The 121896-nt window shown below is 43.6% G+C and overlaps 2 protein-coding genes and 1 long non-coding RNA gene across 3 annotated transcripts; all 3 read left to right on the plus strand.

Annotated features, from left to right (window-relative positions):
• The first annotated feature begins 3217 nt into the window (after positions 1-3217).
• On the plus strand, positions 3218-100505 carry LOC124274031 (multidrug resistance-associated protein 1-like). The gene is made up of 31 exons (XM_046709361.1): positions 3218-3448; positions 48083-48530; positions 61492-61671; positions 63522-63647; positions 64301-64429; positions 66848-66976; positions 67423-67484; positions 68938-69075; positions 71052-71342; positions 71571-71751; positions 72926-73246; positions 75660-75797; positions 76416-76562; positions 77316-77400; positions 78425-78491; positions 80069-80195; positions 80443-80619; positions 81321-81488; positions 82927-83113; positions 86174-86267; positions 86710-86833; positions 88478-88709; positions 90184-90494; positions 91802-92001; positions 92992-93115; positions 93496-93597; positions 94214-94360; positions 95386-95544; positions 96084-96250; positions 97883-98077; positions 98852-100505. Exons 2-31 carry the CDS (start codon positions 48489-48491, stop codon positions 98961-98963), a joined length of 4662 nt encoding a protein of 1553 aa, XP_046565317.1. The 5' UTR covers positions 3218-3448; positions 48083-48488; the 3' UTR covers positions 98964-100505.
• A 2624-nt stretch (positions 100506-103129) lies between these two features.
• LOC124273999 (ATP-binding cassette sub-family C member 3-like) lies at positions 103130-111381 on the plus strand. The gene is made up of 5 exons (XM_046709332.1): positions 103130-103220; positions 108555-108734; positions 110284-110409; positions 111026-111216; positions 111354-111381. The coding sequence occupies exons 1-5, from the start codon at positions 103179-103181 to the stop codon at positions 111379-111381; spliced, it is 567 nt and encodes a 188-aa protein (XP_046565288.1). The 5' UTR covers positions 103130-103178.
• A 1758-nt stretch (positions 111382-113139) lies between these two features.
• On the plus strand, positions 113140-114091 carry LOC124274036. The gene is made up of 3 exons (XR_006897827.1): positions 113140-113264; positions 113685-113746; positions 114060-114091. It is a non-coding gene; the product is annotated as an uncharacterized LOC124274036 (long non-coding RNA).
• The last annotated feature ends 7805 nt before the right edge of the window (positions 114092-121896 follow it).

The following is a 121896-nucleotide window of genomic DNA, read 5'->3' on the forward strand; positions in this document are numbered from 1 at the left end:
TCTATGTTTAAGTAAAGTTGGGAATTTTGGTGATCCTTAGCAAAGTGTGAGTGGCATATGTTTCATAGATTGCACTTGGCTAACGCCGGATCACTAGTGCAAACCCCATGAGATACCATGCACAATGTAGCCCAGTGGTTAGACCGTTCCCTCATCACCCCGATGACCCGGGTTCGATTCCCACTATGGATGCAAATGTGAGCCGCCCATTTGTGCTGTCACCTGCCCTGATATTGCTGGAATGTTGTTAAAAGCAGCGTATAAATATACTCGCTCGTTCTGCCAGTCCCTTTCTAACACAACGCCCCAACACAATCGATGTTTGGTCAGATCTACATAACAGTATTACACAGGAACGGTTTGTTTTATATAACGTGTTGTGAGGTGGGTATAGATATACCAACGTGCACGTACGCGTGTGTGCTCGTAGACACTAGTCAATGCAACCCGTGAAGATCCGGGTTAGAAATGATCTTCAGTATCCCATGCTTGTCGTAAGAGGCAACTTACGGGATCGGGTGGTCAGGCTCGCTGACTTGGTTGATACATGTCATCGTATCCCAACTGCGTAGATCGATGCTCATCCTGTTGAGCCCATTTCTGGTGTCCCCCGCCGTGATGTTGCTGGAATATTGCTAAAAGCTGCGTAAAACCAAACTCAGTCAGTCAGTCATCCTGTTGATCACTGGATTGTCTGGTCAAGAGTCGATTATTTACAGACCGACGCCATATAGCATGAATATTGCTGAGTGCGGTGTAAAACTAAACTCACTCACTAGTCAATACTAATGTGTTTGTTATAGTGCTAACCCACTACTATACCACCTTGCAGTCCCACTCAGACACATGATGACGAATCGGAGCCGTCCATAACTTGTTGTATGCTGCGAAGGACGATAGCCAGGCGTTGTTGTAACAAGTGTCTTTTTATATAACGATTTGGGGGCGATTGGGTAGCCTAATGGTTAAAACGTTGGCTCGTCACGCCGAAAACCCGGGTTCGAATCCCCACATGGGTACAATGTGTGAAGCCCATTTCTGGTGTCCTCCGCCGTGATGTTGCTTGAATATTGCTAAAAGCGGCGTAAAACCAAACTCAGTCTGACGATTTGACGAACATCCACGTTCTCATGCTGTGTATCGTTTGCTGTTATCTTCTTTACATAAGGGGGGCGGTGGGGTAGCCTAGTGGTTAAAGCGTTGGTTCGTCACGCCAAAGACCCGGGTTCGATTCCCAACATGGGTACAATGTTTGAAGCCCATTTCTGATGTCCCCCACCGTGATGTTGCTGGAATATTTCTACAATGAGGTTTCTATTCTGTTCAGATTTTCAGAAGCCTTGCCTAATGATGTGTCATAAGCAAATAGTCGAGTTATACAATCGAAATCATCAGCAATATTTTTTTACCTAAACAATGAATAGAAACGGACCCAACACTGATCCCTGTGGGACGCCAGCTTGAGTAATCTTGGTTTAGACAGGGCTCCATTATCAAAGACTTTTTTTAATAGCGATTACATGTGTGATTACATAACCACTCTAATGTATCTTTGATAGCATACATTTACAATTTGTGCATACGCCCTATCTCCTATGAGTGTGACAGACGGACTCTTTACAATCATCAGTGTACAGTTCAAGGATCTCTAGTATTTGTCTGGGCTCTCATGAGAGAACATAATTATATATATATATATATATCACATAGATACATAAAACAGAATGCCTATTTCTCCAACATGTATCGTTCTTTACTCTTCAGGGGCGAGATTGTAGCGTTTACAGTATGACGTCATTACATATATATAGGCATTCTGTTTTTATTTATCTATGTGATATTTATATATATATATATATATATATATACACAGACAGGCAGGTGTGATACTTGTACACATGACATGTTATGATGTACTGTTGCCAGAACAAAGGGCTCTGTCTTTTCCTGACAAAATCTAAAATTCACATGAACGTATTTTATTAACACCAGCGCAGAAAATGCAATTCAGCACAATTAATGGACAAACTACTTTCTATGAAAGCTATCCAAGAATAGCATACGATGTGTGCATGCTCCAACCACTCATGCGCTTAACATCCAAGAATGAATCTACCCATGCTGTCACAAAGCCCTGTTTGTAATTTATTATTTGTTAATATCGTTCGTCATACATCACAACGTCCATTAGGCATACGTCAATGCCAGCCGGCGGCAGTACTCGAGCTGCTTAGCAAACTGTTTCTCGTGCACATGTTTCACAAAGTGTTTTCGTGATATGCCTGTATTTTCGTAGTGAAAACAATAAGTCCAAATAATGAACTACTTGTTAAAAAAATTAAGTTTCCGTCACCACGATGACCAACAAATACACGTAGCCATACTATGTTGTTTAGCTGATACCAGCTGTCGTAGTTGAGGTGTCGTCCAGGCAGCAATCTGCTCATACACACCGTTCAGTGTCATCCTCTTCTTATTGGCGGGGCTGTGGGGTAGCCTTGTGGTTAAAGCGATCGCTCGTCACGCCGAAGACCTAGGTTCGATACACAGCATGGATACAATGTGTGAAGCCCATTTTTGGTGTCCCCCGCCGTGATATTGCTGGAATATTGCTAAAAGCGGCGTAAAACTAAACTCAGTCAGTCAGTCAGTCTTATTGTCGGGGCTGTGGGGTAGCCTTGTGGTTAAAGCGATCGCTCGTCACGCCGAAGAACTAGGTTCGATACACAGCATGGATACAATGTGTGAAGCCCATTTTTGGTGTCCACCGCCGTGTTATTGCTGCAATATTGCTAAAAGCTACGTAAAACTAAACTCACTCACTACTGTGGGGGTGTGTGGCGTGGCCTTGTGGTTAAATCGTCACGCCGAAGACCCGGGATCGATTCACAACATGGATACAATGTGTGAAGCCCATATCTGGTGTCCACCGCCGTGATATTGCTGGAATATTGCTAAAAGCGGCCTAAAACTAAACTCACTCACTCTTACTGTGGGAGCGGTGGGGTAGCCAAGTGGTTAAAGCGTTCGCTTGTCACGCCAAAGACCCGGGTTCGATTCCCAACATGGGTGCAATGTGAAGCCCATTTCTGGTGTCCCCCGCTGTGATGTTGCTGGAATATTGCTAAATGCACCGTAAAACTTAACTCGGATAAGAAATTAAGGATTATTCGGATTAAGTTCGGATAACATGCCATTTCACATGATGCGAAGAATTAGAAACACGTTTTCGATTTTCCGAGATATTTAAATGCCCGAGAAACATTTCATTACTTCCCGGCCTGGAGGATACATAACCGTGTCCCAGATATTGACCGCCTTACTGATTCATTTATATAATCCTGTATATGCTACAGAAGCTTCATGCATGGCACACTGTCAATACGCGCAATAACGAAGGGGAAGCAGATTGCAGTTGAGCTCCACACAGGCAAAAAGGACTGTTTCTGTAAGTACCTTTAAGCATTTACACGTACCGAAGCGTACAACTTTGTTGATAACTTCTTGATTAAGCACTTTCAGCTTAATAACGATGTGTGAATCTACATGGAAACGTCACTCTAAGCAATAAACAAATTGTAACCATCAAGTTGTATGCTTCGCTATTTCATCACCAAATCCGAGAGGTGAGGTGAGGTGAAATTGGGTTTAACGTCGTGCTTGAGAATATTTCGCTCATATGACGACGTGCATGCGTGTGTTTGTGTATGTGCGGCTGCTTGTACTAGCCCAGACTGAAGCTGGTTTTATAGTGCTAGCCCACTGAGATACCATGCCGCAGTGAAGCATGAATACCCCACTCAGACACATTATACTGACTCCGAGCCGACCAGTCCTTGTTGTACCCATTAATGCCGAGCGCCAGACAGGGACCAACAAGTACATATTTTAACGTCTTTTGGTATGACGCGGTCGGGGATCGAACCCGCGACCTTCCGCTCTCCGGGCGGACGCTCTAACCACTACACCACGGAGGCAGTCCCCACCAAATCCGAGAATGCCCGTCAAACAACTACTACAGTATTACACATTTGTTCACGCTCTCAAATCTCGTGAATATGCCACCAAAGTTCACATTTCAAAGTTGTTTGGTGAGTATTAGAGTTGTAGTGTTTACATGTATATATGCATGAAGGTAAACAAGCTGTATTTCGCGCGCCGCTGAGCGTCCATGGGTGGGTGAGCGATGGGTATTGGGATGGGACTTTCTTGTTTTTATTCTTTATTCTTTGCCGTGTTCGATCTATTAAAAGTGTTTGGGGAATCAACTCGCTTGGCAAGATGCTCCACTACACCAACCCACACAGAAGACCTAAGTAAATAAACGATGAGTTAATTACACAGTGAGTGGGTGAGTTGGATTTTACGCCTCTTTTAGCAATATTCCATCAACATCATGGCGGGGGACACCTGAAATGGGCTTCATACGTTGTACTCATGTGGGGAATCGAGCCGGGTCTTCGGCGTGACGAGTGAATGCTTTAACCAGAAGGCTAGCCCACCCCCCGTGTTCTCAATGAGATGTTAGCGTTCAGTTTTAGTTATTTTTAACACTGAAGTACATGACTTTTTGTTGTACTTTGACCGCAGTCATGCGAGGAGCGTACGTGACAGTTCGTTACAAGAATTAGTATGACAACAATATGGCAGGGATAGACTACTACGCTAATCTACCGCGGACATACCTTGAATGTCATATTGAGTATGTAATGGTGGTGATGAAAACAGAACTAATTATATCACTTGACGGCGTTAAATAAGAGTCTAAACGTAACGCTCACCGTTTTTATCTTTTCATTTCGAATTCTTTTCAGAAAACAAATGTCCATGTGTGCCGTGTGTGTGTGTGCATGCATGCATGTATGTCTGTCTGTCTGTATGTACGTGTCTGTCTGTCTGTATGTACGTGTCTGTCTGTATGTATGTATGTCTCTGTCTGTATGTATGTATGTATGTATGTATGTATGTATGTATGTATGTATGTATGTATGTATGTATGTATGTCTGTATGTATGTCTGTATGTATGTATGTCTGTCTAGGTATGTATGTCTGTCTGTCTGTTTGCATGCATGCATGTATGCATGTTTGTATGTATGCATGCATGCATGTATGTATGTATGTATGTATGTATGTATGTATGTATGTATGTGTGTGTGTGTGTATGTGTGCGTGCGTGCGTGCGTGCGTGCGTCTGTATGTATGTATGTATGTATGTATGCATGCATGTATGTATGAAACAAAGCTAATGACTAAAACTAATGCGATAGATCTATTAACGGACAAAGTTTCACAAATATTTTATGACATTATGTTACTGGAAATTGGAAATATAATAGATTCACAGACCACATTCCATTATCTTAACCTGTCAGGATCACATTGATAAGGAGCATCGGACATAATCCGGGATCAGAATCTCCTAAGCTTGCAGAACCAGGGGGCAACACATTCATCTGTCTTCACGGCTGTTTGTATCCCACGTTGGTCAAATCACGTGCGTGCCACATACACCTTCGTGGCATACTCGCAACTGGTCGTGCATTGTCCACATTTATCATAGTTACCCCGGTCAATCTATATCATATAATCTCAAGCTGACAAAAACAACGTTATCCTAAGTTTAATCAGTGAGGTGTGGTGAAATTGGGTTTAACGTCGTGCTTGAGAATATTTCGCTCATATGACGACGTGCATGCGTGTGTATGTGTATGTGAGGCTGCTTGTACTAGCCCAGACTGAAGCTAGCCCACTGAGATACCACGCCGCAGTGAAGCATGAATACCCCCACTCAGACACATTATACTGACTCCAAGCCGACCAGTCCTTGTTGTACCCATTAATGCCGAGCACCAGGCAGGGACCAACAAGTACCATATTTTAACATCTTTTGGTATGACGCTGTCGGGGATCGAACCCGCGACCTTCCGCTCTCCGGGCGGACGCTCTAACCACTACACCAGAGAGGCCGTCAGTTCAATCAGTAAATGCGTTTATCTATGAGAACTGGGATATGTTCCTAATACGGACGACAGGCACAAATCATTCTGCGTCTGTTTAGTAATTTCACCCAAGTAACAAACTTTACTTTCTTCTACTTTGTTGAAATCGTTTTGCTATTATGCTTTAAGTTTAATCTATCGTACCTCAACTATACGTTACGACCCTTTGCACTGTCATCAGGTTCATGTGGAACGTGGTATCCTTTCATGTATTTGTCTGGTATTCAGTTGTACTCTTCAGGGCCTCCTTTCACAAAGCACTAAGGGGATGGTAGGTTACTAAGGTAACCTTAGTGCAATGTTAAAGAATGGGAGTTAAGGTTAACCTTAGTTAAGGTTGCTTCGTGAAAGGACCCCCTGGTTACTTTACTGCAATACTAATAAACAATATGCCGTTTTGAATATTTAATTGCAGTCTGTATAGTTTGTGTGACTACCCGATCGGGTTATTTATTAGAGTGTGTCGCGTGTGTTCGGTTCAATGATACGTTAAACTGCTGTATGAGATCATGGACCTTGATGTCGGTGGCTACTAACCATGGGTGTATTTTCTAATTCTTTTATAGCATCGCTGTTCTGTACTCCTTAAAATGACTGTAACGTGCTATGAACCATGATTATATGTTGTAGTCTAGAGAACGCTAATTATGTATATAATATTTATATATTTATACTTATATCCATTTATATTGTGCATTTATCCATGCACATTGCATGCTCAAAGCGCTGACATATCACCCCCGGTTAACGAGTACAGAACACTCCCTGTGGAGAATACAACCGGTACCCTGTCAGGCGCTCAAGGTTCAGATTCAGACTACCATCGTATCATACCCACAGGCCCTCGTGTCTTTGCGAAGATTAACAATTGAAAATATATTTTTTTGAGATGACCCCCGACTAGAAATGTAACACAGTACAATACATCATAATGTACTGTACTGTGAAGCATTTCGAGTCGGGGGTCATCTCAAATGTTTTTTATATTTTTTTAACCTCTTTAATCCTCGCAAGGACACGAGGGCCTGTGATCATACCAGGTAACCACTTTTACTGCCGGGTGGACAGAGGCAAGTTTGAACAAACTCACTTGCCTAAGGTGAGACCACATGCGTTACATGTGCTTCGTTGTGGGGCAGGACTGGAGGCAAGCTGCCAAACACGGCCACCATTACGAGGACTGTCCGCGAACATCGCGTCACTGTGTAATGTAATGCACATGAGTACAATGTATAAATCCACTTTAAGGCGTCCCCCGCAGTGATATTGCTGGACTATTGCTAAAAGCGGTGTAAGACTAAACTCACTCACTCACTCCAAACACACTTAATGATCAATGGTACTTCTGTTCTTACGGAAACCAAACTGTATATCAGTTAGAAGATTGTTGGTTTCCATGTACCAAACGAGTGGATTATTTATCATGATATTGCTTGAGTATTGCAAAAAGCGGCGGAAAACCATGCTCACTCACTCACTCATCGAGAGCAAATACAGTAGTTCAAATACGACGTTATAAGAAATTGATGTTTCACTAAACAGAGGTGCATGTGCTGTGTATTGTGTTAAGCATAAGTTATAAGTCCCATGTTCTTATCGGAACACAGTCACAAACACACCAGAATTTTTTTATTATTAATTTAGATTCATTATTTTTAAATTTACAGTGACGAAGGCTATTCAGAATGTTATGCCAAGACGGAGACATTCAGGAGAATATGTAATTTAGCTGACACCAGGTGTCTGTCGTAGTTGAGACGCCGTCCAGCAGCAACGTCAGTGACACGCTTGTCTAACTGTGGGAGCGGTGGGGTAGCCTAGTGGTAAAAGCGTTCGCTCGGCACGCTGAAGACCCAGGTTCGATTCCCAACATGGTACAATGTGTGAAGCCCATTTCTGGTGTCCCCCGCTGTGATATTGCTGGAATATTGCTAAATCCGGCGTGAAACTACTCACTCATCTATAACTCGCACTGGCCAAATAACGTCGACTAAAAATGCATTTTATTTCGCAACAGCGAAAAACATATTATCACATATTATTGATTATTTTCTAAATGTATCTCCTGGTATTTATCAAAACATCCTGGTCTTCATTATCTTTCCGCGCGAAAGAATTTATTTAGCTCTGTCATTTTCCTTTGTATCAACCCAGCAACAGTTTGTTGAAGTATCCAGTGAGCGAATATGATACCATCAACACTGTATAGATATTAGAGATACAGCCACGTGTGGTTACTCGATAAATATTGTTTCTTGACAATCTGTACTCCCCAACACAAAACCCCAGCTGTTCCCTCTGAACAGAAACATCGCCCCAGTCCCCACACTATCTGGTTGCATAGTAAGCGATCTCCCACCGAGGACAGCTCGAGTTACTGGCTGCATCAATAGATTCATATTTATCTGAATCATGTTCATAAATAATTCAATATTTCCTTTCATAGTATGTTAAAAAATAACATGTCGAATTTACCTTTGGAAAATTCTCATAAACTCCTGAGTGATTTTTGTGTCCGTTTGTTATTGTATATTAAAACTGTCATCGTTTCTTTTTTAATATGAAAGATTTGTTTTTACATAAGTTCATATTTGCTTGTGCTTCGGAGCTGGGAAGTTCTGAAAACTCTCAGGTGAATGAGGTAAGTTTTACACCGCTTTTAGCAATATTCCAGCAGTATCACGGCAGTGGACACCAGGAATAAATTTCACACGTTGTACCCACGTGGGGAACACTAAAACACTAGGCTGCCCCTGTCCCATTAAACACTAGGCTGCCCCTGTCCCATTAAACACTAGGCTGCCCCTGTCCCTTTAAACACTAGGCTGCCCCTGCCCCGAAAACTAGCAGCTCGAGCTGCCGAATGTGGTCACTCATTAAGAACTCCCCGACCTATCTTGTATAGGTGGAGTCTACTAATGCCTACAGTGAATAATGCCTACAGTGTTAAATAAACAACTTTACGCACCAGTGCTGCTGATTGCACCTGCCTTCAACCTTTCAATAAAGTGGCATGGTCCTATTTCAAAGTGCACTAATGCCTACAGTATATAGAAAACAGTAACTTTCTATGTTGAGAGACATTTTATTTGGTCATTCATATACATATGTACATTCATATACATATCTTTCACATTGTTGTCATATTTTTCTTAATTTTCTTAAACTTTATTCATATCTTTCACATAGTAGTTTGTTTTGAGATAAATAAATTTACATAAATAAACATAATCATTTATTTGGATTAAAATGTAATTAAAACTTAATTTGATTCATGATTATATATACATATATACATCTTTCACACAGTCAACTACCACATTCATTAATAAAGTCATTGTGGTAACCAAAAGTAATTTACATGTATACACACAGTTTCACACATTCATCAACATAGTCATTTGGTTTTCAAGCTCGCTTGATCAAATATCCTGCAGCAGTCAGGAATTCCAGGGGTGTCTTGATACCAGATGTCAGCTGGGCCTTCAGACGAGTGAGTCTCTGGTCAATTTCTGTGTACGTCCTCTTGCGGGGTGGGGGACGGGCGCCATGAGCCATCTGCACCAGCTTATTTCTCTCCGCTTTCTCCAGCTTCTGCAGAACCTCTTTACTCATCTGTTTTCCTTACTTGGAAAGACGTCAAACACTACTCTACCTAATGTGGAGGATGATTTGACTCTTGCAAACGACTTTGGCAAGTTCTTTTCTTCTAAGATTGAGAAGATTAGGCAAGAATTTTCTCCTGAGTCAATTGCTGGAACTGCTGCACGCTTTCAAGGTGAGAGTTTTGATTCCTTCGACCCGCTCACAGAGGAACAGATTATCTGCATCATCAAACAATCAAAGGGCACAACGTGTACACTTGATCCAGCCCCTACTAAATTTGTCTTGGAATATTTTGACATTTTACTTCCTGTGTTCACTCAGATTATCAACTTAAGCTTGAAATGTGGCACTGTTCCAGGTTGCTTCAAGCAGGCAATTGTGAAACCTTTGCTGAAAAAACCTGGTTTAGACTCCACCTGTTTCAGCAACTATAGGCCAGTGTCTAATCTTCCATTCCTCTCCAAGGTACTTGAAAGAGCTGTGAAGATGCAAGTTAGTCAGCACTTGAGTAAACATGACCTCTATCACAAATTCCAGTCCGCCTATAGGTCATTCCACAGCACGGAAACAGCCCTGCTCCGTGTTGTAAATGATTTGCAGTGGAGCGTTGACAGGGGGAACTCAGCCGTTCTTGTTCTCTTGGACTTATCGGCCGCGTTTGATACGGTGGATCACCAGATACTTCTATCAAGACTTCAGTTCCAGTATGGATTAAATGATATGGCTCTTCTGTGGTTTAGGTCCTACTTATCAAACAGGACTCAATCTGTTGCTGTTCGTAATGCTCAGTCGGTGGAAGCTATTATTCTTTGTGGTGTACCACAGGGATCGGTTCTCGGTCCTGTATTGTTCTCTATGTATACCAAAGAACTTGGTGATCTGCTTTGTGAGAAAGCCACTAATCATCATCTTTATGCTGACGATACTCAGTTGTTTGATGGTATTACCATGGGCTATGACAACAGTTCTGGCTTGACCAGAATTGAAGATGCCATTGACCATATTGGTTCATGGATGTTCAATAACAAACTAAAATTAAATGAACACAAGACAGAGGGTATGATTGTTGGCACAAGAAACATGTTAGTAAAATCACAACATGTTGAGTTGAAAGTTGGAAACATGGTCATTCAGCCTTCTCTACATGTCAGAAATCTTGGCGTCCTACTCCAACCTGACCTCTCCATGAAGAAACAGATTCTGGATCTGTGCAGAAAATGTTACTTCCATCTCCGTAACATTGGACAGATCAGACATCTCCTGTCACAGGATGCTGCGGCTGCCCTGGTGAGAACACTGATTCTCTCACGACTTGACTATTGCAACAGCTTGTTGGTTGCAGCTTCACAAGAGTCCATCCAAAAGCTCCAACAAATCCAGAACACAGCTGCCCGCATAGTTACTCTCCAACCAAAACGCTGCCACATCACTCCCATCCTGTTGTCTCTTCACTGGTTGCCTATTGAGGCTCGCATTGACTATAAGATCCTTACACTTGCTTATCAATCCATTCATGGTATTGCACCAGTGTATCTTCAAGAACTCCTCTCTCCTTACATGCCAACAAGAACTCTGCGTTCATCCTCGGCTAATCTGCTCTATGTACCAAAGTGGAACCTAAAATCATTTGGCTGCAAGTCTTATCAGAACATGGCATCAGTCAAATGGAATTCCCTCCCTGATGAACTTAAGCTGTCTCCAACCCTTGAAAACTTTAAGTGCCATCTCAAAACCTTTCTTTACAAAAGTTCTATGGACTTTAATAATGCCTTATTGATTGTTAGCGCTATGAGCATACCTGGTGTGGAGTTTGGCGCTATATAAATGGACACATTATTATTATTATTATTATTATGGCCACTGGGAGGAGGGGAGTGCTGCTGCTCGTCGGACCCATCTGTGGACCTCAGGATCCTGCTGGTAGGCTTCGCTGAAGCCGAGGTTCTGTACTTTCCTCCAGAGAGCCTGGCTGTAGTGGAAATAGCATCCACGGACGTCGCAGTTGGGGAAGACGGTCTCAACAGCGTTGATGGCAGCGATTTCGAAATCCGTCTGGATGACATCAGGCTGAAGGGGCGATCCCGTTGTCTGCTGGATCTTGTCGTTCAGGAGACGTAGCAGGCGTTCATAGGTGCGGCGTTGACGATTCGGCAGTAGACAGAAGACCAACTGGGTCATCTTCCCTCCGACTAGGCCATGGATGACGTACAGCTGATCCCAGAGAGGAGGACAGGAGTAGAAGGTGCCGTCCATGTAGAGGGTGTCCACTTCTTGCAGGAGGGTCAGGCGGTCACTTGTGGCGAAGCAGAGAATCTTGTCATCATCACCGTCTTCAATTTTAAAGCAATACATTTCCTTCTCCCTTTAATAATCTCTCTATTAATTACTTTACTCTTCAATTTCCTTCTCGTGTGAGAACTAAATGCGTATGGAATTATCAAAACATAAGCTAGCTAACGATTTAATACTCTTGATCTTACTCTTTACTCTCCTTGCTGGCCTCCCCTAATCCCTTTGTAGGCAATAGTGCACACTAAGTGGAACAATCTACTTGTGTGCAGGTAAGCGTATCGCTGTCACTGCAAACGTTGTAGCTATTATTCCCTGTAGGCATTTTTCACTGTAGGCATTAGTAGACCTAACCCTTGTATAATATGTACTCTTCAAGTTGCTGGCTGACCACTGGGTGATAAACATCCACACACGTTTATTTTTCTCAGTTACAAAACAGTTTTTAAATCTTGCTCTAAACAACGGATGATCATATCCCAATTGAACCCGTGAGGATCCCGGTTAGAATTGGCCTTCAGATACCCATGATTGTCGTAAGAGGCGCCTAACGGGATCGGGTGGTCGGGCTCGCTGATTTGGTTGACACATGTCATCGTATCCGGCGTTAAACAACAAACAGACTACTAGTTGCCAAGGTAATGAATAAAAAAAACCGAAAACATCGGCACACTTTCTTTGCTCCCCAGTTTAGTGTCTGTGATGTTTTGAAATAAACACTTGATCATATTTACAGTTTGAAAATAAACCGTAAGAATATGACATGTCAGTCATGGCAATGTAGCTGGGAATGTCATGAAAACTATTTTAACTCGAGACTCCCACATCCGCATGGGCAAACCCGTGACAGTCAATATGTAACTGAAGTGGTCATATTTGTCATTAAACAGTGAGTGAGTGAGTGAGTATGGTTTTACACCGCTTTTAACAATATTCCAGCAATATTACGGCGGGGGACATCAGAAATGGGCGTCACAAATTGTACCCATGTGGGGAATCGAACCGGGTCTTCGGCGTGACGAGCGAACGCTTTAACCACTTGGCTACCTGACCTCCCCTGTCATCAGACAAGTAACGATACTTACACTGTATGCATTACAACCAATACAGTTGCCCTGACCTTAGCGTGACTTGCCTTTAAGATCTGTGTGACAACTCACCTGGATCATGAGTAATGGATGTGTTAGTTTCGCTGGATAATACAATCTCCTTGTATGTACAGCAACATTACTGGACGTCTGTAATTTGTTAATCCAGAAACAAACAAGACCTGTCTAAGACGTGTATCAGTTCGTCGAACCAGTTTAGTCTGTCAGTCCAAGGTTCCTAATAGAGACCATTCTGATCTGACAAAGCCGTTGATGTGACTGTCGAGTAAATTGGACTCGGAGAATGAAATGTGATCATTGTTGTAAACGTGCTTTATACATTTGCTTTACATCCAAGAAATATCGCCATCTGATTTTTATATAAAATATTTTAAAATAATTATCTACAAGTGGGCATTGTTGTATGCCGCTTTTGCCATTATTGGCAATTTCTAATAACGTCGTATTTGGACTACTATATTTGTTCTCGATGAGTGAGTTACTATGGTTTGACGCCGCTTTTAGTAATATTCTAATAATATCACGGCGGGGGACACCAGAAACGGTCTTTGCACATTGTGCACACATGAAGAATCCACCCGGGGTGTTCGGGTTGACGAGCGAACGTTTAACCACTAAGCTACCCCATAGCCCGTAGCATAGTGATTACCACATTAACGATATTCAGATTAGCGGTGTCCGTATTAAAGGTGACCGCATTAACGCTGTACGTTTTAATGACTACCACATTAACGATATCCAGATTAGCGGTGTCCGTATTAACGGTGACTGTATTAACGCTGCCGGGTTAGTGACTACCACATTAACGATATCCAGATTAGCAGTGTCCGTATTAAAGGTGACCGCATTGACGCTGTCCGTTTTAATGACTACCACATTAACGATATCCAGATTAGCGGTGTCCGTATTAACGCTGCCCGCATTAACGATGTCCGGGTTAGTGACTACCGCATTAATGCTGTCCAGATTAGAGGTGTCCGTATTAACGCTGACCTGAATATTTGTGTCTGTATTAATGTATCACTGCGCTTGACAATCTACACAATTTGTCTCATTTAATTTACATAATAAACAAACCACAACGATTTTTTTTATTCTTTTCATAAAACGAATGTTTAATTTGAGAAATAATATGTAAAATACGCACAGTAAAAATGTCTCAATTGAGTAAAGAAATTCACCATACAAACCGCTCGTGTTTTGAAATAATGTTGATGATTTATTAGGAAGCTTGAAACGAGTATCTTTAATAAAGAATGTAAACGATATCAGTTCATTGTGTACAATTATTAATGATACGTAGGCCTGTTAACAATATGCAAGCCCAGTATACAAACATCAAAAAACTTTCTCCATCGATTACCCACTCACTCACTCACTCCTAGGCTGTGTATAATCATATGCAATCTACTGTCGGGGCACCTATTGTTAAAACATACAAGTTCGGCAAAGTGTGGTGATTAGTCGAACAATGGATTCCAAATGAGAGCAACAATCATATAAAATACAGTATCTGACATAAAAGACATATACAGTCAAACATAGTCGAACTCGAAGTTGACAGGACCAGAATGCATACTTCGAGATATCCGAGGTTCAACTCACCCGCAATTTTTTTTATTAAATAATGAATACGTATACTAAATTTCGGAACAACCTCAACTTCGACAATTTCGGGTACGGCCTCTTGCTGAATATTTTGCGTAAGACGAACTACGGTTAAGTCGAACTGAAATATGTTCGTAATAACCGTAGTTTACTGTGTATTCAACACATGGTAGGCGATATTAAACATAACCCTGTGTAGAAGTAAATGTCATGAATTATATTGAAATTATTTTAAAGACTCTTGGTTCTTGTGATACGGCCCCTTTACTTACATAACCATGAAGATTCGGGTTAAAAATGGTCTTCAGCAAACCTGCTTGTCGTAAGAGGTGACTAACGGGATCGGGTGGGTACAATGTGTGAAGCCCATTTCTGGTGTCCCCCGCCGTTGAGCGGCGTAAAACAATACTCACTCACTCGGTGTTTATCGCCTACAGCACTATTCATCCAATGACACGTTCATTGGGGCACGTCAATTTTATTTATATTTTTATTTATTTATATAACTAGAAAATCAGTGAAGTGTAACTTTCAATCCTTTCTCAACATCAGTGTTGCTGCACAGTTAAGATAAACACCCCATCTGTCTGCATGTTCAGCGTCATAACCTTCACCCGGGCTTGTCGGCGGCGGGGATGGAAAAGGTCTGTTCATCTGGGGCAGAGGTATTTCTTGTTTACGCGAGATGGGACCAAGCATTCTGTTGTGCAGACTATTATCTGCCCCCTTTCATGCTGCAGCTGGAAGTGGGCTGGTATTTCACATAACGACAGAAAGTCTTACGTAATATTTTTTCAGAAGATAAATACTATCCAGGTTTAGATTTCCCCCAGTCTGTGGGAAAGGGTTAAGTGCACAACGAAGCATACACCGTGGATAACAAGATCTTGTGTTTTTGCACTTTTAGCTTGAGAAAACAATGTGAGAATCTACGAAACGTCTACGCAATACACTAAAAGTTGTTATCAATGTAGTCGAATTGCCAACCAACGTCCAGTCTGTCCCTCAGTCCCTGAACCACATTATTTTCCCTACTGCCAAGCCCTATCTGCAGTGCTAAAGCCCTAAATAAAGCAAGTCTAGATTTCCTCAGGTTTCAGGCTCTGGTCTCCCTGGGGCTCCTTTTCAATTTAAATGGGTTTGTTTGTTACTATCAAAATTATATATATTCAGAGACTAAGCGTTAGTCTAACCAACGTCAAGAATGAAGATCACACTGACTGACTTACTCACTCACTCACTCATACACTATGTCATGTCATGTCATGTCATGTCAGGGGCGATGGGGTAGCCTAGTGGTTAAAGCGTTGGCTCGTCACGCCGAGGATCCGGGTTCGATTCCCCACATGGGCACAATGTGTTAAGCCCATTTCTGGTGTCCCCCGCCTTGATATTGCTGGAATATTGCTAAAAGCGGCGTAAAACTAAACTCAGTCAGTCAGTCATGTCATGTCTTCACTTGCCATACCGCCAAACTGAAATTGTTGTTAACCCTCAAACAAGTATATAAATTCCCGTTTGTTCTGACGTCACATTGCTGAACCAATGCTTATATATGACCGAGTGTCGCCAACAAGGCCCAAACAACACTCCTACACGTTATCTAAGCTCAAGCTTATTGATGTAGCAATGTCAACATGGAGCCTCCAAATACTTTATATACAGCCATGAATAAAACTGTTCAAACGCCTTCTTCAAGAGGCCGCATATCTCACATTAACGTTTCAGCAGTCAGACGCACAGCCGGCGTGACCCTATAAACAAAACCAGAAACAATGTCAACTGAACATTGTCATATACAATGGTAAATCATAGAGATCAAGGAGTTCTACAACGCGTACTTCATTTGTAAATCCCCCGTTTATAGCTCATACTCTCGCCTCGAGGGTTTCTGTGTGAACTCCTCAGGCTCAAAATCAGTTTTGTTGACTGTACCAGTCCTAACGACATTCGAGTTTTGTATCAGTTGCAAATCCAATTCTCAATAATTTTAAGACTAATTACCTTGTCTGACTGTACTGCAGTGGTACACACGAGTACAGTACTGCATTGTACACACTTTGCAAACCGCTTTCTACGATATATACATCCACAGGTCGTATTCTGTCAGGTGATAGCGTATAAGTCAGCTTATGCACATGCAATATGGACACGGGTACAGTACCGTAATTTACACACGGGTACAGCACTGTAATTTACACATGGATACGACATTGTGATTTACACACGGGTACAGGACTGTGATTTACACATGGATACGACATTGTGATTTACACACGGGTACAACACTGTGATTTACACACGGGTACAGCACTGTAATTTACACACGGGTACAACACTGTAATTTACACACGGGTACAGTGCTGTAATTTACACTCGGGTACAGCACTGGTGCAGTTCTGTAATTTTCACACGTGTACAGTATTGTATTTTACACATGGGTAAAGTAGTGTAATTTACAAACGGGTTCCATACTGCTATTTACACACGGGCACAGTACTGCAGTGAACACACATTTACAGTAATGCGATTTACAGACGGATACAGTACTCGCACACGATGAAAAACACGTACTACCATATATACATCTATACAGGTCACATTCTGTCAGGTGATACAAAGGTCAAATTTTGGGTCAAGTTGTATTGCAAAGTATCGCATTCCGGGTCGACAAGTCAATGGGATGTCACATTCTAGTATCAATCTAGAGTACCAAATAGCGTAGTCACTTAGCAACTTGCGTTAAGTAGGGTGTACCGAGACACGGTATAACATGGTTGCGCTGTTATGGCACGTCGTTTTAACTTTTATAACTAAAATAGCCCATAGCATGAATTCTTTTTGTGTCGTTTTCATGATACTAATATTCATGTGATGAGTGAGTTTAGTTTAACCCCGCTTTTAATTTTTTTTCAGCAATATGTATTGAGTGAGCGTGAGTGTGTTGGGTTTTACGCCGCTTTTAGCACTATTCCAGCAAAAAGACGGCGGGGGACATCAGAAATGCGCTTCACACATTGTATCCATGTGGAGAATCGAACCCGGGCCTTCGGCGTGACGAGCGAACGCTTTAACCACTAGGCTACCCGACCGCCCACCAATATGTGTTGACATTACTGATTTGTTACTAACTGTATATACTGAAGCAATGATATTTCCTATTCCCCGAGGGGCGGTGGGGTAGTCTAGTGGTTAAAGCGTTGGCTCGTCACGCCCAAGTTCCGAGTTCGAATCCCCACAAGGGTACAATGAGTGAAGCCCATTTCTTGTGACCCCGCCGTGATATTGCTGGAATATTGCTAAAAGCGGCGTAAAACCAACTCAGTCAGTCAGTCAGTCCTATTTCCTGACATCGTGAAAAGAATCACACTAGTTGTCTCAACCACACTTTAATAAATGTGATATTGGAATCGGACATACTGACATCACTGAAGCAGGTAACCGATCAAATGTATTATTGATTTCACGAATTTACAAGATAATCTCAACAATCAAATTGGGATGCCATCCATCAACCTGTAGATATGAGTTATCAAATTAATGTTAATGAATTCATGTTAATAATAAAACATGTTCCTGATATTTATGTTTATTTCGCGGACTCCTGGTGTCAATATTTCTGATAGTTAATAAGCACATGCTTATGACATATTCTGAATCGTGCTTTTGCACGTACATTTTTGTATTAAGTTGATTAAGGGATTTGTCGGTTTTTTGCTTTTATTAAAACTTCATGTTATTTGCTGAGGAAACGTGCACAGAATATATCAGTATGCGTTTCTTTCATAAATGTTTACTGATATAAAATAATGAGTCGGAGGTTTATCACCTGCAGTAGCATAGGAGATTACACTGTGTGTGTGCGTGCATGCGTGCATGTTTATTGTTTCATGCCACGCTAAGCAATGCTACAGGTGTAAGTTGCTTCCTGCACTAGAGTTGTTAGAACTGACAGACAATGTACATTTGTCATGAAGCAGTGGGCGACGAATACCAATTCCGTTTAACATGCCTATGTCTAGCAAAATACGAACTAAATATCAGTATGTTTGTAGTAATCCCTAAATAGTTAAATTCACCTCAATAATGAAATCCAGTTGTAAACCACTCACTTTGAAATTAGCCAATTACATCAAGGAAGGCTTATGTTTCGACTAAATAGATAGCGACGAAGAGCACTTCGAAATATCCGCCAGTTCGTTAGAAGCGCGTTCGTTATAAACGAAGTTTGCAGTATTAACGTAATTTTTTCACGATCTCTTAATATTCTCTTGCCAATAATGGTTGTCACCCCCTTCAATTGTTTTTATTGGAGAGGGTGTGTGGGGTGGGGTTTGGGTGGGGAGGGGGGTGACAACCATTATTGGCATGAGTATATTAATTCACATAACACTCAAACACATACACTTACGCACACATACACACGCACGCACATGTACACATACAATAAAAACAAAATTGGTTATACTTTCTCGTTACCGTCAAGCAATCGATTCAACAGGTATCTTCTCCAACCCAGTCTCCTCAGACCCCATCTTCTACAACCTCATCTTCTCCAACCCCATCTTTTCCGACCCCTTCTCCTCCGGCCCGATCTCCTCCGACCCCATCTTCTCCTACCAAATCTCCTCCATTCCATATCCTCCTTCCCCATCTTCTCCGACCCCATTTCCACACACCCATCTTCTCCAAGTCCATCTTTTCCGATCTTATCTCCTCCTTCCTTATATCCGACCCCATTTTCACACACTCATCTTCTCCTTCCCCATCTCCTCCGATTCCATTTTCTCCCACCCCATCTCCTCCAACCCATCTTCTCCCTTCCCGTCTCCTCCGGGGGTTGTCATTCACCGGGGAGCCTGAAGGCTTGCCAGCAATATTTAACAATACCACATGTCAGTACAGCAGGAATGAGCATTTAACACAAGGTCATCGCAACCCGCAAGGCTGACATACTGTCATACAGAAGGAACAATACTTTATGAGTGTGTCTTGATAACATGTGTTGCGTAACGACGCATGGCACGTAACTAAAAGGACATTATCCGCGATAGAGAAAAAAACCCAAAACATTATAGGATGAATGCAGATACATTCATACATGCATACAGGCACGCACGCACGCACGCACACTCGCACGCACACTCGCACTCGCACGTATGCAAGTACATACTTGTGCGTGCTGCATGTACTCCATATAATCAAAATACGGGAATGCTTATAACTTCAAAACTTTCTAATCTGGGTTCGCCCAGGTAATGTTTCTAGATGTGTCTATGACATCTCCATGCTAATGGGCTCATATATAGTGGCCTACACCTGCATTAGGTTGGGCTTTCCTCCGACGTTACACCGTAATATATATACGTAATATATATAACTGTAATATATATGTGTTGGTAAATGCGGCGTCGTATAATAATAATAATAATTTGCACCCCAAGTACAATGCCGTCAGGCTCCCTATTGATCTCGGTTCGCTTGGTTTGGTACCTCCTGATCTCTTAGCGTAGACCAGGAGAGTGCCCGGGTTCTCCAACGGGAGCACAGCCCTTCTGACACTGTGGGTAATGCAGAAGGCTGCAGTATTGTACACGATACGCTTGAAATCTTATATTATGTCGTACTTAATTGATTTTGAGGCGTACATTACGCCTGTACACCCCTTATCTGTAGCCCTGCCGCTGTATGCATCCTTTGTTAAATCAGAGACCCTAAAACTGTGATTGTATGGTCTCTGGGCAATTGCAGCGTCAGCAGTCTCTCTTTGTCATAACATATATATTCCCACGTGTACTGTCATGCGGAAAAGATAATACTTCCCGACTGCTATCTCCAACCATCATCACTGATGTGGTGATATGGATGTATCAAGTGGCTTATAAATATGTAATTAGGAAACTTGAAATATGAAAATAGAATTTAATGTGTCTGGAGGTATTGATGCAAGCAATGCCGAACAAAATAAAGTGTACCCCCGCATTGAGGGGACGGTGGGGTAGCCTAGTGGTTAAAGCGTTGGCTCGTCACGCCGAAGACCCGGGTTCGAATCCCCACATGGGTAGAATGTGTGAAGCCCATTTCTGGTGTCCCACGCCATGATGTTGCTGGAATACTGCTAAAAGCGGCGTAAAACCAAACTCAGTCAGTCAGCCACATTGAGTATGGCTGAAAATGTAGTCTGTCTCACAGTCCCTGAACCACATTATTTTCCCTACAGCCTAGCCCTTCCTGCAATGTAGTCTGTCTCACTGTCCCTGAACCACATTATTTTCCCTACAGCCAAGCCCTTCCTGCACTGCTGAAGCTCTAAATGAAGCAAGTCTAGATTTCTTCAGGTTCAGGAATCTCCCATCTCACTGGGGCTCCTTTTCAGTTTAAATGGGTTATTTGCTACTATCAAAATTATATATATTCACAGGGGGTGGTGGGATAGCCTACTGGTTAAAGCGTTTGTTCGTCACGCCAAAGAACTGGGATCGATTCCCCACACGGGTACAATGTGTGGAGTCCATTTCTGGTGTCATCCGCCGTGATATTGCCGGAATATGATAAATGCGGCGTAAAACCATACTCATTCCCTCAATATATATTCAGAGACTAAGCGTTAGTCTAATGCAGACCCTGAAACAAATATACCCAATACAACCCATGCGAGTATGTAGAAAGTCTCGATTAACACAGTGTCAGGTCATTGTGTATTCATAGTTTCATGTCCCGTCTGAAAATGGAGAAAATCTTCGGGCTCCGCTTTACTGTATTATATTGACATGATTAAGGAGCAGTGGTTTTTTATATTGAATATGTAAGAGTTCATTTCAGATACGAGATGAAAATATCTTGAAAATGAAACTAAGAAGATATTGTTTTTGTGGGAGATGTATTTGATACCGGTCTGATAGTTGTGTTTTTGGACCTATATTTTGCAGCGTTTCGGTGACTGATTTTCCCTTAGTAACGTTTTCATAAAGTTTGTAATTAGAGTCAAATGTTATTTTCAAATATGAACTTTTTTTCCACAGACAAGCAGGTTATTCAATCATAAAATTAATGTCGAACGGCAAGACAGTAAATTTTAGTCGAGTGAAGGGGAATAAGACGTGTTTCAACGCTACATGATGTACATGGTGTTCGAAGCAGCTACTGGTCCGCTAGCCCGTGACTAGTAAAAATCCAGTCGTCCAGTAAATCTCCACAATCACTGACCCGACTGACTAGTGAATATTCATGGGGTCATTTGTTGTTGTTTTTAATGGTAATTTACCTTTTCGTAACCTTCTGTATAGTTTCTAGATTCACATTTCGGGCTTGTGAATTATTTTGTAGGCTGGTAACTTTCAGGCATAGCTAACCAGATTGGCTAGCAAGATTTGGAAACTATTTCGCACATTGGATGTACAAATGTATATGGCTTTCATTCCTCCAGTTTATCATAGTCTATTGACATTTGTATATGTGAACAAGACCCGTAAAGATCCGGTTTTAAATTCTTCAGAAAGTGATGCTTTTCGTAAGAATTGGTCTTCAGCAACCCATGTTTTTCGTAAGAATCGACTAACGGGATCGGGTGGTCAGGCTCGCTGACTTGGTTGCCTGATGTCATTGTAGCCCAGTTGCGTAGATCGGCTCATGATGTTGATCACTGGATTGCTTGGTGCAGACTCGATTGTTTACAGACCGCTGCTACGTAGCTGCAGTGGTACTGATTGCGGCGTCCGACAACACCTAAAGATGGTGTAAATATTACAATCTTAAACTGTGTGAAAATAAATATCGCCTGAACCTCATCTTCAATGACACCAGAATAACACTTTATTTAAATGTATGAACATACAGGTCAATAACGTAACGTATAATATGTAATTTACGGTAATAAAACATGTCAACCCAAGTAATCAGATGATATCAGAAAAACAAAAACTTGTAACGAAGAATGACGGATTATTTGTACGGAGTGAAATTTACAGAGGAAGTGCGGAGGCTTGGTGACAGTGACCTATTTCATCAGACAATTCGTCATTCCTCATCAGGAGCAGATTAATATTTTAGCACCTGTCTTCAACCTTTTTAAATCTGAGAAGAAACAATTTCTTATTTAAACAGATGTAAAGTATAGTCCGTTTGGCTCAAACTTGTGCACGTGCTTTGCATACACCTGAGTGTTCCTCTCTTTGCACTCCTCCCTCATAACAAGTAATGAACTGTGTCAAAATTTTAATGATAGTTTGTTACACAACTTTTTTTATTTTTAAAACATAAATTATGTAAAATACTCACAGAGTTGGTCTGATGTTTTGATTATGATCAGCGTTTCATTGAGTATTTTATTTTTATCAGTTTTCGAGTTAGATTGCAATTCATCGGTCCACTTTTGAGCCAAACGGACTGTAGCATTTCAAAATATTCATACGTGTCTGAAATAGCAGTGATTTCGTTGACTTTTACCTGATCATACACCGTCATCACTCAACTCTAAGAGTCCCAACATGCGAAATAGTTTGTTTGCGTGGAAAGTACTTATTCGAAACTTGAGCTATACCCCGTCATATGTTTTGAGACAAAGATCCATGCCCTACGTTTTCAGACAAAGATCCATGTCCTACGTTATAAGACAAAGATCCATGTCCTACGTTATAAGACAAAGATCCATGTCCTACGTTATGAGACAAAGGTCCACGTCCTACGTTATGATACAAAGATCCATGTCCTACGTTATGATACAAAGATCCACGTCCTACGTTATGAGACAAAGATCCATGTCCTACGTTATGAGACAAAGATCCACGTCCTACGTTATGAGACAAAGATCCATGTCCTACGTTATGAGACAAAGGTCCATCGTCCTACGTTATAAGACAAAGATCCATGTCCTACGTTATAAGACAAAGATCCATGTCCTACGTTATGAGACAAAGATCCATGTCCTACGTTATGATACAAAGATCCATGTCCTACGTTATAAGACAAAGATCCATGTCCTACGTTATGAGACAAAGGTCCATGTCCTGCGTTTTAAGACAAAGATCCATGTCCTACGTTATGAGACAAAGGTCCACGTTCTGCGTTTTGAGACAAAGATCCATGTCCTACGTTATGAGACAAAGATCCATGTCCTACGTTATGAGACAAAGATCCATGTCCTACGTTATGAGACAAAGATCCATGTCCTACGTTATGAGACAAAGGTCCACGTTCTGCGTTTTGAGACAAAGGTCCACGTTCTACGTTATGAGACAAAGATCCATGTCCTACGTTATGAGACAAAGGTCCACGTCCTACGTTATGAGACAAAGATCCATGTCCTACGTTATGAGACAAAGATCCATGTCCTACGTTATGAGACAAAGGTCCATGTCCTACCTTTCGAGACAAAGGTCCATATGGTAAGTATTGAGACAAATGTCCGTGTCCCTAAGTTTTGAGACAAAGATCCGTGTCCTACGTTTGAGAGAATGGTCCATGTCCTATCTTTTGAGTCAAAGGTCCATGACCAACGTTTCAGAGAATGGTCAATGTCTTACGTTTTGAGACAAAGGCCCATGTCCTACGTTTTGAGACAAGGGTGCGTGTTCTACGTTTTGAGACAAAGGTCCGTGTCCCCTAAGTTTTGAGACAAAGGTCAATGTCCTACGTTTTGAGACAAAGGTTCATGTCCTACTTTTTGAGACAAAGGTCCGTGTTCTACGTTTTGAGACAAAGGTCAATGTGCTACGTTTTGAAACATTGTTCCATGTCGCGGTCTTTCGATCTCTGTCACGCTGTCGTCGAATTTGCTTCATACCACGACCGCGTGATTGTTTCACACAATGGCATCCCGATGTTGTGGTGTTTCCTTGTATTTGTTGCATGTAGTAAAACGAGGGCATTCGTGTTTATCCAGACGTTAAAACTGTTCAGCGACCCGTTGCTAGAACCAGGGTAGTAACAGAGCAGAACCTGCGTCAGATCATCCCCCATGATAAAAGGTCCGGGACAAAATCCCATAGAGTTTGGTGGAAATACGGCTCCGTCACCCGAAGCAGGCATATAACTAACAGAATCTGCTCAAGCAGATTGTGCTCATACAAATCGCTTTTAAATTCCTCAAAGTATGTTGGATATTCTTTGTAGATAATTATTTAGCGAGGAATATATTCAAGAAAGCCCATTCAAGTCTAGATTTGGGGACAAGTCTAGATTTCCACAGTTTTCTTAAAATAAAGAAAGTCCCAGGTCTCCTTTTCATTCTATTGTATTTATTTCTATTATGAACTGTTTTTTCTGTAAATATGTTCATTTCAGAGACTAGTTGTTTGTTATGAAAGGTTATGAGTCTGTCAACTTATCAAAGTTTTGTGCTGGAAATTAGATGTCACACTCCCGTATACGATTTGAACCCAATTAGAAATTACTCGAAATGTGAACCAAATTATAATGTGTGTTACTACATGTGACCTGTGAAGATCCGGGTTAGAATTGATCTTCAGTAACCCATGCTTGTTGTAAGAGGCGACTAACGGGATCGGGTGGTCAGGCTCGCTGGCTTGGTTGACACATGTCATCGTATCCCAATTGCGTAGATCGATGTTTAAAGTTGATCACTGGATTGTCTGGTCCAGACTCGATTATTTACAGAACGCCGACATATAGCTGGAATATTGCTGAGTGCGGCGTAAAACTGAACTCACTCACTCACTCACTCACTCACTACTGCATGTTCATGATAGGCGTTAGCGTCTACATCGAAACGACGCACCTGCTGCAGTAAAGAGGTTGTAAATCCATAAAACCTGTTCTCCTCCATCATGCCAGCTTCTCAGTCCCACTTAATGAAGTCTCTATGGCGTAAATTGAATTGTTCACTATTGGATGACAGCACCAACAAAGTTTAATTTGTAAGTTTTTATGACATTCTTTTTCAACGGAGCGGTACAGATTCGCCTCACTGAACTGTAATTAACACCTGGTAGGCATCACTAAATTTCTCAAAGGTGACGCTCCCGACGGGATACCTCCATCAATAGTCCGTGTCTAGTTTAAATCCCTTGACCCTCTTTATGACACGCGCAGTGGACAGTCAGTGTAATTTTAGAATAGCTCTTTTCACAAATGTGAGGGCACAAAGGCCCAACATTTTAACAGTGTCAAACTACGAACAGTTATGCGTCCTTTCAACAATGAGTCCTATTTTACTGGTAAAACCTGATTTTTAATGTTATTATATTGCACACTATGTCAGTTTGTTTAAAACTTCATTTATTCAAATGACCTAATTGCTTCAATATATTTCCAAAGTGCACCGATAGTCTATCTATTTTGTCTGGTTAATACATTCAGCAAACATTCGTTGTATCCTCCCTTATCATAAAACCCCCTCGGGTTGGACCCTTAATTCTAAATGCCATTTGTAAATTGCAGTTGACACCTACTTACGTTGGCGGGTCTTACATATGTACATTGTACATCTTCATAGGTCAGTGACCTTGCACAACATGGCGTAATCTATAAAACCTGAATGGCATGATCAGTCAGAAAGACGGGCTCAGATCATCGACAAAAGCGGACAGATTGTGCGGCTGGTCGTGGCGTCGGCTAAGGCCGTCTCCTCACCAACGACGACGTCAGCGGCGAAGGCGTGCTGTCGGGCTACTATCTGTGCGATCTATCACATGTTTGCCATCAACTTACACCATTTAGTTCACTATTCCTCTAACTAATATCAACATGGCTGCCGTCGGAGTGTATCTATAACATTTATTTAGTAGTAGAGAAAGACAGTCCGGGACCAGTTCAACAAAAGCCTCTGCAAAGCCTTATTTACCAAATAAGGCTTTTGTCGGACCCATAGCTCTTGCTACCATTTCCCCTACTATGAAAAGTTTGAGGCGCTAGCGAGGTACGAACGCCCAATGTTATACCTTCTAGCCGCTACTGAGCTACCGGGGACTTGGCTGAAGTTCATCTATGCGTGTTGACAGGAGGTAACACTGTACCGTACGGTGCGATCAATAATTCCGCTCTTACAAACCCCTACCTGGCCCATCCCTCAAGTAGTATAAGTTAGGCTCGTCTGCTTTGATGTCCACTTTATCTATGTTGTAAGTTTTGACTGACCATATAGGATCGGTGGCTTAAACTTACGGCTATCACCCTCGTGTTCCCCGGCTGGTATAGATACCTCACTAGGGCCCTATCTGGTATCTGTTTCTCCTTCCCGTAATGGAGCAGCCGGCTCTGCAACTATTGATTTTAGTTTGATAAGCGTCTGCGGTTTCTTATCCGTGAGCGGGTGACTTCATGGTTGATTGCCGACACCACCTTGGGTAACCTCGCGACCCATTCAGTCGATCGTTTTCCGGGGTTACCATCTCCCTAGCATACTGATGCCGAATAAAGCGCTCAGCCAAAGTCCTATTAAATCTCTCAACTATGGCTTGGCTGCGATGGGCTCGGCCGTTACCGCATCTGACCTTTATATCGTGTTTGGCTAGCAGTTGTGACACGGCACCCATGAATTCCGTCGAGGTCAACTTGCAGCTCTGTTGGCCAAGTCAGCGGACTGCGTTTGTATATCGTTCGAATCCTCTGGCTACCTGGGCGAATCTTTTCGTGGTCAAGGGCTCGGCTTCCTTGTAGCGACTGGCTACGTCCACTACGGTTAAAGGCATACTTGTACCTCTTGTCGTGGGGTAGGAACAGTAGGTCTGCCTGGTGAGCGCTATTAGGTATGTTAATACCGAACCTCCTTCTAGGCACGTGGCGTGGTGCGGCAAATAGATCTGCCACAGGGCTTGTTTTCAAGCCAGCTTTGGCTTCCTCGGGGGTACTCGCGCGCCATTTTAGCCAGCTTATCTACAGCGCTAGCTCCTTTCCAGTACCCGCAGCGGGCTATAGTAAATAGCCTCAAACTTTCTCTGGTTCCGTGACATGTTCAATTTTCTCATGTCCATGCGCGTACGTGTTTATCCCATCAATAGCTATCCAACGTTTAGTGTCCATAGGTGACAGGGACGTCTTGTTTATAGTCAGTCCGTATATCTTATGACCATCACTTCTAAGTGTGTTCATTTTATGCCTAAAGGTACGGGTCTTGAACAGGGCTTCCTTGAATCTGGCGTGTTTGATGTGTTGTTTCACCACATACTTCTTAACACCCTTAGCCTTCCGGATTTCACCATTGTCGGCCTTCAGTATGGGTACATCTTAGGCCTCAACCCTATGTACTCGGCTATGGGCGTGCCAGCACACTCGTCCTTCATCTTACCTAGGACCTTTTTATTTACCGTACTGTGTATGGCATGGTCCTTAGGGTAGTCGCTGGTGTCATACAAATCGAGGTGTTTTCCATGTCAGCGTACACGTCCTCGGTTCGAATCTCCATCAGCAGGGAATCCGTGTCAGTGTACAGAACTTCACACCTGTCGCCGTACTGTTTCTTAAGTTCGTTGTAGTAAAGTCGTACATCAGGTGTTTGGATAAATCGAGGATGCTCATCCCCGTAAACAGGCGGTTGAATTTTATGTGGCTTTTCTTCATGTGTAGGGCAACTAGGTCATCGGTGAATATCTTGCTACGGTTGAATGCGGACTGGCTATCAGTCTCCTGAGCTTGTCTTCCTCATTCGACCGAACCAGCTTCACGGTCCACGCGTTTCCTCAGGTTCTCCATAGTCTTACCAAACACCGAGTTGTTCATGAGCTTGTAGAGGTTTTCTCAAAGTCACTGGTGGCCAGCTTTCGGAGGTCCGTGTTCATTCTGATGTAAGGCTCCATCCAGGGGCTCTGGGTGAACCACGAGCACCCTGTGTATTTTGGTCAGCCTCATACCCAACGACAGGTACAGCTGTAGGTTGCGATAGTGAGCGATGTACTTGGTCTTATTCATTAAGTTAGGCACGAGTTTTTCAACGTCTGTCACACGCCCACCTAATAAGTTATGTTGGTACTCAGACATCCAGTCTGGGTTAACCCTCATACGTTCGGGGGCCAGGGGGTAGCTATTGTGTGATGCGTGTAATTCCTTGGGGTATTCAAAGTCAACCTCGAGGATATAACCTTTGTTTGAATCCGGTGCGATGCTCATAACATCGACCTCATGTGACGCCCATTCGAATCCCCTGTGGGTAGATACTGGCTCATGGCCCAACCGTACAGATTGTTGGCGTCGAGGTAGAGAATGTGATTGGTTGGCTTGCTAGGGTCGTAGCCCTTAGCGTATTGATTATTTGCTTTTCGCGTATCGTTTGGTTGCCATGGAGATCCCACCTCGCAAGCCTTTCTCAATGAATAGGTGCATGTCGTAATCAGTAAGCAATTCCAACTTAACTCCGGTCTTTTTAAGCAAGGCATCCCACGACAGACCTGGGCTGGTGTAATACCATCTTGAGGGTCGAGTTTATACTGCTTGAAACACGTCCGCCTAAACGTCTCAAACACGTCGGCTAACAGCAGTACATCCGTCCTCAAGTACAGGTCGTGATAATCCCCAGGTTCTTACAACCCAGTTTATTCCATACGTTAATCGCGTGCGAGTAATCGTCTTGGGATATTTCGAGTCTGTCAGATTGCTGTAAAATTCTCTGATAGGGGTAGTCTGGTCTCGGTGAACTTGGGCCAACTATCCATGTACTCATAGGGGTACACACCCTTCCTCATAAGCAGGGTCTAGTCTCGGCGTCTGTGTATCGGTCGGTGATAGGGAAGGTATCATTGGCCTTGACCAGACTGTCTAATGAAGACAAGAGAAATTGTACTGAATCTATGAACCTAAGACCGTTTAAGCTGAAGGAGATGTATCTCTCCATGTTGTTGGGAATGCACGTTATATTACCATCGATTTTCGCGATGGCCTGCATGATTAAGTGAGAGTCGTACCCTCTCAAGTTGTGAAAGACAACGGGGATGTTTATTGTCTTAGGGTTGATTCTAAGCGAGGTTACACGTGCTGTGAGCCGCGCCTCTATACTTACCGGTTACGTGGCAGTGATCTCTCACCGAATCACCATTCAGTGGTGAGTCACACACGTGACAGTTAGTGCTACAGGCGTGAGCTAGCCTGTCGGCTCGGGTCATACGCATTGGAGCGACTCTATACAGTGCATTCCTAATAATTTTTTCTTCCTCCTGCAAACACTTTAGAAACCTTTCAGCCGCGTCAGGGCCCCTATACACTACCGGAGCTTTCGTTTCCCCGTCACAACGGACGACAATGTATCCAAACCCGCAGGCTTCATGCTCTTGTGTTTTGTGGGTGGTGGGAGCCCCGCCTGTGGGGGTATCCCCAGCGCCGGCGGCAGCCTCAACTGTTGGGGTATCCCCAACAACTGGTTTGACCAAGGCTTCAAAGTCAGCGTATATGATATAAGGCACGGACATTTGGTGCTTGTGGTTGCCGAATTTTAGGATATTGTCACCTTCCTCAGGCATGTCGACCCGTATGGCCGTCTGCCCCACACCTTGGCAATCCTCCCGGTGGGATTCTAATAAATCAGCTCGGCTGAAACCGTGTAGGCATCGCACACAAAAGTGTTTTTCCCATCGTGTTTCGACTGGTGGAGTGCAACAACCGGCTGAGATGTTTTATCCACGTGTAGTGATACTTTTCACCTCGTTGGATCATGAATATATTGATAACGTGAGGGGGGTTTCCCCCCTGTCCCTCCACCAGTTGGGGTTTCCCCAACACTGAGCTAACCCTGTGCACTATTGTTGTGTCGCCTTCGTGCCCAAAGACATTTATAGCTAGATTATTCTGTTTTCTACTTTAGTGATCTGGGATATGGGGGTTGGTTCATCTATACCATCCCAGTTGAGCCCATCATCTTGGGGATAGCTAGAAAGCCTGTCTGAATGAGTGTCAGCTGGAAACAAGGCTGACCTGATAGCTACCCTCAGGCAATCGTCTCCTCTATTCTTAACGTTTACCATAGCCTGTTTTTCCTATAGTAGGGGGCAAGTCTAGGTATGACCCGCCTCTGAAAGGCACGTAGTTAGCTATGTCTAGATAGACATTATCGATTTTATCTACAGCCCACCCAGACCCCAAGTGTGTGTAGCGTTCTAGGTATTCCCGTATCTGCTGAAAACTAGTATCGATTGATCGTCAATGGTCTCTATATGTGTGGCAACCTCTTGTTTACCTCGGAGTAAGGCTGAACGTACTCAGTGACCCGCCCCCTACGTTCTTATCGGCGACATTTTCACTGTGATCTGGAACTTGATACTTCCCAGACTGGCTAGTTCCTGGTTGATCTTATCAGCTATCAGTGGCTTAATATCTGTAATGTCTATGTTCCTATCAACGTGCATGCGCCAGCCTCTCAAATAGTTGCCTACAGCAGCGCTCAGTCGCGCCTGAACTGTAGGTCGACAGCTCTATTCTGTCGTAATAGTTCTACAAGCTGTGGTTTCCTCATGCGGGAATATCCCCTAACCCCAAATCCGTGCCTCGGTTTTCAATTGTTTTACAGTGGGAGGTTTTGCTCACGGGGGCATGTGATAACAATCGCGATTAACCGGCTCTCCCCAGGTTTGAATAACCCGTGAATCCAAGCTGTTTTGCTTGAGCTTTTAATTCTTTTACCGTAGGAGGGGCTTCTAAACCTAGTAATCTCAACAATGCTGGTTTTAAGCATGCGAGAATACCGATCAACCTCTCTGTCTTGCGATTTGTTTGAGCTTTCGTATAGTCGTCATAGTTGCGTACACACCTAAGAGAACCAATGTCTAATTGGGTCACAGTAAAGGTAAAAATCAAGATACACCTTATCGATTATTCCCTCAACCCACCGGAATATCGCAGCATAGTAGGGTGTTTTTGTATTACTTGCAGCGAGTCCCCAACAAGTATATCTATATCCCCATGCACATCTACTCGCCCACCATCAAAGTAATTCCAAGTGTGCCCAGCCCATGGCACATCAAACCCTACTTTTACCATGATTGTAAACGAGCACCCCTTATATACTTCACTAATAATCATGGGTTTGAGGACACTGATATCTATACTTTTCCCCACATCCATCTGCCAGCTGCTCAGGCAACCTTCCCTGGGCTCAATTTCCACAAACATAGCTATACGTAGGTGTGTATAATCTCTAATTGGGACACTGCCTTACACTGCTATCTTGAGAAGTCGTCTACGTTCTTTTATGTAGGGCTTTTTATTCTCGTAGATAAGGTGATGTCTGACTACGTTCGCCCCGTGAGCTTTACATAGACAGTAGTGCCCTTTAACCCCTATACCACACACAGAACACACGTAGTTAGGGCTTCCCATGTGGAAACAACAGTACCCCTGAGTCCTGCATTTCCTACCACAGGCCTCGGTCTTCCCCATAAGTATGTATTCGCATCGGTATGGAGCAGGTCTCATGTTTAGCATACTTATATGGGTATTTAGTCTAATTGTTTACGCAACCAATGCAGTGGCTGCTATACCCAGCTATGAAGCCCAGTTCACGGTCCATTTGCCCTTGGATGGTGTGTAGTACTGAGCGAGTGTGGGTTTATTGAGTGGTTGCAACCGTTTACCAGTTAATAAGTAGTATTCTTTAAGCTGCGTCGTCAACATCGTGGAATGTTTGAGCGGCATGGTTTTCACGCCTGAGTTGTTCGTTAATGTAATCGATCCTCTGGAGGCGTTTTTAAGCGTGCTTTCGGATTGGGCAGCCTGTAATTTCTCAATAAGCGAGATCATGGCGCTTCTTTCTTCCTGTATTTCAGCCGCGTGTGACTCTCGTAGTTTCGAGAAGGAAATTACTCCCGGAAAATGCCAGGGCATTCACTAACGCCCACCGACCATCATAGCTATCGTTGGCCATCCTATATTTACTTCATAATATTTTCAGGTAGTATCCCTTGTTTTACTAGGATGTCTTTTGTAGCCATCGCCATACCAAGGTTCATTATGAGCATACCCATATCCTGCAGGTTGAAATCTAGCTTGATAGTTGGTTGTTTAAGCACCATTTTGGTCAACCGAGCGTATCCTACGGCTAGACTGGCGACCACTGTGGCGTGGTATGCGTCGTTGACGAACGTTTTCCCCTCAGACATTATGTATATGATATAAAATATTAAATTATAACATGATATGCGGGTCGACCTCTAATTGGGGGAGAGGGTCTCCCTCCCCGGAATCCTGACTAGGATTCCTGTGTGGGTTTCCCTTCCTGTGTCGTGTATATAACCACGAGATAGCCACGGCAGCAGTTGCGCATACAACTAACAAGAATCGCTCCGGGTGAGTCACCCTGATAATTTTATGTTGGTTACACCACCGTTTTTTACCGGCAGCTACTCTCTTAGGATTCTTCTGCCTGGTTACTGTTTCCCCCAACTTTGGGGTTTCCGCCAGTTGTGGGGTCTCCTCCCTGGAGGTTTCCTCCAGGTGTGGTGTCTCCTGTGCATCCATCTATACTATTATTATTATTTTTCCTCTCAAATTGGCAATGCTTTGCCGTAATAATCGCCGCCGTCACCGGGGCTAACAACATACCATATTTGTGGTACAGCTCGCAGCTAATAGAGCTCAAGGCGTGCTCGATAAAAGGGTCTTTCTCGAGGTCTTCCCACAGGTAAAGTCGGCTCTCCGGGGGAATGGGAAGGAAGTATGCCGCAATACCAGTGTATATCTGGGTCATAGCCGATCCTATTGTCTTTGTCATCTCTGCTCCGAGCCGGGACTCGTATCTAGCGTACAGCTTATCGATTTCTTCGGCTGACATTTTGTGAATTTTATCTGGAGTGTACTCCCCAAAGTAATGTTTGGCTTTGCCACCAACAGCCAACGCCACCAGTTTCTCTCGCTTGTCATCATCATGTGGTGACTGGGGTACCAACAATTGTTCAAGCAATTCCTCACACTCCATCTTATAATATAACAAGTAAGATTTAGTTTTAACTATATAATACCCGATGCAGGCAAAACACAGCGAAATAAAGGTTAAGTTGCACCACGACGAACACTTCAAATACCATAGCTATAACTAAATGCTAAGCATTATACTAAGCTTTTGCTTAGCTTTGCTAAGCTTTGCTAAGCATTGCTAAGCTTTGCTAAGCTTTGCTAAGCTAAAACACCCTATATGCTACTGGTTGGTCGGTCTTGAGCACGAGCTTAGCATGTTTAGTTTCAGCGAGCTGTTTCTTCACCGTTCCGTTCTAATTTGCTCATCACATCGTTCTCTCTCAAACACTCCTCGAGCGAATCCCTGTCCTTGCAGTGAAATAAGGCCACCCATCGCGTCTGCTCCTGAGGTCTTTCAACACCGAGTTGAACTTCTGCGTTAGTACCCAGGCGGCTGTGATTTGCGTGCCGGCGGAGAAGGCCAGGTGCGATAGCATGTCTCTCTTTTTGTTATCTCACGATTAAGCTGCAGTCGTCCAGTATGAACAGTGTAGACTCCCCTTTAAATTTCTATGAAGAGCTTTCAACCAGTCCTGCAGGCGTGTTCCCGGGTCGACTTTGTGTACGTCCGGGTCCGTCATCACCAAAGGTCTTTCCGTGTACGTTTTATTCATGCTCAGAGTAGGGCACATGATAACGATGTTATCAAACACATCCTTGTAGTAACCCTCCAACATATCCAACACGAAAACGGTCTTCCCACAGCCAGTCTGCCCGCGCACTATGGCGCAGTGTGGGTCGTGGGGTAGCAATAACTTGCTGGCAGGCAGTGATGCCTTGCCGGCAGGCAAATCAGTAGATGGCCTGCACGAATCTCCCATTGTCTATATTAAGTTGCGCGTCCATAATAACGTACAGATATAATTTCAACTTACCAGCAGGTTGAGCCTTCTTGGTAATCTGGATAGTAATCCCCTCGCTGCCATTGTCTATCGCGACGGCGGCGCTACCGTGTAGTTTATCGTCATCCGTGGATCGCATGTCCAACCATAGGGCGTACTTGGTGGTCAGGTATTCACCGATCTTCACGGAGGATAGGTCCAGGTCTTTGGTTACGTATGGGAGTTTGCTCGGTAGCTTTTTTATCTCATCCCACTGCTGGTATGGCCTCATACCATGACTGAACAGCTGGTTGGGCACGCCCTCGATGGTCACTTCCACCTTTTCAATCTCGGGGTTGAAAAACTTCTCGCTGTCCCTCGGGCGGCTCGTAATCCTCCACGGGGCGACCAGGATGCCTTTCATCGATCGGCGCCCGGCGCGTTCAGGTTGATATTCCACACAGTGTCGGCTCTTATCTCGCGACTGATCTATGCCTCAGTATCGCGATCGTTACAGGATGGCCATCTTCCCAGAGTACTGGCTTCGAACCTGCCTGGCCAGCTCTGGGCTAGTGACCATGTCGAACTCCAGAGAGATGTTGTCTATGGCGTAACTGGCCTCATCACCGTTCGGCGTACGCACTACTTTGCTGTAGTCGTTAAGCGTTAGCTTCGTATTCAAGCCTATCACCCAGCGGCGGCCTGGTAAAGCGGCGTGTCCGTGAAACAACTTCGAAGTCGGCGACGCCAGAACCGGTTCCCGTGCGGCGGCGATGGCCTTTTCACCGTCCGTGATCTTGTCTAGCTGTTCTTGCGTGAAGGCATACCCTATCGCGCGACGGGGTCGATTTGCTGATACCCTGGTACCGTCATTGACCGTTCTCCTCGCTTTTCCAGAGATCCCGTAGCAGTGAAACACGTAAGCTGTCGTCGATGCTCAGCACCTCGTTACGCTGATCTTGATGGTGGTTTTCTTGATGATGGCTCGACCTACGTTCCGCACTAGCTCACGTTTGTCGTTGGTGGAGGTCAACGTGAGGTTGAGCATAGTCGAACCGTGCCTGGTACAATGAGGTCATTCTCACCAAGGTTTGGAAATCTAACCAGCAGAGTTTGATTCTGGTCTATCTTGCTGGGATTGTTGGTGATGGTCACCGACTGGCGCACGGCTCTGGCACCTAGTGGCTCTCTTGATCTTCGAAAAGGATCTAGTTTTCTACCGTACATTGTTATATAAATGAAATATATTTTAATACTAAATAATGGCCGAGGACATACCTATGGATGATATGTGGGATGATAGTGCCCAGGCATTCGACGAGCAGGAGACTTCATTCACTACCCCCTTAAGTACTGAACTTATACAGCCAGCTGTCAACGATTATTACAAGCGCGGTTGAAAATAGAACAACATCAAGCCGTTGGGAAGGGACTATTCCAAGTTTACAGTCGATAATAAAGGGCACGCTGCGATTGAAGGCTTACCGGAGATCGATCTCATGAATAAAGCGCGCGAGAAGCCAGCTTGCTTTGTCAACACTCACCAGTCGCCATGGGGTCAGCTGATCCGTGATGAACTAGGCTTCATAGATTACGGTAGCGGCGGCAAAGCTTCCCCAAAGGCCGTCCAAGATCTGCAAGCAGCCAGGGCCAATACTGGGGATGCTAAAGAAACGTCGGACAGTATCGAAAAACTATTGACCACGTACCATGACAAACCCTTGCGGGTCTCGAATTTCCCCTGAGGGAACTGCGAGGCCTAGGCAAAACAACAAAACATAATGCAGCGGAGAACTTCGTGAACAACATGGGAAACTTAATGAAATCGATGAGCACATCGCTCGCGAGAAAATAAAACTCACCGAAGCGGATGGTGATATGAAACGTCGTATCGAGGAGAGAATAAAAAACTTGGAAGACGAGAGACGGACTCGGTTGGAATCCGCTTCCTCTAACCGGGAAGCGCTCCGATCACAGATCAGTAGAGTACGGGAAACCATCGATCGAGTCCTAAATGAAGACACCACGCTAGCTGACAGGATTCGGATCCTGTTCGGGAGCAAGGCATCACCATCGCCAGCATTCTGACTGCATTGGGCTTCATCATATCAACCCTGGTGGTGTCACTGAGTGGGGGGCCCACACCCCCAAGTGGCGGCACACCACCAAGTGGTGGGGATGTCAAAGACTGGATTAAAAAACTCGGGGAGGCCCTGGCTAAACTGGCTGGTAAGGCTGCCGAAGCCCTACCCGGCATCCTGGGTAGCATCGTCTCGTGGTTGTTGGGCGCTCTGGCTAAAACTGCCACGTGGCTTAGTCAAAACCTGTGGGCAGCCATTGTCGCCATGGTGGGTTTGGTGTACGTAGCGGCTAAGAAATTTTTAACCAAATAAGCCCCAAAGCTACCCCACCAACCACCAGGGCTGTTTTACGATCGATGTGCTGCTGATTGGATGCTGTGGGGGGGGGACCCCACAGGGGGCGTTGGTTGAACCCTAGGCTCCGGGGGTGGCGCCACTATACCCGTTTCACCGGTTGTGGGTGGTGGGACGTGGGGGACGTTGACATCGAGGTTGATGCCCAACTTTTGGTCCGCCGTGGCTACAACTATTTCGTTGTTGTAGCCCACCACTTTACTCTCAGTTGCATATCACTCGGAGCCATGTACAACCCACGTCGAACACGTAGTCGACTTTCGACCTGGCATATTCCAACACGTCTTGGTAGCGTTTGATGGCACTCGGGAGATCAACTGGAGCATTGATAGCATCCTCAACGTTGACAACGAACTGTTTCTGGCGTCGTAAGCAGTCCCTTACCGATAATACTGGAACGCGTTTGCGTCTGCGCACCCAACACCGCCCACGTACGTTCGAATCGAGTCGTTTAAGCGTTCAGTGCCGGCGCGAGTAAACCCTTTCGGCGTGTCCAACATAAACTTTTCCAGTCATCCGCTGCCCCTCCTGATCAAACCTCCAGACTCTGTACTCCTTGTTGGCATTGAAAGCCATGTAACGGTCATCCCACTCGTTGGTTGTGAAGAGATGATACGACTTGTATCCCCAATCTTTCACCAGCAGTTTGCTGGCTTCCACAAGGGGCATTTGGTGAACGATGGGGATACCCAACCCGTGGTTCGGCCCGACAAGCGCCAATCCGTCTTCGGGTTTAGTTCGAATTCGTTGCAAATACGTTCGTAGGCTCGCCTATCGTACTTGTTGTTTAATGGGTTCCATGCATTGTCCTGTGGGGCCGGGACGCTGATTTCTTTAAGGATCGCCTGACCTGGTAGTACCGTGGAACTTGAACACAGACTGACTCAGCGGTCCCGCCGTGTGTGTCGGTCAATGTCACACCACACCCGTTGTAAGCACCACCGCGGCGAAGTTGAGTTGATTCTGCCAGAACTGCATCGGGTTGTTGAACCAAGCATGAACTACCTTAGCGTTAGTCACCGAAAATTTATACAGGCTGAACACATCTAAAAGCTGGGCGTTGAAATACATCCCATCAGCAACCGCGATCTTCATGGGTGAAAAATCTATGTCCAGTTTAGGGTAAAAACACTCCAGGGGAGTAAGACACTCCTTGCGAGGATGCTCCTCCTTGGGAATACATTTTAAAACTATTATATAATGAGCATATATACTCTAACATGTACATAACACTTCCAGGAATAACGGCGGTGAGGCCATTCAGCTGACGCGCGCGATCGATAATACGTCCGGTCAACTCGAAGTCGCACTCGCGATATCACCTACCTACCGCAATGGACTAACATCAACGCCAGCAACAATAAGCTGTTCGTTAGTGGAACTCGCAGCCAGATAACTGGCGGCTACTACAGCGTGTGCTCGCTAGCGATGAGGTCTTCAAACCCCTGGGGCCGAACTCAAGATGAGCGACTCAAACGGCACAGTGGTGTTAATCAACAACGGAAGAAACTCCTTGAGGCTCGGCCGGCCATTGGCGAGGACACTCGGTATGTCACCTGACGAGATAAAACCAACAACAACCGTCACAGGCACGAAGTTACCCGACCTAGTACCGTACCGAGAGCTGTACATTCATCTAGGTCAGGTGAGCACAACGTACAACATTCAAGGGGTCACCCTTCCACTATACTGAGAGCCGTGCGGTGAAAGCGGAGAAATACAACGACGGTAGAACCGAGTCGTTTTCACCGCGGCAGTATAAGAGGTTGACTCAGGGCAACATACCTGAGCTGATAATATCGGTGTTAGATATAAATCATAATCCCGTGAATATAGGATACCTCAGCTTAGCGCTTCACATAAAATGACCAGCGCACAAGGGCCGGGGTGAAAAATGCGTCAATGTGGGGATCTCCGACCTCGGGGACACACAGCGGTTTCGGCGCTCGGAGTAGATGGTAAATTATGCGCCTTGCAACTGAAAACAACATTTACAAACGCGTTGAAGTCCCCTCGGTGGAGCCCTAGGTGATATAGTAGATACCTCAAGAGCGGTAGTCAACACTAAGTACACCCTAGTCACCACCGGTAATGATAATTGGATAATATACCCATCGTTCGGGGGCAAACTGTTCGACTTAGACGATGTTGAGAGCACTACCGTCGCCCGAAACAAGCCATATATGCTCGTCTTCACCGAAGATGACAAGTGGAGTGTTGATACCAGATAAAGACGACTGGTTTCTCAATATTAGGCTCGGCTCCCCTCGTGTTCACGGATAACAAAGACAACCACCTAAACAAAGTCGTTAACAAGCGGAACCCTGCTCGTGGCTTACGTCCCGACTCAGAGACGTAGCGTAGTCATCAGCCCAGTCGCCAGTATGGCAGCCCACATGCTATCGAGTAAAGCGGGCATGCAAAACGTGACATTGCAGTTGGTGTCTGAATTTGAAGGCGTGGTCAGGATACTAGAGAGTCTACCGGCGAACTCAACACTGATCATCAAAGTCTACCTAGGGGAACCATCGGGGAATGATGTCGAGATCGTGAAGGGGATCAAACTTGGGTGGGTGAAACGACACCAGTATCACGTTTGCACAGTTTACGTGCGGGTGGGTGTCGGCTCCAACACCAGTCTGCAGGGTGTCACCGTGATCGTGGAAAACACTATATCACTAACCAAGATCTTCCTACCTGACAACATACACTTCATGGGGGTGAAGTTAACCCCCTGAACTATTATCAGAAAACCAGTTGGAAATTATATCGTAATAGTATTATAGCAATGACCAGTCATCGTCCCAACACTACGCTTAACGACCTAGGGGACACGGAGGGATTCGATCAGCCTGGTGAGGAAGACACCTCGTACGTCCTACACTTGAAAGACAATGTGTATAGGCGGGCAGCAATAGCCGATCATCTACCCAAACTCACACTCAAGGACCTAGAGGGATTCGATCAGCCTGAGGAAGACACCTTATACATCCTACACTTCAAAGACAAAGTGTATAGGCAGATACCGTTATCAGATTTTAAAGAACCCGAATGGCTAATCAACTTAACCCTCACCTCACCTTATATCACATACAATGAACATAATTATATCTCTGAAGTTAAGAATAGCGGTACCCAGCCCGGGTGTTTCATTCCGGCCCCTAATACAAAGATTTCACTAAGCGTGAACCCCAATAAGTTATATTCATCCCTCAGGGGTGAGTTAAGGTATGACTGCTACGGGTACGCAAGGATTACATCTATAGCACCAGGCTCCACACTCATCATGGACGTCTCAATAGAGAATATTGCTCCTGCAGAACAACAACTTTTACCCGGGGTGACTGTACGCTGGAGTTCCCAGGCCAGGTGGAAACGTTTCCGTATCGTCATACAATCGGACCTCTCAACGGGTCATATAATCTCCTTAATAATCCCCTACTATGGGTGGATAATAAGCCGCCACTTTGAGGAGTTTCATGTGAAAACAACGTCACCTATTGCACTCTCACCTATTTTCCTACATGAGTATTTGCGCCTTATAAGTCTCAAGTACGTTAATCGAAGATTAAATGAAACCCAATTAAAATATCTTTTGAAATATATATTATAGGATGGGGCTATACCCAGTCGTAGAGGAAGTAGCGAAGACCCTGGAAACCGTGAAGCGGGTTCCGCTTGAAACAGTTATGTGATGTAAAACGTCAACTAGAACAAGACCGCGACACCGTAAAGCACTATGTAAAAAGTACCATAGAGCTTTCAATATAGTGGACCGGGGCTGGCGCTGCCCTTATGGCAACCAGCATGGGGCTGGGAGCGGCAGGTGTTGGGTTGTTAGCTACCATCGTGGCTGCACCTATAGTACTAGGTATTGAAATAACAGCTGGGGTGGCAGGGGTGTTAGGGTTGGTGCTTAAGTTGGCATCACGTAGACTGCATCGTAAGGCATTGAAACACGACGAGATCAGGGTTCTGGCTGAAGCAAAGCTGAACACAGTAAGTGAGCGTATTTCCACGGCACTTACTGACAGTAAGATCTCAGAGGATGAGTTTAGTTCAATCCTCTCTGAACTCACAAAATATAACAAAATGAAACAAGAGATTCGGTCCAAGTCTCGTAAGTCTACTATCAGCGAGGATGATAAAAAAAAGTACATAGAACAAGGTGTGAAAAAAGCCCGGCAAGCCTTTATTACAAACACCAAAGAGATCATAGGCGATTCACATTAAACTGTTTCATCGAGGTAAACATGACATAGTATTGGATGATACAATCCCAGGATAGACCCGTTAAACCAACATACTTCAGCCAAGTCCCCGGTAGCTCAGTAGCGCGGTTAGAAGGTATAACATTGGGCGTTCATACCCCGCTAGCGTCTCAAACTTTTTCATAGTAGGGGAAATGGTAGCAAGAGCTAAGGGTCCGACAAAAGCCTTATTTGGTAAATAAGGCTTTGCAGAACTTTGTTGGAACTGGTCCCGGACTGTCTTTCTCTCTACTACTGTCCCTGAACCACGTTATTTTCCCCACTGCCAATCTCTCTCTGCAGTGCTAAAGCCCTAAATAAAGCAAGTCTAGATTTCCTGAATCTCCGGTCTCCCTGGGGCTCCTTTTAATTTAAATGGGCTTTAGACTTAGCATTAGTCTAGCGTCGATGGTTTAAACAGTAACACGTAAGGACGAGTTTTTATGGATGTCGACGTCTTTATTATGAGGAACACAACGTTTCGGAGTATGTCCTTACTCCTTCATCAGGTGAATGAAAAACTAGGAATCAGACGAAGGAGTAAGGATATATCACGAAACGTGTTCCTCATAATAAAGACGTTGACATCCAGAAAAAAAGTCTTCCTTGTGAAATAATAGTGACTTCCCGTGATGGGCCAAGGGACTAGTCAGATGGGATGACCATAATGCAGGAATGGTGTGTTCCCAGGAACAGTAAAGCTATTTGGACGAAAACTCTATAGTCCGTTTGGCTCAAAATCGGACCGATAAATTGTAACAAATATTGAACTTTGTCAAAATGTTAATGATAGTTTGTTAAACAACTTTTTTAATTTTTAGGACATAAATTCTGAAAGAAAATCACAGAATTGGTCTGATGTTTTGATTATGGTCAGCGTTTCATTGAGTATTATATGTTTAGTAGTTTTCGAGTTACATTGCAATTCATAGTCCGAGCCAAACAGACTATAGGTTGTGATTGTCCAGGGCATGATCATCACATACAACGCTGGGCTTCTTGTGGTTTGAAATGCAATGTGAGCTGAGAGGCAAGAGTTAACTCCCCTTATATATCTAAGGCAGATAATTCTGGAATAACTTGCTTCTAGCCTCTTCCATATCATTCTACACTGCTCGCTACATAACTGTAAATGCTAGTAAGGGTGTAGCACAAGTCTAAATATAGCTCAACATTGCCCCTCGCTGACTCTAGCAGTACAAATAAGGAACATATAGTCGTACAAGATGTAATGCTGCCTCATAAGCACGTGGTATGTGTGATTTGATCAACGTGGAATATAAACACAGCCGTAAATACAGATAAATGTGTTGCACCTTGGATCTGTTTGCCGAACTCTGTCTGACCAGCACAACAAGAGATACTGGTCCCAGGTTATGTCAGGTACAGGTTATCAATGTGGCCTAAGGGACATAGTCCGTTAGTTTGAAATATTCACAATTTCCAATTGCATATAACGTGGTACAATGTTTGTGAACATTTCTCAGTGCTAAAAGGTTTATTCAAGCAAGTGTCAGGGACATCATTCAAACACATCAATGCCCATGTAATAATAATGATGGTGATCATGACGATGATGATGATGATGATGATGATGACACAGTTTAAAGTATATGGAAAGTATCTTTTGTTGAAGTATGTACGGTAATTCGCCCTTGAACATGATGCGAAAAACGAAATATATTTTCAAGTATGATAAAATCCTAAGTTAGCACATAAATTGAGTAGTTCAAAGAGCATGAAGGTACAATATAATGACAATTACGTGCGTGTATGGTATGTCGTGCCTATTTGGTTAGATGGGTTGAGGTTTTGTGACTATTGTTAAAGTTAATTTAAATAATGAAAATAGACACGTACGACATATACCGTAAAATGCGCAAGTGATTCGATGAGGGCCATGCCGTTTACTTCGGTGAAGGAATTCCTACCGTATTTTCAGTTCACAATACAACAATTTCGGTAAATACGGTAACTGGATCTCTCGAAACAAACTTAAGTTTTTACTCAAATTTTAAACTGAGTTGGACAATTTGAAACAGCTCAATTTTTAACTCAACTGCATTTTTAAAATAAAAACACCCAAACAACTTAAGTAATCTATCCCCCAAACTCAAATTGTGTACTGTGTTTGAGTTTAACATTAATTGCAGTCCATTCTGGGAAATGCATTTTCCTTCTTTTTCTCAAATTTGAGTAAAAACTCTAACTTAAGTCAAAACTCAGACTTAAGTTTGTTTCGAGAAATCGGGGCCTGGTTCAGTGATATGAACTAAGACATAAATTGCTAAATGTAAACGATATGGTTCAGGTTTCGGTAGGGAATGTGTTTCTGTGATTAGGGAGTGTAATACGATGACGATAATCTTTTTAACTCTTTCCTGGACTGGACAATAACAGATACCAGGAAATAATATGGTAACTGTATGCTTCAACAATGCGCATTTGAGTTTTTTATTTATCGGAAACTTGAAAGAAGACAATACTCCACCCAGTCCCATTCAGTCGAGATCTAAAGATGTGTCTACTGGGAAGGTGGGCGGTGGGATAGCGTTAGTGGTTAAAGCGTTGGCTCGTCACGCCGAAGACCCGGGTTCGAATCCCCACATGGGTACAATGTGTGAAGCCCATTTCTGGTGTCCCCCGCCATGATGTTGTTGGAAGATTGCTAAAAGCGGCGTAAAACCAAACTCAGTCAGTCAGTCAGTCTACTGGGAAGGGAACACTCATCAAGATTTGACCATTGCACTTAGAGGATCAGATAGGATTGACCCGTGAAGATCCGGGTTACAATTGCGTAGATAGATGCTCATGGTGTTGAATGAGTGAGTTGGGTTTTACACCGCTTTCAGCAATATTCCAGCAATATCACGGTGGGGGACACCAGAAATGGACTTCACATATTGTACCCATATGGGGAATCGAACCCGGGTCTTCAGCGTGACGAGCGAACGGTTTAACCACTAGCTAACCAACCGGCCATCATGATGTTGATCACTGGATTGTCTGGTCCAGACTCGATTATTTACAGACGCCGCCATATAGCTGTAACATTGCTCAGTGCGGCGTTAAACAACAAACAAAAATACATCCCTTCTGACAATGATGTGCGGTGCTCTTTTCCAAAATTACCTAATGTTATCGTTACTTCTGTTTGTCCTTTAAGAACACTTGACAGGTGGCATTGTGAGCGGGGTGCACTTGCTAAAGGACTTGCAATTAGGCTGATCCTCTGTTAGGTATATTTTGTGAAAAATATTGTCATATGGCGTTGTTAACCACAAACAATCAATCGTGCCACTGAGTTTTGATTGAATAAGTTAGATTCCACAGATGTTGCATCCGATTGTATCCATGTAAATACAATGCATAAAAAAACATTTGAAAAAAAACAACATGGCGTGAGTCAAGTATATGGACGGGTCGCGATCTGAATTCAATTGTAATGAAAACAAAATGTTACAACAAAGATCTGCATCATCGACAAAGGTCCCCGGGGTGGTGGGGTAGCCTAATGGCTATAAAGCGTCCGCTCGTCACGCCGGAAAGCCGGATTCCCCACATGGGTACAATGTTTGAAGCCCATTCTGATCACCCCCCGCTGTGATATTGCTAGAAAATTGCTAAAAGCGGCGTAAGACCATCCTAGCTCACTCCAAAATTACTCTCGGGGCATATGGGGAGTAATATTAAAGTTTAAATTAAATTAGATCAGATTAATATTACTTTGAAATGTTATTGAAGTGTCACATGCCAATTTACAAAGTTATGTATCCATAAAACACAGTTATATGCTGACAAAGCATCCAGTCATCAGGCTTACGAGACAATAGATCTCTTTCAAGATATCTTTATGTTAAACTAACGTACTGTCAAACAATATCACACAGAGACATACATACCACACACACACATGTATACATACAATAGATATAACACACAGTCAAATATGCTAAGATACACCCGAGTACACAAACAGCAATGTAGTCTGTCTCACAGTCCCTGAACCACATTATTGTCCCTACTGCCTAGCCCTCCCTGTAATGTAGTCTGTCTCACAGCCCCTGAACCACATTATTTCCCCTACAGCCTAGCCCTCCCTGCAATGTAGTCTGTCTCACAGTCCCTGAACCACAGTATTTTCCCTACTGCCTAACCCCCCTGCAATGTAGTCTGTCTCACATCCCCTGGACCACATTATTGTCCCTACTGCTTAGCCCTCCCTGCAATGTAGTCTGTCTCACAGTCCCTGAACCACATTATTGTCCCTACTGCCTAGCCCTCCCTGCAATGTAGCCTGTCTCACAGTCCCTTAACCACATTATTTTCCCTACTGCCTAGCCCTCCCCCTGCAATGTAGTCTGTCTCACAGTCCCTTAACCACATTATTTTCCCTACTACCTAGCCCTGCAATGTAGTCTGTCTCACAGTCCTGAACCATTATTGTCACCTACTGCCTAGCCTGTCTCCCCTGCAATGTAGTCTGTCTCACAGTCCCTGAACCACATTATTTTCCCTACTGCCTAGCCCTCCCTGCAATGTAGCCTGTCTCACAGTCCCTGAACCACATTATTTTCCCTACTGCCTAGCCCTCCCTGCAATGTAGCCTGTCTCACAGTCCCTGAACCACATTATTTTCCCTACTGCCTAGCCCTCCCTGCAATGTAGCCTGTCTCACAGTCCCTGAACCACATTATTTTCCCTACTGCCTAGCCCTCCCTGCAATGTAGCCTGTCTCACAGTCCCTGAACCACATTATTTTCCCTACTGCCTAGCCCTCCCTGCAATGTAGCCTGTCTCACAGTCCCTGAACCACATTATTTCCCTCCCTGTAGCTGCCTCACAGTCCCTCACATTATTTTCACTGCCTAGCCCTCCTGCAATGTAGCCTGTCTCACAGTCCCTGAACCACATTATTTTCCCTACTGCCTAGCCCTCCCTGCAATGTAGTCTGTCTCAGTCCTGTCTCATTATTTTCCTGAACCACATTGCAATGTAGTCTGTCTCACAGTCCTGAGCCACATTATTTTCCCCTACTGCCTAGCTCCCTGCAATGTAGCCTGTCTCACAGTCCCTGAACCACATTATTTTCCCTACTGCCTAGCCCTCCCTGCAATGTAGCCTGTCTCACAGTCCCTGAACCACATTATTTTCCCTACTGCCTAGCCCTCCCCTGCAATGTAGCCTGTCTCACAGTCCCTGAACCACATTATTTTCCCTACTGCCTAGCCCTCCCCTGCAATGTAGCCTGTCTCACAGTCCCTGAACCACATTATTTTAGCCCCTGACTGCCTAGCCCTCCCTCCTGCAATGTAGTCTGTCTCACAGTCCCTGAACCACATTATTTCCCTACTGCCTAGCCCTCCCTGCAATGTAGCCTGTCTCACAGTCCCTGAACCACATTATTTCCCTACTGCCTAGCCCTCCCTGCAATGTAGTCTGTCTCACAGTCCCTGAACCACATTATTTCCCTACTGCCTAGCCCTCCCTCCAATGTAGCCTGTCTCACAGTCCCTGAACCACATTATTTCCCTACTGCCTAGCCCTCCCTGCAATGTAGCCTGTCTCACAGTCCCTGAACCACATTATTTTCCCTACTGCCTAGCCCTCCCTGCAATGTAGCCTGTCTCACAGTCCCTGAACCACATTATTTCCCTACTGCCTAGCCCTCCCTGCAATGTAGCCTGTCTCACAGTCCCTGAACCACATTATTTTCCCTACTGCCTAGCCCTCCCTGCAATGTAGCCTGTCTCACAGTCCCTGAACCACATTATTTTCCCTACTGCCTAGCCCTCCCTGCAATGTAGCCTGTCTCACAGTCCCTGAACCACATTATTTTCCCTACAGCCTATCCCTTCCTGCAATATATCCTGTCTCACAGTCCCTGAACCACATTATTTTCCCTACAGCCTAGCCCTTCCTGCAATATATCCTGTCTCACAGTCCCTGAACCACATTATTTTCCCTACAGCCTATCCCTTCCTGCAATATATCCTGTCTCACAGTCCCTGAACCACATTATTTTCCCTACAGCCTAGCCCTTCCTGCAATATATCCTGTCTCACAGTCCCTGAACCACATTATTTCCCTACTGCCTAGCCCTCCCTGCAATATATCCTGTCTCACAGTCCCTGAACCACATTATTTTCCCTACAGCCTAGCCCTCCCTGCAATGTAGTCTGTCTCACAGTCCCTGAACCACATTATTTTCCCTACTGCCTAGCCCTCCCTGCGATGTAGTCTGTCTCACAGTCCCTGAACCACATTATTTTCCCTACTGCCTAGCCCTCCCTGCAATGTAGTCTGTCTCACAGTCCCTGAACCACATTTTTTTTATTTCCCTACTGCCTAGCCCTCCCTGCAATGCTAAATCCCTAAATGAAACAAGTCTAGATTTCACATTCTGAATCTCCCATCTCACTGGGACTCCTTTTCAATTTAAATGGGTTTATTTGTAACTATCAAACCTATAGATAATCGGAGACTAGTGAGTGAGTATGGTTTTACGCCGCTTTCGACAATATTCCAAAAATATCACGGCGGGGAACACCAGAAATGGGCTTCACATTTCCTCAGCTTCCTCAGGCAACTCAGGTCTTGAATTACCCATCTCACTGGGGCTCCTTTTCAGATTAAATTGGTTCATTTGTCACTATCAAAATTATATATGTTCAGAGACTGTGCATTAGTCTAACGTCAATGTTCAAAGTAAAATACTATATAACATTAAAGAAGAGCTGTAAAGTTGACGATGACGGGATGACGGACGAATGTGGTCTCATCTTGGTGGCGCGAGATAGTTAAAGGGGGTGGGGTCGGCAGGGAGCAGTGATATTTTATTTCGCTTCATTCAGCACGGAAAAACAATTCTTTATTGTTCAGCCACGCAGCGCGTACTGAAGAGCGCACGGTGATTTTATGCACCTTAGAAACGTTATCGCTTATCGCTTGATGTGTTAATGCAGAGACCATATAATAGAATTATAACAGAATAATAATTCTATTATATGGTCTCTGGTTAATGTGAATATTTTATGGAAACCTGTCTTATCTCTCTGTGTTTCTCTTCTGACAAGGTAACAGCAGGCAGGTCTCAAACAACCTGCACCGACCTGTTTAACAGGTCCATGGAACTACCCTCAACGAAAGGAACCTTTCAAAACTAGGAAAGCATTGTTATGTAAACTCCACACAGGACAGTGCGTGTAGCGGCATGTGAGGAGCTCAGGGTGTAGTACAGCGCTGGCCCTGCGTATAGTACAACGTATTTCACGTGCAGCCTCTGCATAACCTTCAGGTCACGTGGCCCATAAGCCCTGAGTTCAAGTGCCGTTCAAAGTAAGGGGACATGATATAGCTGCCTCGTCTCCAGATGGATGTGGACTTACCCAAGAGTTGATTTTACAGCTGTTGATGACAGAACTTGTGCATTGTATGTTTTTCTTGGATACGCTGATTAACACGGATTAAGGAAACGTCATAATGGCTAACGGTTTCGAAGACTTTTGTGGAGGAACATTTTGGGTGAGTAAAATGAAAGATTAGTATTCCTCATGCTTTGTTGACATATACGCCAATACAATACATACATTGAATATGTACAATCGTATACATGATGAGAAATGTACTTAATTCGGGGACAACATTTTATTTCGTATTTGGTATTTACGTAACTGACATAGTTTAGTTGTTTGGCGGGTCAGCTGTTCGTAATTTGATATTTGTGTCTTCACCAACGAGTTTATACATTGTTTATACATAAATACATTGTCTCATAATTAGTGAGTGAGTGATAATCCGGCAACATCACGGTGTGGGACACCAGAAATGGGCTTCACACATTGTACCCATGTGGGGAATCGAACCCGGGCCTTCGGCGTGAAGAGCGAACGATTTAACCACTACCCCACCGCCCCTTATAATTAGTGATAGCATCACAGCAGATTGAAGTAATCTTGGGATCTGTATGATTATTATTATTTTTCGTATTTTGTTCATATAATAGGAGATGAGAGGTTGGGTGAAGCGTGGCAGGATTAATCCCCGGTTTTATCATCCTTGCCCACTGAGGTATCACGTCTCAGTAGAACGGTACACCCCCGCTCACACAGTGTAGTAGGAGTCGGGGCAGATCGGTCCTTGTTTTATCCCCGAGATGCCGAACGCAAGGCAGGGAAACAAAAAGTATCGTCGTTAACCTGTTTTCGGTTTGGTTCGGCCAGGGATCGAATCAGAACCGGGGAGACGCTCTGTCTACTCGACTCTAGAGGAGCCCGAGAGATAAGTAAATATTTGTATCCATAAACCTAATATGGATGAGTATAAAGTTTACGTCTCTTTTAGCAATGTTCCAGCAATATCACGACGAGGACACAAGAAGTGGGCTTCACACATTGTACCCATGAGGGGAATCTTCAGCGTGACGAGCGAACGCTTTGACAACTTGCCAAGCACTTTACATAACTTAAACCTGATGTATTATATATATGGTTATATAATAATACCGCTCAATCGTTTATAGGGTTAATCAGAAAAAAACTCGTTCAGTTATGTAACATTTGGAGTGAATGGGGTTTTTATGGCTGAGCAGTTTGGCTAGCCAGCACTAAGCGATAACTGGATTCATACATTGTCGCATTGCAGGGAGTCGAATCTGGGCCTTTAATGTGAAGAAAGAACTATAAGACCACCAGACTTTCCCATCGAACCTTTATCGGTCAACTTTGGAAATGTGTAGGAATTGCTATGCTCACTTTGAATGACCCCTTCCAATCTGAACGTTATCTTAACTCACAGAATGGTAGTGAAGCCGATTTTCTGTTGTCCCCTGCCGTAATATTGCTGGAATATTGCTAAAAGCGGCGTAAAACTATACTCACTCACAGAATGGCGATATCTAACGAAATAATCGTTTTAGGAAGCACGGAATTGAAAATACAAACTGTTAACACAAAACAATGTAAGTTTGATATTCTGAAACCTGCTGGATCGGTGGGGTTACCCTCGTGGTTGACCGCCTCCGTGGTGTAGTGGTTAGAACGTCCGCCCGGAGAGCGGAAGGTCGCGGGTTCGATCCCCGACCGCGTCATACCAAAAGACGTTAAAATATGGATCTTGTTGGTTCCTGCCTGGCGCTCGGCATTAATGGGTACAACAAGGACTGGTCGGCTCGGAGTCAGTATAATGTGTCTGAGTGGGATATTCATGTTTCACTGCAGCATGGTATCTCAGTGGGCTAGCACTATAAAACCAGCTTAAGTCAGGGCTAGTACAAGCAGCCGCACATACATACACACCCATGCCCGACGTTAAACTCAATTCCACCACCGCCATCACCCTCGTGGTTAATTATATAAAGCTTTCACTCGTCACGCTGAAGACCCGGGCTCGATTCCCCACATGGATGTAATGTGTGAAGCCTATTTCTGGTGTCCACCACCGTGGTATTGCTTGAATATTGCAAAAAAGCGGCGTAAAACTAAATTTACTCTCACTCAATGAAACATGCTGAATCTGGGTAGGTAAAGTGGTGACGCCACCCAGTTATCCAGAGGATGCAAGTTCATTGTGGTTCATCTTGCCCAAGTGATTCCTTCTGTGAAAGTCTGAGACATTCATTCCGTGCCACTGAAACCCAGGATTCGAATCCCAACATAGGAACACAATTTCTACAGTGCCATTACGATTGGAACTGTGGGTTGGCAATGGACACTGTGAAGCACGGCATGTCGAAACTCTGATGTTACTGATAGTGGCCAAGTGGTTAACGCTTTCGCTCGTCACGCCGAAGACCCGCGTTCGATCCCAACATGGGTACAATGTGTGAAGCCTATTTCTGGTGTCCCCTCCGTGATATTGCTGGAATATTGCTGGAATATTGCTAAAAGCGGCGTAAAAACACACTCACACTCACTCTCCCGCTGTGACGAAAAGGGACCTCTGTTCAAAGGCTTAAAACGCGACCCTGTGGAAACCAGTTTGGCATGTGCCCCGGGGTGCTGGGATCAAATACCCGGGTACCTTGCACTCATGATGCTGGGTATGGATACAGTGTGTGTTGTTGTTGACACATGAACACACCGGCACTTATCTCAGCCCATGAGAACAAACGAGGGCCATAGATATCCCGTGGCGCTAAAGGATGAAATCATTGGGGTGGATCAGCCCTCACTATGTTCAGCCAGAGACGGATATGCGTGTTTGGTCGAGGGAAACCCTTTCTCAATTGATGTTTTACTGTTACGAAATTGTGGAACAATCCTTAGTCTGTCTCACAATCACTGAAGCGCGTTAACCCTTTGACCATCCCTTTCTTCAATGATGAAGCAGTAAATGATGCGGGGCTAGATCTCCTCAGGTGCAGGATCTCCAATCTCACTGGGTCTCCTTTTCAATTTATCATGAATTGTGTTTTTCTATCAAAATCCTGTGTAGACCGCTGTGGCTCAGTGATTTTTCAATGAACACAGACACGACGCTACCATGGTCTAGTGGATAAAGCGTTTACCTGCATCGCGAAAGATCGGTTGTTCGATCCCATGGTCATACCAGTCGTTCGAGAATGGTGTATGTTGTGACGCGGTCAGTCGCTCGATGGATTATGGGAGGTAATACACGGACAGGCATAGACCAACTCTTAGTCTCTGAATATGTTCAATTTTGATCGTAACAAATAAACCACTTACATTGAAAAGGAGCCCCAGTGAGATGGGAGGTTCAGAGCGTGAAATCTAGACTTGTTTCGTTTACGGCTTTAGCATTGTAGGGAGGGCTAGGCAGTAGGGAAAATAATGTGGTTCAGGGGCTGTGAGACAGACTAGGGCAGCCTGCTCGGAGTCAGCATTCTGTGTCTGTATTGTGTACGTTAAACCGGTGCCTCAATGACCTACAACCATAAAACCAGCTTTAGTCCTTCAGTACTAATAGCCACACGCACACAGGTGTACGGTGACATATTATGCAATAATCCTGAACCCTGCGTTAAACCCCAGTTCACCTCGCCTTTCAAGACATGCACAAGTCTCTTTGGCAAAAGGCGATTAACGGGATTAGGTGGACGGGCTCGCTGACTTGGTTGACACATGTCCTATCCCAAGTGTGTTTGTCAATGCTCATTATGTTGATTACGGGATTGTCTGGTCCAGATTGGATTAGTTACAGGCCGCCGCAACATTGCTGGAATATTGCTGAGTGCGGCGTTAAAAAAACAAACATTAATTAATTGTTGTTGTAAGTAATACATTTCTAGATAATGTAAATAATAATAATAATAAGTGTTCTTGTATAGCGCACAAATCAAACTGCAAGGCAATTTCTCTAGGCGCTAAAGTTTTTTCCCTCGTTCACTGGATGTCAATCTCAACGGCACATCGTATTGTCAATCTCAACTCCCTGGGGAGCATACAACTCTTGCAGCCACTAGGCGCACCGAGTTATTGTGGCATTCCCATCCTTACGAGGTACCCATTTTACAGCTGGGTGGACTGGGACACATAGTCACAGTACTTTGTCCATGTTTACTGCACGTTGCTGTACCCGCAACTGGGTGTTTGCACGTATTCATGTGGCCACCATCTGGTCATATACCAACGGATTCGTGGGTTCTTTTAAGTGCACAGGGTTGTGTACTGTACACTAGGGGTTGTGACAACACTGAAAGAGTCTGCACACAAAGTTGACTCCAAGGTTTTTTACACCCGGTCACAGGTGGGCTCGATCCCGTCACCTCAAGCTCGCTGGATCACTAGCCTGGCGCTTTAGCCAGTTCGCCCACCGCGCCCCGTAATGACTAGTTGACCCGTGAATATGCGGGTTAGAATGTACCTTCAGTAACCCATGCTTGTCGTAAGAGGCGACTAACGGGATCGGGTGGTCAGGCTCGCTGGCTTGGTTGACACATGTCATCGGTTCCAAATTGCGCAGATCGATGCTCATGCTGTTGATCACTAGATTATCTGGTCCAGACTCAGTTATTTACAGACCGCCTCCATATAGCTGGCATATTGCTGAGTGCGGCGTAAAACTAAACTCACCCACTCACTAATGACTTGTTGACCAGATTCTTGATGGGCATTTAGAAGTTGGGAGGTAACACAACAACGTATGTTATGTATTTACAACTTCTTTAATATTTAAAACACGACGTTTCTGGGCTACTTCTTGCCCCTTCATCAGGTGGATGACTTATTGACCCTTTGAATCTCCACTTATCAAGAGGTGAGGTGAAATTGGGTTTAACGTCGTGCTTGAGAATATTTCGCTCATATGACGACCACTTATCAAGAATTGTGAATGACTATACGTCCATGTCTGAGGCCACACGACTCGCATCAGGTGAACACTGGATTCTAAGACGATTCCCGGACGAAATGGGAGCAGCTTATCAAGTGTGGGGTACAAAAGCAACATGAATGGTGATTCAAATGTGTGACCCCGCATAGTTCGTGTACACGCACCACGATGGCGGTTTTCCCAGCTGTTGCTGGCCAGGCTTTAAGAGGTCATACGCTTATTTGTGCTACCTTCAGACCATTTTCTTCTCAAATAATCACTCAACTTACCTACCTAGCAGACTCAAATATTTTGAGTTTTTAACTCAAGTTGAGTCGAAAAACAAACTCAGTTTTGTTTGAGAAATGCATTTTGCTGAGTTTTCTCAAATTTGAGTAAAAACTCAAACTTAAGTCTGAAAACAGACTTAAGTTTGTTTCGAGAAATCGGGGCCTGGTCACTCCGAAGCAGCGCATCACGGCACAGAGCATAAAAACAGAGACGTGAATAACTTAAATCTTTCAATTATTTTTTTAAGGAAAATATCAGCAATTTAAGTCGGGGAAAGAAAATACTTTTTTTCATACACATAAATACCAGACAAAATTGCATTCGCTAACTATCTATATACTCTATCAAACAGCGAGTCAACTTGCCACTATGACGTCAGCTCTCGTGACGTCAACTCTGCTTATTAATTCTCGGTAGTTTCCGTAACACAAGTATTTTTTTGCGGTTTTTGGCTACAGATGTTGACTTTAGATTAAACGGTTCTTCTTCAAGATGCTTCCTTTCACATGCTTTAGAAATGATTAGCTTTCGGATTGTTGACTTCATTTTAGGACTTCCCACTTGTCCATTATTCGGTGTCATGGCTGACTATATGGTGTCTTAACAGTCTACCTGTTTGTTCACGGTGGAATGTGTCATGGTTGTCATGTGATGTCATGATTTACGCCATCTGGTGTCATGATTTACTCCATCTGTTGTCATGCTTGACGACATGCGGTGTCGTGATTTGCTTAGGCCTCCGTTACATGTTTGACGGTATCCGCCTGTTACAATTCTCAAGATGGGACTGTTGTATTTTCGTGGTTACCTGTTCCTAGAGACCATCAAACAAGTCTTGTGGAAAACTGAGGGAAATTTCAATGTTCTCAGTATCTTCCTTAAGAGCACATTTACAAACGATGCTGAAAAATTCCCTTGTTTTATCTTCAAGAAAAGACTGAGACATTATAAATTAATTTCTGCATAAGAAAAGTGAGCTACAGAGCCTCTTGGCTCTGTACGTTCAGCCTGTTTCCCTTTTAGGCGACATGCATATCTGGTTTAAGTCGTGTCGGGGCGGTGGGGTAGCCTAGTGGTTAAAGCGTTCGCCCGTCATTCCCAAGACCCGGGTTCGATTCCTTACATGGGTTCAATGTGTGAAGCCCAATTCTGGTGTCCCCCGCCGTGATATTGCTGGAATATTGCCAAAAGCTGCGTAAAACTAAATTCACTCTCACGTCACGGAAAGCCGGGCTTATCGCTTGCTTTTGTGTCATCGAACTATGTGGTGTTCATAATGTCAGCCACTGGTTTGTCCAGCCTTGATTCAATTATACACAGGCCATCATTCAAATAACTTCAAACTTGGTAAGTGCGGCAGTTACATTCAATCAGTACAAAATACCAGTTTTATTTGTGATTTTTAAATAGATGGTGATATATAATAAGAAGATAAATAGTTTGGTTTGTTCAATTTCCGGGATTCATTGGAATTCAACATAGGTAAATTTAGTTGAAAACCGACGGCGTTTTTTTCTACAGACACATTGGTTAAGAAGAAATTACACTTGAATGTCAGATTTATTCATCAACTTTTAAAAACAAAAGAAATCTTTAGCATAATATATACGACTCCAATTATGCGGGAGACTTTAACGTGATTTATTAGAAGACATTAATGAGTGCTAGTGAGGGTAATGAGTTGATTACCTCCCTTACCTTATGGCCACTCAGGGACAGCCGGATTAATAACATGTTAACAGGCGTGAAAACTCGGTGGCCACTGCATAAATCCCGTGAACCCTGTTTGACCCTGCGGTTTGTTGACCTTGTTGCACTGAAAGTCGGGAACCGTGTTTGCGAGTTGGAGAGAAGTTGCCTGTAGATGTAAACACAAGCTGACCTCTCAGCTTGTACCCGGAATCCCCGTAAGCCGCGGTCATGTTACATTTCTCATTTATCGACGTGTCTGGTGTGTGTATGTGGGGGTGGGGGCGGGTTGGGGGGAGGGGAAACGAGGAATAGGAGATTAACTGATTGGAAACGTCATTGGGGAAGTATACCTAATAGAGAGGGGGTAGTCTCTCGTACAGACCCTGAAGCAAATATATCCAAGAAAGCCCACGCAAGTCTAGAAAATGTGGCAAGTCTAGATTTCCTCAGCTTCTGAAAATGAAGAAAGTCTCAGGGCTCCTTTTCATTATATTATATTTTTTTTTTACTATGAACATTTTTCAGTAAAATATGTTCATTTCAGAGACTAGTTGTTAGTCTAGAGAGGGGGTTGCAATACTTCATCAGGGCAGGATGTGAATGGAGAAGTGGGAGAAGGGTTGTTGGTTGTGTATTGCATTACGCCGCACTCAGTATACAACCTGTATGACGGCAGTCTCTAAATAATCGAGTCAGGACCAGACAATCCAGTGACTACATGGTCCTCGATCGACATACGCTAACATGCCAGCGTGTCTGACTACCCGATCTCGTTGGTAGCGCCCGCGATAATTGTAGTCGAATTATAGGACATGCAGTGATTGCTGAAGAAGTTCACGGGACAAGAACATGCCAGTGTAACCTATCACGGCATACGGTGCTAAAAGATGGAACTGATGAATATGTATGAACGTAATCATTCTACAATTCGACCTTTTCAAGCTATGAATATTTTTTTCATTTGAACTACTCTAGTGTGAGAGCAGTGAACAACATACATACATTTGTGTAGCGCCGATATATCCAGCTCAGCTGCTTAAAGGTGCTTTGTTTTTCCCTCGATCACTGGATGTCAGTCTCAACGACACATCGTATTGTCAATCTCAACTCCCTGGGGAGCATACAACTCTTGCAGCCACTAGGCGCACAGAGTTATTGTGGCATTCCCATCCTTACGAGGTACCCATTCACAGCTGGGTGGACTGGGACACATAGTCACAGTACTTTGTTCAAGTTTACTGCACGTTGCTGTACCCGCAACTGGGTGTTTGCACGTATTCATGTGGCCACCATATGGTCATATACCAACGGATTCGTAGTGGTTCTTTTAAGTGCACAGGTTTGTGTACTGTACACAACGCCGAGCCTTCTTCATTATAACAAGTGAACATGAATTAAAACATATCATATGACGTTTGCTGAGTGTAAACATATGGACGAAGATATTATCACAGGATTTCGGCTATGTTCATTCAGAAAGAGTGAGAGAAAGAGTGAGTGAGTTTGGTTTTATGCCGCTTTGAACGGCATTCGAACCCGCGAAGTATGCACCGAGATGCGAGCTTCAGAACCTGTGAAAAATCCAGACTGACTTCATTCATGGTTTTATGCCGCTTTCGTCGCAATTCCAGCAATATCGAAGAGGGGACACCAGAAATGGGCTTCACATATTGCACCAATGTTGATCATCGAACTCGGGTCTTCGGCGTGACGAGCCAACGCTTTAACCACTAGGCTACCCCACAGCCCAAATAGTTATAGTGTATGACTGTACATGCAATATACCAGCAATATCACAGCTGGGTTGTTAAGTACATACACCTCAAATGGATTTCGCACATTGTTCCCATGTGAGAATCGAACCGGGGCCGATTTCACTGAAAATATTTATGCTATCATATGTCCACAACTAGTACAAATAAATGATTAAGATATGGGATTAGCCTACCGACAACACGAGGGTTCACGTTCATCGAAACCCAACACAGACAATCCCAGATGAGTTATATATAACAGTCATGTGCTTTGTACAAAGCCATTTTATATAGCGTGAAAAAAATACACATGAATCTGTCAAATAAATCATGACTACACAATGATTTTATTAATTTTGTTCCTGTTCATGAATGATAAAACCAGTCAGTAAAAAGGAATTGAAGTTGCCATATCAACGGGGCTTTACGTGCATACAAATCAACATTTGCTTAGGGCGGAGGATTTGTAGCAAGCTTGTACATCACGCCAAGAACCCGGGTTCGATTCCCGCATGGGTACCGGTACAATGTCCGAAGCCATTTCTGGTGTCCCCGCCGTAATATTGCTGGAATATTGCTAAAAACGACGTCAAACTAAACTCACTTACTCATCCAAGTCATTCACTGGCTTATGTCACCTTGGTATTGTCAGCTGACCATTTTCACGATTTGACCCCGGTCCGAGTGGACTGGCCTGTTTCTATTTAGCCAAGGGAAACAATCAAAGAAATCTGGCAGCTAAAACGTTTAGCAACTTTGTCCCGATAACCGAATTTCTAAACCTTTTCAAGAACCTTTTTTGTGACTGTGTGAGCACTGTGTGACTTACTCTTGATAAGGGGCGGTGCGGTAGTCTAGTGGTTAAAGAGTTGGCTCGTCACGTCGGAGACCCGGGTTCGATTCCCCACATGTTTCTCTTTGTCCTTCTACGCAATCTTTTAAAGCAATGTCCACTGAAATATTCTGAAATCTTAGCGAGAACCTCATTAAAGATACCTGGGGTATCTGTGCGCCTAAGCATACGTTAGCACCCTCCTCAAGGGTGATATGGATTTCAACGCTCGAGCCGTGAGGCGAGAGCGTTGAAACCATATCACCCGCAGAGGGGGGGGGTGGGGGGGGGTGGTGCTAACCTACTTATACCACGTGGGCGCCGAATGGACTCGTACATTGCTTGTTGCACGTGCGTTTCCTGCACCGCCAAGGTTGTTATCCACATATCAATCTCTGCACGTGCAGATAGAAGGTTGATACACAGAAAATCAACCTGCCAGAACAATGGGCATAACATACCCTAGTGGTATAAATGTGTTTTCAACCTTATCCGAAATGTGTCTTGATGTCGTTAATATCTCAGTTTGTATGTTTTTACAAAAGCTAAAATATTGACACAGCGGCTATATAACCTCATTTAGCCCAAAAATGCACAATAAGTGAAATTAATTCAATTGATTATGTTGTAAAGACTTCGAAAGTGATGGATTTCTCGGCTTTTCCTATTCGCGCCGAAAGACTTGTCAAGAAATGCTTCAAATGTAAACAAAATATTATGTGTCATGACCAAATGATATAGGGGTCATAATCCATGGCCATTCAGCTTATAAAACAGGTCGATTTCATAGACATTACTCCTTGGAAATATCAAAATATCACGAAGTTTGGGACTGTCTATCGAGGAAATGGTAGTTGATGACGACCAACTTCCGGTTGAGCATAGACAGGGCTAACCCCCTGTGAAAGTGACGGTATCGCTTGCTCTCCGTGGGAAACTGCACCTGGAACAGTACAGCCATAGGATAACTACACTACTGGAAATAGTGAGTGAGTGAACTTACTTATACGCCGCACTCAGCCATATTCCAGCTATATGGCGGCGGTCTGTAAATAATCGGGGCCGTAGGGTTGCCTTGTGGTACAAGCGTTGGCTCGTCACGCCGAACACCCGGGTTCGATTCCCCACATGTATACAATGTGTGAAGCCCATTTCTGGTGTCCTCCACCGTGATTTTGCTGGAATATCGCTAAAAGCGGCGCAAAAACATACCCACCAACCCACTCACTCACTCACTCCTGTAAATACAGGAGTCTGGACCAGACAATCCAGTGATCAACAGCATGAGCATCGATCTACGCATTTGGGAATCGATGACATGTGTCAACCAAGTCAGCGAGCCTGACCACCCGATCCCGTTAGTCGCCTCTTACGACAAGCATGGGTAACTGAAGATCAATATTCTAACCCGGACCTTCACGGGTCAGATTACTTGGTGATAGTCTTGAAATTAATATATGATGTCGTCAAGTCGCTTTACTTCGAAAACATATAGATGAAGAAAGATCAAGGTGACAGTATTTTTTTATCTCACCAGGTGGTGAGACTCACTGACTTGGTTGACACATGTCATCGGTTCATCGGTTCCCAATTATGCAGATCGATGCTCATGTCGTTGATCACTGGATTGCTTGGTCCAGACTCGATTGTTTACAGACCGCCGCCATATAGCTGGAATATTGTTGAGTGCGGCGTACAACTAAACTCACTCACTCACTAGAACATTTTCTCAGTGAAATAGACCACATGTATATATTTAGATATGTCGACTCGTCGGAAATGAAACAATTGAAATATATACACAACATATTGAATGGAGCATGGTGGACGAGCTGTCTAAGGCGCCAGGCTAGTGATCCAGCGAGCTTGAGATAACGGGATCGAGTACACCTGTGACCGGGTGTAAAAACCTTGGAGTCAGCTTTATGTGTAGACTCTTTCAGTGTTGTCACAACCCTTAGTGTACAAATGTTTATGAAAGTGATGTAATCTATATTTGTATCAAACGATACTTAATACACACGTCCGCCGTGATGTTGCTGGAATATTGCTAAAAGCGGCGTAAAACCAAACTCAGTCAGTCAGTAATACACACGTTCTGGTGAGTTATAAATAGTAACACAATTTCATTTCAGGATTCTTTTCCCATTCACTGAGTAATGGGCAACAATGTCAACACACCCTCGGGCCGATAAGAGCTCTGACCCGGTCACCCAGAAAAAAACTACGTCTCAGATAAAATTGGCTTCTATCAGTTAGTGGGGTGATGCGGTAGCCTAGTGGTTATAGCGTCCGCTCGTTATGCCAAAGGCCAGGGTTCGATTCCCGACATGGGTTCAATGTGTGAAGCCCATTTCTGGTGTCCCCTGCCGTGATATTGCTGGAATAGTGCTAACGGTGGCGTAAAACCATACTCACTCAAAAAACGATATCCATTCACTCACTTGTATCAGCTAGCACAAACATCACCTTAGAGACTATAATTAATTTTGATAATTTAGTCGACATAATTCTTATTCCAGTAATGGCTTCTACATTTAACTATACGAGAAACCGAACGTTTCACATAATTCAAATACTTGGCCCTGCTGATAAAACTTAACACTACATAAAGCGTGGCTGTTGTGACCTATTTTGTGAGGTTCCATGTGTAAAAGAAAAACCACTCATTTAATATTTGACTATGGGAAGTCGTAGAATAACTGACCTACATAAAAAATTGCTTGAAGCAGTTGCGTGAACGAGAATCTACCCCGTTCTATCAGCAAGAGTATGGAGACAGAGATTACAACGATATAATGTTGGTTTCTTTTTGTTTCGCCTTGATCCTTATTGAATTCGTGAAGATCCCGCTTAGAATTGATCTTCTGTTACCCATTGCAGAGCTACAGATAACATTTTGGGTCATTGAGTTATGTACTCGCTTGTGCTCATCTCAATTGGGTATCCTAATTTTCCTTTGAGTAATCAAATAAATTGTACCCACCTCATTCAAACTCAATTGGGTATTTCGTCATTTTCCATTAACTGTAAAAATATAATGATGCTTAAATGTTATTTATATTGGATCTGTAATATGAGAAACTATAAGAAAGACTGCAAGTTGCCTAGTTCATGTGTTGAAATAGAACCTCTCAATGTACCTCAGTTATTTTATCTATGCACCTGTACGCAAACAAAGATTTGACATTTTTGTGTGTACACATGTAAGATAAAATATATTGAGTATTTACAAAAAATCAAGCGTACTTGTACGCAACAGGCTTGGTAAGAATTGAGTTTTCACATAAATGTTTGCGTAATTTACGCAGATACGCAGCTTATCTGTACCTCTGGCACCCATGCTTGTCGCAAAAAGCGACTAACGGGATCGGGTGGTCAGTCTCGCTGACTTGCTCGATACATGTCAACGTATCCCCAATTGCGTGCATCGATGTTCATGCTGTTGATCACTGGATTGTCTGGTCCCGACTCGATTATTTACAGACCACCGCCACATAGATGGAATATTTGAGTATGGCGTTAAACAACAAACAGACCGAATACTGCTGCGTCGGCGTTTAATAACAGCAAACACTATCAATGTTACACATTACTAATAAAAGCAAACACTATCAATGTTGAACCAATGTCTGCCATGTTTCAGAACAACACGGAACTCTTGCACAACTCCTGGCCAGAGCTGACGCCATGCTTCCGGTCTACAGTGCTGATTTGGGTGTCTGTGGTTTTCTTATGGGTGTCCGCTGCCTTCTATTTGCCCTACATTATCTCCCAGAAGACAAAGGCCAGGCTCCCCATCTCGACTCTCAACATTGTCAAAACTGTAAGTATAGTGACGGTCATAGTCTGTCTCACAGTCCCTGAACCACATTATTTTCCCTACTGACTAGCCCTTCCTCCAATGTAGTCTGTCTCACAGTCCCTGAACCACATTATTTCCCCTACTGACTAGCCCTCCCTGCAATGTAGTCTGTCTCACAGTCCCCGAACCACATTATTTTCCCTACTGCCTAGCCCTTCCTCCAATGCTAAAGGCCCAAAGGAAACAAGTATATTATCAATCCAGGGACTAAGCGTTAGTCTATAACGTTCAGGGTGGGGTAGCCTAGTGGTTAAAGTGTTCGCTCATCACGCCGAAAAACCAGGTTCGATTGCCCACTTGGGTTCAATGTGTGAAGCCCATTTCTGGTGTCCCCTGCCGTGATATGGCTGGAATATTGCTAAAAGCACTCACTATATATAACGTTCAAATACTGCTGAATATGGTATAGCCTAGTATATGAGTTTGAAATATACTACGCACAATTTGCTAAGGATCACAAAAAAACACAACTTTACTTAAACGTAGATTTATAATTTGAAATAGTATCCATTTGAAATTGGATTGATAATGATATGGTAACCCCTCTTTAAGCAAACAGTCACTGTAATCTAACCTGATGCACTTGATACATGAGTAACCATAGAAATTGTTTTCATGGTTCCAATCAACCATTTTGCAAATCATGGAACGAGTCATTGACAAGTACACAACACCTGTCAATAGCAGGTATGGGCTTCACAAGACGAAATGACAATCTGAAACCTGGGATCCATGCTTACAATAAGCTGAGATATTTAAACCAAAGTTGACCGAACATCATAGTGTTCTGTTGAATCCATGATTTGACCCTTAGCAAAGTGTGAACAGTATAGTAGAATGAGCATAGTATCATCATGCATCCGAACGAAAGGGACACAAAACTGGTATTTCGTTTACAATGCGCAAGCAGTGCCACAGAAGACGAATTGGTTTTACGGTTCGAAGAAGTTATACTCCTATGTGGTGGGTGGTTAATTTCGTTTGTGTCTTTCCCTTTGGGGCGATGGCGAAGTCTGGTGGTTAAAGTGTTCAGTCATCACGCCGAAGACTCGGGTTTGATTCCCCATATGGATACAGTGTGTAAATTCCATTTCTGGTTTCCCCCAGCGTAATATTTCTGGAATATTGCTAAACAATCACTGGATTGTCTGATCCACAGTTCATTACTATTCCGCCATATAGCTGGAAAGTTTATCTGATTTAAGGTTAAGATATATTCAGAAATATTTTACTGATTTTGATCCAAATGCCAATTTTATTAACATTATGAAAACACAAAATGATTGTATCATAAGAGATGTCAGTATTTTTCTGTATCATGTACTTCAGCGCATTAGAAATGTTCCTCTTACACAGCATGTGCACTAAACTATCTATATCATATGCAAATGGCTGTATGATGGGCCTGTAGCCTTTTACTGAATAAACTTGTCTGTCTGTCTGTCATATAGCTGGAATATTGCTGAGTGCGGAGTAAAACAACAAACGAATAAACGATCAAATCATTCCTGGATTCGGATTTTTGTAAAGAATATATATGATTACTCAGTGCGCCTTGGGACCATACTTAACATTTGCCATTCTAACTGGAATGATGGGTGTGGCCCTGTGATGCCGGACACTCTGATTCTACTTAATGCTTCCCGTTACAGTTCAGTGGCCAAGTGGTTTAAGTGTTCACTCGTCACGCCGGAGCCGATGGTTCGATTCCCCATATGGTTAAAAGCCTATTTATGGTGTACCCCGCCCTGATATTGCTGGGATACATAACTAGGCCGCGTAAAACCATACTCACTCACTCACTGTTACAGTTTAGCAGCGGCATCCTCTGTCTCCTGTCACTCGTCAACATTCTCCACCTGGTGGCCACCCAGAACAACGGGAACACAGTTTCACAGGCTGAATACCTAGCCTTCTCTCTGCAGTGTATCACATACGTAAGTTGTGAATATACTTTTGAAAACAAAATACTTCTACTTCCTATTCAGCTATATTTAATTGCTCAAGTAAGGAGTCCAGTAGGAATATTTCCATCAACCTGTGCTTGTACCAGTCGACGACCGCTTGGAACGATGCTCACTATATCCATCACTGGTTTGTATGATGCAGACCATCGTCTTGTGGCTAGGCTATTGCAGAGTGAGGCGTCAAACGTCAGACAAGCTGACACATTTTTAAAATAAATATTGATATGAGTTGATAAATAACTCTGACATACAGTTAATACAAAACGTAAAATATATGTCATAAGTTTATTCTAAATGTCAGCATCTAAAAATTCTCAGTTATCTATAACGAGGCGTATATGGCCTTGTGGTCAAAGCGTTCACTCGTCATGTCGAAGGTCCGTGTTCAATTCCGGACAAAGCCCATCTCTGGTGTCTCCCCTCCTGGAATCGTTTTCACGAGAGTTTCAATGATCATTTAAACTTTCAGGACCAAAGGCGGTGGGGGTGCAGGGTCCCGTTCTGCATACGCCTATACGTTGGGAACCTATTCTTGCAACCCTTGCAAAGCTGTTGCTTAAAAAAATCACTTATGACAAACCTCTTCAAACCTCCCGATGTTAATCCGTTCACTCTCTTTTCAGCTGCTGACGATCGTTATCATGCAGATAGATCGACTGAGAGGGGTATATACGTCTGGTATATTGTTCGTGTTCTGGACACTGGAAGTGATGGCTGCTGTTATACCATTTTATACTTACATAATACAAAAGGTTAGTTCCTTTCCATGATGGTTGGCACTATGGTTAAAGTGTTTGTCCGAGACACCGAATCGTCTGGTTCGAACCCCCTAATCATCATGTGTGAAGCCCATATTTGGTTTCCCTTAAAAGTGATATTGCTGTATTGTTCAAAAATTCGTGTAATATAATACTCAATTTATTTTTCGGTTTTTAAATCCTTTTCCTTTATTCAGGTTCCCGCGACATCACAAGTTTAATCGAAGTGGGTTTGCTCAGACCGTGAAAGGTCTGGGGTTCGATCCCCGATCACGTCATACAACATACGTTAAATTATGGGGCGGTGAGGTAGCCTAGTGGTTAAAGCGTTCGCTCGACACGCCGAACACCTGAATTCGATTCCCCACATGGGTACAATGTATGAAGCCCATTTATGGTGTCGCCGGCCGTGATCTTGCTGGAATATTGCTAAAAGCGGCCATAAACTCAACTCCCCCACTCACTCACTCACGTTAAATTTTCGTTCGCCTTTCTTTACTGAGAGGAGTGAAAAGTCATGTCAGGCCGGAGTCTGTATAATGCCCGTACCGTCAGTATACGTCCAATATAGTCCAACATGCCCGAAATAGTGACTACATATCCGACAATGTCAATTTACGTCCGACACAATACTACATGACATTTCACTTAAACGATAGGATCGAAGTGTTTAATGTATGTTATCTAAAACAGTTGAATCAGTCGACCGTTAAAACTACTGTATTGTATCGTGCATACGCAGGGGAGTCAATCTCGCTAGTGTACCTAATTTCTGTCACCGGCTGGTAAATAAAGAAAGCCACAATAACTCGGTGCGCCTAGTGGCTGCATGAGTTGTATACTCCCCAGGGAGTTGAGATTGATAATGCGATGTGCCGTTGAGATTGACATCCAATGATCGAGGGAAAAAAACCCAGTGCCTTGAGCATGCACTAGTGCGTGGATATGTGCGCTATATAAATATCCAATAATAATAATAATAATAAATACATATTGTCCTCTATCTGACAAGGGCAACATTGCACCAGAACTTGCATGACCTCTAATAAGTTGGTAATGTCTTTAAAAATTTCGATGCAAATGTAAGCCAACCTTCAATACATACAAAGAGTTGCTTGTGTGAGCAGGACAACAAAAAATTATATGGGTCACGGCTATATATGGTATAGTATTTTAGTTCAGATTGATGCTACAATTTTTTATCATCCAAAACTGTGTTCCACAGGAGATATCGCTTGTGTGAGATCATATGATATCTCCTTGGAGATATTGTTTTGACAGTAGATTTTGTACAATGCCCTGACAATGCTATGACGTCATCAACTTGATGACGTCACAATGCTATGACATCACTGCACAGCAAGTCTAATGGTAGTAAGTGTTGAGAGATGTACATTTTTCATTGAAAACTAATGAAGAATGATTTTTGATGATAAATAGAATCTCACCCTCGTGTCTACTGATATCAATTATATCAACACTCGTTGATACAAGTGAAAATATCCTCGGCAAGCCTCGGATATTTGTAACTTTATCAACTCGTGTTGATATAATTGATATCAGAAGACACTTGGGTGAGATTCTCTATGTACTGAAAATATCCAAATGTTGTCGAGAATCACTATTGCAATTTTTTTGTCATTTACACACGAATTGTTTAATATACTTGATAAGTATAGCGCTTATATCCTAACATCTCCTGTGTACTGTTAGTTTCATGGGGCTATCAGTACTTTATCTCCCTATCGAGGTCAAGGTCACCCAACACGCGTGTAAATATGAACCAGGTGTTTATCGGTATAGGTATTCGCATTCATATGCATAAGCAGATCATATTTGTGACACAGAATGTTTGGTATCGGGTGACAATGCCATACAGACCCAAAAACAAATATATCTAAGAAAGCCCAAGCAAGTCTAGAAAATGTGGCTAGTCTCAAATACCAAAATGACGAAAATCTCTTTTTAAGTATATTTTATGACTATAGTTTAGAAACAGTTGTTTTCCGTAGTTTATGTTCATTTTCGAGACTAGTGCCAGACCTCCATTTGGAACAGACACGTGCAGATCCGGGCTAGAATTGGTCTTCAGTAACCCATGCTTGTCAAAAGAGGCGACTAACGGGATCTGGTGGTCAGGCTCGCTGACTTGGTTGACACATGTCATCATATCCCAGTTATGTAGATCGATGCTCATGCTGTTGATCACTAGAATGTTTGGTCCAGACTCGATTATTTACAGATCGCAGCCATATAGCTGGAATAAGTAACAACCCAACCAACCAACCATTTCAAATACTTGAAAAGGTTTTGTCCCGATTTTAGGACCGTTTCAAACGATTTATTGTCAAAAGTGATTTCGTGATAATTTTGCCCCAAATTAGTTGCAATTGTTTTTTATTTTTCTTTCAGGAATACGACACCGACTTGTTAACGTTTGTAGTTTTTTATGTTAAATTTGGATTGCAACTCTTCGAATTTATCCTGCAATGGATTTCGGATGTCCCGAAAGTACGAGATGGATACGACGTTATTGGAAACGTGAGTTGTTGAAGATGTCGTATATAGTGAAGCAGTCTGTATTTTGGGTACAGCGTCTTGGCGAGGAAATATCCTCATTTCAATTCTAAAGTAAATTTGAACAATGACTGGGAGCTTGAAATTAAAGTTTGAACTCAATTCGGTATATTATTCTGTAACTCAAGAAAATATAATGTTGGTTTCTTACATTAAAACACAAACTTTCTTTAACTATGTAGTACTTTTGTTTTAGTTTTCACTTGATGTTTGGTTTTGGGACGGCGGGGTAGCCTAGTAGTTAAAGCGTTGGCTCGTCACGCCGAAGACCCGGGTACAATGTGTGAAGCCCATATCTGGTGTCCCCCGCCGTGATATTGCTGGAATATTGCTATAAGCGGCGTAAAACCATACTCACTCACTCACTCACTCACTCACTCACTAAAGTTTCGTTTTCTGTCTGATTTCAGCGACCATGTCCTGAAGTTACAGCCTCGTTTCCCTCCAGATTTGTGTATTGGTGGATCACAAAGTAATGAACAGGAGCATTAGCTTAACGGTTTTACTAGTCCAGTTTTATGGACGAGATATTATATTTTTTACTAATGAGATTTACAAAACAGCAGCGTTTAAAATTCCCGCCTGCCCGACCGTCCGGAACGGTCTATTTTCATCTCGGACGGTCAAATTTCAAAACTAGCCTGTCCGGTGGTCTGGTAGATATTTTTACCCCTAAGAGTAAACATTTCATAATATCGGACAGGTTCTCTTGTCGTCAGGTTGAGGTGTTTAAGGTATTTTGATAATTATTTTAAACTACTTATGATTGGACAGTTCATGTTACGATATCCAATCACAGTCATGTACTTTCAGTTTACCTAAACTCGTTGCATTACCTTTTGGTGCTATGTAGTTCATTGCGATGCCTACAAACAGTGAATTGAGCTTGTGCGAGTTGGAAATGGCAGTCACAGTTTTCAATTGTTGAAAACCGGACAGGCAAGTTTGTATCCGGACTGCTAATTTATTTAAGTTACCAGTACGGCTGTCTGGCTTGGAATTTTGGGAGTTTTAAACACTGAAAACAGGCAGCTGTAATGTGATATCCCGTAGTCTCAGGGGGATGCGGGCGGAGGGGTAGCCCAGTTGTTAAAGTGTTCGCTCGTCACGCCGACGTGAAGAACGTTTACGAATTGCGAGGCAGTGGTATTCCTAGAATACATGTGGCGTCAAAATAAATTTAATCGTTCTACGATTTGAGTAACCTCGGGTTTTCCTTACACATGGAAGATGCGATAGCCTAGCGGTTAAAGCGCTCGCTCGTCAAGCCATTGGCCCGGGTTCGATTCCCCACATGCGAACAATGTGTGAAGCCGATTTTCGGTGTACCCGTGATATTGCTGGAATATTTGCTAAAAGCGGCGTAAAATTAAACTTACTCACTCACTCCTGAGGAATGTATTTCATTCAGTAGCGAAACTGTTCCTTCCCTTCTGCTTTATGTTTCTGTGATCATGGGATCGAAGCTAAGATTTAAAATAACGGTTGTTGGTTGTGATATTCGCTCAGTATCCTTTCCCCAACATGGCCAGAAAATGTTGAATCAGTTGCCTGTGTTCTACTGTCAAATGATGCATGAATAAAGTGGTAAATGTTTACAAAGTGCGGGGCAGTGGTATTCCTAGAATACATGTGGCGTCAAAATACAATCGTTCAATCGTAGTACGACTTGCATCAGCTCGGGCTTTCTTTCCACATGCTGAATGGGCGATGCGGTAGCCTAGCGGTTAAAGCGCTCGCTCGTCACGCCGTAGGCCCGGGTTCGATTCTCCACATGGGTACAAGGCGTGAGGTCCATATCTGGTTTTCTCCACCCTGATATTGCAGGAATATCGCTAAAAGCGGCGTAAAACCAAACTTACTCCACATGCTGGAACTGTGATATAACTAATATTCAAACTCACTCACTCATTCACTCAATCCAGGCTGGTCGTCATTGGCTACAAACGAGGCATAGTAGAGGAAGATCTCTGGGACCTCAACCCACGTGATCAGAGCCAAACCTTGGTGCCACACTTTGAGAAAGAATGGGCCGAAGAAGTGAAGAAAGTAAAGACAAAAAAGTAAGTTTCTGCTGAATTAAAAAAGCAACAATACAAACCACTTAGATAATGTCACTCATATATTTTTCAAACGAAAACCGTAAGTGCGCGTCATGGTTTTGAGACCAAAACAACAAAATGCAATATATTCATCGATTTTACCTTTCATGGTAATATTTTAAGTCAAGTAATAGTAAGTCTACCGGTGGAAAAATAGTAGTATGGACCAGTCTCAACACAGTACCCGCCTCAACACAGTACCCGCCTCAACACAGTACCCGCCGTGTCAAATGATGGAGTTACAGGTGTCGCGCGTTAATGTACAGACTTATGATCTATATTTACCACGATTTCGCTGATCCTGATGTCACAAACTTGCATACCCGTGAAGATCCGGGTTAGAATGAACCTTCAGTGACGACTCTTGTCGTGAGAGGCGACTAACCGGATCGGGTGGTCAGGCTTGCTGACACATGTCATCGTATCCCAATTTCGCAGGTCGATGTTCATGCTGTTGATCACTGGATTGTCTGGTCCAGACTCAATTATTTACAGACCGCCGCAATATAGTTGGAATATTGCTGAGTGCGGCATAAAACTAAACTTACTCACTCACAAACTTGCAGAGTTGCGTCCCTTGATCAGGTCTTCAAGTCTTGGTGTTCCTGGATGACGCTTTTAGGTTTGCCACCATCGGAGCCATGCTGGTGGCTTTCGACTAGTCAGTAAAAGGAAGTGCCTCCCACGTTAAGCTTACACGTCGTGCTATAACTCAAATATCAAAAGTAACTTACTCGGGCACTCCCGGATTGTTCGTCTAGATACTTAAGTTACCTCGATTATAGGCTCTTTAATATGTAATTTCTCCACCATGAAGCTCCTTTGCCGTTAGGTAAATGACATATTATCTAGAAGAGATATGATAATCTATCTCTCCCACTGAAGGACAGCCCGGGAAGAACAGGATCCTAGCAACCTGTGTAGTAAATGTTGACGGAGCGGTGGGGTAGCCTAGTGGTTAAAGCGTATTCTCTTAACGCCGCAGACCCGGGTTCGATTCCACACATGGGTACAATGTGTGAAGCACATTTCTGGTGTCCCCCCTCCGTGATATTGCTTGAATATTTCTAAAACTACTGGTCGTGAAGGTCTGTACTTGAAAGTTTGTATATGTATGACCCGTGAAGGTCCGGGTTAGAATGAACTTTCAGTAACCCATGCTTGTCGTAAGAGGCAACTAACGGGATCGGGTGGTCAGGCTCGTTGGCTTGGTTGACACATGTCATCGGTTCCCAATTGCGCAGATCGATGCTCATGCTGTTGATCAATGGATTGTCTGGTCCAGACTCGATTATTTACAGACCGCCGCCATATAGCTGGAATATTGCTGAGTGCAGCGTAAAACTAAACTCACTCACTCACTCCTACATGTATTATAATATATAACAGTATAACCATAGAACAGGCAGTTAAAGTTTAAACTAGGACTAATCTACAAGACATGTAAGCGTTAGGGGCAACACGAAGGTCAAACGTCATAATGTCACATTAATTTAGAGGCGGAACTGAATCTTTGAGGCGTTCAACTATACCGAAGTCAAATATACCAACATTTACGTAACGAGTATGAAGAAAGGATATGTCATGATATATATGATATTGATTCATAAACGCATATTCACTGTATAGTGGGAACCGTAAAATCGTACCCAACGTTTGGGAAAGATCATTTTATGATCCCAAGCCCATGCTTGTCGTAAGAGGCCACTAACGGGATCGGGTGGTCAGGCTCGCTGACTTGGTTGACACATGTCATCGGTTCCCAATAGCGTCGATCGATGTTCATGCTGTTGATCACTGGATTGTCTGGACCCGACTGGGTTATGTACAGACCGACGCCATATAGCTGGAATATTTCTGTGTGTGGCGTTAAACAGTAATTTACAACTAAAACCATAAAGAAATCAAATTTTTAATCACAAAAATTCCCTTTTCAGTCATATTCTGAGGGCGAAAAGAAAAGTGATTTACACAAACGGTGCAGTGTCTATCGGACATACACACACGGAAAGAACCCCGCTCATCTCGTCCACCAAATCCAGTCCACTGGTCAAGGGTATGATCAACTCCACGGACAAAAAGGCCGACCTCGACGACTCGTCACGTGGTCTGCTGAAGCCATCATTGATAAAGGTTCTATGGCGATTGTATGGCTGCAGTCTGCTTCTGTTGTTTGGCGTCAAGTTTGTGGCCGATCTTCTACAGATGGCAGGGCCTCTAGTTATGAGGTAAGTGTGGGTCCATGGAGATAAACCCCGTGAAGATCCGGGTTAGAATTGATCTTCATTAACCCATGCTTGTCGTAAAAAGACGACTAACAGGATCGAGTGGTCAGGCTCGCTGACGTCATCGTATCCCAATTGCGTAGATCGATGCTCATGATGTTGACCACTGGATTGTCTGGTCCAAACTCCATTATTTACAGACCGTTGAATATATGCTTACTGTTTCAACAGCGCTTTGATTAACTACATCTCCGACAAGACCCCCGGCGAGGAATGGAAGGGGTACGTACTGGCAACGTCGCTGTTGCTGTTGTCCACGTTCCGGAGCATCTTCTACCAGGCCAGTATCAACCAAGCCGCCATTCTCGGGATGCAAATGAAGACCACCCTAATCGCGGCCCTTTATAAGAAGGTGAGACACCAAGGACGTGGCCAATACACAGTAGCCGATTTGTATTTCAACCGTTGACCAAAGGAATTACTGGGTCACGGTTGGCCGAGTCAATAATAGTATTAATGTGGTCATGTACGGCTAAATCAATAAAAGAAATTATAAGATCACAGATGATTTAAGTAATGAGATGCAATGAATGTCAAAATAACTGATTTATTATAATTAGTACCAATACAATAATGATGTATAATGATTAATACAAGTAATGATCTATACAGAATCTCAAATTACTTATACTGAATATCAAAAGTCATGATTTATACTGAATACAAAAAGTAAGAGTTCATACTGAATATGAAAAGTACTGAATTATACTGAATATCACAAGTAATGATATATAGCGGATATTATATGAGTGCCCATGTCATACTATGTTTACGACACTAGTGCCAAAATTTTGATATTTCCCGAGAGCGAGGGATATACCGATATTTAGGTACGAGTGTCGTAAACATAGTATGATATGGGCACGAATATGATATTCTGTTTATTATCGAAGTCGTCAAATTGAGGAAATTAAACCCAAATCTACTTTCAAACATAGGCTGGCCAGCCCCCGTCGCTGCATGTAGAACGCAAAGTCATTGAAGAAACGTGACGTTATAGCATTGTTCATGAGGTCACGTCACCATGACAAAGTGATATTTTGCCCTACGGCATCGTATGAAAAATATGAACCCCGAATATGAAAAGTAATGATTTATACTGAATATGAATAGTAATGTTTCATTCTGAATATCGCAAGTAATGATTAATGCTGAATATGAAAAGTAATGATATACATGTATACTGAATATGAAAAGTAAGGGTTAATACTGAATATGAAAAGTACTGATTTGTACTGAATATCAAACGAAATGATTTATACGGAATATCACAAGTAATGATTTATACTGAATATCACAAGTAATGATTTATACTGAAGACCACGAGTAATGATTTATCCTGAATATCACAAGTAATGATTTATACTGAATATCGCAAGTAATGATTTATACTGAATATCAAACGTAATGATTTATACTGAATACCACGAGTAATGACTTATAATAGATTCCACACGAAAACGTATCAAATACTTAATCGTTGATGGTAAAAATGCGTTCTGCTAGCATGATGGTTATATTTCAAGGCCCTGACACTAAGCAACGAGGCCAAGAAAACCACGACAACCGGCGAGATTGTCAACTTGATGTCCGTGGACAGTCAGCGCATCAATGACGTCATGAATTACCTGTACCTGTTGTGGTCAGTTCCCGTCCAGATCATCCTGTCCACCATCCTGCTGTACGTCACGATAGGACCGTCCGTGTTTGCCGGTTTCGGCGTCCTCCTCATCATGATTCCCTTCAACGGCTTCCTCTCCAACATACAACGTCATCTACAGGCCAGGAACCTCAAGGAGAAAGACGAGCGGATCAAACTGCTGAATGAAATCCTGAACGGAATCAAGGTTTGAAAGATAGAACAGAATTTTATAGAGTGATACTTTAATGCCTTTTCAGGGGTATCCTCCCTTTAGTTACATGTGTCATTAGTTACACACCCTTATACAAACAAACTCACAGATGATTGCATAATCTAATCTCCTTCCTATTACCTTGAGAGTTTAGAATGGAATGACCCATACTTGTGTATGACAAATAACACAAAGTTCTATAAGCACTAAGATTCATCAAAATATTTACAACAATATGGACAAACCATATTTAATCCGAGAATAAGACAACATAAGAAGCACTGGACAAATAAGAATAACACAACGCATTATAGAATAGACAAATTCACAGAATCCGAAAATAAGGTTTAGCCGTTGTCCGATGGCGTCAAGGAATTCTAGTTTGTCTTTCAATCTCTGGATCCTGTTCTCTTGCATTCGTAACTACTCGTGTCATTCCGGCAAGCCGGATGGCGTCTCGTGCCTGTCTCGTAGCCATGTTTACGACTGGGCTCTGTCAAAGCGCAAACGGGCATGGAGATGAAAATAGTCTAGTACTATTACCAAGGAAAGATGACTCTGAATTTCCAAATATCCAATTTTTCAATTTTCTAGAATATCTCTTTCCCGTGGGCAAAACAGCAATACAGTCATTCCCTTTGTAAATATGTTTCAGTGTTTAAGTTTCTGATCGTTTAGCTATACGTTTATGTTTAAATTGTGCTTTGCATAGTTTAGCGAAGTTTCAAACTTCAACGGTGCCGCCATTTTCATGCTTCAAAATGCATTTTGCTACGCGCGATTTGATTGGTTCACCACGAATCTTGGCAATAATGGCGTACGATAGGGGTACGAGTCTTCTTTTAGGTCACGGAAAGAGGCGAGTAGTTACGAATGGTTCTCTCGCTCCCTGTAGACCCGTTTCTGTGTAGGTGGAGCTGCCCGAAAGTCAATCTGTGCAAGCTTGACTTGATCTGCGGTCTCTATCTTCCAAATGAATCTGCAAGCTGGCAAACGTGTAAAGAGTTTTGTATTGTATGTAACTTGTATCTAAAGCTCGCATTAAGTGGAATAACACGTAAAGAGCTTTGCATTGTATGAAGGAGATGGCTCGGGTGCTCATCCTTCAGCTCATCAGTATGGAAGAGTCTATTAAGGCTGTTGGTATTGTTCTAATCATCCTCGATAATCTCCAGGGTATACGTTACGGTAACTCTCCACTATACCCTGGATGCATCCACGGCTTGGGGGGCGATGATTTTACTACCTCCCTTGGCTGGCTTTTTATCCAATCAGGTGTCTACCCTGAGAAGTTGAGCGAACCAATCACAACTCACTTTCCCTTCTTAAATTATCTAACCGTTTAAACTTGGCAACACAATTGATGCAGAGGTACTCTGAAAGAAGTAGAAGGAGTGAATCTTTTAATTTGTCTTTATTATTTCCCTAAAAAATCTGAGTGGCACTGCGAACTGGCAAGCTCGGTTGTAACAGCGGCTTAGCTGATTGGCTACTGTGAGAATGCGGAGTCAGCCAAGGGAGGTAATAAAATCATCGCCTCAAGCCGTGGATGCATCCAGGGTACAGTGGAGAGTGCTCGTTACGTATGCCCTGGAGATAATCGAGGAAGTGTTCTAATCTGACTGTGTAACAATTGGCAATTTCAAACTGTGAAACTAATGGCAAGTGTAACTAATGGGAGACAACGTAAAGAGGAATTTGTGTTACATCCGCAGAGCTACTGACACAACAGAGAGATACAAAACATATTTACATAAATTCATTGATTTAAGTATCTTCACATTTGTTTAAAAGAGATATGGTACATGGAATAAAGGATGTTATATTGAGTGTTTTTTATCAAACCCCAGCATATTCGTTTGAATGTAGTGTTTGACTGCCACGCTTCCATTTTTTATTTCCAGTGTTGGTTTTGTGTGTTCTTCGGTTTGTTCTTCTCTGAGCGATATTTCAGTTATATTGCTGCGGTCTGAAAATACTCGAATTTTGATCAGGAAATCAGGTTAAAATCAGTTGGGATACAATGAAATACCTAATCGAAGTCAACCAGCCTGACCACCCGATCCCGTTTATTACAACAGGCATGGGTTGCTGTTGATTTCCTGGTGTACTTAAAATCAGGGAAAAATATCAGGGACAAATGACTCCCGAGAAATTGGGTTGTCAGGCTCTGTCATTTGGGAACGGTGGGGTAGACTAGTGGTTAAAGCGTTCGCTCGTTACGCCAAAGACCCGGCATCGATACCCCACATGGGTACAATGTGTGAAGTACATTTTTAGTGTCCCCCGTCGTTATATTGCTGGATTATTGCTAAAAGCGGGATAAAACTTAAAACACTCACTCACTAACTCGATCAGTTTTGGGCATAGTGTACCGCATTCACTCACCGAGATGATGTCGTTGCAGGTGTTGAAGCTGTACGCGTGGGAGGAGTCGTTCAAGAGCAAGGTGGAGGAGATCAGAAAGAAGGAGATAAGCTCACAGCTGAAGATCGCCTACCTCTCTATTCTCACTGGGCTCGGCTGGACCGTCGCACCGTTCCTGGTAAGGGCGATGGTATGCTGAGTGGTGAAAGCGTTTTCTCGTCACGCCGAAGACCCGGGTTCGATTCTCCACATGGGTACAATGTGTCTAGCCCATTTCTGGTGTCCCCCGCCGTGATGTTGCTGGAATATTGCTGAAGCACCGTAAATCTAAACTCACTCACTCCTGGTACGGGGAAGGGGGGCTGGTGTGTGTGGGGGGAGGTAGCTGAGTGGTTAAAGTGTTCGCTCGATTGGAATTCAGTGTGACCAAAGTGTCGGCGAATGCAGATGAGTCTGTGGTCACACAGTTACCTGGCTGACCGTTTGTCGTCCACGATGTAGACGTAGCGGTTTGGTTGCTCCAGACTCGATGTTTATAGGCGGCCATGATAAGCGTCACATAACGATACGGGGCGGTGGGGTAGCCCAGAGGATAAAGCATCTGCTCGTCACGCAGAGAACCCTGGTTCGATTCCCCACAAGCGTACAATGTGTGAAGCCCATTTCTGGTGTTTCTTGCCGTGATATTGCTGGAATATTGCTAAAAGCGGCTTGAGAACCATCCTCACTCACTCACTCTCAAAACGATACCCGTTCATTATTAATTATTATTATTACCTGTTTTTATGTGTTGTAGGTAGTTGCAGCAACGTTTGCTGCATACATCCTCGCCGACCCCAACAACCAGTTGGACGCCAACAAAGCCTTTGTCACCCTCTCCCTCTTCAACATCCTCCGTGTCCCCATGAATCTTCTGTCGGCCATCATGTCGTATACCGTTCAGGTACGATGCAGTTACCTCCCTTGACTAGCATTGCCGTTTTGCCAAAGCATTCATTGGAGACCGCGTATGGTGCCACAATCCCACAATCATATTCGGGTAAACCCGGAATTCGAACCCATTTTTTCTTAGGTTTGCGGATCCAGGAATTAACGGACAATCTATATGATGGGAATCTTTGGACAGAAGTAATTTCGGTCAGTGTAACGTCCACAATTACAGCCCGCCTCCGTAACGGCTTTAAATTACGCATGGTGATTCACGGGTAGAATAAATCAGGTTGAAATGACTTGGTCAATAACAAAATGTGATCTGAATTATCATGTGAATTTGGTACCACAGGTACTACCGTCGAACACCGTTGTGTTGAATGGGAAGGGAACTACGATAATACTTCGAGTTATCTGGCGCGGTGGGTAGTCTAGTGGTGAAAGCGTTGGCTCTTCACGCCGAAGACCCGGGTTCGAATCCCCACATGGGTACAATGAGTGAAGCCCATTTCTGGTGTCCCCCGCCGTGATATTGCTGTAATATTGCTAAAAGCGGCGTAAAACCAAACTCACTCAGTCGAGTTATCAAGTTCTGGCCTTCGACACAACCGAAATATGATGGGAAGGGACCAAGCTTTCCCTTGGAGACAACCATTAGTTCGACACAATGGTGTTTGACTGTGTAGTGCTAAATATCAACTGTTTATCGAGTCGAGAATCGAAAAGGGACTCACTCACTAGTGTGATGTGTTATATACTATTGTAGGCCTACGTGTCGGTCAAGAGAGTGAATTCCTTCCTATGCAGTGAAGATCTCGACTCCAGCAACGTCACGTACGACAAACACGCCGGTAAGTAGATGTTCAGGCCATTGATGAGTCGGAAGGCAATTTGTCCAGAGCACTTTACAATTTATCAGTGGGTGCGGTTGGGTAGCCTAGTGGTTTAAGCGTTTGCTTGTCACGCCAAAGACCCGGGTTCGATTCCCCACATGGATACAGCGTGTGAGCCCATTTTTGGTGGTCCCCGCCGTGATGTTGCCTGGTGAGATAAAAAATACTGTCACCTTCATCTTTCTTCATCTATATGTTTTTTGAAGTAAAGCGACTTGGTGACATCATATATTACTTTCACGACTATCACCAAGTGATCTGACCCGTGAAGATCCGGGTGAGAATACTGATCTTCAGTAACCCATGCTTGTCGTAAGAGGCGACTATCGGGATCGGGTGGTCAGGCTCGCTGACTTGGTTGACACATGTCATCGGTTCCCTGTTACGCAGATCTATGCTCATCCTGTTGATCACTGGATTGTCTTGTCCAGACTCGATGATATACAGGCCGCCGCCATATAGCTGGAATATTGCTGAGTGCAGCGTTTAACTCAATCTCACTCACCAAGTGATCTCAACTTTAGAATGTCATAAAATAAGTTTCAGATGAAATGACTTTTTTATTTTCTAGTTTTTTTTCTTTATTTCTCCACTCCCATCTACTCTCTTTCCGGGTGAGGTTTGAGATGGGAAACACATAGAACACACGGATGGAGCAGGATGGCATTATTACCACTAACAGTTCTAGACCCGTGAAAATCCGAGTTACAACTGGTCTTCATCAACCCACGTTTGTCGTAAGAGGCGTCTAACGGGATCGGGTAGTCAGGCTCGCTGACCTGTTGACACATGCAATCGGTTCCCAATTGCGTAGATCGATGCTCAAGCTGTTGATCACAGGATTGTCGTGTTCAGATATTATTTACTGACCGCTACCATAAACTGGAATATTGCGTGCAGCGTTATACATCCAACCAACCAACCAACCAGCCAACTAAAGTTGAAGTTGAGCATGGAACCTAATTATGTACATTTGTTTCAGAATATGCAATACAAGTGGAAAAGGGTATCTTCACCTGGGACAGGTCTCAGTCCCCAAACTTGAGGGGGTAAGTGTTCCCTTTCGAATTGAAACAATTTGACCTATTTGTTGAAACTGTGTGGGATGAAGTCACTGTACTGTGTTTAGTCCCTTTAGTACGAAAGGAACCAGTGAATATAGATTCGACTTCCGCATCGCCGATAATATTCGTCATACGAAGACCCAGGCCCGTGGGTGAGAACTGTATTTCACCTGTGATATAACTGGAATACCGGCGTTATATCCCCGTCACACTTGATTCCGAAATGCAGTCGGAATCAAACATTCTGGAGATTCCTGAAAATTCGAACTGAACTTCATACTGCATTCCAACTATTCGGGTCAATTCTTGTAACATTCCCGAATGTTTTGAACATGTTCAAAACTGTCGAGGTCGGTCGATGTGGAACAACATGGAACGGCATTTGAGATGCATACTGAGTATTCCTACAGCATTCTAACCGCATTCTAAGTATTCTTACTGAATTCTAACTGCATTCTAAGTATTCCTACTGCATTCTAAGTATTCTTACTGCATTTTAACTGCATTCTAAGTATTCTTACTGCATTTTAACTGCATTCTAAGTATTCCTACTGCATTCTAAGTATTCTTACTGCATTTTAACTGCATTCTAAGTATTCTTACTGCATTTTAACTGCATTCTAAGTATTCCTACTACATTCTAAGTATTCTTACTGCATTTTAACTGCATTCTAAGTATTCTTACTGCATTTTAACTGCATTCTAAGTATTCTTACTGCATTCTAACTGCATTCTAAGTATCTTCAACATATTCGAGGGCGAACAGAAAAGACAAGCCACTTCAAATCCCGTCAGACTGTCTCTAATGCTCCTGGAATGAGTCGGAATGTATTTCTAGTGCTGCTTGACCTCAGGTGGAATGTTCTTCAACTGTATCGGAATATTTCGATTGAAGTTGGAATACAGCTCGAATGTACCTCGAATACAACTGGAATACAGTCAGAACGTCCCGAATGCTCTTCAAATGAGCCCTGACGTCATCAGAACACCGCCGAATCGCATAAAAACGTGGCCACCTGTCACTGAAACGTCAGGTAGCATTTGCGAGTCGCATGCTTACAAGCTTGAAAAAATTGTTTATTTTGACATTCTCTCCCGAATGCGGTTCTAATTTTGGAAATATTCTTTTCTGGCTGATTCTCCTTGATTCCTATCAATCTGAAATAAGTGTCAAGGAGCCTTTAAACACAGACATCGTACTAGACTATATCCACGTACTCGAAATTGCTTTTACCCCATAGCAACCATAGCAACCATGGCATCCGGTAAGAAATGGTCTTCAGGAACCCATGTATTTGTGAAAGGTCACTAACAGGATAGGTTGGAGAGGTTCGTGGTCATCGTATCCCATAATGTCAGTCACTGGATTGTCTGGTCCAGATTCGTCTTGCAGACCGGGGAAATACAGCTGGAATATTGTCGTTAGCCAAAACAAACAAACAACAAAAAATCTGATCGAAACTTCAACCTATGCTCTGGCAACAGCTGATTACTATAAACAATCTCTGAAGTCATGCGTTTTATGTGTGTATGATTTTCTGGGTTTTTGTCTCTTTGACAAGCATCAATCTGAGGGTGCCGGAAGGAAAACTTGTCGCCATTGTTGGTCACGTGGGTAGCGGGAAGTCATCGTTTTTATCCGCCATCTTGGGTGAGATGGAGAAACTGTCAGGCACTGTAACGGTCAAGGTAAGATAACTAAACACTGTCGGTCGTCACTTAATTCCTACCTGTTAACAACAGCAATGAACCATTCATTTATTATTTACCTAATGCATGATCTGTAACGTTTCATTTCACCAAGACTCACCCGCCAACCAGGGACAATCTACAAAACGTCTTGTTTACGTCTTCTATTCTCACTGATCCAACCAACGATCAGAACAACCACTTGGAAATAATCAGTTTATCACTCTCTCTTTTACTTTCTTTTCAGTCATCAACGGCCTACGTGCCACAGCAAGCCTGGATCCAAAACGCCTCACTCAAAGACAACATACTCTTTGGCAAAAAATTCCGGGAAACTAAGTATCAAACAGTGATCGACGCATGCGCACTGAAGCCGGATCTTTCTATCTTAGCTGCCGGGGATGAGACTGAAATAGGAGAAAAGGTATGATGCGTAAGGCTAGTTAGACCGGCAACAGTCTATTCTAAAGAAGACTATTAATATTCCATCCCGTAATTGGTGTAAGATATAATCATGATACGACGATATAACCTCAAGATATGTTATTGTTTCATAATGACATAGTTTGAGTTGAATCATGAACAGTATTGTTTGTGAAACAAATTCATTGAACATTCTAAAAACCCGTTATTTTGCGACACAGAAAACATAAATTCCATGAAAATTAGGATCGGGGCCATCATAGGAGCATCATTCTAAGGCTCTGAAACCGACAGAGACACGATTGGTCAAGCCGTACAACGCGTCGCAATTAGCTGTAAGGAGTTGCGTCCCTTGCGCCCGCCTATGTGGGTTCGAATCCTGGCTCGAACATTTTAGCTTTATCAACACCAAACAGTGCTCCTGAGATTCACCAAAAATGTAAACGTGTGACACGCCCTATTAAAGATGGAATTCTACCCTTGAAGATCCGGGTTAGAATTGGTCTTCAGCAACCCATGCATGGCGTAAAAGGCGACTGTCAGGTGTTCAGATGTCATCATATCCCAACTGCGTAGATCGATGCTCATGATGTTTATCACTGTATTGTATGGTGCAGACTCGATTATTTACTTACGGATTTATTTTGAAACAACTCAAAGCATTTATATATGGGTATTAGTGACCTTAACCTTGACCTTCAGGGTATCAACTTGAGCGGAGGTCAGAAGCAGCGCGTGAGTGTTGCACGTGCGGTTTACAACAACGCGGATATCTATCTGTTTGATGACCCTCTGAGTGCCGTGGACAGCCACGTGGGAAAACACATCTTCAAGAAAGTCATCGGCCCCAATGGCTTACTCCATGGAAAGGTATGAATGTGTCTTCTGAAGATAATAACTTCAAGTATGTACGGGGCGGTGGAGTAGTTTAGTGGTTAAAGCGTTGGCTCGTCACGCCGAAGACCCGGGTTCGAATCCCCACATGGGTACAATGAGTGAAGCCCATTTCTGGTGTCCCCCGCCGTGATATTGCTTGAATATTGCTAAAAGCGGCGTAAAACCAAACTCAGTCAGTCAAGTATGTTTCCAGTGTTCTTTGCTAGTCCTACATGCAAGCACCGGCTCGGCTGGTCACGTGAGTTTCCGATTCAGCCACAGTACCCCGATGGTGGTGTGTAATTGTTTTAGATGGGTCAATGTTGTTAAAGACCCTGAAAATCAGGTTTAGAATTGCTCTTCAACAACCCATGCATGTCGTAAGAGGCGACTAACGGGATCGCGTGTTCAGGCTTCCAAAATAGGCCCAAAGAGGATGTATCCAGGGTGAGATATGACGAACTTCCCATGCTGCTGGTCTTGTATTGATGTGATATGAGAAGACATAAATGTAACCGCCTCCGTGGTGTAGTGGTTAGAGCGTCTGCTCGGAGAGCGGAAGGTCGCGGGTTCAATCCCCGACCGCGTCATACAAAAAGACGTTAAAATATGGTACTTGTTGGTCCCTGCCTGGCGCTCGGCATTAATGGGTACAACAAGGACTGGTCGGCACGGAGTCAGTCTAATGTGTCTGAGAGGGGTATTCATGCTTCACTGTGGCATGGTATCTCAGTGGGCTAGCACCATAAAACCAGCTTCAGCCTGGGCTAGTACAAGCAGCCGCACATACACATACACACGCATGCACGTCGTCATATGAGCGCAATATTCTCAAGCACGTCGTTAAACCCAATTTCACCTTACCTCACCTCACATAAAAGTATGCCGTGTAAATCTCTCAAAGAGCATTCTGCAATATGCTGGATTTGCCCAGCTCTCCCAGAGGCTTATAGATTGGTATTAACCCACTGTCTAAATATGGTAACTTATTCACCAGTGCCCTTTGCTGTATCTGAACAGAACCAAACATCGTTCAATTGCAATTGCAACACTTCATCACAAAGAAGTCAGTGCCACATATGCCGCGAAGAGCAGGGTTAGAATTGATCTTCAGTTACCCATGCTTGTCGTAAGAGGCGACTAACGGGATCGGGTGATCAGGCTCGCTGGCTTGGTTGACACATGCCATCGTATCCGAATTCCGTAGATCGATGTTCATGCTGTTGATCCCTGGATTGTCTGGTCCAGATCCCTTTAATTTACAGACCGCCGCCATACAGATGGAATATATTGCTGAGTGTGGCGTAAACCTCAACTCACTCACTCACTGTTTAGTTTCTTATAATATTATTGAACCTATTCCTCGAGTACAATTAGTGGTAATGTCAGAGATCTGAGATGGGAAAGCGTAAATCCAAGCTCTTTTGAACAGACCCGGATCCTGGTGACACACGGCGTCCACTGGCTCCCCATGGTGGACCACATAATTGTCATGAATGACGGCTGCATCACTGAGACCGGAAGTTACGACGAGCTTATGTCCCACGACGGCCATTTTGCCCAGTTCCTGAAGACCTACCTCATAGAACAGGAAGATGATGAGAGTGAGGATCCAGAAAGTGAGTGCAAAAAATCAGTTTCTCCATTAATTCTTTATTTCCCGCCAGGAACTTCAAGTGCCCACTGAAGTAGCACAGCTCAGCACAGCGTGTATTTTGCCAGCCTAACATTTCAGCAGCGTGTCACAGAAAACAAGTCTTTGACAGAAATGGAGTGTATGTTTGTTTTATGCTGGTTGTACAGCGTTTGCACACGTTACCCAGTCTTGTCAGGCGCCGCTATTCTCCTTGCAGAGCTGTTTCCCTTTGGACACTCAAACAACCTACGATTTGACACTTCCGGTTCGCCTCGACTGTTTCGTGGTTTGGCAACACCATACCAAGTCGCACGTGGGTTTCATTAAAGTTGAGGAGCGGTGTGGTAGCCCAGTGGTTAATGCGTTCGCTCGTCACGCCGAAGACCCGGGTTCGATTCCCCACATGGGTGAAGCCCATCTCTGGTGTACACCGCTGTGATATTGCTGGAATATTGTTAAAAGCGGAGTAAAACCAGACTCTCTCACTTCAGTGCAGGACGGCTTGAAGCGTCGTCATTATACCTTCAACTGCATTTTCCATCTCCATTAGGGGCGGTGGGGTAGCCTAGTGGTTAAAGCGTTGGCTCGTCACGCCGAAGACCCGGGTTCGAATCCCCACATGGGTACAATGTGTGAAGCCCATTTCTGGTGTACCCCGCCGTGATGTTGCTGGAATATTGCTAAAAGCGGCGTAAAACCAAACTCAGTCAGTCAGTCCATCTCCATTAGCCTGTAATATCCATCTCTGTATCGTACTTGATGATCCATTTCAAGACTGTCATTACCCTTAATCCTATATTTGTATAACATGAACTGAAATTATTTGGTGGTGAAATCTGACAGCGGTCATGGTGTCGCCTTTTGTATATCTGCAATTCTGATTATTATGTGTACCATACTTTTTCACTATGCCTCGTTTGCATGGTACCCTTGAATATCCGAGTTATAATTGATCTTCAGTAAGCCATGCTTGTCGTAAGAGGCGACTAACGGGATCGGGTGGTCGGGTTCGCTGACTTGGTTGACACATGTCATCGCAAAACGTTTGCGTAGCTGATCCCCATTATGTCAATCACTGGATTGTCTGGTCCAGACTGAATCGTGTTAACAGACCGCCGTCATACAGCTGGCATGTTGTAAAGTGCGGCATAAAACAACATAAAAAGGTTATATCAATATTCATGTGTGGGTGTGTGTTTGCCGCTGCACAAAAGGACAACGACATTACCACGACATCAGCTACTACAGCGACGATTGCTCTGCTGTTGAGGAGGATTACTATATTCAAAACATGGCCGAATCCTACGAACTCCGCACACTGCCGATGGAGGATGACGAAAAGCTCTGTACATACATGCTGGTGCCGATGTTATTGATGTTGTGTACTATATGTATAGTCCGTTTGGCTCAAAAGCGGACCGATGAATTGCAATCTAACTCGAAAACTAATAAACATATAATACTCAATGAAACGCTGATCATAATCAAAACATCAGACCAACTCTGTGATTTGTTTGCAGAATTTATGTCCTAAAATTAAAAAAGTTGTTTCACAAACTATCATTAAAATATTGACACAGTTCACTATTTGTTACGAGGGAGGAGTGCAGAGAAAGGGACAGCCAGGTGTTCGAGAAGCACGTGCACAAGTGCCAACCAAGTTATTGATTCATTAACCCGTGCTGTGCCGTCTCCATCCTTTCTCGCACACCTGGCTGTCCCTTTCTCTGCACTCCTCCCTCGTAACAAATAGTGAACTGTGTCAATGTTTTAATGATAGTTTGTTAAACAACTTTTTTATTTTTAGGACATAAATTCTGCAAAAACCTCACAGAGTAGGTCTGACGTTTTTATTGTGATCAGCGTTTCATTGAGTATTTTATGGTTATTAGTTTTCGAGTTACATTGCAATTCATCGGTCCGCTTTTGAGCCAAACGGACTATAGTTGATTTATGCATGCGTATGTTTATTCATTTAAATATTTCTACAAGGACACGTGTGTACTTAACGAATATTATAATTTGCTATACGAGGACACGTGTACTTGTCGAAGGTGTATGATAAGCTGAAGGTGTATGATCGTATTATTTTTTTTGTTTTTTGGTTCAATTTTTTGTGTTTTCAAACGTGATTATATCAAAAGTAAATACATTGGGGTCATATAGCTCGTGGTTTCTTTCGGGTAAATATCGAATTTGAAGCAAATACATTTAGGCCAAGAACTGATCACAGCTCCCTGTTGTTTCCCAAAGAAGTTAAGGGACAGTCGCATTCACTGGCTGTTGTACTTGACGCCAGCGAGCTCCACACACTGCCACATGAGGAAGAGGTGTATGCATTTTGTTGTTGTCAATATTATCAATGGTGTGGTGTATTATCCATCATAATATATGCATGATGTCGTTGATGGGTATGTTTTGTCATATCTATTCAATACTTATATCGATGAAATGTCAATTTAAGATTCCACATTTCAGGTAAATGGTGTAATGTTAAATGTTCAAAGTCACTGGATAATAGTGATAATAGATTGGAAAACAATCAAATTACGAGTTGGGTGAAAATGCATCAGTTCAGCTTTCACACTTTTTCTTTGGCATAAAAAGTATAAACTTCGGCATGGGAAATAGTCATTAACGTAGATTTCTTTTTTACTTTGGAGAGAAGGTCCTCACACAAAGTCTTCGTCCTATGTAGATACTGATTGGCTACTGAGAAATAGATAAAGCATAAATGTTGCTGAAGCCGGCGTAAAACTATACTCAATCGATCGTGGGTTCGATTCCGATATTATTTCGTTATCGTTGTCGTTATCGTTGTCGTTCTCACTTGCTTGACAATGACATTAGAATCTATGTCGAAACGTCGCCTATACAGAATAAAGAAGTTGTATATCCATAAAAATAGTCCTCATCCTTCATCTACCCAACTTTTGGAATGCCAGTCAAAGGAGTCACAACAAATGTTATTTTATATTTTTTGTTTATATGTCACAAGATCGATACATTTAAACCATTGTTTATTTTTGTTTTAACTTCACAGTCCAGATGATCAAGGAGAAAATGCTGGAAAGGGTAGAATCTGTGACGTCAGATGGTACGTCGGCCGACGAGGGCTCATCAAGGCTCAGAAAGAGGTATCTTACACTTTGATAATATAACGGTAAATGATAACAATTCGGCTGGGCTCGGCTCGGCTCGGGTCAGCTCGGCGTTATTTTCTGGAAAGTAGTTGAGCCTGCTTATGAAGACGCTGGGAGTGGACAATAATTGCTCAACTACGCCTACCTGGTACCCATCTATTGCCACTATACTTCAGCGGGAAATTTCCCTTTTCGTTGATAGTATTCCGCAACGAATCCTATTTATTCAAGCCAGCAAGTTAACATACATTATATATTAAGGTGTACCCCAAGGGTGTAAAAGCCCAGGGATTGAGTGGGTCTATATGTCTGCAAGATTCTATACGGTAGGGTACATCGCTGGCTATTCTTATCTCTGTGTGACGAACCTTGGATTAAGTGAGTGTATGTACTACATGTGTTGGGTAAATCCTAGCTATTCATTTGTTTGTAACAGGCGAACAAGCCAGGGACTGAGTGGGTCAGGGAGGAGAAGATCGACCATTGAGAAGAAAGAGACCGACACCATGAAGGCATTACAAGGACGACTGACACAGACGGAAACCATGGAGACAGGAAAGGTGAGGGGACAACTGAAACGTTTCATGACGAATCGTAATACCTTAAGTTTAGGAACATTATGAGTGTGATATATGTCGTGTAACGACCCAAAGAAGATAGAATACGGAACTACGGTATACGACGGTAAAGTACGGTTATAACAAACTCATATGAACCACTAATTATACTTCGTTATAACCGGGCGGTGGGGCAGCCTAGTGGTTAAAGCATTCGCTCGTCACGCTGAAAACCCGGGTTCGATTCCCCACATGGGTACAATGTGTAAAGCCAGTATCTGGTGTCCCCCGCCGCTATATTGCTGGAATATTGCGAGAATATTGCTAAAAGCGGCGTAAAACTAAACTCACGCACTTGTTATAACTGTAGTTCGTTATAACCGCAGTTCGTTATACGCATTTCGACTAAAATAGACTAGTAGCCGGGACAGAAACAATTCGTCATATCAATTCGTTATAAACGTGGTCACCAGTGAAGATAAATAATTTTGAGCTATAATAATTTCGTTATATGCCTCTGATTTTCCAACACAGTACGTTTATCTCCATTCTACCATAACCGCGTTATTAAGATTTAAAAGAAATATATACTGTGTTGGAAAATCAGGGGTATATAACGTGAATATACACCTCTGAATGACTTTGATTAACCAATCACTATCCAGTATTTACTAAAGTTATGGTAGAATTGGTCTTCAGCAACCCATGCTTTTCGGAAGAGGTGACTAACGGGATCCACGGTTGTCAGCTTCGCTGACATGGTTGGCACGTGTCATCGTAGATCGATGCTCATGCTGTTGATCACTGGATTGTCTGGTCCAGACCCGATTATTTACAGACCGCCGCCATATAGCTGGAATATTGCTGAGTGCGGCGAAAAACAACAATCGAATGTACGTCACAAACGGAGATTACTGTCTTTGTTGCCATGTCTGTTGCTTGGATGGTGTGGTACCCGTGAAAATCCGGGTTAGAATTGATCTTTAGTAACCCATGCTTGTCGTAAGATGCGACTAACGGGATCGGGTGGTCAGGCTCGCTGGCTTGGTTGACACATGTCATCGGTTCCCAATTGCGTAGATCGATAGTCATGCTGTTGATCACGGGATTGTCTGGTCCAGTCTCAATTATTTACACACCGCCGCCATAAAGCTGGACTATTGCTGAAAACTAAACTGACTCACTCACTCACTAGGATGGTCGTGTACATGTATTTTCAATGTTCTTCCCAGGCTGTCCCGACTACCTCTTAAGCAAGCTTACAGTTTATAATGGGTTAGTCCGATGCTTCAAGATAAGGAATCATAAATATGATCATCTTGAGTGGCCATGTCGGTATAAAATCGTTTTTTAATTTTTTTTTAATTAAAACATGGTGTTTGTTGTTTGGCTGTTAACATCAGCATGCGCGCATTGTCTCCTTTTAAACCGTAATCACTCACTTCAGGTCCGGTGGGGTAGCCCAGTGGTTAAAGCGTTCGTTCCATCCCGGTTCGATTCCCCACATGTGTACAATGCGTGAAGACCATTTTTGGTGACCCCCGACGTGATTTTGCTGGAATATTGCGAAAAGCGACGTACAACCCGACTCACTCACTTACTCAATAACAATTTGTCCCCCTTTATAACCGTAATCACTCACTTCAGGTCCGGTGGAATGTGTTTCTGATGTACGGAAAAGCTGCAGGGCTACCGACCATCACGCTTTCACTTATCCTCTTCTTCGCCTTCCAAGCCGTAAACACGGGGGCGGGATTCTACCTCACCAACTGGACGGAAGATCCACAGCTCGGCAATTCCTCGTCCCTCCCACCGGAAGAGTATGCGGCATTGAATAAGAAGTATCTTGGAACATACTGGTCCTTCGCCTTAGCTATAGGTGTGTAATGCTATCAAAGTGTGTGTTAGCGAGGTGTCCGCTTTCATCAATGTGTGTGTTATCAAAACGTGTCTGTTAACAAAGTGTGTGTTGTCGAACTTGTGTATTGTTAGCAGTGTTTGTGTTAACGATATATGTGTTGTTGTCAAGGTGATGCTGTTGTTAGCAAGATTTGTGTGACGTAAGAACGATATGCATGTTGTTAGCATGATGTGTTTACAGTTAGCATGATTGGTGTGTTGGTAACAGTATTTGTGAAACGTTAGCACGATATGCATGTTGTTAGCATGATGTGTTTACAGTTAGCATGATTGGTGTGTTGGTAACAGTATTTGTGTGACGTTAGCACGATATGCATGTTGTTAGCATGATGTGTTTACAGTTAGCATGATTGGTGTGTTGGTAACAGTATTTGTGTGACGTTAGCACGATATGCATGTTGTTAGCATGATGTGTTTACAGTTAGCATGATTGGTGTGTTGGTAACAGTATTTGTGTGACGTTAGCACGATATGCATGTTGTAAGCATGATGTGTTTACAGTTAGCATGGTTCGTGTGTTAGTAACAGTGTTTGTCTGACGTTATCACGATGTACATGTTGTTAGCATGATGTGTTTACAGTTAGCATGGTTCGTGTGTTAGTAACAGTGTTTGTCTGACGTTATCACGATATGCATGTTGTTAGCATGATGTGTTTACAGTTAGCATGATTGGTGTGTTGGTAACAGTATTTGTGTGACGTTAGCACGATATGCATGTTGTTAGCATGATGTGTTTGCAGTTAGCATGATTGGTGTGTTGGTAACAGTATTTGTGTGACGTTATCTCGATGTACATGTTGTTAGCATGCTGTGTGTTATTAGCAGAGTATGCATTGTAGCATGTTAAGGCACGTGTTTCTACTAAGGTTAGTGTATGGTTATCAATGCCAGGTGTATAGCAAAGCATATTGCTTCGCTTTGATCATATGGACAATGCGTCCGATCCAAGATCAAAGTTCCCTGGTTCGAGTCAAAACATCCACTGGGCTCGGAATTGTATAGCCCCGACATTGCCACTCGACTTGAAGCTGCCACGTACACTTTAAATCAGATCATGTGTTTTTTCTCTATTCCGTTAGATGCGGAAATCACGTGAATCCTTTAACGGGAAAATGTTGATCAGGGTCTGGGTCATCTAAAAAATCTTTCCTTCTCAGTTTGGCCTGGACTCTATTGTTTCTAGTCCCTCATACTGATTCTGGACGATGTACAGTCCATGCAAGTCTTGAATGAGAAGAGTAATTAGTCTAGATTACCACAGTTTCTGGAACTGAAGATTCTCTGGGCTCCTTTTTATTGTATTTAATAACATAATTTAGAAACCGTATGTTTCTGGCAAATGTGTTCATTTCAGAAATAAGATTAAGTGGTTACACAAATATAACATCAAAGTGTCCGTTAAATTAAATCAGGTCATTTATTTTCTGTTCAGTCGCCATCATGGCAGTCTGTGGCTATCTGTTCTGGACGAGATTAGTCAGAGCCGCCGCACGTCTCCACGAAGCAATCCTTAGCCGCGTCTTCCGATCACCCATGGCGTTCTTCGACACCACGCCCCTCGGACGAATCATCAACCGGATGTCACGTGACGTTGAGACAATCGACAACACGCTGCCAATTATCGTGAGGATGTTCATGTCGACAGTGACGAACGTGTTGGGAACCATTGTCATCATTAGTATAAATACACCTCTCTTCATAGCCGTGATGATTCCACTGCTAATCCTCTACTACTTCATACAGGTGAGGCGAGGTCACACATTCATTTGAAGGGTTTCAGTTATTCTGATGGAAATTGGTTAAAACATCATTTTGCGCCAATAATCAACACACAATTGCAATTTCAATATTCATCGAACATATTAAACGCTATTCTATGTCCTAAAATGTTTCTCACGATTCAGTAAATTCTTACAGGGAAAACAAGTAAAACATCTCACTGAACTTCATCTAAGGGGAATAACTGGACGTATTTAATGGTGTACGGACCACTAGAAGTCATGTTGGAAAACATGCCAGTTGGAATGTGGTTTTGCTGTGTAGAGTATCAGACGCTATGATATCAATTAAGAGGCCTTAGGAAGAGCAGTGGGGTAGCCTGGTGGTTAAATCGATCTCTTGTCACACCGATGACCCGGGTTTGATTCCAACATGGGTGCAATGTGTGAAGCCCATTTATGGTGTCCCTCCGCCTTGATATTGCTGGAATATTGCTAAAAAACGGCGTCAAACAGATAATGATATATAATCTGTGGGTGTGGCATATTGTTGTTAAACTGACCGTTGAAGATCCGGGTTAGAATTGATCTTCAGTAACCCATGCTTGTCGTAAAAGGCGACTAACGGGATCGGTAGGTCGCTGACGTGGTTGATACATGTCATCGTATCCCAATTTCCTAGATCGATCCTCATGCTCTTGATCACTTGATTGTCTGTTCCAGACTCGATATATTACAGACCGCCACCATATAGAGCAACAAACAAACAAATATAAACCTTGTACAAGGCTCAGAGAGCGAGCAAGCTATAAATCTTGTACAAGCTGAACATGTACAAGCACACACACGCACACGCACGCACACACGCCTGCAAGTACGTTGATTGGAATGATATACCTGAAATATTGCTCAAAGTGCTCAACCCAGCAGCGAAAGACTATTCCGATCCCATCCCAAGTAGATTTCCAAATGAAAGATGGGGTAGCCTAATACGTTGGCTCGTCAAAATCTATTCCCCATCCCATTTCTGGTGTCCCCGCAAAGTGGAATATTGAAAAGCGGCCAACTAAATCAGTCAGTAATCCATAATGTAACATAGCGACAGTGGAATACTAGGCACCATTAAAACTGAAAATATTTGTTAAATAAAAGTATTTTTAAATCAGGGTATGAATTAAATCAGCATATAAATGTAAGCCCAAGCAAGTCTAGAACATTTGTCGGGAAAATCAAGACAGCGTTATAAACAAAATGTTTAAATATGTTCATTTCTGTATTAAACATTTAGAACGCAAATGTTTACATATTTTCTGATGACATCAAATTTTACAGAATTTCTACATTCCGACTTCCTGCCAACTGAAACGTATCGAGTCCGTGACACGCTCCCCCGTCTACGTCCACTTCAGCGAGACCATCACTGGATCCAGCAGTATTCGGGCATACGGTGCCGTGGACAGATTCATAGACGAGTCCAAGAAGAGAGTGGACAAAAATCAGGTTTTCTATTTCGGAGGCATCGTCTCGAACAGGTAAAGATTCGTCATAGCAACACCGTGTGCATGATGCTCAAATGATGCTCAGATGATGCACAAATGAATTGCTGTTTAGTTTGGCCCCAACTTATGCGGGTGTTATGCCACCGGCATTTTGAAGATTGCTTAATGCGTTGTCTTGCAACAAACGAACTGCAACACTAAAGACCCATCATGTCGAAAAGCACACGTAAAATTTCCGTATCATCAACTTAAACTTGACGTTTTTCTTTTCGACGACCTCTGTCAATGGCGGGAAGGTGAAGGCATTTCGTACCTATTGTTTGTCAATACGAAAAGTTGAATATGGTATTAGTCATCTTGTTTCGTTAGATGATTGAAGGGGTAGTCTAGTGGTTAAAGCGTTGGCTCGTCACGCCGAAGACCCGGGTTCGAATCCCCACATGGGTACAATGAGTGAAGCCCATTTCTGGTGTCCCCGCCGTGATATTGCTGGAATATTGCTAAAAGCGGCGTAAAACCAAACTCAGTCAGTCAGTAGATGATTGAAATATGCTTGTGATAATTTCTCAGAAAATACGAGATTATCGCAAAAGGAAAATAGTTGTGTTGAGGTTTATATTTAAGTTATGTCTTTCATGAAAGATAGTACACTAGACCAAATAATTCAGGATTGTGAGAGTTTTAATGAATGTTTCTGTACAGTTTTCACGAACGTCGCAAATTTCAGAGTTTTCTCCCATACTGAGCTAGCACGACAGAAACCTATGTTCGTGAGTTCGAATCTCGTTCGCCCGTTTGTGTTGCTGGCTTGCTGCCCGTTGAACCAAACTGCAACAACCCTTTAATGATGCATCGGAGGTGTGGTAGCCCAGTGGTTACTGCTTTCGTTCGTCACGCTGCAGACCCGGGTTCGATTCTCGGCAAGGGTACAATATTGAAATCAATTTCTGATGTCCCGCTGTGATACTGCTGAATATTGCTAAAAGCGGCGTTAAACTAAACTAATTCACTCTAATGATGCAGATGGCTCTCATATTACCTGGACATGATCGGAACTATCATCATCTTTGCCTCCGCCATCTTTGCTGTGTTGTCTCCAGACGCCAGTGGGGGTCAGCTAGGACTATCGGTGTCATACGCACTACAGGTTTGTATATGTGTCGGCAAAGTTTCCCGTGGGGTAGCCTAGTGGTTAAGGCAATCGCACGTCAGGTAGAAGACCTGGGTACAATGTTTGAAGCCCATTTGTAGTGTCCTGGGCCGTATTATTGCTGGAATAGTTCTGAAAAGGGGCATAAAACTAAACTCACTCACTCACTGCAATGTTTTTCGGGACAGGCTGTTGCCACACCGCTTCCCCTTCCTTGACAGTTGCGACCCTTGGGCAGGTTGTCGCAGTTAACTCTCACCACAAGCGACATTAGCCGTTCTAGGACATACAACATTACACATGCACGCATATCGCTATAGAATTGCAATAATCCTGAACGCAAGGTCAAATCATAATCGTTGACCCTTTATCTGCAGGTGTCCGGCGCTATGGGCTGGATGGTGAAGCAGATCAGTGACCTCCAAACCAATATTGTCTCTGTAGAGAGGGTGAAGGAGTATTCCGAGCTGCAAACAGAGGTAGGTGTTACCGGAAGGAAAAATGTAAATTGTGAATCAAGGCTGTCTTTGGATGGTCGGTATCAGCGCATAAATAATTATGTTATGTAGTTTCCGCTCTACCTGGATGTGGGGGCGGTGACGTAGCCTAGTGGTTAAAGTGTTCGCTCGTCACGCCGAAGTCCCGGGTTCGATTGCCCGCATGGGTACAATGTTTGAAGCCCATTTCTTGTGTCCTCCTTTGTGATATTACTGAAATATTGAAAAAAAGGGGCGTAAAACCCAACTGTCTCTACCGGGATGTTCGCCGTATCCCGTTAGAGAGACAAGAATGTGTGCCTTGGAAAGATGAGTCACATCTTCAGCCTCTTTAAACCCTCCCGGGGCCCATCCACGAGCTGGGAAAATGACCTTTTAAATTGTGCAAGAATAGAATAGGCCCGTCTCATAATATCTGGACGACACTATTCTCCCTTCAGCCTAGCCATTACTGTCATGCCATAAGCCCAAAACGACGTCAAGATTGTCCATCACGATAGGGCTCCTATTCATCTTAAATGTAGTTTCTAACAAAATATGTCTCTTCAACGACTGAACGTTGGTCTACTAACGCATGCGTGATGGTGGATGTTGGCAGGCGGACGCGGTCCTCCCAGACTCTCGACCCCCCACAGACTGGCCCCAGAATGGTACCGTGCACCTGAACAACTACAGGACACGATACAGGGACGGCCTTGACCTTGTCCTCAAGGGGATCACGTGTACTATCAACGGAGGGCAGAAGGTGAGAACGAGATATTATTTTTTTCCAACCAGTTGTGTTTGTGAATATTGATGCACGTGTCATTGGTCATTATGAGTGATTAAAGAATGATTGAAGACCAAACCGATCAATTGTATGGTATTCTGTATATCCAAATCAATGAACTCATACCGTGGCTAAAATGTGTATGTGTGGCTATTCTCCGACGATCCGATTTACAAGCCTGTTCTGCATATTCAGCCCTTTCATGAACATTCTCCATTTTCTGCATATTCCGCCTGTGCATGCTTGCATATTCCGCCTCAGCGTTTCCTTCACTATCCAAGGGCGGTGGGGTAGCCTAGTGGTTAAAGCGTTCGCTCGTCACGCCGAAGACCCGGGTTCGAATCCCCACATGGGTATAATGTATGAAGCTCATTTCTGGTGTCCCCCGCCGTGATATTGCTGGAATATTGCTAAAAGCGGCGTAAAACCAAACTCACTCACACTCCTTCACTATCCCTCTCTTTCTGGCTATTTCCGCTCACACCACCCTATCTAGACTAACATCTCGTCTCTGAAGTGAACGTAAAAAAGGTCCCCAAATTATAATCATAAAAAATAATCAAAAGGAGCCCAGAGACTTTCTTCATTTCTTAAAACTGTCGTAATCAAGATTTGCCACATATTCTAAACATGCATGGTTTTTCTTGGATATATTTGTTTAAGGGTCCGTATGACAGACTATACCATTTCCTGCACATTCCGGGGGCGGTGGGGTAGCCTAGTGGTTAAAGCGTTCGCTCGTCACGCCGATGACCCGGGTTCGATTCCCCACATGGGTACAATGTGTGAAGCCCATTTCCGGTGTCCCCCGCCGTGATATTGCTGGAATATTGCTAAAAGCAGCGTAAAACCATACTCACTCACTCACTCCTGCACATTCCGCCTTCCATGACTGTTCTGCACATTCTGCACATTACGCTATTAATGCTTGACCATCCAATTCTGCTCACTATTCCAAGTAGTCACAGTGTATGACATTCAAAGTCTGTATGTATTTTCAGGTGGGAATTGTGGGTAGAACTGGCGCCGGCAAGTCGTCCTTCACCTTGGCTCTGTTTAGGATCCTTGAAGCCGCTGGAGGCTCCATTGTGATAGACGGGATCAACATTGCTGAGATCGGGTTGTATGACGTCAGATCCAGACTGACGATTCTTCCCCAGGTAGGAGGGTAGACTGGAGCATGGTTCCCGGGGTCTGCTGCGCCTGCGCTAACGCTGTCAGAGCGTTGGCGCAGGCGCAACAGACCCCGGGAACCAGGCTGGGTAGGCTGTTGTTGTGATATTATGGTGGATCACGCTAACCCGTGAAGACCCGACAATGAGATCAGGTCGTGACTGACAATTCAGCTACAGATGATGAGATCCGGGTTAGAATTGGTCTTCACCAACCCATGCTTGTAGTAAGAGGCGACTAACGGGATCGGGTGGTTAGGCCTGCTGACTTGGTTGACACATGTCATCGTATCTCAATTGCGTAGATCGATGCTCATGCTGTTGATCACTGGATCGTGTGGTCCATACTCGATTATTTTCAGACCGCCGCCATAACTGGCATATTGCCGAGTTAAACAACAATCAAAAACTACAGAAGATGACAATTAGGTCAGGTTATGACTGGCACTTTTCAAATATGTGACAGGATATCTGTCCTAGTAAACGTTTAATTGGTCATAAGTCTCTTTCCCTTCTCTCCTTCTCAGGACCCTGTTCTGTTTTCCGGCACCATGAGGATGAACCTGGACCCCTTCAACGAGTTCAGTGACGCCGACATATGGCGGGCACTGGACAGGGCGCATCTCAAGAGGTTCGTGGTGGACGTGCCCGGCCAGCTGATGTACGAGTGTGGAGAAGGAGGGGAGAATCTCAGGTGTGTAGACAGTCACTTTAATAGTAACACAATACGTTATGTACGAGTGTGGAGAAGGAGGGGAGAATCTCAGGTGTGTAGACAGTCCCTTTAATAGTAACACAATACGTGATGTACGAGTGTGGAGAAGGAGGGGAGAATCTCAGGTGTGTAGACAGCCCCTTTAATAGTAACACAGTACGTAATGTACGAGTGTGGAGAAGGAGGGGAGAATCTCAGGTGTGTAGACAGTCCCTTTAATAGTAACACAATACGTGATGTACGAGTGTGGAGAAGGAGGAGGGAGAATCTCAGGTGTGTAGACAGCCCCTTTAATTGTAACACAGTACGTGATGTACGAGTGTGGAGAAGGAGGGAGAATCTCAGGTGTGTAGACAGTCCCTTTAATAGTAACACAATACGTGATATATGAGTGTGGAGAAGGAGGGGAGAATCTCAGGTGTGTAGACAGCCCCTTTAATAGTAACACAATACGTGATATACGAGTGTGGAGAAGGAGGGGAGAATCTCAGGTGTGTAGACAGCCCTTTAATAGTAACACAGTACGTGATGTACGAGTGTGGAGAAGGAGGGGAGAATCTCAGGTGTGTAGACAGTCCCTTTAATAGTAACACAATACGTGATGTACGAGTGTGGAGAAGGAGGGGAGAATCTCAGGTGTGTAGACAGCCCCTTTAATAGTAACACAGTACGTAATGTACGAGTGTGGAGAAGGAGGGGAGAATCTCAGGTGTGTAGACAGTCCCTTTAATAGTAACACAATACGTGATGTACGAGTGTGGAGAAGGAGGGGAGAATCTCAGGTGTGTAGACAGCCCCTTTAATAGTAACACAGTACGTGATGTACGAGTGTGGAGAAGGAGGGGAGAATCTCAGGTGTGTAGACAGTCCCTTTAATAGTAACACAATACGTGATATACGAGTGTGGAGAAGGAGGGGAGAATCTCAGGTGTGTAGACAGCCCCTTTAATAGTAACACAATACGTGATGTACGAGTGTGGAGAAGGAGGTGAGAATCTCAGGTGTGTAGACAGTCCCTTTAATAGTAACACAATACGTGATATACGAGTGTGGAGAAGGAGGGGAGAATCTCAGGTGTGTAGACAGTCCCTTTAATAGTAACACAATACGTGATGTACGAGTGTGGAGAAGGAGGGGAGAATCTCAGGTGTGTAGACAGTCCCTTTAATAGTAACTCAATACACGATATTTAGTTTTAGTCCGCTTGATAGTAACACAATACGTGATGTACGAGTGTGTAAATTCCATTTAATAGTAACACAATACGTGATATAAGAGTTTGGAAATCGATTTGATGGCTTGGTAGATGCATGTCATCGTAGATAATGTCAATCACTCGATTGTCTTCTTACATACCGTCGTCATATGGCTGAAATATTGCCATTTAAGATGGCGCTCACTCACTCACTCACTCACTCTCCATCAGCTTCCCAAACCATCATACTTTAGCATGTTCATATAATCTATCGATAACTGCCTGTACAGGATATATGATTTACAACTAATTCTGATGTGATTATCTGTGTGCACGAATTTATCAGCTGACCAATTAAAATTTGGTGCTGCACTCATGAATTATTGCTGCCATTTAAAACCATTTTGTGTTGGCAGCGTTGGACAAAGACAGCTGGTGTGTCTTGCTCGTGCTCTATTGCGCCACACAAAAGTCCTGGTACTTGATGAAGCCACGGCAGCTGTTGACATGGAAACGGATTCCTTGATTCAGAAGACAATTAGGGAAGCCTTTAACGATTGCACCATCATCACTATAGCTCACAGGTTGAACACGGTCATGGATTATGACAGGTGGGTACGGAAGATGTTTGTCTTCCCAAATATTACACAAACACATTAGTTATCTCTCACCATGTTAAAGTGTTTGCCTGGAGACCGAAAGACCGGTTTCAAACCCCGACCATGTACTCCATTAAGGCATAAAACGTTGGTACTTGTTACAGTGGGTGATGGAACAACTGCTAGACTAGGAGCCTGATTTGCGTGTCCGTTTTCATCTGTAGCGTTGGGGGCGGTGGGTTAGCCATAAAGCGTTCGCTCGTCACGCCGAAGACCCGGGTTCGATTCCGGCATGGGTACAATGTTTGAAGTCCACTTGTTGGTGTCCCCCGCCGTGATTATTTCTGGAATATTGCTGAAAGCGGCGTAAAACTCATTCAAACTCATTCAATTAGCCTGCTGAAGTGGTGGGTGGCTTCGTAATGAAAAAACATTAGCTTGCCGAAGACCCGATTTAGATTTCCCTAAGTGTCAATTTACGAAGCTTATTTCTGGGGAGCTCTGTCGTGATATTGCTGGTGTTTCGCTTAAAAACGTTTCACTTTCTGATTCTGGTGTTGACGTTTTAAAAATTTTTAATTTTTTTTTTTTTTTATTTATTATTTTTGGGGCTAAAAGCGGTGAAGCGTATGGTGAAAAAACATTAGCTTGCCGATTCCCCTAAGGTTCAATTTGTGAAGCATATTTCTGGTGAACTCTGTCGTGATGGTTCTGGTATTTCGCGTAAAACCGATTCACTTTCTGATTCTGGTGTTGAAGTTTTAAATTCAGTTTTTGTTTTCACAGAATCATCGTAATGGACGCAGGGATGATAAAGGAGTACGACACACCCGAAAAGCTTCTCAGCAACTCAAACAGTATATTTTACGGACTGGCCAAAAATGCTGGCCTAATATGAATATGACCTCTATTTCGACGAAGGTCAAGTTTTCAAACCACATATCAAGGTCGCGTATAACTCCCCTTGAATCCGCTTCATTAACTCGCTGGAGCTTGAGGTTCTGTGAAAAACGACATTGTAAGAGGTGACGTGACCTTGAAAGTACTTGAGGAAGTGTACAGTTTACTGTACGTGATTGGTTCCACGAACGAAAAGATGGATGGATGGTGGATGACGATATAACTGTGATACTCCAATACAATCAGTATATTGTATATATACGCCTTGATAAACAGCTGAGCATCATCTCTTCTGTGTACTGCCAACTTCCGATGGATCTCATTTTCCTTGCTGTTCAATGTCGCGCCGATGCTTGTTATAGCGAATACTGTTCCCTCGATGGTTGGTAGGACCAGGTCATGTGACTCAAAGAAGCAAACGATTGAAAAGCTTATCATTGCAATGGACCAGTTATACATTAAAAAGAAATATTAGGCTATAGATTTCGGGTTCCGTTCAAGTATGAGTCAGTCACATGAGAATAGAAGCAAGTGCTTGTACGAAGATTAGAGAAAGGGTTATTCTATACTGCAATATATTGTAAACGGTGCTCGTTTATGTCATATATATCCTGCCACTTGACTGCAGAATTCATACTTTTCTTTGTACACGTGTCCTTATTGTTTACTGTTATTGTTAATACAACAGTTAGATCACTTAGTCTAACTGAGTTTAGTATAGTATTATATGGAGTATTATAGCTCGTTCACAAAGCTTTTTTAGCTGAGTGAACCGTTACGGTGTACCCAGAATATGTCCGCAGTTTTGTTGGGTTTTTTTATGGTAAAATACAATAGTACAACAGTACAGCTAAGCTAAAGGCGTGTAACATTGTTAAATGCTATGCTATTAAATAGAAAAAACAAGATGTGGTTCATAGTCGCTGTGGGGTTATTTCCTCTGTAGGTCAGACGTGTTCTGGTATACTAGGGCGGAAGGAACGCCTCGTTGGTGTAGTGGGAACAGCGTTGTCCTGGGTGCGGAGGGTCCTGGTTCGAATCCAGGCCCTTTGTATCAGTAGACATTAAAGGTGGTGTTTGTTGTTTCCCTGCACTCGGAGAAATAGGTGATAAAAATGACTGTCTGGCTTACCGGTTTCATGCACAGGGGCTTGTAACGCTAAAAAACTGCCATCAAGGCATGTACTATCACTGATATAGTGCTAAGACCCCGTCAGTGATAGTACATGGCTGTATCCATATCGCCGGAGGTATTTCATTCGGCTTGTGAGTGCAATGTGTGAAGCCCATTTCCGGTGTCGCCCGCCGGGATATTGCTGGAATATTGCTGGAATATTGCTAAAAGCGGTGTAAAACCATACGCACTCGGTTTGCCTATCATTACGTCTCCATATTAATTGCTTATGACAATGGATCTTATGTCACCATCATGTTTTTATACTTAATGCAAAAGTTAAGAAGCTATTACTGAATATATACTGATTTGTGCAAGTCTGTAATTTTGCCACTCTGAAACCAAAATAAATGCGACGCTGTTCAACTTGTCTTTATTGTGTCATATTGATATTGCTGGAATATTGCTAGAAGCGGCGTAAAACTAAACAGTGAGTGAGCGAGTTTAGTTTTACGCCGCACTCAGCAATATTCCAGCTATATGGCGGCGGTCTGTAAATAATCGAGTCTGGACCAGACAATCCAGTGATCAACAGCATGAGCATCGATCAGCGCAATTGGGAACCGATGACATATGTCAACCAAGCCAGCGAGCCTGACCACCCGATCCCGTTAGTCGCCTCTTACGACAAGCATGGGTTGCTGAAGGTACATTCTAACCCGGACAGAAAAGTCTTAAGACTATTCCCTACAAATCTGTAACATACTCATTGTACCCTAAACGGGTAGAGCTTCCGTTCGGGGGAATATCAGGACAACTATACAAGTATCTCCAATTTTATATAAAGCACTCCACAAACTTAGGAAAACAATAACAATCTGAGATATTGCATTCATGACGAAATCAATATTTTCGGCACCTGTCAGATCTGAACTTAAACTGATCTGCGTCTGTGCCAGGCTAAAGGTCTACAAGATGTCGAGCAACACTGGGGTGTAATAGTCATAGGCCTGCTTCAAACAACAGAATATATATCTTGTGAGAAGGACTTCTCCGACGGGGAAAATTACAGCAATGCAACATTACATTTACTTGTGTTACATTTGCTTTCGCAATCTGAGTTTATTGACAGGACAATCAGGACGAATTTCACAAAAGGCACGGAGGACAAACATGCCATTGGTATACTCAGAGAACGCACCCGCCTGTGCTATCCGGTCATAATCGCTACATGATAAAAACTATTTTTCATTTCATGTCTCACAGAATATATAATTTGATATGTAATGGCATTGTTTGTTATCGCATACTTTTGCGTTAGTGAAGAAAACGTGGACAACTTTAAAGTTCAAGTATGGCATTATTACAGCAAAGGCTGAGCGAAAGGAGAAATAACATGGGTCAGTCAGGTCACATGCAGTGCAACAGTATTCAACTTATGTACTGCCAAAAAATATTTGACAGTAGTGATCACGCGAGCTGAACAGACTTAATAATTTCGAATTGGTTCGTGTAGCGTATTTGGCTGTCCTCCAAGAGAGATAAGGTGCTATTCTATTGGTACAGCAAGGGACACGTGCGAGGACAAAGGGACAACGCATCGCTCTTTGTTCACCACTGAAACTTGTAAGCTCTCGAAAGAAGCACCTCGCGAGATTTGCGTAAGGCGTAACTGATGCTGGAAGCGCAAGAGCGAGTGCAGCTTTATAAGGAGTGTTAGCTCGCGTAATACTGCTTTCTTTGTCAGGCTCTTTTGGTGATAAGAATAATGAGAGCACATGAACGATGATTTCAAACGAATTGAAATGTGTGAAAATGAAATTACATGAACCAAGTAAATCACATGATGGAAACATATGCATACTATGTACCCCTGAAATCCGTTATGATACATAGAGAATCTCACCCTCGTGTCTACTGATATCATTATATCAACACGAGTTGATAAAGTTACAAATATCCGAGGTTTGCCTTATTTTTACCTTTATCAACGGAGTGTTGATATAATTGATAGCAGTAGACACGAGGGTGAGGTTCTGTTTATCATCAAAAATCATTCTTTATTAGTTTTCAATGAAAAATGTACATCTCTCAACACTGTACTACCATTAGACTTGCAGTGCAGATGTCATAGCACTGTGACGTCATCAAGTTGATGACGGCATAGCATTGTCAGGGCATTGTACAAAATCTACTGTCAAAACGATATCTCCTGAGATATCATATGATCTCACACAAGCGATATCTCCTGTGGAACACAGTTTTGGATGATAAATAAATATCTATGGTGTGTAAACATTTGCAAATTTGAACATTTACATGTGTTTCCTCACCTAAGTAAATTTACATGTTTCCAACCAAAGCAAAATTAGAACGAAATCGGAAATTTTTAGCACCCATTGAAATTCAAAGGAATGCATCAGAAATACTGTATGATCATGTATTTACTGGGGTATCTGTTACTACCTGCAGAGCTGGCAATCCGGTCAAAGCATACATGAACGAGGTATTTGTTCATACGAAAATGTACGATAAGCAAATGTTTCAAAGGTATAGATTTGTATGAAATATATGCCCGAAGTTACGAAATATTTGGAAACATACGATACTCCGGTCATAGCATGTATTTCCTACTGTATTTACGTTTATGTCAATGGTGTACTATCCGGCGTTTGGTCCTGTGCCATAGGCGGACCCAGGACTTTTAAAGGGGAGGGGGTTGGGGTCAGGGTGATCGAACCCTTCTCGGCTCCGCCAATGCAAAACATTAACTTCAATGTGGTCTTAAGTCATTTTCGGGGGGAGGGGGGGTGGGGGTGGTTGTTAATCCCCTGAACCCCCCTTCTGGTTCCGCCAATGTGTGCACAGTGCAGGCGGGGAGCAGTGATAATTCATTTTCGCTTCATTCAGCACGGAAAAACAAAACATTAATGTTCAGCCACGCAGCGCGTTCAAAGTAAGGGGACACGATATAGCTGTGTCGTCTTCAGATGGATGTGGACTTGCCCAAGAGTTGATTTATCAGCTGTAGATGGCAGAACTTGTGCATTGCATTTTATTTTGGATACGCTGATTAACACGGATTAAGGAAACGTCATAATGGCTAACGGTTTCGAAGACTTTTGTGGAGGAACATTTTGGGTGAGTAAAATGAAAGATTAATATTCCTAATGCTTTGTTGACATATACGCCAATGCAATAATTACATCGAATATATACAATCGTATACCTGATGAGAAGTTTATTTAATTGGGGACAACGTTTTATCACTTATTTGGTATTTATGTAATTGACATGGTTTAATGATTTGATGGGTCAACTGTTCGTAATTTGATATTTGTGTCCTCACCAACGAGTTTATAAATACATTGTCTCATAATTAGTGAGTGAGTATGGTTTTACGCCGCTTTTAGCGATATTCCAGCAACATCACGGCAGGGGACACCAGAAATGGGCTTCACACATTGTACCCAAGTTGGGAATCGAACCAGGGCATTGGGCATGGCGAGTGAACGCTTTAAACACTAGGCTACCCGAACGCCCCTCATGACTAGCGAACGCTTTGACAACTAGGCAAGCACCTTATAAACTTAAACCTGATTTATTATAAGTATGTAATAATACCGCTCAACCTTTCAAAGAAATATTCAGAAAGCCTCATTCAGTTATGAAACATTTGGAATGAATAGGGTTTTTATGGTTGAGCAGTTTGCTTAGACGGAGCTAAGCGATAATTGGATTCATACATTGTCGCATTGCAGGGGGTCGTTCCTGGGCCTTTAATGTGATGAGGGAACTATAAGACCACCAGACTTTCCCATCGCCCCTTTATCGGTCAACTTTGGAAATATACTGAACCGCAAAAGAAACGCAAGTTGATGTAGAAATGTCAATATTTCTGAATCTATGGAACAAACAATCTTAACACTACGAAAAAACAACAGACAAGTGATTGTTGAAGAAATGAGTCGTGACCTCTGGTGAAAACAACACTCAAGTTTACTGTAAAAGCATATGTTATCACTTCACCCTCACACACCAAAAATGTCACGAAACAGTGTGTCAATCAGGGGCGCGTGTGACCACCACTGGTTGCAATGCAGGCAGCACAACGACGTCTCATCGAGTCAACAAGTGTCTGAAAGAAGGCTTGGGGAATTTGATTCCATTCCCTGACCAATCTGGCTTCCAAATCTCTAAGGTTTTGAGGTTGAGCAGCTATCTGTATCCGTCTACCAATGACGTATCCGTATCCCCATACTATGAGACTCCCACCTCCCCAGTGGTCAGCTTCCACCACACAACAGTTGGCGTAACGTTCATTACGTCGACTCCATACACGTATCGGCCATCGGCGTGGGACAAGTTGAATCTGGACTCATCAGAAAACAACACTTGTGGCCATTGTTGACGTCGCCAACGCTGGTGTTGTCGCGCCCACTGTAAACGATTTTGGCGGTGACGTTGCGTCAGAATCGGTCAGACGTAAGGACGGCGACATCTGATCCCTGCTGCCCTCAGACGACGACGAACAGTGTCTGCAGAGATGTGACGTTGTGGCCCTTGAATGGTTGCAGCTGTCTGTGTTGCTCGCTGCTGTCGGTTACGCAGATGAGTAACCCGGATGTGACGATCTTGCGATGGCGTTGATACCCTGGGACGTCCTGAACGTGGTTAGTCTCGAACATTACCGGTTTGACGATACCTTGCGGATAGTCTTGTGATTGTTGTCACGTGACATCTGAAGTGCCTGGCCACTGCAGTTGGTGTGGATCCGGTCTGCAACATTCCAACGGCGATTCCTCGTTGCTGTTCAGTTAGACGTGGCATGTTTTCTCCGCGTTGTCACAGTCAATTTTGTGTTCTATGGTGTTTTTTGAATGACCTGCCTTATAAAGCTTCAAATTGGAGTGAAATGCACGCGTTTTTGTGTGAAACACAAAAACTTCATACTAAAAACACGAAAAACATGAAAATGATTGCGTTTGGGCGATATGGTTAAGAATAAGCGGCAACAACGGCAAAACCATCTTCGAATGCTTGGTTCTATAATGGTATACTTTTTTGTCCTAAAAGGAATGCAGTTGGAACGTATGTTTTGAAAATAGTAACTTGCGTTTCTTTTGCAGTTCAGTATATGTAGGAATTGTTATGCTTACGTTGAATCACCCCCTCTAATATATTAACGTTGTTTTGACTCACAAAATGGTAGTGAAGCCCATTTTATGGTGCCCCCCTCCGTAATATTGCTGGACTATTTCTAAAAGCGGCGTAAAACCATACTCACTCACACACAGAATGGTGATATACAACGAAATAATCGTCTCAGGAAGCACCAACTATCAACACAAAACAATGTAAGTTGAAAATTGAAACATGCTGGATCGGCGGGGTAGACTAGTGGTTATAGCTTTCAATCGTCACGCCGAAGACCCGGGATCGAATCCCCACATGGGTACAATGTGTGAACTCCATTTCTGGTGTCCCCCGCCGTGGTATTGCTGAAACACTGCTATAAGCGGAGTAAAACTAAACCCACTCACTCACTTAAACATGCCGAGCCTCGGGCAGATTATTGACGTCACAATGTTAACCAGAAGGTGCGGGTACACTGTAGTTCATTTTGATACCTTCTGTGGACGTCTGAGACCTCTTGAAAAGCCGGGTTCGATTCCCCACGTAGGGACACTGTTCTACTGTGCCATTACGATTGGAACAATGGGTTTTCACTTTTATTGGCACTGTGAAGCACAACATGTCGGAACTCTGCCATTAATGCTACTGATACTGGCCTAGTGGTTAACGCGTTCTCTCGTCACGCCGAAGACCCGTGTTCGATCCCCACAAGGGTACAATGTGTGAAGCCCATTGCTGGTGTCCCCGCAGTGATATTGCTGGATTATTGCTAAATGCGGCGTAAAACTAAACTCACTCATACTCCCAACTTGCTCTGTCCCGCTTGTGTAGGAGTTTTGGGGTAGTCTAGTGGTTAGAGCGTTTGCTCGTCACGCCGAAGACGCGAGTTCGATCCCCACATGGGTACAATGTGTGAAGCAATTTCTGGCGTCAACTCCTTGATATTGCTGTAATATTACTGAAGGCGGCGTAAAACCTTACTCCAAATTTAATCTGTCCCGCTGTGACAAAAATGGACCTCTGTTCAAAAGCTTTAGACAAGACTCTGTGGAAACCAGTTTGGCAAGTGCCCTCTGGGTGCCATGGTCAAATACCCAGGAACTTTGATGTTGTATAGGGGTAGGTATAGTCCCAAATGACGTCATCGAACACCTGGCTGACCTCATTTCACAGGGGGCAATGACCGCGCGCCCCATGGGAAACGGATCCAGCGTGACATCATAGCATCACACCATGACATCACGCCATTAGTTTTGACCAATCAGCATAGAGCAACTATCGAACTCACTCCGGTGTGACTCAGGCTGACTGGGGTCAATGACCGCGTACCCCGTTGGAAACGGATGACACATCATAGCATCACACCATGACATCACGCCATTAATTTGGACCAATCAGCGTAGAGAAACTATCGATCTCACTGGACCACTAACCACAAACTAGTTTCATCCGGTTTCAATTCTACCTCTGACAGTGAGTTGAGGTTATCACTAACTACATGTCTTTTCCTAAAATGTTTATATTTTCCATACTCAATAACCTTTTCTGTCGCCTGTGGAGAAAATCGGTTATATCTCAAATCTCAAAGCGTGCGCCGTTGAGGCATGGTGAAATAAACTCGCTGCCTCCACACTTCCCTCGTCTCACTCAGCCAAGGTGCAATATGATACCTCCTCAAGTTGTATTCAAAATCGTTGGTCTAACATTAGCCTGTCTCACAGTACCTGAACCATATTATTTCCCTACAGCCTAGCCCTCCCTGCAGTGCTAAGGCTCTAAATGAAGTCTAGATTTTCCCCCAGGTCTTCCGGGACTCCTTTTCAATTTAAATAGGTTACTATCAAAATTATATATTCAGAGACTAAACATTAGTCTAGTCTAACATGTGCGCATACATGTGTAAAATAAATTATACGGGTTCAGTTCAAGGTTTTTTTAACACATTTGTTAAATGCAATCATTGCCATATGAAATTGGTTTGAGTTTGTCTTGACCATCACCAAAACAACCCAACTAAATAGAATTTCAAATGTATTCCTGCTGTGGCCGGTGGAGGGGAGTTTCTTTAGACAGTTAGCCTGGAGATTTCTTGCGAGTGTCAACACCCTACGTTAATATGGTGGAATTAGCAGCCCATGAATTACTCCCTACTCTCAAACTAAATAGTATGATTTTGTATTGAATTAATGCATCATGATAAGACAATACTTGATGTATTTTAAAACCAAAAACATCCATAAATAAAATGCTTCATGCTCGTTAGAATCAACACTAGCTAGGGCGTGTCAGCTTTGACTGTAGAAATGTGCGTTCTCGTCATGGAGATTGTACGTGCGCTTCCCAACATATTTAGGAATGCAACTTTCATGGAATTCATCTAAAATTCCATCAGGAATGGGGTGTAATTGTATAGTGTTAGCATGAAAGAGTAATCATAAATGTATAAATGGCAACGCACTGGTGTATATTATTATTTTATGGGTATTTATATAGCACTATAGTCCATCCCGCATGCATGCTCAAAGCGCTGGTAAATTTTTCCTTGGATGTCAATCACAGCCATGTTACCATTCTCAACTGCCCGGGGAGTGTCTTGCTGCCACTAGGCACACCAAGTTAATGTGGTTTTCCCACGTTACATGAGTGTGGTGTTAAACAACAAACAGAAAGAGTGAGTACTGCTGAGTCGGCGTTTAATAACAGCAAACACTACCAATGTTACACATTACTAATAACAGCAAACACTACCAATGTTACACATTACTAATAACAGCAAACACTAACAATGTTACACATTACTAATAACAGCAAACACTACCAATGTTACACATTACTAATAACAGTAAACACTATCAATGTTACACATTACTAATACCAGTAAACACTATCAATGTTACACATTACTAATAACAGCAAACACTACCAATGTTACACATTACTAATAACAGCAAACACTACCAATGTTACACATTACAAATAACAGCAAACACTACCAATGTTACACATTACTAATAACAGCAAACACTATCAATGTTACACATTACTAATAACAGCAAACACTATCAATGTTACACATTACTAATAGCAGCAAACACTATCAATGTTACACATTACTAATAACAGCAAACACTATCAATGTTACACATTACTAATAACAGCAAACACTATTAATTTTACACATTACTAATAACAGTAAACACTAACAATGTCACACATTACTAATAGCAGCAAACACTACCAATGTTACACATTACTAATAACAGCAAACACTTTCAATGTTACACATTACTAATAACAGCAAACACTATCAATATTGAACCAATGTCTGCCATGTTTCAGAACAACACGGAACTCTTACACAACTCCTGGCCAGAGCTGACGCCATGCTTCCGGTCTACAGTGCTAATTTGGGTGTCGGTGTTTTTCTTATGGGTGTCCGCTGTCTTCTATTTGCCCTACATAATCTCCCAGAAGACAAAGACCAGGCTCCCCATCTCGGTTCTCAACATTGTCAAAACTGTAAGTATAGTGACGGTCATAGTCTGTCTCACAGTCCCTGAACCACATTAGTTTCCCTACTGCCTCAACCTCCCTGTAATGTAGTCTGTCTCACAGTCCCTGAACCACATTATTTTCCCTACTGCCTCGCCCTCCCTGCAATGTAGTCTGTCTCACAGTCCCTGAACCACATTATTTTCCCTACTGCCTCGCCCTTCCCTGCAATGTAGTCTGTCTCACAGTCCCTTAACCACATTATTTGCCCTACTGCCTAGCCCTTCCCTGCAATGTAGTCTGTCTCACAGTCCCTGAACCACATTGTTTTCCCTACTGCCTAGCCCTCCCTGTAATGTAGTCTGTCTCATAGTCCCTGAACCACATTAGTTTCCCTACTGCCTAGCCCTCCCTGTAATGTAGTCTGTCTCATAGTCCCTGAACCACATTAGTTTCCCTACTGCCTCGCCCTCCCTGCAATGTAGTCTGTCTCCTGTTTCACAGTCGACCGCCTCCGTGGTGTAGTGGTTAGAGCGTCCGCCCGGATAGCGGAAGGTCGCGGGTTCGGTCCCCGACCGCGTCAAACCAAAAGACGTTAAAATATGGTACTTGTTGGTCCCTGCCTGGCGCTCGGCATTAATGGGTACAACAAGGACTGGTAGGCTCGGAGTCAGTATAATGTGTCTGAGTGGGGTATTCATGCTTCACTGCGGCATGGTATCTCAGTGGGCTAGCACTATAAAACCAGCTTCAGTCTGGGCTAGTACAAGCAGCCGCACATACACACACACGCATGCACGTCGTCATATGAGCGAAATAATCTCAAGCACGACGTAAAACCCAATTTCACCCTTTCAGGGTATACGTTACGATAACTCTCCACTATGCCCTGGATGCATCCACGGCTTGGGGCGATGATTTTATTACCTCCCTTGGCTGGCTTTTTATCCAATTAGGTGCCTACGCTGGGAAGCTGAGCGTACCAATCACAACACACTTTCGCTTCTTAAATTATCTAACCGTTTAAACTTGGCAACACAGTTGATGCAGAGGTACTCTGAAATAAGTAGAAGGAGTTCTTTCATATATTTTTTTAAAGTTTCAGATCTCTGAATTTGTCTTTATTATTTCCCCTAACATCTGAGTGGCACTGCGAACAAACCATCGCGATTACGACCGCTATCTTTGTTGACACTAGCAAGCTCGGTTGTAACGGCGGCTTAGCTGATTGGCTACTGTGAGAAAGCGGAGTCAGCCAAGGGAGGTAATAAAATCATCACCCCCCCAAGCCGTGGATGCATCCAGGGTATAGTGGAGAGGGATCGTAACGTATACCCTGGAAATTATCGAGGATGGGGAGAGTGATCGTAATGTATACCCTGGAGATTATCGAGGATGGAGAGAGTGATCGTAACGTATACCCTGGAGATAATCGAGGATGGGGAGAGTGATCGTAACGTTTACACTGGAGATTATCGAGGATGGGGAGAGTGATCGTAACGTATGCCCTGGAGATTATCGAGGATGATAACTAAGCGGCTTAGAACAATTCTCACTCACTCACTCTCTGTTACAGTTTAGCAGCGGCATACTCTGTTTCCTGTCACTCGTCAACATTCTCCACCTGGTGGCCACCCAGAACAACGGGAACACAGTTTCACAGGCTGAATATCTAGGCTTCACTCTGCAGTTTATCACATACGTAAGTTTCTGTTATACTTTAAATAAATACTTCTACATCTTATTCAGCTAGATTTGATTGCCCACTTTAGGAGTTCAGGTAGAACTGTTTCCATCAACCTGTGCTTGTACCAGTCGACTACCGAGGCATGTTTCTGGTTGTTTCGGGCGATGCTCACAATATCCATCACTGATTTGTATGATCCAGACAGAAGAATTTGCAGGCTATAGTCATATTGCTTGGCTATTGCAGAATGAGGGTGTCAAACATCAGACAAGCTATCTCTTTTTAAAAATAAATATTGATATGAGTTTAGATAAAGTTAATATAACACGTAAAATATATTTCATAATTTTATTCTAAATGTCAGCATCTAGAAATTCTCAGTTATCTATAACGAGGCGTACATGTCCTTGAGATCAAAGCGTTCACTCGTAATGTGTAAGGCTCGGGTTCAATTCCGAAGATGAGTACGACTCTCAAAGCCCTTGAATCTCCCGCAACGAAAGATTGGAAAATTGCTACAAGCGTTGGGAGCCAGTTCATGCAACCCTTGCACAAATATTGCATAAAATTATATCACTCATGACAAATCTCCACAAACCTCCCGATGTTAATCCGTTCACTCTATTTTCAGCTGCTGACGATCGTTATCATGCAGATAGATCGACTGAGAGGGGTATATACGTCTGGTATATTGTTCGTGTTCTGGACACTGGAAGTGATGACTGCTGTTATACCATTTTATACTTACATAATACAAAAGGTTAGTTCCCTTCCCATGATGGTTGGCATTATGGTTAAAGTGTTTGTCCGAGACATCGAATGGTCAGGTTCGAATCCCCTAATCATCAGGTGTTGGGCTCATATTTGGTTTTCCTCATGTAATATTGCTGGATTGTTCCAAAAAGCGCGTAAAACAATACACAAATGTGTATTGGTTTTCATACCCCTTTCTTTGTCAGTGGCAAGTACCTTTCATCACAAGTCTAATCGATATAGCATTTGCTCAGAGAGCGAAAGGTCTTGGGTTCGATCCCCGATCACGTCATACAAGATACGTTCAAGTATCGGGCGGTAGGGTAGCCTAGCGGTTAAAGCGTTCGTTCGTCACGTCGAAGACCCGGATTCGTTTCACCACATGGGTATAATGTATAAAGCCCATTTCTGGTGTCCCCCGCCGTGTTCTTGCTGGAATATTGCTAAAAAGCGGCGTGAAACCCAATTCAATCACTCACTCACGTTAAATGATGGTTCGCCATTCTTTACTGAGATTAGTGAAAGGTCATGTCTGCTGTCCGAAACTGTCGGTAAACGTCCGAAATAGTGATTAGTATATTGTCCTCTATTTCACCATAACGTTTATATATCCAAGAAAACCCATGCAGGTCTAGAAAATGTGGTTAGTCTAAAATACCAAAATGACGAAAATCTGTTTTAAAGCATATTTTATGGTAATATTTAGAAACCGATGTTCTGTGTAGTGTATGTTCCTTTCCGCTGTACCGTGTCCTCTATCTGACAAGGCCAGCATTGCACCACAATTCGTATGGCTTCTTATAAGTCGGTAATGTCTTTAAAAACGTCGATGCAAATGTAAGCCAACCTTCCATGCATACTGGACAAAGATTTGCATAGACAACAAACATGAATGGGTCAAGCCTATTTAGGGTTTAGTATTTTAGTTCAGATTGATGCTTTGTAGTGGAAGTATCCAAATAGAGAATCACGATACCTACATTTTAGGTCAGTTACACACGAATTATTTAGACAGTATAAGTATAACGATTAAATCCTCCCATCACCAGTGTCCAGTTAGTTATATAAGTATAACGATTATATCCTCACGTCACCAGTGTCCAGTTAGTTATATAAGTATAACGATTATATCCTCACATCACCAGTGTCCAGTTAGTTATATAAGTATAACGATTATATCCTCACGTCACCAGTGTCCAGTTAGTTATATAAGTATAACGATTATATCCTCACATCACCAGTGTCCAGTTAGTTATATAAATCTGTAGCTACTTGAACAGTAGACCATATTTTAAGTACTTTATCTCCCTATTGAAGTCAGGGTCACCCAGCACGCGTGTAAATATGAACCAGGTGTTAATCGGCATGAGTATCCTCATGCATATGCATAAGCAGATCATATTTGTGTCTCCGCATGTTTGGTACCGGGTGACTATGTTGTACAGACCCTAAAACGAATATTTTCAAGAAAGCCAGTGAGTCTCGAAAATGTGGCTAGTCTAAAATGCCAAAATGATGAAAATCTCCTTTTAAATATATTTTAAATTTTGTTTTCTGTAGTATATGTTCATTTTCGAGACTAATGTTTGTCTAGTGTCAGACCTCCATTTGAAACAGACCCGTGAAGATCCGGGATTGAATCGGTCTTCAGTAATCCATGCTTGTCGTAAGAGGCGACTAACGGGATCGGGTGGTCAGGCTCGCTGACTTGGTTGACACATGTCATCGTATGACACGTGTAGATCGACGCTCATGTTATCGATCACTGGATTGTCTTTTCCAGACTTGATTATTTACAAACCGCCGCTATATAGCTGGAATATTGCTGAGTGCGGTGTTAAACAACGAACCAACCTACCAATCATTTGAAAAACCTGAAAACGATTTGTGTTGATTTTATGACCGTTTCAAACGATTTATTGTCAAAACTAATTTCGTGATATTTTTGCACATGTTTATTTCAATCGTTTATGGGTTTTTTCTTTCAGAAATACGACACCGACTTGTTAACGTTTGTAGTTTTTTATGTTAAATTTGGATTGCAAGTCTTCGAATTTATCCTGCAATGGATTTCGGATGTCCCGAAAGTTCGAGTGGGTTATGACGTCATTGGAAACGTGAGTAGATGATGATGGTCGTTGAGAAGCAGTCTGTATTTTAGTTATAGCGTCTGGGCAAGGATTTTCACCGTTTCAATTCTAAAGTAAATTTGGAATGACTGGGAGCTTGAAATTAAAGTTTGTAGACTTTTCGGTTTATCATTTTGTAATTTAGGAAAATGTTATGTCCGTTTCTTACATTGAAATGCAAACCTCATAAACTATGTAGTTCTTTTGTTTTAGTTTTCACTCAAAGTTTCGTTTTGTTACGGTGGGGTAACACTGTGGTTCAAGCCTTTGCTCGTCACGATTCTCCACATATGTACAATGTGTGAAGCCCATTTGTGGTGTCCCCCGCCGTGATATTGCTGGAATATTGCTATAAGCGGTTTAAAACCATACTCACTCACTAAAGCTTCGTTTTCTGTCTGATTTCAGCGACCATGTCCTGAAGTTACAGCCTCGTTTCCCTCCAGATTTGTGTACTGGTGGATCACAAAGTAATGGCCAGGGGCAGTAGGTTAACGGTTTTACCAGTCCAGTTTTATGGACGAGACATGGTATTTTGTTCACGATTTACAAAGCAAGCAGCTGTAATTTGATATCCCGTAGTCCCAGACGGATGCGGTGCGGTGAGGTAGCCTTATGGTTAAAGGGTTTCTGATTTCTGGTGTTGCCCGCCATGATATTGCTGGAATATCGCTAAAAGCTGCGTAAAACCATACTTACTCACTCACTCAATATGCTAAAACCGTGATATAATTAATGTTCAAACTCTCTCAATCGCTCACTCACCTCACTCACTAACTCCAGGCTGGTCGTCACTGGCTACAAACGAGGAATAGTAGAGGAAGATCTTTGGGACCTCAACCCACGTGATCAGAGCCAGACTTTGGTGCCACTCTTTGAGAAAGAATGGGCCGAAGAAGTGAAGAAAGTAAAGAGCAAAAAGTAAGTTTCTGCTGAATTAAAAACCAAAAAAACGAAGCAAAAAAAACCACACACTTAGATGATGTCACTCATATATTTTTTCAAACGAAAACCGTAAGTGTACTTCGTGGTTTTAAGACCTTTAACAACAAAATGGAATAGGCCTATATTCATAGATTTTACCATTCATGCTTATATTTTAGGTCAAGTAATAGTAAGTCTACCGGTGGTAAAATAGTAATATGGACCTCAACACAGTACCCGCCGTATTAAATGATGGGGGTTACAGGTGTCGCGCGTTAATGCACCCAGTTATGTCCTTAAGCTGTCAAGGTTGCTTCCCCTCGGCAGAGCAGTAAACTCTGATCAGGTCTTCAAGTCCAGAATCTCCTAGATAATTCTTTTAGTTGTGCCAGCATCGGGCTCATACTGGTGGCTTTCGCCTTATCAGTAAACGAGATTGCCTCCCACGTTGAGCATACACGCCGTGCTATAACTCGAATATCAAAAGTAACTCACTCGGGCACTCTCTTATTGTTCGCCCAAATACTCAGGTTACCTCGATTATGAACACATTAATACTGCAATTTATGAATATGAGCTCATTAGCCACTGACAGTCTCGGAGGAAAAGGCTCCTGGCAATCTTTGTAGGTCGTAAATGGTGACGGGGGCGGTGGGATAGCCTAGTGGTTAAAGCGTTCGCTCGTCACGTCGAAGACCCGGAGTAGTATATACAATGATTGTCCGAGATCAAGTCCAACAAAAGCTTCTGTAAAGCTTTATTTCACAAATAAAGCTTTTGTCAGGCCCTTAGATCTCGCCGCCATTGTATATACTACTTTTGAATCCCCAGTTAACTTCCCGGCCACACGTGACACTATTGTGTCACTATGACCGCGATCCTGATCACGTGATGCTATGTCGTGTTGACCTCGAGGAAACAGTTTAATGCGAGCTGGTTATAGGATACTATTGGGATTACTTGGTAAGTGTTAAATAGTTTGCTTGGGGGGTAACATTGTGCCGTACGGTATGACTAATAATTCCTCTCTGACGAAACCTCTCCCTGGCCCATCTTTCAAGTAGCACAAGTTCGGCTCGTCAGCTTTCATGTCCACTTTATCTATGTTGTAAGTTTTGACTGACCATATCGGATCGGTGGCTCGTTTCCGAGTGTCCCCTTCGTGTTCCCCCCGCTGGTAGAGGTACCTCACGAGGGCCCTATCGGGTATCTGTTTCTCCTTCCCACGTGATGGTGCAGCCGACTCAGCCACCACTGATTTCAGTTTGATAGCGTCGGCTGGTTTCTTGCCGAGTGGTTTCGTGGTTGATGGCCGACACCACCTGAGGTAGTCGCGCTACCCATTCCGTCGATCGTTTCCACGGGTTGGCCATCTCTCTCGCATACTGGTGCCCGAATAAGCGCTCAGCCAAAGTCCGATTGAATCTCTAAACTATGGCTTGGCTGCGATGGGCTCCGGCCGCGCCACGCCTGACCTTGGTATCGTGTTTGTCTAGCAGTTGTGACACGGCACTCATGAACTCCCGCCCGGGGTCGACTTGCAGCTCTGTTGGCCACGTCAGCCGACTGCGCTTGTATATGCGTTCAAATCCGCGGGCTACCTGGGCCGAGTCTTTCGCACTCAACGGTTCGGCTTCCTTGTAGTGACTGGCCACGATGATTAGGGCATACTTGTGCCTCTTGTCGTGGGGTAGGAACAGGAGGTCGGCCTGGTGGGCGCTATTGGGTACGGTAATGACGAACTTTCTTCGAGGCACGTAGCGTGGTGCCGGTAAATAGATCTGCCACAGGGCTTGTTTTTCAAACCATGCTTTGGCCTCGTCCGGGGGTACTCGTGCCATTTTGGCCAGCTTATGTACAGCGCTAGCTCCTTTCCAGTACCCACGCGGGCTGTAGTAAATAGCCTCAAACTTTCTCTGGTTCCGTGACATCGTATATATACACCTATGTTCTTGGTTCAATTTTCTCATGCCCGTACGCGTACGTGTTGATACCGTCGATGGCTATCCAACGCTTCATGTCCATCAGCGACAGGGACGTCTTGTTTATCGTCAGTCCGTATATCCTGTGCCCGTCGCTTCTCAGTGTGTTCATTTGATGCCTGAAGGTGCGGGTCTTGAGCAGGGCTTCCTTGAATCTGGCGTGTTTGATGTGTTGTTTCACCACGTACTTCTTAACGCCCTTTGCCTTTCGGATCTCACCATTGTCGGCCTTCAGGATGGAGTACATCTTGGGTCTCAAGCCTATGTACTCAGCTATGGGCATGCCGGCACACTCGTCCTTCATCTTGCCAAGCACTTTTTTATTTACTGTGATGTGTATGGCATGGTCCTTTGGGTAGTCGCTGGTGTCATACAAATCGAGGCGTTTCTTCATGTCCTCGTACACGTCCTCGGTTCGAATCTCCATCAGCAGGGAATCCGTGTCCGTGTACAGCACTTCACACCTGTCGCCGTACTGCTTCTTGAGCTCGTTGTTGCAAAGGTCGTACATCAGGTGTTTGGATAAATCGAGGATGCTCATCCCCACGTAAACAGGCTGGTTGAATTTGATGTGGCTTTTCTTCATGTGTAGGGCCACCAGGTCGTTGGTGAATATCTTGCTCCGGTTGAATGTCGGGCTGGCTATCAGTTTCCTGAGCTTGTCTTCCTCTTTCGACCGGACTAGCTTCAAGGTCACGCGTTTCCTCAGGTTCTCCCTCGTTTTACCGAACACCGAGTTGTTCATGAGCTTGTAGAGGTTTTTCTCAAAATCACTGGTGGCCAGGTTTCGCAGGTCCGCGTTCATTCTGATGTAGGGCTCCATCCAGGGGCTTTGGTCGAACGCGAGCACACTGTGTATTTTGGTCAGCCTCATACCCAACGACAGGTACAGCTGTAGGTTGCGATAGTGAACGATGTACTTGGTCTTATTCATTAAGTTGGGCACGAGTTTTTCAACGTCTGCCACCCGCCCACCCAGCAAGTTATGTTGGTACTCGGACATCCAGTCTGGGTTAACCCTCATACGTTTGGGGGCCAGGGGGTAGCTGTTGTGCGATGTGTGCAATGCCTTGGGGTATTCCAAGTCCACTTCGAGGATATAGCCTTTGTTCTAATCCGGCGCGATGCTCATAACATCGATCTCGTGCGATGCCCATTCGAATCCCCCTGTGGGTAGATACTGGCTCATGGCCCAGCCGTACAGGTTGTTGGCATCGAGGTAGGGGATGTGATTGGTTGGCTTGCTCGAGTCGTAGCCCTTCACGTATTGATTATTGGCTTTCGCGTAGCATTTGGCAGCCATGGAGATCCCACCTCGCAAGCCTTTCTCAATGAACAAGTGCATGTCATAATCAGTAAGCAATTCCAGCTTAACTCCGGTTTTCTTCAGCAAGGCATCCCAAGATAGGTCTGGACTGGTGTAGTACCATGCGGGGTCGAGTTGATACTGCTTAAAACACGTCCTCCTAAACGTCTCGAACACGTCGGCTAGCAGGAGTACATCTGTTCTCAAGTAAAGGTCGTGGTAGTCACCCAGATTCTTACAGCCCAGTTTATTCCATACGTTAATCGCGTGCGAGTAATCGTCGGGGTACACGCCCTTCCTCATCAGCAGGAGTCGAGTCTCGGCGTCGGTGTATCGGTCGGTGATGGGGAAGGTATCGTTGGCCTTGACCAGACTGTCGAGTGACGACAGGAGGAACTGAACCGAGTCGATGAACCTCAGACCATTCAAGCTGAAGGAGATGTATCTCTCCATGTTGTTGGGGATGCACGTCAGGTTGCCATCGACTTTCGCGATGGCCTGCATGATCAAGTGAGAAACGTACCCACTCAAGTTGTTGAAGACCACGGGGATGTTTATTGTCTTGGGGTTGATTCTGAGCTTGAGGTTGCACGCGTTGTGAGTGGCGCCTCTATACTTACCGGTGACATGGCAGTGATCTCTCGCCGGATTGCCATTCAGCGGGCCATCACCGCCGTTCAGCGGTTTATCACACACATGGCAGTGAGTGCTGCAGCCGTGAGCTAGCCGGTCGGCTTGAGTCATACGCATGGGAGCGACTGTTGACAGGGCATTCCTGATAGTTTTCTCTTCCTCCTGCAAACACTTTAGAAACGTTTCAGCCGCGTCGGGACCCCTGTACGCTACACCTCCATACTAAGGAGGCGCATACATTCGTTTATGTAGGCCTTTTTCTTCTCGTCGATAAGCTGGTGCCTGACTACGTTTGCCCCGTGGCCTTTACATAAACAGTAGTGGCATTTCACTCCAATACCGCACATGGAACACGTGTAGTTTATGAAACAACTCCTATGAAAACAGCAGTACCCCTCCATCCTACATTTCCTACCGCAGGTCTCGGTCTTCCCCCCTAAGTATGTACTGGCATCGGTACGGGGCAGGTCTCATCTTTGGTATACTAATATGAGTACTTAGTCTAATTGTTTTACAACCAACGCAGTCGCTGCTAGACCCAGCATGATGAAGGCCAGTTCCCGGTCCTTTTGCCTCGGGGATGATGTGTAGTACTGAGTGAGTGTGGGCTTATGGAGTGGTTCTAGCTGTTTACCGGTTAGCAGGTATAATTCTCTCGCTGCGTCATCAACGTTCTCAAATGTTTTAACGGCATGGTTCTCACGCTGGAGTTGTTCGTTAATGTAATCGATCCTCTGTATACGTTTCTTCGCATACTCGGCTTGCGCGGCTTGTAGTTTCTCCACGGCTATGTCGTGACGTTTGCGTTCAGCCTGTATCTCGGCCGCGTTTGACTCGCGTAGTTTCGAGAAGAGGAAATTACTCCCGGGAAAATTCCAGGGCGTTTACTAACGCTCCGCCAACCGTCATGGCGATCGTAGCCATCCTATATATAGTTCCATTTACTTCAAAATATTTTCCGGTATGATCCCTTGTTTTACGAGGATGTCCTTGGTGGCCATCGCCATACCCAGGTTCATTATGAGCATACCCATATCCTGCAGGTTGAAATCTAGCTTGATAGTCGGTTGTTTAACCACCATTTTGGTCAACCGAGCATACCCTACGGCTAGACTGGCGACCACAGTGGCGTGGTATGCATCGTTGACGAACGTTTTCCCCTCAGACATTATGTATATGATATAAAAATATATATTTATAACATGATATGTGGGTTGACCTCTAATTGTGGTTGTGGTGCTGGGGTCGGTTGTTTATTATATAACAATAATGAGAGAGCCGCGGCAGCAGTCGCGCCTGCAATCCACAGGAGTGGCGTGTAGTTACTCTTGTGATTGGTTGAACCACCTTTTCTACCAGCGGCGACTCTGTTAGGGTTCTTCTTCCTGGTGACTGCCTCCTGGGGAGGGAAACCCTCCCGGCGTGGATTCTCCTCCAAACCCTCCCGGGGGGTATCCTTCGTTGGATTCATTTCATTTCAAGGCCAGGTACGATAGCATGTCTCTCTTTTGTGTTATCTCTCGATTAGCGCTGCAGTCGTTCAGGATAAACAGCGTCGACTCCCCCTTGAATTTGTTGTGATAAGCTTTCAGCCAGTCCTGCAGACGTGTTCCCGGGTCGACTCTGTGTACGCCCGGTTCCGTCATCACCCAAGGTCTTTCCGTGTACGTTCTATTCATGTGCAGAATAGGGCACATGATAACGATGTTATCGAAGGTATCCCGGTAGTACCCCTCCAGCATATCCAACACGAAAACGGTCTTCCCACAGCCCGTCTGCCCCCACACTATGGCGCAGTGCGGGTCGCGGGGTAGATCAATAGAAGGCTTGCCGCCATCAGTAGATGGCTTGCCGACAGGCAGTGGCTTGCCGACAGGCAGTGGCTTGCCGCCATCAGTAGATGGTCGGCGACCATCAGTAGATGGCTTGCACGAATCTCCCATTCTCTATATTAAGTTGCGCATCCATAATCACGTACAGATATAATTTCAACTTGCCCACGGGTTGAGCCTTCTTGGTAATCTGGATTTTTATCCCCTCGCTGCCGTTGTCGATGCGGCAACCGCTGCAATGCAATTTATCATCATCCGTGGATCGCATGTCCAACCAAAGCGCGTACTTGGCGGTCAGGTATTCACCGATCTGCACAGAGGATAGGTCCAGGTCCTTGATCACATGTTGGTGCCGGGTCGGTAGTTTTGTTATCTCATCCCACTGCTGGTGTGCCCTCATACCGGCGCTGAACAGCTGGTTGGGCACGCCCTAGATGGTCACTTCCACCTTTTCAATTGGTTGAAAAACTTCTCGCTGTCCCTTCGGAACGGCGCATAATCCTCCACGGGGACGATCAGGATGCCTTTCATCGATCGCGCCAGCACGTTTAGGTTGATATTCCACAGCATGTCGCTCTTATCCCGTACGATTGCTCTATGCCTCAGAATGCGGTCGTACAGGATGGCCACCTTCCCCAAGTACTGGTTTCGAACCTGCCTTGCCAGCTCCGGGCTAGTGACCATGTCGGACTCCAGAGAGCTGTTGTCTATGGTGTAACTGGCGTCACCGTTCGACGTACGCACGACTTTGCTGTAGTCTTTAAATGTGAGCTCGTATTCAAGCCTATCTCCCAGCGCGGCCTGGTAAAATGACGCGTGTCCCGTGAGCAACTCGAAGTCGAGCGGCATGCAGAACCTGTTCCCGTACGCTTGGGCTATGGCCTTTTCACCGTCTGAGATCTTACCTAGCTGGTCTTGCGTGAAGCCATACCCCACGCGCAACCGAGTCGATTTGCTGATACCTTGGTACACGTCATTGACACGTTCTCCCTCGCTTTTCCAGAGGTCCCCGTAGCAGTGAAATACGTCGCTGTCGTCGATGCTCAGCACCTCGTTACCGCTGATCTTGATAGTGGTTTTCTTGATGATGGCTCGGCCTATGTTCCGCCAGCTCGCGTTTGTCGTTGTCGGACGTCAACGTGAGGTTGAACGTCAGTCGAACCGTGCCTGGTACAATGAGCTCATTCTCACCCAGGTTGGGGAATCTAACCAGCAGCGTTTGGTTCTGGTCTATCTTGCTGGGATTGTTGGTGATGGTCACCGACTGGCGCACGGCTCTGACACCTAGAGGCTCTCTTGATCTTCGGAAAGGATCTAGTTTCCTACCATACATTGTTATATAGATAAAATATCAAAGTTTAATATAAATAATGGCTGAAGGCGGCCATGAGGAGATCCCGATGATTTTGGCGCTGGTGCGTATGATGGGGATTACGATGACACCTCATTCATGGGCGACACTGTTAGAAATGAACTTTTAAAATCAGCCGTCGACGAGTTGAAGTCAGATAGAAACTACATCGATCCATTGGGGCTAGACTATTCCAAGTTTACCATCGACAAGAAGGGCACGCTGCGATTGAAAGCTCATCCGGGGATTGATCTCATGAACAAACACACGAGAAAACCGCTTGCCTTGTCTACGCTAGGCAATCGCCCTGGTGGGAGGCAACTGATCCGTGATGAACTAGGCTTCATAGATTACGGTAGCGCACGGCCTAAGCTTCCAAGATCTGCAAAACATCAGGGTCGAACTCAGCGGTGAAGGTGATGCCAAAGAAACATCAGATAGTATCGAAAAAATATTGGCCACGTACCATGTCAAACCCTTGCCTGGTTTAGAATTTCCTGTTCGAGAACTGCGAGGCCTAGACGAAGCCTTGAAACGTGTACGAGGAGAACTCGTGAACAACATGGGGAAACTGAATGAAATCGATGAGCAC

This window comes from Haliotis rubra, unplaced genomic scaffold, assembly GCF_003918875.1.
Source record: "Haliotis rubra isolate DU_JTF1 unplaced genomic scaffold, ASM391887v1 Scf187, whole genome shotgun sequence".
NCBI lineage: Eukaryota > Metazoa > Mollusca > Gastropoda > Lepetellida > Haliotidae > Haliotis > Haliotis rubra.

Excerpts from the sequence above, each read along its gene's own strand:
- LOC124274031 (XM_046709361.1), top strand. The coding sequence starts at position 48,489 with ATGGCTAACGGTTTCGAAGACTTTTGTGGAGGAACATTTTGG. Across the intron at positions 73,247-75,659 it reads AAATCCTGAACGGAATCAAG|GTGTTGAAGCTGTACGCGTG; the intron begins GTTTGAAAGATA and ends ATGTCGTTGCAG. Across the intron at positions 92,002-92,991 it reads GGAGGCATCGTCTCGAACAG|ATGGCTCTCATATTACCTGG; the intron begins GTAAAGATTCGT and ends CTAATGATGCAG.
- LOC124273999 (XM_046709332.1), top strand. The coding sequence starts at position 103,179 with ATGGCTAACGGTTTCGAAGACTTTTGTGGAGGAACATTTTGG. Across the intron at positions 108,735-110,283 it reads TTCTCAACATTGTCAAAACT|TTTAGCAGCGGCATACTCTG; the intron begins GTAAGTATAGTG and ends TCTCTGTTACAG. Across the intron at positions 110,410-111,025 it reads CTCTGCAGTTTATCACATAC|CTGCTGACGATCGTTATCAT; the intron begins GTAAGTTTCTGT and ends CTCTATTTTCAG.